Here is a 144,179-nt window from a genome sequence, read left to right on the forward strand (position 1 = left end):
AAAAAAAAAAAAAAAACCCCGGCTATACTGAAAACACGGCTCAAAATGTGTTCACAAATCTTTTATATGCAGTAAACATGATGTTCCTCTGTTGAAGTGTGAATATGCTTCTTACTTGAAGTCTTTGTGTTTCTTGAGTTGCTTACTGGGATATGAAATAAGGAATATAACTTGGGTGATATCACTCGTTTAAGTGTGCGTCTGAGTGTGCATGCAAAAGCTGAAAGATTGTGCCAGATGTGTAAACTTCAGCAGACCGCACTCAGGCTATGTCAGCAAACTGGAGAGATCAAAATGTACCAGCGGAGAGAAACTGTGAAATTTCAAAACAGTTCAGATGGGTGTTGAGCTCTGCCATGGGGACAGAAGAAGCTGGAATGAACAACAGAGAAAGGAAACAAGGCGAGAGGAGGAACAGAGGGGGAGAGAGACAGAGAGGAATCCACAAGGCTGAAAGAGGGGGATTCTGGTCCCTCATTCTGTGGTTCACAATAAAATCCTCTTAAATATTAAACAATAGGTGAGGGGCCTGAGGATATGAAAAAGAAAATCAATGGCATTCTGGTTTAATTGGCTGATTTATTCTCTATTGAAGTATGTGTGACAGAGACTGTATATTAAGCTTTGGGCACAAAAAGCTGCAGTCAAAGCACCTCATTTTGGGGTGCAAAATGTTAAGGGTTGCTTACAATGCATGTCTGTGGAAGAAGTCATTGCACTGGAATAAATGTTAAAAACATTTTCAAAAATGTAGACTTAAGACTTATATGAGACAGGTGTAACAAATCTAGGAATGCACAATATATTACCATATCAGCTACTGGCTGAGAGGCTCATTTCCCGTTTTTATATTTAGATTACCTTTGCTGTCATCTAAAGCTCACTTAAAGTTAATCTTTAAAAAAAAAAAATTTAACTACACTGTTAAATGTAATCTTTAGCAAATCTAAAAATGAATATCAATTTTTCACACTGTATAATATTTCTAAATTATTATAGTATTTTAAATGATTTTAGTTTAATTTTAATTTATTTAGAATTTATATATATAGTATATATATATATATAGAATTTTAACAACAAACAGAACAAAAAATAAATGTATTTTATCAGTATTTTATAATTTTATCAGTATTGGACAAAATTTTATTTTATTTAGTTTATCTGCCTATAGCAGTAGTCTGACCACCAGAATTTTACATTTCACAATTTAGTACTGACAATTTATTTTGAAAGCTAGCAGCACATTTCTGCTTTTAAACTCTCTGGAATGTCTTTTCCCATAGACCTCCAATATAAATACACTACTTTAAACACTTTTTTTTTATGCCCTAAGGCACTTGTCAGAATGATTGTCCATAGAAATGACAGCATGTCATGGAAGCTTTCCATAGATTCAAAGTTATACTTTACCCAGATCATTCCTTAAAGTGAGATCACTGTATGTGTACACACTCTGTATTCTGTGAAATGTTCTAAACTTAGTGTTTAACGTCCTGCGGATCTTGCTGTTTTATTATTTTATGTTACTGATTCACATATCTGCTGAGTCATTTTTGCAACATTCAGAAGTTACAGATTTTAAACTCTGTGTCTTATTAACTGCCCCAAGTACTGTATCCCTTAGCACACATGAGTGTGTATTTGTAAGCCACTAAATCATTCATGGCTGACCAGTCATTCCACAGAGCTATAACCACTATAAATACTGGTCTGAGTCCCAAACGATACCGTCAGCAATACCCATCATCCTCTGCATCTACTCCTCATCCCATTGTAATAAGTATTTTTCAAGTTTGCTTCACCTCAGTCTTGTGCTTGCTATCACACACACACACACACACACACACACACACACACACACACACATACATACACACACACGTTGGTTTTTGTGGTTTATGGGGACTCTCCATAGGCGTCATGGTTTTTATACTGAACAAACTGTGTGTGCTATTGCCCTACACCAACCCTACACCTAAACTTAGCCCTCACAGGAGACTTTGTGCATTTTTAGATTTTCAAAAAAACACCATTTAGTATGTTTTTTAAGCTTTTTGAATTACGGGGACATAGGCAGTGTCCTCATGAACCACCTTCATATTGTAATACCTCTGTCATTCCCATGTCATTATACAAATTTGTGTCCTCATAAACCACATAAACATGCACACACACACACACACACACACACACAAAAAAATCTCAGGCTTTACTATCCTTGTGGGGACATCTGGTCCTCACAAGTATAGCTAAACACGTACACACACACACACACACACACACACACACACACACACTCTTAAGGTTAAACCTTGTATTTAGTCCTGGTAACAAAGGCCACACTGCTGAATTATTGGTTAACAGGAAAGTTTCATTACTAACCGCTACTACCTAACTGAGAAGACAGAGGATGACTCTATCACGTCCTCTTTCAACCCTTAGAACTTATAACGTTTTACTGCCACTCTAAAACAGCATCTTTTCTGCTTGAGAAGCTTTTGAAATAAAAAAAAGACTTTCCTCATAAACATGAGATATAACATTTTATATTTATAGTTTAAAAAATATATATATATATATTTATAAGTAGAATTGTGCTAAAATAACACTCTTTTGTTTAAACCTCCTCTCAGTTTCCCTCCTTCAACTTAGGACCCCATTTAACCCCCCTTTTCTCTCTTTTCCTGTCTTTCTCTCCCTCCTTCTGCACACTATTGGTATTAGTGCAGGGGCAGGGCTTATCACTCACCCCTCCTTCACTTCAGTGAGAGAGAGAGAAAAACAATAGACTTTAATCACTCATCATGTGGCCACAGCAAGAAGCTGCCAGCCTCTTCTCGAATTAGACTGATGTCGAGAGAGTGAGAGAGAGAAAGAGAGAGACTATTTTTATGTGTTGGGAAACAGCAATTGTGGACTTCTAAACACAGATTTGTAAGATTGTTTCCACTTCACACGAACGGACAAAAGGGCACGCTCTGGAAAACTGCAAGTGAGAAAGCCCTTCCGAGACAGATGTAAACACACAGGCCTGCTATCAAAGAAGCACCGGGTCTAGCCCTGAGCATGTGTGGGCAACCTGCATGGGCATCATGATCTCGCACTATCCGTTGGCATCACTGCTCCCCTGGCCGGCCATCCCACACTGTCTGGACCTAGATGTGGAGGGAGGGGTGACCCTGCAGAGGTACCAACCTCGGTCACCAGAGAGCAGCCCTCGTTTCTGGGTAGGTCACTTACATTTGTCTGCAAGACTGCTGTGATGTATTTCATTGTAGCCTGTGCTCGATTGGTGGTTTGCTTTCAGCATGTGAATGGACTTAATTTAGTTAAGCTTTTATATGCTTTGTTGTTTGGGGTCTTTCAGAGATGTAAGATGAATCCAAAGTTAAATGACCTGTAAACTGATTTGGATTAAACATATATTGTGTTGGTTTTTGGTCTACATAAAGATGTAAGCATGCAGAAGGAATGAATTGTATTCAAGCAGCAGTCTGAAAGTTGCATTTCACACTGCAATAGCAGAAATTTCAATTAGACTTAAAAGTAAATGCATAAAAATTGGCCAATAAATGCACCAAAACTATTTTTTAAATTCGTCTGAGTAATTACACAACGTGTAAAACTTGTCATATGGACAAACAGTCAGTAACCAGCAGGCTGGTTTAAGTATAGTAGCCTACAGTACATCATAGCACTGTAAGCTGTGTCCTGTAGCCTATATGTTTGATTCACTAAAATAACTGATTTAAAAGAGTCATTTGTTCTGGAATCACACTACGCTGGTGGAGATTTATGTTTTTGATTCACAAAAAAGAAGTGATTTATAAGGGTTGTTCGGTTGGGAATCGGACTGCACCCGTCGCGCTGTAAGGATTTGGTTCACTAAAAAGAACCGACTCATAAGAATTGTTCATTGGAAATGGATTGCCACCAGTCGTGCTGTATGGATTTGGTTCACTTGAACCGGCTCATAAGAGTCATTCATTCGAGAGTCGGACAACACTGGTCGTTTTATGATCGGCGCTGTATAGATTCATTAATAGTGTTCCTCACGGAACATCGTTCTGGTATTTCTATGTTTTTAAAGTAAACTGTAGTCAATAAAGTTTCCTCAGACAAGTAGTCTGTATTAAAACTTTTTAAACTTATTCATACCGATAGATGTCAGTTGGAGGAACTTGTTTAATGAATGTAAGTTTGTGTGTGTGTGTGTTGACTTTCTAGTTGTTCATAACCTATTTGTAGCCTATTACCCAGTGCAATGTTGTTCATATTTCTTCAACTAAAATGTCCTACTTTAGCACTTTTGAATGGGAGCCAGTCCATTCGGGGAAAGCTGAATCAGAGGTGAAAAGGTAAAAAAAAAAAAGGCCTAAATGTTTTTTCTCAAGAAAGCCCCTAGATCTGCTGGCCACATATTCACTGACCAGCAGAATTTGTTAAGAGGATAGAGTGTGTGTGTGCATGTGGTGGTCGTAATGGTCTGTGTGGGTTTCAGAGTGGGAAAGGCTCTCTCTGTCAGCACTTTTTCAATAGTCATACACTGGAACTGACCGCTGGTGACTCTGTCTGTAAGACCAGCACTGACCAGAACAGGAACAGCATGCTTCAATTCAGGGAAACACAGATTTAGCAACATAACATAAGCTACTTGCCGGAGGGAGCGTACAGATTTAAGCAGTAAGGTGGAGTTATAAGTGATGGATGGTGAGGGAATGGGAGTATGTGTGTGAGTGTTTGACAGCTCATGTTAAGTGTCTTCAGTGTAGGCTATATGTGTGAACTTACGTAGATTTGTCAGAAAAACTGCACAATGTGCTAGAGGGTCAGTTTAGAGGGAAAATTTAATGTAAAAAAATTCTAAAAACAATTATAAGTAAAATATAATAACTACAAAATAAGTAAAAATATACATAATAATAATAATAATGTTCTTCTGACAATAGAGTGCTCCTTTGTGACTTTATACTATATATAAATATATATATATATATATATATATTTTTTTTTTTTTCTGCTTTCTAAAGACTAGTCAGATATATCAAAAATTATTATTTTACTCTATTGGCAATCTTAGTTTTATGTTTTTCTTCAGATACTAACAGTAAAGAATATATACCAGTATAAAAGTTTGGTATACATTTTTAATTAAATGTATACTTTGGCACTATTTATATTTGAAACATAGATGGCCCAAATTTCTGAGAGTAGTATGTAATGCTCTGGGAGCATAACTCATAGTGAGATAGAGAGAGAGAAAGAGAGAGAGATCCATCCTTATCCAACATCCTGACTCAAGTCTTTCCTCTGGAGAGTTTCCGAGTATTGTTCCTCTGGCAGCATATTGTTCCTCTGACAGTGAGGCCATAGAGAGCTCCCTCGTCACTTCACCCTACACTCACCCATGGAGTCCAGTCCACACACATATTCAACATAGTTCACACACACACATACAAAACACACACATACACTCACTCACATCCATTCAAACACATTCAATTGCATACCAAACTCACAGATATGCGCACATACATAGACCAACACAAAATGACTTTGTCTCCCACGAACGTCCCACAGATCTGAAACTCTCATTTCTCGATTATGCCATGTGGGACCCCGGCCACCCTTCACCTCAGCCATGACATTCTCAGAGTTATCTCGGAAAGATTTCACAGGATTATTTTTCCTTCCACAACTGCTTCAAACTGGAAACCCCTTAATATTGCTCTTTCATAGACAAAAGAGGGTTGCATAATGCTTCAACTTTTGCGTTTATATCACTTAAAGCCTTTTACAGCTTTGCTGTACTCACATATCCTTAACCACTGCTTAGCTACAGTTACAAAAACGAGTTGTTAAAGTTTGATAGGGCCTTCATGGTCGTTAATTGCTTTGTTTTTGTGGCTTTAATGATGAAGATGGTGGCCAAAGTTCAAGTAAGCTGGGTCAGGTCGCTCTGGATCCCTTCTTGCACATTTTACCAGCCATAAATGCTGATACAGCTGCTGATTTTCTGCTTGACGCAGCAAAGCATCGGCACAACCTTTGTAGTCAAGTGATCAAGGACTGGGGTCATTGCACTCATATGTTCAGCTTATATGGCACAGCCCTGTTGCTGACATTCACTCATGAAGAAGTCAATATGGGTCAGTGCCATCGCACATTGAGGAAGCTTTGCGCAGACCGCAAGCGCGTGTCTGTAATTATGCTGAATATAGGAACCGCAAACTAAGCATTCTCTGTTTCTGCATCACTTCTCTTTTTGTTAAAAGCAACACTGATGGTTGATTGCTAGCCGGTGTTTCCTTGCTTGCATTCAGTGAGTCACGCGTTGTGATGGAGAATCTGATTCAGTAATTTTGCAACTGGTAACAAGAAAGCACGAGGCCTACTAGAGCTTCTACAAGTGCTGTAGTCATGAATGAAACACTGTAAAAGTGGATAAAAAGAGAATGAGCGATCAGAGTTGTGGCCTAGTAGTTGGTGCACATGCAGACAGATGTGGTATATATAGGTACTTATATAGGAGACGCAGGTTTGAATCTGGCTAATGTTGCAATCCGATTACCTCTCTCATCTTGATAATTTCATGTCCCTTCCCTGCTGTCTCTGCCAAAAAATTACCAAAAATGCATAAATCAAGGCATACTGACAAAGATGGTTTACTGGTGCTGCTTTATAATTTTACATAATTTGCATGCATTTTAAGCTTCCCAAAACATTTGATTTTCTGTTATTTATTGTACATTGCAAAATCTAAAGTATCTTTCAAATATATGATTTCAGCAAATAAATCTACATTAAATATATATTACATCTACACTAAATATATTACAATTTAAAAAAAATTAATATGTATTTTTATATTTTAATATATTTTAAAATTTCGTTTTTTCTGTTATTTTAATATATTTTTATATCTTTAAATATATTTCAAAATGTAATTTATTCCTGTAATGGCAAATCTGAATTTTCATCAACCCATACTCCAATCTTCAGTCTCACATGATCCTTCAGAAATCATTCTATGTTGATTCGATGTTCAAGACACATTTGTATTATCAAGGCTGAAAACAGATGTGCTGATTAATATTTTGTCGAAACCATGATACATTTTTCAGGATTCTTTGATTAATACGAAGTTCATAATAATATTTATTTAAATTATATATTTTTTTTTAAATGTTCAAATTCTTTGATATATATATGTATATATATATATATATATATTTTTTTTTTTATTTTTTTTTTTTATTTATTATTATTTTTTTTTTTTTTAAACTTACTGACCCCAAACTTTTGAACAGTTGCATAAATAAATGTAGGAATAGAGCTAATATTGCATGCTCTAGTACCATTATAAATGGATAGCATTCTCCATAGATATGTCAGTCTGCATGACTGCACTATTGACCTTCCAGGGTGGAGTTTGGTTCAATGAGTGTATGATAATGTAACAAGTTATTACTGTAAAGTTGCTAATATGACTGCTGTCACCCTCAATCTGACAGTATGACGCATCAGGCTGAAGTCCAAAGATGGCAAATCACTCAACTGGGGCAGAAAATGTATACCCCTCATGTATAGCGTGAGGGGTTATACAGGGTAGACCAGTGAATGTGAATGTGTGTATCTTGCATAATGGAGAAAACAAGTGTGAGAGGAATGGTGTGTGTGTGTGTGTGTGTGTGTACCTGGTATTTATCATGTTCCACGACCAAATGTCCCCACAAGGATAGTATTACCAGTAAAGTTTTATCTTGTGGGGACATTTTTTGGTCCCCATGAGGAAACAAGCTTATAAATCATACAGCATAATTTTTTTGGAAAATCTAAAAATGCAGAAAGTTTCCTGTGAGGGGTAGGTTTAGGTGTAGGGTTAGTGTAGGGCAATAGAAAATACAGTTTGTACAGTATAAAAACCATTATGCCTATGGAATGTCCCCATAAAACATGGAAACACAACGTGTGTGTATGTGTGTGTGTGTGTGTGTGTGTGTGTGTGTGTGTGTGTGTGTGTGCATGTTTATGTGGTTTATGAGGACACAAATTTGTATAATGACATGGGTATGACAGAGGTATTACAATATGAAGGTGGTTTATGAGGACACTGCCTATGTGTGTATGTGTGTGTGTGTGTGTGTGTGTTAGAGGTACTGTAAAGAGATTGCGCTTGAGTGTGTTGGTAAACTCTTGTTCTGGGAGGTCTATGAATCATCTTAGCTGTGGTAGATGACAGGTGTGGAGCCTCTCAGGTCACTGCAGCAGTTACACAAACACACACACACAGTCTCCTTTAGCCTCACACAGCAAAAAACAGCAGCTCCCTCCTCCCACCTACATCCCATCCATTCATTCCCTCTTTCTCCCCCCGTGGCTGGCCTGATCCCTGTCATGTGGCCTGGCTTACTGTCCCCTCTGTCAGAGCAGTAGAAGAGGAAAAAAGAAGGGATGTAGGTGTTGAAACTGAAGTAGACAGGATCAGGCGCAGTGTTGAAGTTATTTAATTAGTCTTAAGTTACTTATCTGATCAGCAAACACTCCTAGCAGACTGAATAAGCAGAATCACAGTCAGACAGACTGTGATCTATCTATCTACATTTTTGGTCCCCATGAGGAAACAAGCTTATAAATCATACAGCATAAATTTTTTGGAAAATCTAAAAATGCAGAAAGTTTCCTGTGAGGGGTAGGTTTAGGTGTAGGGTTGGTGTAGGGCAATAGAAAATACAGTTTGTACAGTATAAAAACCATTATGCCTATGGAATGTCCCCATAAAACATCTATCTATCTATCTATCTATCTATCTATCTATCTATCTATCTATCTATCTATCTATCTATCTATCTATCTATCTATCTATCTGTCTATCTGTCTATCTGTCTATCTGTCTATCTGTCTATCTATCTGTCTGTCTGTCTGTCTGTCCGTCCGTCCGTCCATCCATCCATCCATCCATCCATCTGTTTATGATTATGGTGGCAGATGGTTTTGCTAATGTGGGGGTCCAAACCAGACTAACCACACTAGCTAATTAAAGCTTATTAGCTCTAGGTCTGAGGGGAAGATTAATGACACCTACTGACTCGCTGCAAACAACTGGACAACATATTAGTAATCAAAGGATGCCGTCCAGGATTTTCTCTGTTTTTGACCAATCACTGAGCGTATTAAACCCATACTTGAATGATTATAATAATCTTAATGCTGACTGTATAATCAGTCTGCCACAGTTCCTGTCAGGTTCTGTTATTATACTGTAAACACAGGACAGGCCTCTGGAAAATCAGATTTTGCTTTTTCATTTCAGGGTCTTTCAGTTCCAATTGAGTATGGTTAAGTATGCACAATATGTTGTATTGTATTTTTTATTGGTGAATGGCTACTAATTAATAACCAGATGACCCAGATTTTTCACATAAATCTAGAAAAACGTTGTGGTAATTTTAAGGTCCATATAAACACTGCTAGTAAAAAGAAGATTGCATATTGAATAACAAAAGAAAGAGTCACATGTTTCTTGGATTCGGTGTAAAACACTCAAATTGGCATTTGGAGCAGATCATAACTCTTAACAATAAAACTCTTAGCCATAAAATTATTGTTCATTCTGTTCCATGCTAACGTTGCAAACTCGTTGCAGAATCATTTCACACTGCCCTCTACTGGGCATGTTAACAAGTATTTAGGTACATAAACACTCACACTTCCTCTCCTTCTTTCCTTCATTCCTTCTCTCGAGATTCTGGGAAATGAGTTTCTGTGAGAGTCTTTCACAGTTCCAGCCATTTGATGCTAACAGATGTTTTGACCTCACATTTCACAATGACAGAGTCTCCACTGTGGCATATCTAGCCTCTGCTTCTTCTGATGGTGCTCATTGGGGAAGATGCTCTCTTTTTTGTTTTGTTTCAATTTTCTTTCATCTGAAAACCCCAGGAGCTACTCAAGGACTTTCAGTTCTTCATTCATCTCTCTTGGTTGATTGCAGTAATGTTTCTGTGATATTAAGTGATGTTGATTTATAAGACGGGAAAGAAAACCGCTCGCTCAGAAAAGGGAAGTTAATGAAAATAGAGAAACTAAAAAATGGTTTGTTCAGAGTGGAATACTAGCATACTCCACTGAACACGTATTTCACAACATTCAGTTTTCTATGAAAACAAATAGTTATTTAGCCTTTTTAAAAACTCATTGGGAGTTGAAACATTTGGCAAGAAAAATTATAGATTTTTAATTCATTACAGTGAAAATGGAAGGTCATTACATCATGGGATACATTTTTTCATGCAGTGTGGTGTTTTTTTGTATACTGCATGGTTTGGCAATTGTTACAGGCCATTTGTGTATTTGATGCATGTGAGGAAATTTGCATACTTCAATAAGTGTACATAATGCAGAAAGTGTAGTGTGCCAAGAAGTGTAGTATAGCTGTACAAAAACTTTGGGGTCAGTAAAAACATTTTTTTTTCCCAACAAGGATACATTAAATTGATCAAAAATGGCAGTAAATACATGGATAATGTTACAAAAGATTTCAAATAAAAGCTGTTCTTTTGAACTTCATATTCTTTATAGAACCTTGAATGAATATGTTATCAATGTTTTAACGCAGATGTTTCTTGAGCATCAAATCAGCATATTAGAATGATTTCTGAAGAATCATGTGACACTGAAGACTGGAGTAATGTTGAAAATTCAGCTTTGTCATCACAGGAATAAATTATTATTCAAAATATATTAAAATAGAAAACAGATATTTTAAGTTTTAATCATATTTTATATTTATTACAGTTTTTTCTTTATTTTTGGTCAAATAAATGCATAAAAAAGCGACTTTGTCGACTCCAAACGTTTGACACAAACTTTTCGCTTGTGTTAGATTTTGTTGATTTCTTGTAAAGTTGATTTAAAAAGAAAGCAAACAGCATTTTGAAAATGATCTCACAGTGTCATGGAAACAATAGATTCTTGAGAATGACTCTGTGACTCACAGATTACAGTGTGAATAATGTTGAACTTTGTAGCAGACAGCTCTTCTGCAAATAAGAACCTCCAGGAAGGACTAGTGTTGCCTGGCACGTCATAACACAGAGAGATACGCCACCACTGAAGTTTCCTTCCCAGCGCCCTCTAGCTCCAGCTCTCTCTGTCTGCGTCAGCTCAGCTTATAACTCTGGTGGTGCAACACAGCAGTCCAAAATCTGACCGTAAATCTTCCCATACATACACAGAATGGACTAGACTCGCATTTTCTTTATCCCTCAGGTTTTTGCGAGCGCCTTTGGCAGTGTTGACATGATAGCTGGCTCGTTGGTCAGGTACAATGACGAAGGGCACAGAGTTGGGAGGCTGCAGGCAGGAAGTGGGAGATTTCCTGGAATGTGTGTTTTTCCCCCCACAGTGGTGCAATAACAGCAGTCTCGTTACTCATGTTGATGTGGTCCATAGCTTCACAGGCCCTGTGCATTTGTGTGTTTACTTGTGTGTGTATACGTGTATTTGTGTGTGAGAGTCCACCGCAGGAGGAGAGACTGACTGGAGACTGCGATTGTACTCTAGGGAGGTTTCGATTCAGCATGTCTCTATTGGTGCCGACAGAACAGATATCCTCAGTCTCCCTAGGGGTCTAAACACGCTCCCTAAGTTTCCTTCTAAGCCTGTTTCCTAAGCTCAGGAATTCCCCCATGCCTCCCCACCTGAAAATAAACACCAGAAAATCCCTCAACCAATTAAATATTTTGCTCTGTATATGTCTATAGGGATAGTTCACCCAAAAATGAAAATTCTGTCATAATTTATTAGCTTTCATTTTCCTAAACCTGTATGATTTTCTGTTTTTCTCAGAGCACAAAAGGAGACGTTAGGCTGGATGTTCAATCTGGTCTTTTTCATTCAGTGAAAGTGAATGGTGTGCATAAGCTGTTAAATATGCATTATGTAAAAAAAGACAAAAAACACCAAACATGTGAGACGCCTTGATGCACTTAAATTCACTTAAAACACTCTTCTGACACACTAGTTTATTTATTTTGCCTTCTAACAAGAATTAGATTGTTTTGATGAATAGAAAATGCAAATCAACTGAATTTAGTTGAAATAGAAATCTTTTGTAACAATGTAAGTCTTTACTGTCATTTTTGATCTATCTAATGCATACTTCCTTGCTAAAAAAGTATTAATTTTAATTAATTTAATAATTTTTTTATGAAACTTTAAAAAAAGTAAAAAACAAAACCAAAACTTACTGAACGTTGCATCACAGAAGAATGAAAATTCCCAACACAGCATCAAATTATTTATTGTGTTAGATAGCATTCTGTGGCAGAAAATACCCAATAGAAATTACATTTTGAACATTTTTTAAATAAATGGTGCATGTGAAATGCATGTTTTAGGGCATGTGAAAATAATCATTTGAGTTTGTAACTAAATGAAGGGGGATAATTATTTTTTAAGGTTCTATGTTCTTAAATGAAGACAAAAGTTTTTTGTTTAAACAGGTTGCATTTTCACAAATTAGTGGTCAGTCAATATAGATTTAGTTCCCACACCTTGAATGTAATGAAATGATATAGTGTGTTTCCTTTAGAGACTGGCATCACTACTGCTGCGGTGGTTTTGCACACTATCTCTATCTATTCCCTAGGGCTATAGTGTATGAGATCAGAGGTGTGTGTATGTGTGTGTGTGTGTGTGTGTGTGCACGTCAACAGGGTCCAGCCCAAGCGTCTGCCATTTGTCAGACCTTGTTGTCGTGCACTGCAATGACATCACTCCCTTTTGAAAGCAAACAGCTGTCCCTTGAGGGGGACTGAGAGGTCATGACCTCTCCCACTGCTTCTCCACGCTTCCCAGAGCCCCCGAGGAGCAGCTGAGTAGAGGACACCCAGTCAGACTGGCCTGGGAACTGGAGCGGATCCCAGAGAATGAGGGTTTCCCCTCTGGAGCCCCACTGCCCTCCCTGACCAGCCTTCTCTGACCGGACCACTCCTCTGTATGTCAAACACACTTATTGAATTTGTTGTCACTAGGCATGACGTTGAGGGTGATGTAGTTTGGTTTGAGGGAGTCATGTGATAGGTTGTCAGGGTTCTCCTGTGGTTACTCGCATGCACTTTTACTAATACAATCTTGGTCCTGGTTTCTAGGATATTAACCGCAGGGATTAACCATAATGCTTGACTAAATTCCATGAAATTCTAGAATGAAAATTATTTGTTCTTGAACTAGACTAAACAATGTTCTGGTTTTATTTTGAAAAGTGCCTTCATAAGCAACTATATACAAAACAATTAAGTGTATTATTTATTATTATTGACAGTTTAAGTACCTTCCCACATAGAAAAAAGTTCTGATGTTCCCCAGAACAGCTTTTTGTAAGAGATACATTTGGTCAATTCTTTTTATTAATCTAGTCCATTAACATTGACACAAAATATGCAAAATCTTATCAAATGGATTAGTCTAGTAAATTGATGTTATTGTTGTACTAGTTGTACTATAGGTTAGTCTACTCTAGAGGAGTATAGAGTACACTAATTGGATTGGGAAAGTCCTCCAGGGGGAACCCAATTTTCAAAAGCACAAATAAGGTTCCATTTGTTAACATTAGTTAAATAGAGTAGAACATGATCTAAGAATGAAAAATACTTCTAAAGCAATTATTAATCAATAAATGTTCATTTCTGCATTAAAATCAAAAGTTGCTTTTATTTTAGTTGTATCTAATAATAATAATTTAACAAAAAGGATATACTGTAGCAAATGTATTGCTCATTGCTAGTTAATTTTAGTTGATGAATTCACTAATGTTAACTAGTGTAAAGTATTGCCAATAGCACTTTCTCATGTGCTGTTCTTTAAGTTCAAATATTCTCTGCTGAATGGCTAAATTAGAGAATAAAATCTATATACTGTATATACTATTTTATATATACTAAATGTTTGTTACTGAGAAACATGACCTGTAAAATATGTTTAGTTTGAAGGAGTACTCTTTGAATCTGTCTTCATAAAACTAGCCCTTGCAGTTTATGATCTCACCGCTGGCCTTGTTAAGATGGAAGTGAAAGGCAGAAAGCATTGACATGCTTTCTTTTGTGCTCCCCAGTGCGGCTGCATTAACCATCACACTGATTCTATGGCATCTTAATTGTCCTCTACATGGCACCTGCTAATTACTGGGTTCAAACAAATGAAAAGCCAGACGTCCTGCACATAAGGGACATAATGGAAAATACCTTCATCCAGACAATCAACTACAGCGTCAGCCTTCCTCATATTGTCTCTTTGAGTTCAGTCATCCAGTCATATCAGAATCTTTCCATCTTGAGCCACTTAAAGTTGCGATGTAATGGAAGTAGCAACAGGTATAGTTTCTTCTTTACTGGGACGTAGATCCAAGTGAAACAGATTACTGAAATATGAAAAAAGGCAGATTAGGAACTTGGTTGAATCCATTGATTGTTGATTGGATGGAGGCAGATCTGAAATCGAACTTGCAGTAGATTGTAAGAAAATGGTTTAAGACTGGTTTATTTTTGTTTTTTGGCCAGGACTCCCTGAGAGATTTATATCTCAATGGAATAATCCTTGGTAAAAAACGAAATAAATAAATAAAAATAAAGGATAATTAAAAATGATTGGAGAAATCTGATATATGTCACCAGAGAAAAGTAGCTTCACCAGAAGATCAAGTTACAATACTTTAATTAAAAATTATGAGGTGAAAAAAGAAAGAAAGAAAGAAAGAAAGAAAGAAAGAAAGAAAGAAAGAAAGAAAGAAAGAAAGAAAGAAAGAAAGAAAGAAAGAAAGAAAGAAAGAGAAACATTCATGGAACATAATAAGATCAATGCATGCATTCAGAAATAAATTAATGGCATGATTAACCACAGCTATGATAATCGATGTTTAAATTAATTGTTTAATTTGACCTTATACTGGGCCTACTATATTTTGAGAGCTATTATCACCATCTTCTTACACTGTATGAAAAAAGAAAACAGCTTGAACATTCTGCTAAACAACGACTACTTTTCACAATACAATTCTGGAGTCATATGAGGGTGATGATAGACTTTTCATTTTTGCGTGCACTGTCCGTTCTCGTGCGTTTTAAAACTTTCTTTGGTGTTACTGTTAATGTTCAGTGCTGATCTACGATGGTGTACAAAAGTTATTTAAAAAATGTATGCAGCATTCCAAAATAAAATGGAATAGAAAGCGAAATTCTAAAGCGGGAGGGAGAAAGAGTGCAGTGGGCGGAGTTGTGTCATTCACTAAGCGGGGGTGGACTGCAGAGCCGGAGAGAGAGAGAGCAGCTTCAGACTCCAGAGATCTGTGACGGGCTGTGTATGTGTGTGCGCTGCGCTGCGCTGGAGGAAGACAATTCACATAGGATAGCTCTGCGTACTATACCTGAAAACATTTTACCCTTTCTCGCTGGACTTGGGCTGTGTTCTAATGCCGCTACCCGACGATGAGAGAGGCCCTCACCATGAAATTCGCTTGGAAAGCTAAAATGGTAAGAAGTTGCGGTTCGTTTGCCCCCTGCACACTGTTGATTTTGCGGCTTTGAGTTTGGGAGGGGAGGGGAAGGGGTCGTGGGGAATATAAATAATGTTGTTAAATTACATTTTACTGCAGCAATACATCGCACTCGTCTGTTTATGATCCACACGCTGATTTGGATCTGAAAGTCTCCACGTAGGCGGCGGTTCCCGTTAGTTTCTCACTCTAGAAATACTTCTACTTTTATGATGAACAGCCTCCAGGCTGCAGACGAAAACAAAGCGGACAGATGGGCTTAACCCCACTTGTTATTGTTGTTATCAGTGAGGGATTGTTTCTCATGGACTGTGGGGTTGTGTTGTTTTTGTGTGCAGGCTGTAGGGGGTAGAAAACCTCTCTGTTTGGGATGATAACATGGTCAGCATCCTTTCATTGTTTGTTTATAGGATTTTAGGAACCTAAACAGAGTCCTCAACTGTCCCACAGCTTTTAAAGTCCATTCGTTGTAATGCTTTTTCAGGGCTTTCATTATTGTTAAAAAAATATAGTGTTGAAGTTATCTAAAGTCTCAAAGTCAATTTTAATTGACAAAGAAACATACTTACTAACTACTTAATACTTATTTGCATGTTTTTTTTTTTTTTTTAAATCAGATAATTATTATATTTACATAGATGCTTTATATTTTTGCAATCTCTAGGAGCAGAACCCATGGAATTAGCATTGCTCGTTATTATTATTATTATTAAATATTATAATAATAATAATAGTTTAGCATCAGAAAAATGAAAATAAAAGCAATAAATATTAATATAATTAATTAATTAATTAATTAATTAATTAAAAAGAAAAGGTTATACAAATTACAATTTATAATACAATAGAATTAAACTAAATAAAGTGAAGTGAAGTGACATTCAGCCAAGTATGGTGACCCATACTCGGAATTCGTGCTCTGCATTTAACCCATCCAACGTGCACACACACAGCAGTGAACACACACACACAGCAGTGAACACACACCCGGAGCAGTGGGCAGCCATTTTATGCTGCAGCGCCCGGGGAGCAGTTGGGGGTTCGGTGCCTTGCTCAAGGGCACCTCAGTCGTGGTATTGAGGGTGGAGAGAGCGCTGGACATTCACTCCCCCCACCTACAATCCCTGCCGGCCGGAGACTCGAACCCGCAACCTTCGGATTACAAGTCCGACTCTCTAACCATTAAGCCACGACTTCCCCCAAATTAAAGCTAATATAATTTAAACTAATAAACCTAACCTCAAAGAGCTCCCATCTAATCTGATCACATGTGGCCACTGTACTAGTACTCCACTTCTTTTTTATTTTAGAAAAAAACTATTTTGTTTCATCGTGTAGCCCCACCCTCTCTAATATCTGCCTGTGCCACTGAGCAGGCTTTTAAAGCCACTTTGGAAAACATTTCTTCCAGTACAAAGGGGCAGCAGAGTGCATAGACTGTAGACTCGGCAGGGTCCGGGCAGTGGGTGAGCAGACCTCCTACTATTGTTTTTGAGTGCAGACTGCATGACTCAACCAGCTGAGTATTTCTCTGAACGCACTGTACAGGAAACGGCCCGGGAAATACAGACAGACTGATCCACTTCATTCCAGGGACAGTTACTCTTTCAGGCGCATAAAACTGTAGATGTAGTCAGGATGTGCTGCAACATTGAAAAAGCTCAGTAGGGAGATGTTTGTAATGTCAGGGTTAATGACTTTGAAAGTAATGAACATAGGCTATATGTTTTTTTAAAACTATTACACATTGTAGAAAAAACTTTTAAGTTTTCTGAGGATCAGAAATACATTTTTGGTACCCAAGAGAGCTGGATACACTTGTTGGACCTATTTAGCATGGCTTTGGATAAATTCACATATTAATCCAAGGACAGGTCTATGATGCCACAGTACAGCCTGACGTTTTCCAGACTAGTGGAATCTTTTTGGAAAAAGTCTGGTGACATCGTTAGTGAAGGATTTTTTAGTGTGCATGAAGGCAACAGTTTATTAAACATCTGTATTCAAGTCTTCCCACAGTCTCTTGACTGCAAAAATAAATAAATAAATAATCATTTTACTCTCTTATGAGATAGCATAAAAAGGTTAACAATACTTTTTCAGACTAAAACTAGTCTTCATATAAGTCTTAAATATAAGTATTTTTTGTTGTGTTCCACTGGAAGTTATTTTTTTCCTTTTTAATTTTGTAATTTTTTTTATTAAGATTTGTCATTTTCTTATTTATTTGCACTCTAAGAAGGAGACTTGTCTTTAAAGGGGTCCTATTATGCCCCTTTTTAGATGTAAAATAAGTCTCTGGGTTTGTATGTGAAATTTTAGGTCAAAATACTCTACAGATAATTTTTTGTAGCTTGTTAAAATTGCCACTCTTAGGGTATGAGCCAAAACGCGCCATTTTTGTGTCCCTTTAAATGCAAATGAGCAGGTACTCCTGTCCCCGTTTCAGAAGAGGGCAGAGCTTCAAGAGCTCAAGCTTCGGCATACAAATAAACTTTCCACTATTAGTTCAAGCCTGTTATCTTTACAGAAAACATACTCTGTTTAAAAATCAGTCATGATTGTACGGTGCGTAATTATCGTTTATGAATTACACAGACGAGGAGCATGGTGCGATTAAAAATAATGACAGCTGGCCTCGTTGTGCCTTAGCTGCTATCACAAACTTTAAAGTCGCACATGTGATGAGCTCGACAAATTCAAGCGGTCGACTTCACATTGCTTTCATATGCAATTTTTCTGCAATTCCTATTTACAATCATTCTGGTAGCACGTGAAGGCAGCACCAGTGAAAACAGCCATAGCTTTAGCAACATTAGCCAACAAATGCGTGATACTTCGTCTGGAGCCGACGTTCATGCACAAAGCATTGGTATTGATCCTGAAACATATAGGGGACTTTAACGTTTTTTTCCGGGATATTTGCTTCGAAAATGAAATTCAACCAACGTCCTCAGCAGCTCAGATGACGGGAGTCTATGGAGACTCCTATGTTCATTGGTGCATCCCAAAACACAACATTTGTAATGCCTCTTTAGCGCTGACATCGTATATCTCAAGCAGCTAATATTACATCAAGAAAACAGTAATGTCACACTGCTGCTTCTCACTCAGGGCTGTGTCTGTGCTAATAGGGCAGAGAGCGTCACAAATGGGCGGGACTTTTTCCTTATGGTGACGTGTACATTGGGAGAAATCTGGAGCTGCTCATTTGGAGAGGCTGTTTATAATTGATTGGGATTATAAACAAATTAGTGGGTTGATTTATGGCCACATGACAGTGTTCAAACATCCTATAAAAGTGATTTTTGCATAATGCTGGCATTTTCTAAATGTTATTTCTTTTTATTTAACCTCATAATTTTTTATTAAAATCTTTTCAATCGAATGCAAGTTCGCATATAGATCTGCTGTCATCCAAATCCCCGACCTTTTCAATAAAAAAATGGAAGTTATAGACAAATATTTTTTTGGATATGAGAGATTGAGCAGGATTTCGTATACCACAGCTCTACTTTAGTGTTATTGACTAAAGTAGGCAGAATTTATCTATATTCGCTGTCTGACAGTTTAATATGTAAGTTAAGCTGTGCACACCCTGAAAGGTTCCACTCACCCATACACTTAATGTTGGTCGTCCCATTATACTGTTTGTATTTGTGTGTGTCTGACTGAGAAAGCCTGTATGTGTGTATGTATATGTTTACAGGCTAAGTTTGATTCTTGAACTCCAAGGCTGGATGGAGAAATCCTTCACTGTTAAGAATCTGTAAAAGCTCTTAGGCTGATTTTTAAAACTCCATGCCAGCTCTGATCTCATTTCTCTTCTCTCCCCCTCTTTCTGTCTCCTTCCTCCAAATGAGTTATCATTTTCTCTCCTCAGTCAGTCTTTTGATACTAAAATTTCAAGCCAGAGTTCCTGTTTATGCCGAACTGAGACATGTTGTTCCCCAGTTTTACGCCATGACATTCCAAATGGAGTAACATTGAATGTTTTTTTTTTTTCCCCTCTGCAGAGCTCTGTGCAGGACTGGGGAGAGGAGGTCGAGGAAGGAGCCATATACAACGTGACGCTGAAGAGGGTCCAAATCCAGCAGGCGGCTAACAAAGGCGCAAGATGGCTAGGGGTGAGAGGAGGCCTTTGATCTGAATGCACTTCCACTCTTATTTAAAGAAACACTTCGGCTGCCCATGCTGGGCCGGCCAGACAGTAGGCCATATTAAGGGTGACCTTTTAAAGCTTTTTATGGTTTACGGATGTATGTAGTTGTGGGGTTCCTATAGTGTTTTGGTCATTAGTCTTCATGAATGGTCACAAGAAAACGTGTAAAACTTTATATAGAGTTGTTTGTTTGGTAAAAGTAAAAGCCAAAAATGAAAGTTCTATCACCATTTATTCACATTAATGTAATTCCAAACCTGTATGAATTACTTTCTTATACACAAAAGATTATTTTAAAAAAATGTCTCAATCGTGTTGTTTTGAACCCCATTGGCTTTTACTGTATGAACAAAAACACTCTTCAAATTACCTTATGTTTTCCTTAATGTTATCACTACTTATGTGTTTTAGTGACAGGAAAACTTTAAACTCTGTTCTCTGTTGCACATTTTCAACCAAAAAATTTGCTGCATGAATTTCAAGGTTTATACAACATTGTTATTTTATGAAGGCATGCTGTTATGGCTCCGTTCCGAATTACAGTGGTGAATATGGTATAATCTGTTGCTTTAACCTTGAATAACTTTTTCCATATTGTCAACACCCTTCTGAATCAACATCAAAAAACAAAGCACTTATGAGCTGATTTGATTTCCACGGGGCTTTAGTTTGTTCTAACACAGCTGTTTCTACACTAAATGGGTGTCGAGTGAAAACTATTTAATTTAATGTAGAATCATTTCATAAATGTGGCATTCATGATTTCAAAAGCAAGTTCGCTTTACAGTAATCATGCTACAAAAATGTAAACAAATTTGTTTGACATTGCGATTAAAAGAAAGCACATGTCTTACTTTTCGACACCAGTTAAAGCCCTGTTTTGGAGAGGTCATGGTGTTTAATGTTTGACCTAGTTTTAGGAATTGCAACTCAATTCTTTTATTTTTTTTGTGTAGAAGATTTAGTATTCTTGCTGTTTCAGTGACATTCACCTTTTTGTGGCCTACTTTTAAATCACTTATTTTTGTGTGAACCATATTTTTTTCAACTAATGAAGCATTTGTAAGAAGTCTGCCGACTTTCCAGCATGTCTCAGAGAGGGAGGAGGAGGGTTGCTCTGATTAAAAGCAGATTGTAGAGTTTCCTGTTGTAGTGTGCTTGCACTACCCGGGTCTAGTTCTTTTTCTTCCCCTGTTTATTTCTGCTTTTCTCTCTGTTTCTCTGCACACTACTTGAGTGCATGCTTTAGAATTGACCTCAAAGTATTTTCCTCTCCTTCTCCTTTGCTCTCTCAGGCAGAGGGTGACCGCTTGCCCCCAGGTCACACAGTCAGCCAGTTGGAGACGTGTAAGATCAGGAGTATCCGGGCAGGGACTCTGGAACGTTTGGTAGAGACACTCCTCACAGCGTTTGGTGATAATGACCTGACCTACACCAGTATCTTCCTCTCCACGTACAGGGCCTTTGCTACTACACAAAGTGTACTGGAGTTGCTGCTGGACAGGTGTGTACTCTTGTGTGCATGTTTTTGATTGCACACTTCATAAATGTCAGGTGAAACCTGCGTGCATTCCGATGGGCTGTTTTGAATATTCATGTTTGCATGTATGCTTAGTGAAGAGAGGTCGAATTTTGTGGTCACGCAGCTAAGCAAGTACAAATTTGGTATTCGAGGTATTAATGCAAACACAGTTGGTAAGGTTGCGTTAATGTAAACAGGTTAAACAAAAAATTGGATGTGTGTCAAAATATTAGATCTACAGGGATCACACAGTACCAGGGAATTTTAAAAGTCTGATTTCCAGGCCTGGAAAATTCATGGAAATTAATAAAATGTCATGGAAGTGTCAATGGTCAATATAATTTTTTCACTTCTCAAGTATTTCTTTCACTAGATATTGCTTTTTGTAAAAGCAATCTTTAGAAACTGCTTTTTAAAAATCCATATCTAGACATATAAAGTGACTGGGAAAAAATCACGGTAATTTATTCATCTAAAAATGTGGGAAACCTGGATCTATGCATTACACCTTGCAGTTTAAATGCATCTAAATACATTGTTTTATTTTTATACCTGATATATTATATTTTTTAATGGAAAATCATAATTTATTTATCTGAAAATGTGGGAACCCTGGAACTGTGCAATATACTTCACATTTTAAATGCATCAAAGTATGATTTTATAACTAAAAATTATGTTTTATATAATTTTTTTTATTATTATTATTTTGTTGTTTAAAATAAAACATAGATTAAGTGTTTTGGATATTTACAAATCTTTACTAATTAAAAGTGAACTACATGGGTAAGATTAAGTAATAAAAATAGTAATTAAAAATAATATGACCACTTTATAACTTTTTTTTGGGTCCTTGTTCAGTGGTTACTACCATTTGTCAGAATGCTCACAGGTTGGTTTCTCTCTTCGTTCTCAGGTATGGTTGTTTTGAGGATTGTGAGGGGGAGCATAACCAGTGTCGGACTGGAGAGAGCAGAGTTGCTGTGAGAACGTGAGTTCCGTCATCATCGTGGTTATCTGTGCCGCTGTATCTGCAGTGACTTCCGAGTAGCTCTCGTGTTTGTTGTTTCATTTCCATGGAAGCTTAAAAATAGAGGTCAAACACTGTGATACTGTGTGCATGCGTGTGTGTGTGTTTAGAAGCAATTAGAAATAAAAGCATTGCAGCTGAATTGTACTTAGAGATTCCCTCACTAGTTTGCGCCATCTTGTTTTCTCTGGTTTATACAAGCATCTATGTGTTATTATTATTTTGTTCAGTGCTTTGGCCTCTATTCTAAGAGCCTGGTTGGATCAGTGTCCAGAGGACTTCCAGGAACCTCCATCATATCCAAGCTTGCATCGTGTGCTGGGTTTCCTGCAGAAGGCCATGCCAGGCTCAGAGCCAATGCGCCGGGCTCAGAGTCTGCTAGAAGAATTGCGTGTCCAGGCCAGCCTAGAAAATGAGTCTGAAGGTAAGTCATATCCGGTTACTGTTAATAATTTTATCCACCCTATCTAACTTCTTGTCTATTCATGTTTGTTCTGTCTTCCTGTGCTTACAAAAACACCTGCTGTCCGTTTGTTGCAGGAGGCTTTCAGTACACCAACCCTTTCTGCATTGGGGAAGATGAGGAAGTGGAAATCGATTTGCAGGAGGACTTCTTCTCCTTCGAGGTTGACCTTGTAGCAGAGCAGCTGACTTATATGGATGCGGTGAGAGAGAGAAACCTAGATTAAATCAGTACTAAGGGAACATGATTATTATTTTGTACATTATTTGGCTCAAGCAATGAAATATCTCCTCCTCTTTCCACAGCTGTTGTTTAAGAAGGTGGTTCCTCATCACTGTTTGGGTGCTATCTGGTCTCATCGCGATAAAAAGGACGGCAAACAGAGCGCGCCCACCATCCGTGCCACCATCACCCAGTTTAATGCAGTAACTGCGTGCGTGGTCAGCACCATCCTCCGTCAGCGGCAGATACGCCCGCATTTGCGTGCTCGCATCATCCAGCGCTGGATCGACATTGCACAGGTGCAAAACCCAACACACACATTTGCACCTCACACCTCCCAGTATGACTTATGTTTTGCTCACGTTTAAACCTGTCCACTTCAGGCTCATTGGAGCTAAATCAGTCTGCTGTGTGATTATTCTAGCAAAACTTTAGATATAGATAAAGCCTGAAGTTGATCTGGAATATATTTTTTCAAAAGGCATTTACTTGGTGCATTTGGGTAAAGACTGACACCTAATCCATTTCTTTGTAAGACATAACTGTTTTAGATGAGATCTAGATAAACCAAAGTAGACATAATATTGACTTTCAGCCTCCCAAAGGATTTCTGATAAAGTCTCATTAGGACCGTTTGTAAATGAAAATGTATAAACATGGATTAACATGTTCTCAGGAGTGTCGCATTCGAAAGAACTTCTCATCTCTGAGAGCCATAGTATCAGCGCTGCAATCCAACCCCATCTACAGACTGAAGAGAGTGTGGGCCTCTGTTTCCAAGTAAGTTCTGTCAATAAACAAGTCTGTCAGTCATTTCATGATTTCTAAAAAGTATATAGACTGGTGAAATTATTCAAATCCTTTCAATAACATTGGTTATGTTTACCTGTTATGTTATGATTCTTTGTGAAGTCTCTAAATTAATGCCATTTTAAAAGTTTTTTTTTTTTTTTTATGTACACTTTTTTATTCAGCAAGGATGCATTCCATTGATCAAAAATGACAGTAAAACATTTAAAATGTTACAAAACATTATAATTTTAAATAAATGCTCTTCCACAAGTTTTCTGTTCTTTTAAAACACCCTAAAACAGACGCTACATCAGTTTCCACACTTCATTAAGCTGCACAATCATTTTCAAGTGATAATAAGAAATATTATTGAGTGTTAAATGTTACCTTTGACAAACATAAAAGTCAAACTTTTGAATGGTTGTGCATTCTGTAGTGAATTTTTTTATATGATATCAAGAATGACATGCTCTGAGATTGTTTTTGTTTCACTCTGCAATTTTAGAGATAGCATGCAGATGTTTGAAGAGCTTTCCGATATTTTCTCTGACCAGAACAATTACCTTACAAGCAGGGAACTGCTAATGAGGGTGAGCTCACGTGCGCGTCTCTTTTTCAGTTCTGTTGTGTTTTCTTTGCACAGAGGCATTTAAGTTATAGTATTAACTGATAACATTTAAATAAATACATAAAATAAAAATAAAGTAAATATTTTGCCTGTTGTGTTTGTATTTTGAAAATGTGTTTAATACATTTTAGGCTAATTTGATGATGCTTTCAGGTACAATAAGAGTGTAGTAGTTTCAACTCTATTTAACACAAAAAAGTACAGAAAATGGGGCCAATTCCTCCTGAGCCTGCGAAAAACTAATGATATCTCTCTGATCTTCACAGGAGGGCACCTCAAAATTTGCCAGTCTGGACAGCTGTGCCAAAGATCACCAGAAAAGATCCCACAAGAGACTGCAGTTACAGAAAGAGATGGTGAGTTAGTAAAAACCAGAACTAAACAACAACAAAACAAAAAAAACTTGTGTCAGTATATAGTGATAACAGAACAAGAGTTAAATATTGTGTTTAAAACGTGTAATGTTACCTTAAAGCCAACAAAAATATATCTAACTTTTTGTCTCCAGGGTGCCATGCAGGGGACGATTCCATACCTGGGCACATTTCTCACAGATTTGACCATGCTTGATACAGCACTGCCTGACCAAGTGGAGGTGAGTCAGCTGCACATCCAACCACACATTTCCAGACAAAAAGAATTATCTCTGATGTTATTACTGACCAAACATTCCCAGACCGTTGAGGTTTTCATTACCAAGGTTTATTTGACCTTCTTTTGGATTCACAAGAACTTTAATCAAAATTTTTCATGAGTAAAATGATGAGGAGAATCTGGGCTAAAGTCTGTATCTGTGCTTCACAGGGAGGACTGATTAATTTCGAAAAGCGGCGCAGAGTAAGTACAACGTTCCTTATTATTTAGTCTTTATTATAGTCAAAACATCTGATGAATCTCTTATTCAGTGCTATAGGCATTCAGATCTGTGGGAATGTTGAATAAAATCTCTCTTTGCAGGAGTTTGAAGTGATCGCTCAGATTAAGCTCCTGCAGTCTGCGTGTAATAGTTACTGTCTGACCTCTGATCCCGCATTCCTGCGCTGGTTTAAAAGTCAGCCTCAGTACTCAGAGGAGGAGAGGTACACACATTTTTCACTTTACATGCCTTTTTTTCTTCTGAATATTGTGTAAGTCTCAAAAATAATATTTCTCTCTTATTTTCCTGCAGCTATGCGCTGTCTTGTGAAGTTGAAGGATTGGGAGACAACAGCCCAACGTCACCGAAACCCCGCAAGAGCATGGTGAAGAGATTAAGCCTGTGAGTGACCTAAAGCCAAAATCATGAATCTTGATGGAATCTAAAACGACAGTATTTTATTCTTAGGACCCTATTAAATCAAAATTATAGATCTGTGACTCAATAGTCCATGTCTGTTAACTTTGAGGTCATTTATGTTAATAAAAGTTGCATTAAAAAATTAAATTTTGCTATCACAGGAATAAACTATTTAAATTATAGGTATTTAAAACATTACATTTAAAACAATATGAAAATAGAAAATATTTCACAATTTTACAGTTTTAACTGCATTTTGAATTTAAACAAATGAAGCCTTGGTGAGCATAAGAGCACAATCGTACCGACCCAAAACTTTTGAATCATATTGCATATTCAAAGAGGATGACAAATTCTAATAATTTATTTACTGTTTTGTTTTTGTCCTTCCAACCTCACTAGACTCTTCTTAGGAACCGATGCCACGAACACAAGCTCTCCTGTGAGAGAAAGTCCTCGATCGCCTCCTACTGGCAGCTCTGGGGAGAGCATGGACTCGGTCAGTGTGTCTTCCAGTGACTCTAGTCCCTCAGAGAGTGAAGGCATGACACCCACACACTCTATCGACACTCATCTGAAGAAGGTACAAACATCTTAATTCATGACCAAATTATTGATATACTATTGTATTAAAACAGTGTATTAAATACACATCTGTTTGGTTACCGTAGCTGTCAGATTCTTCCTCCTGCACCTCATTGCACTCCATGGACACCTCCTCTTCTACAGCCAGCGCTTCCATATCTCTGGCCTCTCCGACCCTGCCTGGGCCCCCCTGCATGCACCGCCGCTCCATCTCGTTGATGCCCATGTCCCCCACATCACCTGGTTTTCCTCCTGCCTATAACACACAAGCTCAGGATGCGTGCATCATCCGAGTAAGCCTTGAACAGGGAAACGGAAACCTCTACAAGAGTATTATGGTTAGTGTGCACTTGAATATTATTAATCTAGTTTTATGAGTTTGTACAGTCTATTCTTGCTTATACATCCAGATTTCAAAACATACATTGTTAATATACTGGTCATATATTTAGTATGATTAGTTTCTGATAGATTACCAACAAGGGTTTTTAAAGTAATCTAAAACCATGAATATTTTCTTTACTTGAAATAACAAAAAGTTATACATTTTATTTCAGCTAGTTGTCAAAGCCATCAAAGTTCTTAAGTACATAAGTTCACCTTTTTGTAGAAATAATTTAAATTCAATGGATAATAATAATAATAGTGATTCATTGAATTTTAAAATGTTTAAATAATGTAAACAAATATTTCCAGATAGTATTTGAATTATTTTGGATATATAACAGGCAATTATTTAACGGTGCACTAAGTGATTTTTCCCCAAACAATGTTGATATTTGAAAGCACAAAAATTGCTTAGTGCACCTTTAATTGCTAATTTTTTTTAACACTTCTTGTTGTTCTTCTTAAACAGTATCGATTGCTTTTTAAATGTGAGTACATGTTGTTTTTATAATATAAAATGAAAAGGAATCCTCATATTTAGTGTTTTTAAAAAAAAAAAACTATTCTAATAGCACTAAATTCATAGAGAGAAGACTTTCTGATGTAAAATGCATCATTGTTTATCTATGCAGCTGACCAGTCAGGACAAAACTCCAGCTTTGATCTCTCGAGCCATGGCCAAACACAACCTGGAGGGTGAGCAGGCTGCTGACTACGAGCTAGTGCAGGTCATCTCTGAGGAGAGAGGTACAACATGACCGTTTGAAATCTTGTTGCTGGAATATATCATCTGGTTTGTTATGGTGGAATGCCAACATCACTTTCACAATCTTTTTTCCCCTCTTTCTCCAGAATTGGTCATCCCTGACAACGCCAACGTGTTTTACGCCATGAGCACATCTGCAAACTTTGACTTCCTCTTGCGTCTGCGTGGTTCTGAGGGGAGGCCGGTTCAGCTGCGCAGTCGTTGCAGCTCCACACTACCGCGCACACAGCAACGCTCCAGTCTGTCCCTCAGGCTCAGCAAGGTCACACTGTGACCTCTGACCTTTTTGGACCAGAACAGGCTTTGTAAAAAGACTACAGCAGGTGGAGTACTAGAAAATGGCCTTTATAAACTATTTCAAGGGCAGTTTATTGTCTTCAGAAACATTTCAGAACTAATTTAGACATCTCAAGTTCTTCCATGCTGCCTTTTGAAATGAAAGGCTTATGTTAATAGTAGCATGTGCCTCCACCTCCCCACCTGGCCCACAAAAGACACATCCCATCCTCCCTATTGCTGGATATTTTGCACAAGTGCAGGAAAGTCTCCTGCTCCTCATCAGTATTTGCATAACGGCACATCTCTTCCCAGCCAAGAGGCCTACACGACTTTCTCAGAGAGAAAGAGGCGAATGAAAGAAGCTGTGGGAAGAGAAGTTAAACGACAACCATGTTGCCTTTATCAATGGTAATGATGGAACTCTTGCGTCAGTATTGAAGATGAACTGCAGTAGCTGTGATGTCGTCTTCAACGTGTCCTTCTCCTGTCCACTTGTGCACTGTGTGGACAATGTGGATTGTACCCCTAGACTTAAAGTGCTTAGACTGGCTCACTAAGAATCCATAGAATTACATTTACTTTCCATCTTTAAGTGCAAAATTGTTTCCATTAGAAATCACAAACGGTAGGTATCTATGATGAAACAAGATGTATGAAGTTATTTTTTCTGCCTATTCTAAGCATTTTATCTCTATTTCTGTGTTTCTCATATTGTGAGCTGTGTGACGAATGCAGAAAATATGCATTCTGATTGGTTCCTGCTTGGTTTTATCAAGTCTGTGGTGTTTCCTTTCATGATTGGATCCATGTTGTGTCTTTAAGGTGTGGTCACACAGCACCAATAGGATGGGTTTCTATTAGGAAACCTGGATTGAGCTGCCTTCTTCTATGAAAGTGCACTTGCTATAGTGTAGGGGTGTACTAAAAAGAGCACTTGGTCCACTTTTTGTAGCTTTCCTCTCTTCTGTCTTCAAGCATCACTATATTAATGATATACTTTTCTTTTTGTTTCTTTTTTATACATATGTTTTTGTAAGAGATGAAGTATCCACAATATCTATGAAAAAAGGATTTTGGAAACTAAAAGAGAAAATGTAAAAAAAAAAAAAAAAAAAAGCTGTGAAATATGAGTGTGTGATTGTAAAGTGAGTATTAAAACAAGTCAGTCATTTCCATCAACCAGCACAATAATCACTCTCATTGTACCCCCGTCACCCTATAAGATGTTTCCCATAGCATTTTAGACATGCTACTTCTGTGCACCCGGTGAATATCACAAAAATGTGTTTTACACTAAAACAAATAGTTTTTAACACCACCAGTTTCAATAGTTCCTAAAGGCTTATGGAATTTTTGCCTTAATCCTGTTCTTTCTCTACATAATTCCCATAATTTTGCTAATCTGGTATGTAATAATCTTTAGTTGGCCCTGACTCAGATGTATTACAGAATGTGCCAAACATGCCCTTTTTTTGCCTTTTGTTCCCTCACACTAATTAAGAAACTTATGTTTGTTACATTGAACACGTAAGACTTGGATGACACTAACAGTTTTTCAACCAGGTAAAAAATGTAGTGTTTTAACAGTAGTGGGGGCAGCAGTGTTTGTATTTTGATTAATTTGTCTTAATTCAAATTTATTCAGCACTTGTGAATTTTCTCCATTCTTTATTTTGAATATTTCTTCACTACCAAAGAATTGTACAGAGAGTCAGTGAATAAATTATTATTATCATTATGATGTTTTTTTAATTTGAATAATACTTTTCATGAATTAAATGGAGACTCTCTGAAAGTACTGTGGACGTTGACTGAAATTGACTTTGCTTGCATCACACCTAAAATACCATAATAAGAAAATGACAGGTATTGACTGATTCATTCAAATGGTTTTGTTTCATAATTCTTCTCTTGTCTGTTTCTCTTTCAGTGTTATTGTTAACTAAAACCAAAACTACTACCAATTGGATGACCGTAAATATTGATATTAACATGGATTAATAAATGCTTTAGAAGTATTTTTCATTGTTAGTCACATTAACTAATATAGTTAACTAATGTTAACAAATGGAACCTTATTGTGTTACCAAAATAGTTTTTGGTATTTGAAATAAAGTAAATATAAATATTAAATGAGAACACTTTTAAAATTAGAAATGTTGCCTAGACACTAAATTGAAGTATTAAATGAAATTAAAGCTTTACTGAAATAAATAAAATTTAAAAAGTTAATCTGAAAATTACTGAAACTTAAAATTAAAATGAAAACTGGAAATAGAAAACATTCATTTAAAAATACTAATAAAATCTACAATAGTACATAATTAAGTTAATACTAAAATAACATTGTGCTTTAGCACAGATTGCTCAAGCCAGTAGTGGATGCTTTGACAAATGTACACGTCACCACTGCATTGCTCATCACCATTATCTCATGATTAGCAGAAGTGTAGAGGCAGCTTTTTTACCACTGGTTTCAAATCTTTATGAGATTCCATATCTTATCTTGTTTGGTTGTCATCAGAGTTGTAAACTCCATGGAGGGACAGGCCTGGATTATGGACCAAGTGTCTCAGAGGCCTATCAGAGCCTCAAAAAGCTCGATATCTCCATATATGTCTGGTCACATCCAATATCATTCTGCTTCTTTCCCCTCAGATGAGCTCATGATAATGTTAACTGGTAAACTGCCAGAATCTTTATCAGCACCCTGATAAATCTGGTATAAGGTCCAAAATACTGTGAGAATAAGTAGCTCATTAACAGGATACACATAAAATGATGTTATATTAGGCTATATTAGATTATATTGTGTTCTATTTAAAACAATTATATATAGTCCAGGTGATATGTGAATTTTTTTTTCACTTTTTCTTAAAAGCAGGAAATTTGGTACACTTGTATAGTTTGTGGCCCAAAACATTTTCAGAAATGGAGCCATTGCAAAAACACCAAAAACACATTTGACTTTCCGCCATAACCAAATGATGTATTTTGTGTCATATCTCCTGAACCAAACATGATAACACAGAAAAGGTGATGTCTACCACTATGTTTCAATAGTAGGATTACAAAGATACCATATACAACAACATAAACTGTTCAAGTGAAGAGTTAATGGTGAAATCAGCAATGAGCATCACAGTATCACAGCATTTACAAAAGTCCATATTATGGCTATTCATTTTTTATTTCTTAGATAATTAACTCATATTTTATTCAGTAATACATTAAACTATATTTTTTTCAAGAATACTGTCAGATTTCAGATTTCAGAGATATATATATATATTTCCAATACATTCTTGTTCTCTCTCAACAACGCTCTAACATGACACGCAGACAGCAATGCAATCAGGTGAACATTTAATGGTTAATTTAATGATTTTATGAGAAGGATTACAATGAAATCTCAGAAGATGCAGGATGAAATTTCAAACATATTTCATGTAAACTTAATTTACAATCACTCTCTGGGGCCAGAGTTGTCTATTATGTTGTCCACAAGGGGAAAGCCAGAGTCCTACATGCGGGCAAGTACACACAGGTTAATCGCTAATATTTGATGTAACGGGTGGATTAATATTTATGTGTAGGGTGCGGGCCAGACGGTGACAATCACAGGCGGGTTGCGGGTCCAGTAACCAAGATTATTTTGACTCAGTCCAGTACACGGTGAGCAATGTAGCCAATCGTGCTGCCACTGATTGACAGCTGTAGAGATTATATTAAAGGGGGCGCTCTTTGCTTGCTTTCTGCATTTAATCTATTCACAATTTGAATAAAAGTTTTAATAAATTATTTTTTTCTACCTCATATAGGAGATTTAAAACAGGTGCGGTTCGGGTCCCAGTTTTTATGTCAAATGGGTTGGGTATAGGATTAAATTAGTGCTGCTGTCAGATAACATGTCGGGTGTTCTGTTAATTACTGCAGGTGTTGGATGATCATTTCACCAGCCAGGAAAGGTGAATGAAAATGCCTCTCTGTGATGTTATCACAAGGCATCACTTACTTACAGATCTCAGGCTTCTGGAGGGGATGTAGATTCATAAGAGTGAGGACAAAGTAGGAGGGTGCTGAGTCTGTGGCTGTTCTGTATGCAAACATCAATGACTTGAACTTGATGTGAGCCTCAACCGGTAGCCAGTGCGGGGAGATAAAGAGAGGTGTGAAGTGGGCCCTTTTAGTTCATTGTGGACCGGCCGTGCCACTGCATTCTGAAACATTTGTCAAAGTTTGTTTGCGCATGACGGAAGTCCAGCTTGAAGAGCACTGCAATAGTCCAACCTAGAAATGACAAGGGCCTGGGCAAGAAGTTGTGCAGAATGCTCTGTTTGGAAGGGCCCGATCCTCCTGATGCTGTGCAATGCAAACCTGCATGATCGAGCTGTCTTCACAATATGGCCCTTGAAGGTCAACTGGTCACCAAAGAATAATTTTTGATGAACCTAGCAGGATGATGAAATCGTGCTGTAGAGTCGGATTGGCAGGGAAAACGAGAAGCTCAATCTTTGCCAGGTTGAGCTGCAGGTGATGTTCTTTCATCCATGCCGAGACGTTTGTCAGGCAGCCTGAGATCGATGCGGCTACTATTAGATTGTCTGGTTGAAATGAACGATAGAGCTGTGTGCCATCAATGCTACAATTTGGTAGGAGAAACCATGTGCTTGTATAATGGGTCCCAGTGATTTAGTGTATATGGTGAAGAACTGATCCTTGAGGAAACCCAGTGGCCAGTTGATGTTCTTTGGATACCTCTCCTCCCCAGGAAACCCTGAAAGACCAGTGAGATAAGATTCAAACCAGTGGAGTGCAGATCCTGGGATGGTAGACAGGATAATCTGATGAGTGTCAAAAGTGGCAGATAGATCCAGCAGAATAAGAACCGATGATTTAGAATAAGCTTTCTCTAACTGCAGGGCTACAGCAAAGCAGTCTCAGTTGAATGGCCGCTGCTGAAACCAGATTGGTTAAAGTTCAGGTGGTCATTCTGTGAAAGAAATAATATAACTGTGTCTATAAAGTTGTGAACCAAATGGTCCATTCCATTAGAATAACAAAGGAACAGCATTCCTCAGGAACGTCTTGTAGATTGCAGGATCTCTAGTGGGAAGGTCCTAACAGCATCTGTTGTTTCTAGCCCTTTTGTCTTCAGGTATACAATTATATCCCACAGTCAGAACTTTGGGAGAAGCTAGGATTCAAGGGTTGAGATTGTTTGAAGGAAGACATGCTAACATCGCTATTGAAGAACTGCTACACTACCATCTTCAATAAATTCTTCTCCCCAAAAAAATTTTGGTCAAGCATACTTAAGTTTTTATATTAGAAATTAGAGACATTTTTATTTTACATTGGTGAACCACCCAAAAGACTGCTCAGGACAAATACAGTAAAGATGATGATATATGTGGCAACTTTTTAGGTTAGAAGGGGTAGTATGCACTGGCCAGTCTAGACAGATATTGTCTTGACATGAATGAACATGACATGAACATCTATGCTTAAGTGAGTGTGCAGTTGTTCTCTTTCAATTAGATCATATTTTTTCCTTCAACTTGCACCTCTATAGGTGTGTGTTTGCTTTGCCTCACTTGCTCAATGAAGTTAAAGTGGATCATAAAGTGAAATAGGGAAATAGGTGGGTGAAGGAAGAGAGGGAAGAGTTTTGCCTAAAAATAATTGGTGGCACACAGGTAGTAATATATAGGTTAAATATAATAAAGAAATGAGCAGAAATGTCTAGAGGTTTTACCAAATGTTGTCTGTGATACAGTTGCATGTGTAAATTAAGTCAAGCTGGTTTCCTGATTTGTTAGTGCTTGTGGTGGTAAGCCATTTGAGATCGAATGAAGCTAGGAGTCGAAGTGGAAGTCTGCAGTGTAAGGCTTCTCCAGAAGAATTTCGAAGTCACCCAAAGACTACAAGTGGACTGCCATCCACAGAGAACAAGGACAGCAGCCCACACAGCTCCTCTATAAAGGATTATATATGACCAGGAAGGTGATAAATCATTGCAATATGGAGTTTAACTACTCAGTAGTTGAAACTCAAAATAATTTTTAATGCATAGGGAAGAGTGGGTTGAGTATTTCCAATTATTAGAAATGAGAAGACCAGTACCCTTCCAACCTGCCGGGGGGTGTTGAGAGAAAGGGAAGTTGTTAGAGAGAACAGCCGGGGGTTGCAGAGTCTTCTAGACCAATCCAGGTCTCGGTCAAGACCAAGATATTAAGAGTAGACTGAGAACCAATGGCCAGAATGAAGTTTGTTGACAGCTGACTGACAATTCCAGAGACCCACAGAAAATGACAGAGGTGCAGCAGAAGAGGTGCAGATATGACACTGTTTAGCAAGATTTCGTTGCCGATGTTAGAGCATTGTTGAGAGAGAACAAGAATGTATTGGAAACATACTACCGCCTACCTGACTCTACCTGAGAGGTAATTAAAATACACTTACTTGAGATCATATTTTTTTTAAAATCTCTGAAATAAATTATTGTATTCTTGAAAACAATCTTTTATTGTACTATTGAATAAAATATTATTTAGCTGGTGTGTGGAGGGCGTTGCTGTCACATCATCCAGGTGGATACTGCACAGTTGAGACTGAGATTTCCCCTTCCATGTAAAGCGCATTGAGTACCCAGAAAAGCGCTAAATGTAACGAATTAATAATTAATTAAAACATCCCTTTATTGTACTATTGAATAAAATATTATCAAAGAAACAATAATAATAGCCATAATATGGACTATTGTAAATGCTGTGATGCTCATTGCTGATTTCACCATTAACTCTTCACTTGAACAGTTTATGTTGTTGTATATGGTATCATTGTAATCCTTGACCATCAAAACCATGGCAACCACGAGTTTTTTTTTGTTATGGCTCCATTTCTGAAAATGTTTAGGGCCGCAAACAATACAAGTGTACCAAATTTCATGCTTTTATGAAAAAGTGAACATTTCACCTCAAATTTTGCTCATATCACCTGGACTAATAGCTATTAAAGGCATTTTACAGTAATATTTAAGGGTAGCCTATTTAATAAAAAAAGACATTAAAAAGAAAAAGAAAGGAAAATAAACCATTATGCTTTTGTTTCAGCAAAAATGTGATAATTACGATGAGAAAACGTTCTAAGGCTCTAAGGAAATAATTATATAAACTATGCTAAAAAAAGGCAAAGATTTAAAAGTAGTTACCAATAATTGAGGGTAGTTTCATAATAAGAGGTTTCAGAAAGGCTGATTGGTTTGTTTCAAAGAACTCCGCCTAACTTTGCACTTTTATTGCATCAAGTTCACACAGGCTCTTGACCAGTAGACAGCATTAGAGATTCACACTTCTACTGAAGGACAGCGGATCAATAGCAGGTCAGTTCATGTGACAGCTGTCTGAGAGAATGGGAAAATGACGATAGTGTGCGGGATGTAACAACACTTTTTCATCGGTCAATTAATGTGATGTCAGTAGACTTTTGTTATTCTCAAAGAGCGCGAGCCTACGATTGCGTTTTGTATCCAGTTGCGCACTCCAAAAACCCGCGCCTAAACAAAAAATCTTTCAATATTGTAAACTACAGTATGAGAATAAGTCCATTGTAAGATTATAGGCTACTGTTAAAGTTGGTTGTCTATCGTTTCGGTCTCGTCTATCTGTCAGATTCCACACGGAATTGCGCAACAATAAAATTCTTCAGGAAGTGGGTGAAAGTTTACGCCCTTTCCTCTATTCAACGCTCTTGATTTGTCATTACGAGAAATAACGATGACTACCATACTATACTAACGCCCACTTCTTTGAAGTATAGTGAAGATATGATTGATTTGTTAGCGAAAGTTGATTTCCCCTAAATTATCCGAACATTATAAGTGTCATAAAATAGATTTTTATGGGCTATGCTATTAATGCTCCATTAATTTGCCAATCTAAAGGGAGGTTGAGAGGACACGCCTTTACTGTTCCTTCATTTCTCATTACTAGATTACAATATTTATGTTACTCACAGACGGTTTATTATTAAAAATCTACTTTTTCATTCTTGGTCCTGAAGCAACATCAACTGACCAATTAGATTGTAGGGTTAGGACTGGAGTTGGAATAGTTTTCTATAGTTTAGTATTCTTTCATCATTTTCTCATTTGATTTAGGACCAGGCTGCATGTGAGTTTTAAAGGTAATAGTTCACCCAAAAATGTAAAGTCTGATATCATTTGCTTACCCCCACGTTGTATCAAACATGTATGAGTTTCTTTCTTCTTTTGAGCACAAAAGAAGATATTTTAAGTCAATGGCTAGGCTACCATCAACTGTTTCGTTACCACCATAAGAAAGAAATTCATACAGGTTTGGGACAACTTGAGGGTGAGTAAATAACAGAATTCTCACTTTTTGGTGTACTATCACCTGTGTTTGTGTTTATGAGATCGATCTGGCTGTGTTTACCTGAGAAGTAAATGGTTCAGTTTTTCTGATTAATACAGCAACATCTTCCACAGAATGGCAGATAACGGGAAGATCGCAGAGAAGGACACAGAGGCATCACAAGCTACTCAGGAACAGCAGGTTAGTCACACGCTTCATATCTCACCAACAGACAGTTTCACAACAGAAGTCACTATGAAACACTGAATTTTTAAGTCATAATGAAACCATTCTTGCATAAAGTGACATTTAATTTAACACATCAATCTGTGTAACAATGGTTTTACAAACACTTCAGGAATTCGTTCTGCTCTGTTTCATAAATGAAGTTAATTCTACATTAAAACTGAGAATAAACAGCAACAAACTTTACCATTTGTGTTTCAGAGTGTGGTATCCCGAGTGAGCAACCTGCCACTGGTGAGTTCAGCTTGTGGTGCGGTGTATAATGCCTACAGCTCTACTAAAGACAGCGTGCCGCTGCTAAAAGGAGTAATGGAGGTTGCAGAGAGCGGGGTGCGCACACTGGGTGCTGCTGCTTCAACGGGTTCCAAACCCATACTAGACCGACTGGAACCTCAGAGTAAGGATCTCAATCTCAGATGTAGTTTGTATCTTTTATGCCTTGTCTTTTATTTGTGGTGTTGTTCCTACTGGTTTTCAAATAACAACAGTTGTTTTTGTGTTCTTTCTCTTGTGTAGTTGCAGTGGTAAATGAATATGCCATTAAAGGGCTGGAGAAGGTAGAAGAAAACCTTCCAATTTTGCAACAACCAGCAGACAAGGTAAAGTCTAGACTGACTTGTTCTGCATTCAACTTGTAGCACTTGAATTGCTACATGAGTCAACATTGTATTTCCATTGCAGCTGGTATCCGACACAGTAGGCATGATGTACCAGTCAGTAACAGGAGCAAAGGATGCTGTGGTGGGGGCTGTGCTAGGTGGTGTGGAAAAGACACGTATGGCTGTGGCCGGTGGCATAAACACTGTCATGGGGACCCGTGTAGGCCAGATGGTCAGTGATGGTGTAGATAAGGCCCTCACGCAATCTGAAGACTGGGTGGATCAGAACCTTCCAATCAGTGAAAAGGAGCTTGGTGAGTGCAGTTGCAATTTAGACCTGGTAATTTAATTATTTAACATAATTATTTAAAAATCTGAAAAATTATTCAAGTTAAATGTAAAATTGGCTAAAACAATCCAAAGATGTTTCTGAAATTAGCCTTGGGTTTGAATAAACATTATCACAATAAATGATGAAGAGCACATTCCTGTTGGAAATACTTTTTTGTTTCAGTTCTGGCAACAGCTAATGAACCAAAATGAAGCAATAGGAAATGCAGGGGAAAAAAACACTTTCAAGTCCCACTATTGCTTAAATAAAATAAAATTTAAATTTAATTAAATTTATTAAAATAAAATGAATAACACACTGACTTGAATCTCAAAGTGTTTCATACAATAAAACATTTGATTTCATGTACATTTTATATTTATGATTATGCATTATATGTTCAAAAGTATACTGATCAAAGGTTTGGTGTCAGTAATATTTTTTTAAAAGATGTTAATACTTTTATTCCGCTAGCATGCATTAAATTGTTCAAAAGTGACAATAAATAGTTTTACAATGAAAATAACCATTTTAAATAAATGTTGTTCTTTTGAACTTGTATCATGGTTTCCAGCATAAATGTTTTGAAATGGATCATTTTGACAATGCGATGATATTAAGAAGTGTTATGTGAACATCAAATCAGCATATTAGAATGATTTCTGAATGATCATGCGACACTGATTACTGGAGTAATGGCTGCTGCTTTGCAATCACAGAAATAAATGACATTTTAAAATACATTTAAATAGAAAACTGATATTTTAAATTGGAATATTGTTTCACAATATTATTCTTTTTGTTGTATTTTGATCAAATAAATGTAGTCTTGGTGAGCATAAGAGACTTTTAAAAAAACATTACAATTTTAAATATTTTAAAACTATAGATATGTATGACATCAGTGTTGTTTGTTCTTCCTGCAGCTGCATTGGCTGAACCAAGACCAGGTGAGGAAGAAGGATTCATAGTAACTACTAGACCCAGCTATTTTGTCCGCCTGGGTAAACTGTCTGCCAAAGTTCGGGAGAGGGCGCTTGAGCAGTCTCTCATTAGGGCCCACAAAGCCAGAGACACTACGCATGCAGCTGTGACTCAAATGACCAGCACTATGGACCTGCTGGAAAGTGCCCGGGTTACCTTGGCCAGTGCCAACCAGCAGCTAGGAGGCGCTCCAGAGCAGTTACTGCAGAGATGGAAACAATGGAAGGAAGGGCAGCCCAAAGAACTGCAGGAGAAAGGAACAGCTGAGACAGAGGTGGATACAGCAAAAGAGGTACAGTTTGTATTTTACTTGGAATGCAATACGATATATGTCTATGAATATTCATATGTCTTACTGCAGACTGTCTATCAGACACATTCTCAGTGTGTATATGTGGATGCCTCCTCATAGGCGCTGGAGTCGAGAGCCCTGTTGATGGTACGGGGTTTGAGTGATCAGCTGAAGGCGGCATGTTCAGGGGTTGTGTCCAGTGTACAGGGTCTCCCAGGCACTGTGCAGGAACAGCTTCTGAATGCTCGACATACAGCTGGAGAACTCCAGGCATCACTGAGCAGCACCAAAACACTCACACCCGTTCTCTTAGAGCAGACACGGCGGCAGATCGGCCAGGTATAGTCAATTTGAGTGTATGCAGTTTTGTACATAGCAGTTGTTGAGATATATTTTATTCTATTCTAAAAATTTATTCTATTCTAAAAATGTATGTAGAATTTAGAAAGTTTAATGTATATTTTCATCCTTTAACAGGTACGACAATCACTGGATGGAGTCGTGGAGTACCTTGTCAATAACACTCCTCTCAATTGGCTGGTTGGGCCTTTTGCACCTCAGATAACAGAGAAAGGCGATTGAAAATGCTGTACAATTTAAAACTTTTTTTTTTTGATGCAGTAGGTTAAGATATAGTCCAAATTGATGTATCTTGTAACTATTCCCATTTTAAAAATTTAGTTAACTGGAGTCTTTAGGCTCAGACTTAATTGTTTATATTACAGTATAAAATGGCAAATTATAATTTCATCATTGTCAGTATTCTAAACCAAGCATTGAAACCACTACTAGGTAGAGTAAGAAAGTTTCTGCGGGTGATATATTGCTGTGTAGCATTGAAAAGTTTGTGGTACTTAAATACTGAATACATGTACTTTCTGAATAAAAGCAAACCATGCATACTACACTGGTTTTATAATACATGATTTTCATATCATTACTCTTGCATAACAACCCTTTGTTTTTGCTTCCTGGGCACAAATAAAGGATTCTAAAGAGAGGTCATATTTTATAATGAATCATTTTAGCATATTTAAGATTATACAATATCACAGAAGCAAGTGCCCTGTTATAGTGAGTATCTCTGCTCTGCTCTTGGCTGTAAGGCAAGACACTACAGGCAAATCATTGTAATAATTTTTCATGCACTGGTCATTTTTGTGGTTTTCGCCTCGATAACACGTCTTCTTTAAGACTACTGGAAAGAAAACATTTAAAATACATATTTAAGTGCATATTTGATTTATTCACATTTTATCTATGTGCATCTGTACATTTCAATTATGATACATATAGTCAAAGGCTGTTTTATCAAAAATTAGTCGTTTTTTGTCATGCACTGACCCAGAAATCTTGACTTCACCAAAACTTCGTTTTATTCATTCTGAAGGTTTTTACTGAGGGATTTGTTCATATATCATTCACTGTCATTTATGTAACATTTTATTCCTTAAAACATAAAAGGCATTTGTATTCTTGCTGCTGACAGCATTTTCAGATTTATGGAGTGATAAAAGAGATTCCCTCTGTAAAAAATGACCAAAATGAAACAAGAATTTTCAATTCTATATCCAATGTTCTGAAGAGAGAGAGAAGTGGAACAAGTAAAAATAACATGAATATAATATTACAGCAACATGTGGATGCAGTTAAATGAATAATTCACAGAGAATGGAGCTGAAATAGGAAGCTTTGACACTCAGTGAAAGCACACACATTCCAATAAATTGCACATGACGATATCTGCATTTTCACCCAAATAAACTGCATGTTATATAAATACTTGGCAGCATTGCTGGTGTGGACTGGACTGGAGGAAGTGTGATGAGGTTTCGATGACGGCCAAAAAATGAATTGTTGCGCTACGGATGACGTCACGCCCGTTGTTTCAGATGACGTTGAGAGAAGCAGGCCGCACGCGCATAGCAGGAACCTACTCTGTCAGATTTCTGTGGATCAAGGTCGTCGCATTCTCCTCAATCACACGGAAATACGGGTAAATATTCGAGCTAACGGAGCTTTTAAGCCACCGCAAGTGTCCGTGGGACGGTCTCGAGGGCCCAGCTATCCGTTTTGTGTGCATGCCATCACGTCAGCTAGCCGTTAGCAGAGCTAGCCTGTTAGCCTGGCTAGTTGAGTATCACAAACAAAATGACTTTCATCTGGTCAGCGATTTTAACGCGGTCATCTGTGCCTAATATTAACTACATTCGAATGAAAATATTCGCTTTCGTCTTCGCTTTGACGCTGACACCAAGTCGAATTGTTGTTTATCACGCTCCTCGGGTCAAAGACTAGCTAGTGCTAAATGTTTTTCTAATTGCGGAGCCGCTCTCAGCTGATTTTTCCTGGACATGCTCCAAAATAACCTTAGTTATTCCCCGTTTGCTTGGTAATCTGCCTTTCAGATAGTTAAGGTAAACTACTATTTCAACATTAAACACTTACTGGCTGTAATTTATTCGGATTGAAGCGCAACTTTTGTCGGATTGTAAATCGTCATTTGATCAGCAGGCTGTTTAGGTTCCAGTAACCTGGATCATTCTTTGCTTGTTTGGGAAACAAAACGCGAACAAACAGAGGAACTTTTGTTTTCGTGCAGCATATTGTTAGCCTTTAGCAGGGTCACCAACAAATAAGTTAAAGTTGGGGTTTTGCTCACTGTATTGGGAATTCAACAACATTAAACAGTTTCACTAGTTTCATTGACAAACATTGCCCCGGTTTCACAGACAAGGCTTAAGACTAGTCCCAGACTATAATGTAATTCTGAGCTGTTTCAACTGAAATAAACTTGCACTGACTGATCTTAAAACATGTCAGTGCCTTTGTTTTGTCTCGAGATGCACACCAGTAATATTCTTTATAAGGCATGTTAATAAAAATTACTTAAATGTCCTAATTGAACTATGGCCTAATCATGGCTTAGTCTAAGCCCTGTCTGTGAAACCTGGCCATTGTGTCTTAACTTCTCTCTTCCTAAAAAAAAAAATATATTGCCATGTCAAGAGTAAATAAACAACATAGAATGGGTATTATATTGAAAACTTTTAAGCAAAGTCAAGAGCTCAAAATATATCAAATTTTATGCATTTAGGGTGTTTTCACATATAGTTCGTTTTAAGAGAACCAAACCCAGTTCACTTGGGGTGCTTTTACATCTGTAGTTCTGTTCATTTGGTCCGGACCAAAGGCAAAAAATTATACATTGTAGCTATTTTTAGCCGTTTTGGTTCCTTTTCACACCACACTGTTTGCTCTGGTCCGAACCAGCTGAAACAAACCAAAATGCAGTCACGTGACAACATCCGCTTCACTTGTTGGCTAGATGCGTCTTTGAACGCATTCCCTAAACTGCTTTTCGATTGGTCAGAAAGAGCATGTGGGAAAATTCCAACGGTGCTCCCGGAAGTAAACAAAGACAGGAGTAAATGCAGCAGACAGCACACTGCTATTTTGAGGCTCCGCACCTCCTCACAACCCCAAGTTTGTACGCGACCTGCCATGCTAAACTGAAAACTGTCAACAAACACTTCCTCATCCCATAATGCACAGCTCAGCTGACTAAGGCAGCTGGTTTAGTCCAAAAATGCACAGTTCTTTTTGCGGTTGGGTCTGTTTAAGGTCGGATCGTGTTCTCACCACAAACGAACTGCTCCAGGGTTCTCTTGAAAGCGTGCCGAGACCACCTCTTCAAGGAGGTCTCGGTACGCTTGTTTGATCCGCTTTTGGTGCGCACCCGAGTGCGATTGCTGCTTTCTCACCTGCCCAAATGAACCGCACCAAGAGGGAAAACGAACTCTAGTGCGATTCAACCGGACTAAATGAGGCAGGTGTGAAAGCACCCTTAAAGTGAACCAGAAAGGGAACCAGCCGAAAGTGACCTCAGTCTTTTGGTGTTCACAATCTAGTGGACTCAAAAGAGAACCCAGTTCTTTTTTTGGTCCTCTCAAGCTTTCGCATATCATGAAGATATCGAACCACAAACGAACGGAGTACGGTTCGCTTTTGGGTCCTTTTAGGGGGTCTGAGATCACATGGTTTGTTCACATATACATGCTGAACCGCTCCGAGAGCGTTTGAAAGGGTTAAACAAACTAGGTGTGAAAACAACTTTAGTTTCATTTTAACAAGGTCTGGCATGTGTTATGATCCAGCAATTATATATTTATAGTTTTTAATACATTTATAGTGTTTTAGTTGGTAACACTTCATTTTAAAGTGTCCTTGTTATTCCTTACATGCGTTTATAGTACTAACTTTAAATTATACCTAATTATAAGCAACTATCCTTAAACCAAACCAAACTCTATAGCGGTTACATATTGCTTATTAATATTGCTCAGTACTCATTTTTGTAGGACAACTTACAGGGAACCAAATAGTTTTGCTCAACAATGAAAATTGTTCCATTTGCTTATTCACCCTCATGTCATTCCAAACCTGTATGCTGTTTATTTCTTCTAAGGAAAACAAAAATAGTTTTCACATTAATATATTCAATACAAGTTCACAATGACCATGGGCTGTAAAGCCACAGAAAGGACAAAAAAGCACTAATGTCTAATATGATTCATATGCTGTATTCACACAAAGCTATCGTGTGGTTTCAGAAGACTTGTAATTTAGCATATGAGTTGTATAACATTTATGATGCTTTTATAGACCTTTTGTGGAGCTTGATTGTCAATGGATACAAGGTTTTATGGAAAAGATCTACATGAAGTAAATTTTTCTTTTTCAAAGAAAAAAAGTCATATGTGTCAGGAATGTGTCACAGTGAGGAAATATTGCCTTTTGTCTTATGCTTACTAATTCTTAATCCTGAATTCTAGGATCGCCCTCTCCCGTCCCCCTTACCCCCCCTTCTTAAACAGCATGGCTCAGGAGACAAATCAGACGCAGGTGCCAATGCTTTGCACTATGGGATGCGGTTTCTATGGTAACCCTCGCACCAATGGAATGTGCTCTGTCTGCTACAAGGAACATCTGCAGAGACAACAAGGAGGGGGGCGAAACAGTCCCCCAGGTGAGAAAGGTAGGATACTGGGAGATTGATTTACATGTCACATGCGCCTATTGCATTAGGAATTGAATGTTTTCACTCTGTTTTGAGGTTAAGCAGAGTTCATTGTTAGGTTCCTCGTTTCTTCCAGCTGCCACATCTCCTGTAGGTTCCCCAGGGGCATCTGCGGTAACGGTGGTGTCCACACCTGTACCCACTACAGAAGCTGTTACCCCACCTGAAGAACGCACGTCTAGGTAAGTATTCCTTTATAAATCTGAGACCGTTCATGCTTCAATTGCTCCAAGTGCAAAACAGTCTGTAGTAGGGCTGGGCGATATATAGAATATTAGCGATAATATCACAAGTTTGACGACGATGTAAAATGTGAAAATATCGTGAATATCGAACATTTTAAATTCAAGCATACTTTCCCAAAAGAACACGCCGAACGTCCAATATTACGTCCCCTTACGGATTACCGTGCAAGAGACGTGAGGTGGGGGAGGGTGTTTTTAAATTTTTTATATACATTAGGAAAATGGAGATGTTAATTTCGTTAATAAAAAATGACAAAAAATGTTCTTTGAGCTTTTTTCCCATGACTAACATGAAACGAAGACGAGACGAATAAGGTCAATAAATGAAAACTATGACTATCGCATACTTGTCAACACTCCCGTTTTTCCCGGGAGACTCCCGTATTTCACGCCCATCTCCCGCCCCCCTCTCGTTTTGTTTTTTCTCCTGGGAAACTCCCATAATTTGTGGTCTAAATCTAGTTATATGAATAATCACATCAATGTTTTATTCCAAGGTTGTACAGTTGCCAGATCTTGTATGAAACGCATCACCTCACACAATCGACACAATACACAAATTTCAAACCATTTATGACCTCAACCTGGCAATTTATAACATTCGTGCAGCCGAGGCACAGAAGGGCAACACATACTATAAAAAAAATAAATTTAAGCATTTTATTTTTAAGTTTAATATAAAATAATTGTATTTGTAATTAATACTCCCTTTTTATTGTTTTATTGCAACTGTTTGGTTACCCTCATTCTTCAAAATATCATCTTTTGGGTTCAGCACAAGAAATTAATAGAGGTTTGGGACAACATGTGAGTAAATAATGACAAAAAGTTTAGGGTGAACAATCCCTTTAATGACAGTCGACAGCATGTTTAGTGTCCTTTCCCTTTAAGACCTGCTGCATGCATCTAATATACAGGCACGCATCCATTTCTCTCTTAACTATTTACTTTAATTTTAGACATAACCAACTGAGTCTGTATGTAAACCTTGTGTGTTTTGACAGTATTAGCGCAAAAGATAAGTTAGTTGAGTAATCGGGCGCTGTTAGACAGGCTTTTTAGTGTGCGTGCTTCAGCTGTATCCGCTCAGAAAAAGCGCATGTCAATCCAGCGCGCGAATTAAACATTTAACCATCAAGGCTTGTATGAAAATAATGTACTTTTGCGATCACGAATAAGTGCAGTGTCCTGTCAGAGTAACTCTACTGCTGTATGTCGTGTTGTACAGTATATAGAGACTGAGGCGCCAGAACTGCTATAATACAGTTATAATATTTAATTAATTAAATATGAATTATTCTTTTTTATTAATAATTATTTATTATGTATGTACTTATGTGTACCCCTGTTGTTTGAATAGAGAAACGTAGGCTATTGCAATTTGGAATTACTATTAGGTATTTCACTGTTATAATATTGTTCATTTGTTTTATCAGTTTTCATAATATAGACCGAGAGAGTGCATAAGTCTTTGGTATTCATTTAAAAGCCTATAATGAATCAGTACACTATGAGGTAAAATAAGCCATGTATAAGTCCACATTCTATTGATTTGTGCTCATGGTGGTGGAGCGTCCATGAGGAACATTTCCCCTAATTTGCAAAATCAGCTAAGAAATACCTGTTCCAGCAACTAGCTTCCCATCTGAGAGGGTTTTTAGTGCCAGTGGGAACATAGTTTCATGCCACAGAGCTTCTCTTAAACCAGAGACAGTTGACAGACTTGTGTTCTTAGCTAAAAACTTGTAAAAAAAAAAAAAAAAAATCTTATCCCAGTTTAATTATTTCCCCCAGTTGCACAGTGTAAATTGTGAATTGCATGCACTAAAAAAGTTGACAAAATGCACTTTCTGTACTTGTTTTGCACTACTTCAGTTACATATTCAAGTGTTCATTTAATAAAAAGCAGTGATAAGTGATCACTTGGTCTAGATTTTTTTTTTTAACTGCTTAAATTTGCACCAAACATTTTCTATTTACTTTGTACCAATAGCTGTTTTATCTAAATAGTTTTTTTTTTTTTTTTTTTAATGGGGGCAAAAGAAAATCCTGTTTTTTTTATATTATTTAAAAGCAACTGCAAACATATTGAGATATATATTGAATATCGTAAAAATTTACAATATCGAGAGAGCAACACTTTTTTTATATATCGCCCAGCCCTAGTCTGTAGCTCAGTGGTTATCTCTTAATGAGCACAAGCTGCTTATGATGATATAGGAAGGAATTATTACAAATAACCCCTGTATTTGGTTGGACTGTGTTTATGCAGTAGTTCGCCCAGTCCGGTAACCCAGCAGATGACAGCTATGAGCATATCCCAGGACACAGCAACCACTGATTCAGACAGAGCAGAAGTTGAGGAGGAAGAGGACTCGTCTAAAAGCACAGGTCTGCTGAGTCTCATATATGCACATTGTTCAAAATTATTCTACTCAGAAAATGTACTAAAAGACAGTTTTAAAAAGGTCTGTTCTGGAAGAATTTCTGAATTATTATCACTCAATGCATGTTTTGCAAGATTCCCCTTTCTGTCAAACATATTTTATTGGACTGTCCAGCTTTTAATCTATGTAGAAAACTCTTATGAAGTGAACTCACTTAAAGAGTTTAGTATAATTTTGCCAGAAAAAGTTTTAGAATTATCATATGTTAATGTAAAAAATCGTGTGTAATATAACTTGTTTGTTTGCTGGTTTTTATTGTATTTGTTATACTTGTATTTTTTTGAATTGTTCTTGCCATGAATTTAGCCTAAGATGCTGACATGGCATTAAATAAAAATATACTACTACTCAGAATTTTTATCACTGATTAAATTGAAATTCTATATGATTTTTATCAGTACTATTGTTGTTACTTGTGTTTTTGTATAGTGATTGCTTCTTGAAAAATGTTATTATTGTTATTATGATGTATTGAAATGATTCTGTTAATGTTGCCATAAATGCAGCCATTGTTGCTGAAATGGCATTCAAACAAACATACCTAAATATATAAATATTCTCAGGGTTATTATAGTTAACTAAAACACAAACCCATGAAATGGCTTTTATTCCTTGAAATGAATTAAGCTTTAACTAAAATAAAATTTATCAAAATTAATAAAAACTATAATAGTAAATATAATATACTATAACAGCACTGGTCATTCTTGGTCTCCTCTTTTATATCAATTGAATAATCATTAGCAGTGTTTGTGTTTAATTATTTTAAAAAAACATTTAACTTTAGAAGCACATTTCTTTGGTTAATTAAATAGTTTTGCAGCTTTCACAATTTGAAAATAATTTTGTAAATTAAAATTTATTTAAAATCACTATATGTTTTTAATTTTTGCTCATTAAACCATTTTATAGTACACATATTATAGTGTACATTTATACTGACAATTTTGTTTTGTGCTGTTAGATTTTATTTAGTGAAACATGGAATGTTCAACAAATCAATGAAATGAGCAGATTATTCTAAATATTAACTAAATATTAAACCAGTTGTTAGTAGAAGTTTTATGTAGTAGTATAATAATTGTGGTTTTGATTTGATCTTTTTCATATATGTTTAATTATGAAAAACTATAATAATATAAAAAGAAGAAACAAATCTTGAAAAACTTGAACAACCCTATCCAAATTAAAGCCCTCCTTTCACTTAATTTTATGGGAAGACATGAATACTGATCTTTCATTAAATCACTGATCTGAGTGTCAGAGTTTCGTGTCTTCAGAAGCTTGGAAGTTCATTGTTTAGAAATGATCTGTCAAAGGCTGACCATGTCTTTAATCACAGGGCCAGTAGGGGAAGCTGCACAGGCTTCTTCAGACGGAGATCAGACTCCTGACAAGAACAAAAAGAAGAATCGATGCTTCACTTGTAGGAAAAAAGTTGGCCTCACGGGTAAGAACCAAGGGAGAAGCTTTTTGTTTTGTGAATGAGGGCTGGGCAGCACTTATCTTTGAGTAGTTTTCAAAACTTTACAAAATAAAGCTTTACTACTAAGCTGTTTATTTTCCTGCTTAGTTGAGAGAGTCACCAGACGATCTCCTTCTAGTTTTAGTATTCCAGCTCAAATATTCATTTTGTTTAGTCTTATTCCCATTTCTTTCATACATACAAAGATTTCCATGCATGCAAATGTATTGATAATAAGATATGTTTCTTGAGCACCAAATCAGCATATTAGAACGATTTCTGAAGGAACATGTGACATTGAAGACTGGAGTAATATGGCTGCTGAAAATCCAGCTTTGCCATCAAAGGAATAATTTACATTTTAAAATATACAAAAATAGAAAATTTGAACTGTTTATAATATTTCACAATGTTTTTTGTTTTGTTTTATTTTTTACCAAACTTTTAAAAGGTAGTTTATGAATATTTTCCAAGATCGACTTAATCTAAAATATAATTATAAATATATTTTAGTTAATTTGTCTTAGTTTCTATCTGTAGTCAGACAGCATACTGCAAGTTAGTGCTGCATTTCACATGGTCTTGCTGGTATCCTGCCTATTCTTTAGAGACCTCAATGTTAAAACATGGCCGACTAAAAGACTGAATCGACTTTACTTTGTGTCTGTAGGCTTTGACTGTCGCTGCGGTAACCTGTTTTGCGCTATCCACCGTTATTCTGACAAACATGACTGTCCCTACGACTACCGAGGAGCTGCTGCCGCCCGCATCCGCAAGGAGAACCCCATCGTGGTAGCTGAGAAGATTCAGAAGTTATGAGGACTCAACTAAACGAGCAAAAATTGTTTGACCTGCAAGTTTTGGAACCATGGCGCTGAATAACACCATTCTAAACTGGGTTCATGTCTTCATTGTAGGATAAGGTGGGGTTGTAGGGTACAGCCCCTGCTTGGCCACTCCCTAAACTATCATCTCCCTGTCTCTCCCAGAAGGCCGGTGCAGAGGTGTGTGTGAGTGAGTGAATGTGTGACTGGTTGAGATGTGTGTGAGTGTGTTTTTTTTTTTTTTCTAGAGAGCCAGGGAGAAGAGGGATTGGTTGTCAGGTGGGCATCCATGTGCATCGGGGGGAGGGTGGACTCTTTAGGTTTTACCCTGGCATTGATTTTTGTTAGGATATTAACATTATTTTTTATAGGAGCCCTGAAATGTGGGGTCAGGAGTCTGATTGGAAAGGGTGGGTGGGGTGGGACATCGAGAGGGAATTTCTCTGATATTGCAAAACATTGAAGAATATAGATTTTAATGACTACTCCCACATTTACCCATGTAAAATTATTTTACCGTGTTATTCTTTTTTTCTTTATTCTGATGAATTATCCCGACATGTCAAATCCCAGCCTGTGCATTTAAAAAATATTTCTCTTTTATATATTGACTTATCATGCTAATGTTGGGTGCATGAATAGTTATCGGATGGGGTTTGAAGGGGGGAGGGGTGGGGTGGGGTGTAGCAAGAGGCGTGACATAAGCGAGTGAATGAGATTTTTTCCTTTTCTGTTTTAATGAGTGTATGGCATCAGAAGATCTATATTAATATATTGTACGTAGCTTGAATTGTGTGATTGCATTCTATTTATTTTGTATTATCATTTGGTTGGTTGGTACTGGAGGATTGGAAGCATGTGTCCAAAAAAAAAAATCCAGTAGGTTATCCCTTAATGATATTTCTGTCTTTTTACGTATGCATTTTTAAGAATTATAGGTCCTGATGGAGTAGAGTCAGACTGGATTGGGCTTTTCAGAATCAAAGCACAAGATCGTTCTTCAATTTCTTCGCACAAACGCAACAAAAAGTGCAGTTAGTGTAGGATCCTCTGTGCTTTACCTAGCAGGCCTGTTATTGCTAATGCAAGCCAGCGATTAACTATTTTGACCTTTGCCCTTTGAGCCGCAGAGCGTCGAGAGCAAGGTATTCGTTAACCACCAGCAGACCAATGAATGATGCTAATGGAACCGGCTACTGATTTGTTTATTAGGCGATGCCTTTTCGTTCCAAAACCATGTATTTACAATTAATACCGGTCATAGTGGAAGATGCACACACTTCCCCAACAGACAAACGTTGCATGCTCGCACAACTATTAGGCCAAATGCAGAGTTTGCTACAGCCACATATTAACATTGCAACACGAATGTAAAACAAACGTCCCATTGCATGGGCGAATGAAGCCTGCTTTCCAAATGAACAGGTACTAATGTAAATACGATGTGGCTGACATTCTAAAATAGAATGTTTAAGGTTTTAGAAAGAACAGGAAAGGTACAGCAGGGAAAAAAGTCTGTTTTGTGTGTATGTAGTGTTTATTAACTACCCATATGTAAGGAGAAAGGTGCACTGTGGTGTTCTCTGTCATCCTTTGAGTGAATCTTGTGTCTTTGTGCTGGTTGTGTTTTTAATTACTTTTTTTTTTTGTAAAAAGGCTGAAACAGCCATTTTGTATTTATCCTTAATGTTGTCCAGCAATCCTCCCTCATAATGTCTCTTGATGTACATATTTTTCCATGAATTCCTATACAGTCCTTCGACTTGTTGAAATCAACTTTGGTGGATGTATCCGATTTGAAGTCCTGGTAATGACCTTGCTGCTTTAAGGAAATAACCTGAGCTTTAATTAGCACCGTCTGTGATTGCAGCATTATCCTCGGTGGGGCTGCCAGCTCAAGAGAGCTTTTGTGAAAGGCAGGTGTAAGTGGCTCAGCGAGCTGGCATGTGTACACGCCATGCTTGGCTGAGCCGGCATCCTGACAGCTTTTAATGAGGGTTTGGATCTCACGCTTTCTGTCTGCACCATTTGCTGGAGGATAGTCCTATCTTTCTAGGGTTTGAGTGTAGGGATACAGACAGTGTATGGGAATGCTAGACTCCAGTTCCTGGTGAGATTGTTGTAGTGTGGTGGGCACAAACTGTGAATGTAGTCAACTGCTTGACTATGAAGCTCCAGTGGGTTAAAATCCAGTTGGTCACCTCTATTGTTGCCTTCAGTGTCTTATCAGACCGTTGGCACTGTATGCCAGTGCATTATCCTGTCAATGCTAACAATGATTAACCGCCTTCATTGCATGTTATTGAGCAAAATAGAGAAGTGACTTCTTCCTTGTATATAACTGAAGAAGAATTGCCTTGATTTTAGTGAAGGTGTCGAGATTCATTTTTCTCCCAGTAGTTCATCTGAACATTCGGATGGGTGATGTGAGTTTCAGCTCAGGCGTATTTGGCAGTACGTTAACCAGCATTCATGAATGCGTGCCCAGTCCCCCAGAGACACCACCAGATACCTTTTTTGTTTTCTTTTTAAATTTAGGATTGTATGATGTGTATGAGTAAGTATAAAACCAATAAAATCACAAAGTTTATTTTAAATTTACACAATGTCTTGTGTGGTTCTTTTATTTTGGGCATATATTTACCCAGACTATCTAAAGCAGCGATTTTCATTTGGAGGGCCCAAAAAAGACCATTTTCTGAAAATGTGTTCACCCTCAGGCCATCCAAAATGTAGATGAGTTTATTTCTTCATCTGAACAGATTTGGAGAATTTTAACATCTCTTGCTCACCAATAGATGATCTGGTGCCGAATGGGTGCTGTCATTATGAGGTTCCAAACATCTGATTAAAAACATCACAATAATCCACACGACTTCAGTCCATCAGTTAATGCCTTATGAAGTAAAAAGCTGGGTATTGAGAAATCCACTTTTTAACTTTAAATTGTAGCTTCTGGACAATACTTTTATATTATTATTTAATAATAACATGGACTCCAATCCATAATAATGCTTTGATGCCAATAAGGAACCTTTAGTGTAGCGTGTCTTCTTTTGCTGAAAATTTACTTGAAGTGTTTTGAGTGGAGTAAAGAAGATGTGTAAGCAGTGTCTGTATATGAATCACCCTGTTATTGTCACATGTTGACAACCTGTTTCACCACAGCAGCTGGTTACTGTCTGTGGGCACTTGTGTGGATTTTAGTCTCTGGGTTTAAATGGGTTGACATTTATCTGTTACATTTAATGTGACCATTCCGCTCGCTGTCTTCATTTACACTTTGTAGGCTTGTTAATGAGTGAAAGAAAGAAGGAAGGAGTTTTTTTATTTTCTTTTAAATTCAGTTCTATATATCGCAGTAGTTTTCTCTGCCTGGAAGTGCCATTAAGATAATCTCTTCTTCTCCACAAAAGCATGTTAGCAACATCTCCACCCTTTCTTTCCAGTGATCTCAATGATCTATTTCCCTGGTAAAGTCTTATATGAAAAGTGACTTGATTGTCTTTCACTTTTGTTGAAAGAACAGTGAAATAGGCTACACAAACCGCACAAGCATTTTTTTAATATAGACAATATTTTTTTACTTAAACACGCTAAAGGCTATTTATTGATAACTTGTAGCAAGCTTTTAATAAATTAACTGATTATATGTTTTCGTAAATGTGTTGAGAAAAGTTTTGCAATTCACATTACTTTATTTAAACAAGAGTAACGTATTTGGTAGATCGCGTGACTGTAATCATCAGCTGTCTGGCAGATCTGACAGAAGTTCCTGGGATGCTCCTCCCTCGATGTCTCGTCAGCGTAATTTCCGGAAGCGGTACAGTGAAGAGCAAAGACGTTTTAACAGGAGGGCTGTCATCCACTCTGCATGATTTCCGCACAGAGGACTCGTCGAGTCACGTGCGATTTAGCGGACCCCCTGATTGGTTAAATGCATCTTTATTTTAAAATGATTTTATAATAAAAAAGGACTGTAATTTATTTTTAAAAGCAAAGATACTGATCTGACATTGATACCGATATGTCAACAAGAAAGTTACTCCAAAGGAAAAATTTTGCTGGAATTCCCATCTGTGATATTAAACTATATAAAATCCGGATACTGCTTAAACAAATTTTGCATTTGAAATAAGGCGAGAAATTGACATTTTACGCAATATCTTCCTATAAATATTTTGCTCACTACGTTTGCAGATGCTTGACAAGAATGTAAAAATACATTCGATTTTGTAAGGTTTTATGATTGTAAAAGTGTACACAAATTGTCGAAAGCGACAGCATGTTAAACGTCAAACGTTTAATTGATTAATTAACAAATATAGAATATATGTAAATACAAATAGCATGATCTCTTGACTTAATAAAGAACGAATTTTTTTTGCATTTTTTATTAAAAAGATATGTCAAAATGAGTTTATTTTGTTCTTTTATAAAGGTTATTTTTTAAACATTATTTATAAATAATAATTTATAAATTATTTTTATTCTGTCATTTTGTTTTTAAACAGTTTCATTTTAATTTAGGCATACTATGTAATTATACAGTATCGTGTTTGAAAATATAATTTATTAATCATATTAGCTTTCAAGCCAACAGGTTTTTAAGCCATGTTACTACAGCGCCTCCCACTTCAAGCCGAGACGCAGTGAAGAGTGGGAAGGCTAACAAACATCTTTGACTGAGTGGAAAAAAACACACAGCTCTATTAGCCTATACAAGCAGATTATTACATGCCAGGACGGTAGCCGGGAGTCAACTCGGAACGACAAACCAGAAATCGAGTTTTATTCCTGGAGGGCTCAGCTTTTTATCTGCGGATGAGACATGCCCTCAGCGGCGTCCAGGCCTTTATTTGTTGTGTGAGAGGAGTCTAGCTGACTGGCTAGCTGGCTAACTCCCCCTACCCCTCACTACGAGCTAGCTACTTAGCGACAGAGGTGTGAAAATATAAAGAAATCCGGCTTTGGCAGGCTGTGGTCAAGAGAACGATACGTATGTGGACAAATATATGTAATTATGTGTTTGTTAGCAGTTTAATATTGGTTTGAAGCTGAAATGAAGTGTAAATGTTGAGTTAGCTTTGAGCGGATCTGTTGTTGGGACTGATGTGACCACTGGTGGATATTTTATTGGAGCCTCTTAAACCGGCAATATATATTATTTATCTTTGTAGTCTATACAGTGTCAGATAGCAGATAGACTATCAGTTTTAAGCTGGGAGGGCAGTATAGCTGGGAGATAGGTTTACTGGATGCCTGAGTTAATTCTACCTGGGTATTACTTATTAACCGTTTGTTTACTCTTTGAGCTTTTGCTTGTTTAAGCTTTCGTTGAAACGAAACTATATTTACATATATTATTCTTACTTTTGTTTTGGAAAAGGAGCCTGAATGTAGTAGTGTTTTTAAAATGATTGCTCAGTAGATTAGATGTTAAGTTATTGATTTATTATATATAAGTATTTTGTTTAAAATAAAATACAAAAATCTGAAAAATTTCTTTAAAATTATGTACATTCACATGAGATTATATCAGTATTCTAGAAATACTGTTTTATTGTATGTTGAGAGGGTTGCCCCCTCATGGGTGCAGCCATGTTGAGATCACAGCGGTGTCATTCAATAATAATAAACTATGCAATTCATTATTACTCCAAATATAATATATGTACTACAGAGTCCTGTTGAAACTGAAGTAATCTGAGTAGAAAAATGTAAGTATGTATTCATCACAATCTCCTGTCATCTCTCTTGCAGCTGACAATGAATGGCCTTTCTGTGAGTGAGTTGTGTTGCCTGTTCTGTTGCCCCCCCTGCCCCAGTCGTATTGCTGCCAAGCTTGCCTTCCTGCCCCCTGAACCTACCTATGCCCTCCTGCCTGATCTGGAGGCTGGGCCGGTACCGGCCGGACCCACGGGGACATCAGGCCTCCGGTCCCGGGGAGGAGGTGGCGGGAGTTCGGTAGGGGGAGGGAATGCTCCAGGGGATGGGCGCTGGAAGCTCCACCTCACAGAGCGGGCAGAATTCCAGTATTCCCAACGGGAACTCGATGCCACGGAAGTGTTCCTGACTCGATCTAGTAGGGGGAACAGAGTGGGCTGCATGTATATCCGCTGTGCCCCCACTGCCAGGTAGGATGGATGCATTTTTGGATGAGTTATGATGAGTTTCTTTTTTTTTTTTTTACAATAATATGTTGAACTCAAAATGTCAAGTTTCCTCTGATGGACCCCCCTTTTCCTCCCTTGGGTCATTTACATTCCTTCATTATTTTTCCATTTTCCTTTGTCCCATTTCCTGCTTCCCTCTCTGAGTTTGTCTGCTATCTTTACCCAGAAGCCACTCCTTCCTGAACACATTCTTTCTTTATCACGGGCCACTTTATTCTCACTGTTATTCTCACTTGCTCCTTTGTTGCTTTATTTCCTCTTTGATTTTCATAGGATGAGTACAGTTGTTTTTTGTTGTTGTATATACTGTGGATGTCTTCATTACACCTAGGACCTGTTAATGTTTTTGGAAGTCTGGCTTTTATATCATTTTTATTGTTGTAAACTAAAACTACTAAAAATAGTTTTCTTTAATTGTAATAAAGCTGAAATTATATAAAATATATTAAAAAAACATTCCTATCAACTAACTGAAATAAAATAAGTTGAAGTACTAATTTTGCTAAAACTTAAATAAAATGAATGCTAAATAGAAATATTAGGAGAGTACAAAAGCACTTAATTTAAATTACTAAAACCACAATTAAAATGAAAACTGAAAACACAAATATTAAAATAATACTATTATTTTAATAAAACTATATAAGAAGTGATAATAAAATAACACTGTTTGATATACAGGCAGTTATTTATTTAATTTTTTTTGCCGGTGGATTTGGATGCTCTGAAATTATATGATTCTACACACACCTGTGTTAGTTATGAAACTGTTCCCTGTGGCATATCGGGCTCAGGCTCACTGCAAATGCGCCTACATGCCCAGTGATTCAGCGAGTTAAATTATAGGTTATTAAGTCTCTTTGTGGATCCATCTTGACATAGATGTCGAGTCAGACCTTAAAATAGTGTAATGAGCGTACTAGAGAGTGACTTTGTACTACAAATCCCATCATCTCTTTTGTCTGTCTCTCTCCTCAGGTTCACTGTCCTGTTCTCCCATGGTAACGCAGTGGATCTAGGCCAGATGAGCAGCTTCTATATCGGCCTGGGCACTCGCATCAACTGTAACATATTCTCTTATGATTACTCCGGCTACGGGGTCAGCACAGGGAAGCCCTCGGAAAAGAATTTGTATGCAGACATAGACGCAGCGTGGCAGGCTCTACGCTCACGGTGAGACATGAAATCAATACCAGGGCACAACCAAAACAACTCCATGACTGTAGTAGAGTTCAAGGTTTACAGTGCTGCATTTTATTGTATGATCTAAAACAACTGTTAAAAATTTAAGTCAGTAAGATTTATTCCGCAGATTCATCACAAGTGACAGTATAAAGGAATTTATGATGTAACAAAAGATTTATGTGTAAAATGTATGTAACCTAAAATAATTTTTGGTTCAACATTTTTTTTTGTTAGCCTATATAAGCCTTTCTTAAAAATGCTCAAAGAATCCTTAATAGGATCAGTAAGAAACAGTTAAGTGGAATACAAACCAGAATCGAACAGAGCACACTTTTCTTTAATTCTGGACTGTGAATATTCTCAAAGGCTGATGAAAATTCACACTGCACTCTGTGTGAGTAGTTCTGGCACAATGTGTTTTGCCAGCAATCTGCAATTTATACTGGTCTTGGTGTGAATAGGCTGTAAATCACATTAGATGACATTTAATTGGCTTTTGATTCCTCTCTTTCAAACAGATATGGCATCAGCCCAGAGAATATTATCCTGTATGGACAGAGCATTGGCACGGTGCCCACAGTAGACCTGGCATCACGATACGAGTGTGCAGCTGTGATTCTCCACTCCCCTCTCACCTCTGGCATGAGGGTGGCCTTCCCCGACACTAAGAAGACTTACTGCTTTGACGCATTTCCCAAGTGAGTACCAAAAACGTTGTGTTACTATTTGTCCTCAATTATTTGTGTGTTGCTTCCATTATACTGGAGGATTGACAGGGCATCATCATCGCGGTTTGTTTATGAGCTGATGATTTGCCTTGTCATGGCCAGCACAGATTGCAGCTATTTATGAGTGATTCACTGGGTTTTGGTTTTGGCGAGAACAAACAGAGTGTGTTGTGATGTGGATTGCTGCCGGAGATTATATTGAGCTTCTTGTTTCGACACAAAATGCGTCTTGACTATCACACATTGAAATGTATAGATGCAAAGCATTTTTCAATCTTAAAATTAGACCTTCAGCTCTTGATTAAAGGGAATAAGAGTTATTATTCTTCAAGTTTCGTTACAATCATTTTCATTGTTGCATATCAGCTGTGACCGCAGTATAGTGGAGCTCAGAGGGAGGTTGGCTACACTCAGTGGGTGGTGTCACTCAGTACCAGTGTAGCAGAACACATGGTCGCCATACAGCTTCAGTCAAAACCACCACTGTTCTCGCACAAGTGCTGTGTATTTGGCAGGCAGCTGTTTAGTTTACTGGCACGCACACATACACACATGCATACAACACATGCACCACACTCGAATGTAGTTAGCTACATCATAATTTATAATTGTTATGTTTTATAAGTATTTGTATGTTCTGTTCGAAAGTTTGTAGTCTGTATGTAATTTTTTGGAGCTGACCAAAATTAGAGTAAAAACAGTATTATTGTGAAATATGATTATATTTTAAAATAATAAATATTTATTTTTCATATAATGTAAAATGTCATTTATTGCTGTGATGTCAAAGCTGAATTTTCATCAAGCATTACTCCAGTCTTCAGTGTCACATGATCCTTCAGAAATCATTCTAATATGCTGATTTGCTGCTAAAAACAACACCACCACTTTTAATTATCAATGTTGAAAACAGTTGTGCTGCTTATTTTTGTGGAAACTGATAGTTTTTCACCATTCGTTCAATAGAACAGCATTTATAAAAAATTTTTATCATTATAAATGTTTTTACTGTCACTTTTGATCAATTTAAATTGGCCCTTGCTGATTAAGTGTTAATTTCTCACATAAAAAAATGCTGACCCAAACATTTCAAAAGTAGTGTATATTCTATTATTACAGATCATGTATTCAGCTGTTGAATTATACAGTAAATTTAAAATATTTCGCGTAAAAAGTGAACATCACAATTTGTGACATCTTCAAAAATTTAAAATAAAATACAACTAATAAATTAGAAAAGCCCATTACTGGTTTGAGCGGTTATCACACTACTGAAAAATTAGTTGGAGCTGAAATGAATTTATGGTGTTTCATTGATCATATGTGTCAAGTGTGAAATGAGCTTTTCAATCAGTTCTTTTTTCTTTGTGTGTATTGGGGAAGTCGTGTTTCTTCTAAAACCCTGTGTTCATTTGTGTGTCCCTGTTTCAGCATTGAGAAAGTGTCTAAAATCACGTCTCCAGTGTTGATCATCCATGGAACAGAGGACGAGGTGATAGATTTTTCCCATGGCCTGGCCCTGTACGAGCGCTGCCCCAAAGCCGTGGAGCCACTGTGGGTGGAAGGAGCCGGACACAACGACATCGAACTGTACAGCCAATACCTGGAACGCCTGCGTCGTTTCATTGGGCAGGAATTGGCCGCACAACACGCCTAAGCTCTCCTCCGTCTCCCTCTTGTCATCCCACCATCTCCCAGTCTGAGCGAGAGTGAGATGGATGCGTCAGTAACTTATTGAAGGCTGCCATTTTGTATGGACAATGTTACTGTTGGAGCAGCTTGACACATGCTCTGCTGCTCAGATTTGTTTTTTCTTTTTTTCCTCCCTTTGTTTGTTATCTCCTTGTACATGTGAGTGTGCATGTGTGTACGTATGTGTGCGCATAGGAACTCTGGGGGATGGAAGTGGAATTTCTCTGGAGCAAGAATGGATGGACGACTTCCTCTGCCAGTTTCAGTCCAAAGGAAAGAAGCCAGCCTTATTGTGTTTCTCAATATCTGAGCATTCATTTGTCAGTTGAGCGGTTCGCATCTCTGACCTGCTCCCATGTTGCCTCAGCCTGAGAGATCTTCACTTCCCACTTCTCATCAGGTAGCCTAAAATAGCTCATTCTCAGAGCTTGGGATAAGATGACACCAGATGATCTACACTGCTCCAGGCAGGGAAAGTGCCAATCCTGGGACGTTGGCTTATATTTTTTTTCCTCTTTGCTGTCGCTTTCGTTTCTTCTCAGCATGTGAGGGTGTCCATAGCACCCTGAGGTGAAAGAAACTGGGAGGGCTGCTCGCTCATCATCATATTTCAATGAAACACCACACTTGGGATGACATGATATGGAGTACATTCACATCCAGATCCATACATCATGTTTCTGAATTGTTGGGCCAGTAGAAAGATCAAGGTTTCATCATCTTGTCAGGACTTTCATAAAGCCAGATCTTCGGTGTAGCATTTCCACATTCATTCTCAAGTAGTTTAAACTTTTGAATGGGTTTTGGGTTAATAAATGGTTTAATTGTGTAAGAACAAATAATGCACACAACGCAGGTAGCAGGCAGAGGTAAAAACAAAGCACTTCTGAACCCTGTGGCAAAGACGCACAACTCACAACCAGTTTTTCTCGTTTTCAGCCTGACGTCAAGTATGTTTCTATCATGGAAATGTTACACATCTCTTGTTGGCAGTTGAAATGGAGCTCAAGCTATAATCATGCATATTTACTCTGTCTCTTTGTTGATTGTTATGTTTAAGCAAATCATTTCAAAGCAGAGCATATAATTTAAAGACTCCTTTTAATGATAATAAAGGATTTCCCTTTTTCATTCAACGTCAAATTCTAGTTAGTAGCACATGGTTTAATCCATCTAAGTAAAGTTCTGAGCTGTGGGTAGGTTTAAAGATTATAACTAGCAATAAAGGCACAAGAGTGAGGTCATCTAAAAACCTATTTTTGCCGTCTCTAGTCAAGCTGCTCGTCTTCAAAGGGAGTTTGTCTGATATGATCTGGACGCCACGATGACTCTTAAAGTTATCAGGTGTATTAGGAAGATTGTAAAAGCTTTGAAAAACACTAGTGGTGAATTCAAAATCATTCAGAGGTGTCTTTCTTTTAAACTAAGCTTTTCAACTGTGAATTATCAAGGGAACTTGCTGCTATTGATCTTGATTCAATGGTCTCAATGAAATTAAAGGGCCGAACCCTGCAACCTTTTGTTGTTTTCGCATGCATCAAAGACTACCATGCCTTTTCAGTGAGATAAGACATCGCTTCCTCTTTCTGCCGTGATTCATTCTTGCCCTTTTAACACCATGGGCTGCACAGTCATCCTGGATTCCACAACAATTTTTAATTTGATTAATTAATTTTAACATCTTGTCTGGGTAGGTCTTTGGTAGATGAGTATTCTGATTTTATGGCGCCAGGGTTGATTAGAAATCTGATTTCATCTCTAGATAATCTGTTTTTTTGTCTCTTCTTTTTTTTTTCCTGCTTAACATTTATCCATCCACTCCACTTGGTCTGTTAGTATGTGCTCTGGTTAAACTGACTCCCATTAATGCACAAAACACAGTGAATTTGTATTCTGAAAACACTGGTTTGTACATAATATCCGAAACTTAATTCCAGCAAATCTGATTCCCTGTTTCATCATGTATTTAAGTATGTAATCTGCGGTTGGACACAAAGGGGCTTGTTTGTTCTCCGTTCTAACCAAAGATGACAGGTGTTGGAGTTGCAATGACTGCCCACTGCCATTTGTCAGCACTCAGATGTTGATTTGAAGGAGGAGGCGGCGGACTTTGGCTGTTCAGACAGAGCCAGGTCTCACACAATACAGGCTGCTGTTGATGCCACAGAGGGGACGTTTTTGTGTGGACAGTTGGTGCGTGTTTACCTCCTGTAAGACACAAGTGTTTGGAGGGCCGAAGCAATACCGACTTGGAGCCAGCAGACTGGATGTGAGGATGCACTGTGTGCGCATACAAGAGGGGAGGATGTTGGTTTGGGGTGGGGCTGGAGTTACCCAGAGGCTCCATCCAAAAACATTCAGATTCAGCTCTTTTTATTAAGATTGTTTAAAGAAAGTAAGTTATAGAAAAGTCTTTTTAAAACTATGAGATGTATGTACTGTATAACATTGTTTGAGGAGCTTAATCTTGAGGTTTGAGAATCCGTTTTTTTTTTATCTTAATGGATCGGGAGCAAGAGTCTGTGGGGTTACTGTTCTATCCTTTTATGCATTATTCTAATGTTGTTTTCAGTTTTAAATATGTCTTTTTCCTTTTCCAGAATTAATAATAAAAAAAAGACAGAAGTCTTAGAAAAATAAAATTATGAATTGATAATTATTGTAGTTGTCTTTTCTTGTAACAGCACACCGGAACATGACATGTAGCAATTTATTATTGTTTTGTTTTACATGTGTGTATATACAGTGCTGCTTGAAAGTTTGTGAACCCTTTAGAATTTTCTATATTTCTGCATAAATGTGACCTGGACCACAAAACCAGTCTTAAGTCGCTGGTATATATTTGTAGCAATAGCCAAAAATATATTGCATGGGTCAAAATTATAGATTTTTCTTTTATGCCAAAAACTATTAGGACATTACGTAAAGATCATGTTCCATGAAGATATTTTGTAAATTTCCTACAGTAAATATATCAAAACTTAATTTTTGATTAGTAATATGCATTGCTAAGAACTTTTTGACAACTTTAAAGGTAATTTTCTCAGTATTTAGATTTATTTCCACCCTCAGATTCCAGTTTTTCAAATAGTTGTATCTCACCAAATATTGTCCTATTCTAACAAACCATACTTCAATGGCTAATTTATTCCGTTTTCAGATGATGTATAAATCTCAATTTAAAAGAAATTGACCCTTATGACTAGTTTTGTGGTCCAGGGTCACAAATATGACCCAAAACATCATCAGATTTTCATATTAATCCTGAAATTAGACAGAAAGAGATCTGAATCAAACAAGAGACAAATATTTTCTTTGTCATTTATTTATTGAGAAAAATTATCCAGTGGTACATATCTGCGTTGCAAAAGTATGTGAATCTTTGCTTTCAGTATCTGCTATGACTCCCTTTTGCTGAAGTAACTGAAGGTAAAGTTTCTTGTAAATGCTGATCAGTCCTGCACAATAACATGTAGGAGTTTTAGCCCATTCCTTAGTGCAGAACCACTTAACTCTGTGATGTTGGTGGGTTTCCTCCTATGAACTGCTTGCTTTGGTCCTTCCACAACATTTTAATTGGATTAAGGTCTGGACTTTGACTCAGCCATTCCAAAACATTAACTTTGTTCTACTTTAACCATTCTTTGGAAGAATGACTTGTGTGCTTGGGGTTGTTGTCTTGCTGCTTGACCCACGTTCTCTTGAGACTCTGTTCTTAAACAGATGTCCCGAAGTTTTCCTTTAGAATTTGCTGGTATAATTCAGAATTCATTGTTTCATCAATGATGGCAGGCTGTCTGGCCAAGATGCAGCAAAACAGGCCCAAGCCATGATACTACCACCACCATGTTTCACAGATGGAAGATTAAGATTCTTAAAATGGAATGCTGTGTGTTCTTTTCTGCAAACATAATAGCTTCTCATTTAAACCAATACGTTCTATTTTGTCCACATGATCTTTAGCAAGCAATTTTCTTTTTGGAGAACAGTGGCTTTCTTCTTGCAACTCTGCCATGCACACCATGATTGCTCAGTGTTCTCCTGATGGTGTGCTCATGAACATTAACATTAGCCAATGTGATAAAGGTCTTTAGTTGCTTAGAAGTTACCCTGGGAACTTTTGCAACCTTGCAGACTATTACACATCCTGCTTTGGAGTGATCTTTGTTGGTCGACCACTTCTAGGGAAGGTAACAGTGGTCTTGAATTTCCTCCATTTGTACACAATCTGTCTGACTGTGGATTTGTGGAGTCCAAACTCTTTACATATGGTTTTGTAACCATTTCTAGCATGATGAGCAACATCAACTCTTTTTCTGAGGTCCAACTTTCAAGCAGCAATGTATATATATATATATATACAGTGCCCTCCATAAGTATTGGAACAATAAAGACAAAATTGCTCTGTTGGCTGTGGAGTCAAGACATTTACAAATATGATTAAAAGATGAATATGAGACAAAACTACAGAATGTCACATTTTATTATTGGGTGATTCAACACATAGATGTTTTACCAGCTAAGAAGATCAGCACTTTTAGAGTTTCATCCCTCTATCTGATGTGAGCATAAGTATTGGAACAGTTGCCTCACAGGTCTTTCTAAGTGATCAGCTGTGTCCTGTTGCATTAATTATTCAGATATTAAAAGCAGGGAATGTGTCGTATCAGTTATATCCATTACTTCTGTATTCTGAATCTTGCATTCGATGATGACACACACAAATCAGGATTAAGACGAGGGAGCTGACTTTGAGAGAAAAACAAGCAATTTGGATGCTAAAAGAAAAGAGGAAGTCAGTTAGAGCTCTAGCAAAAACAAAGGGCATGGAGAAATCAAGAGTTTGGAAACCACCAGCGACACCAGCAACCAACAACTACCTGATCGGCTGTGAAAACAACAGTAGTTGATGACAGACAAATCATAAAAGCTGTGAAAATGAACCCTAAAAGACATGTCTGTAAAATAACCAACAACTTCCAGAAAGCTGGGGTGATGCTCAGACAATTTACTGTCCTCAGGAGACTTTGACACAGAATTACAGATGCTACACAGCAAGATGCAAACCTCTGACCAGCACCAAAAATAGAAAGGCAAGATTAAAGTTGCAAAAAAGCACAAAGGTGAGCCAGAAGAGTTTTGGAACTGTGTTTATGGACCGATGAGACAAAGATGAACCTTTATCTAAGTGACGGGAAAGCAAAAAATGTGGGAAAAAAAGGGAAGTGCAATGATCCCAAGCATACAGCCTCATCTGTAAAGCATGGTGGAGGTGGTGTCATGGCATGGGCATGCATGGCTGCCTCTGGAACAGGCCCTCTCAACTTTACTGATGACGTAATGTATGATGACAGTAGCAGAATGAATTTTGAAGGGTACAAAGCCATCTTGCCTACCAATATTCAAGAAAATGCCACCAGATTCATTGGGAAGTGCTTCATATTGCATCAGGACAATGACCCAAAACACCCTGCCAGTTTAGTCAAGGAATTTATAAGGGCAGATAAATGGAAAGTCTTAGATTGCCCAAGTCAATCTCCACATTTAAATCTGATTGAACATGAATTTCACCAGCTGAAGAGGAGAGTAAAGGCAGAAACTCCCCAAAACAAGCAACAACTGGAATTGGCTGCATTAAAGGCTAGGAAAGGCATTTCAAAGGATGAGAGCAAGAGTCTGGTGATGTCTATGGGTCCCAGACTCACTGATGTGATTGCGCGCAAGGGATCTGCAACTAAATAATAGCTTTGAATCTTTTATATGTGCCTTATGTTCAACTGTCCCAATACTTATGCTCGCATCAATGAGTGGGATGAACTCTAAAAGTGCTGTTCTTTTTATTTGGTAAAACATATATGTGTTGAAACGGCTAATAATAAAATGTGACATTCTGTAGTTTTGTCTCATATTCATCTTTTAATCATATTTGCAAATGTCTTGACTCCACAGTCAACAGAGCAATTTAGTCTTTACTGTTCCAATACTTATGGAGGGCATTGTATATATATATATATATGTGTGTGTGTGTGTGTGTATGCATATACTAGATAATACATGTACATGAATTGATAATTATTGTCAATTATTATCTTCATTGTCAAATTGTAAATCTAACATCACACATGAATATCACATTTATATAGCAATGCACTTCCATTTTATATGTTTGATGGATTTTTTTTAACATTGCATTTACTTTTAATACATTTTAATAATTGGACAATGATTAATATTTTCAAATTCATATTTCATGTATTTAATCTCGAACATTACATTATGAATTGATAATTACTGTAAATATATGTTCTTGAACAGAAGAACAGGAACACCACATTTACATACAGATATATTTATAACTGGTTCAGAGCATTTATTAATAAATGTAAAAAAAAATTACATTTATATATAAATATTCCATGTATTACCTTTAACTTGGCAATATGAATTGATAATTATTGTATGTCTATTATCATGTAACATGCTGGAACACATATGCTGAACACGTAATACATTTAGAATATTTGAATACATTTATTTACATTCTCATTTAATAAATCTGTTTTGTATTTTAATATTTAATATGAACTTGAAATGATAAATTATTAGCTATTGTAAATCTCTTTTCTTGTAACTGCACTCAGGAACATCACATTTATATGGTGATATATTTTACAGGCTGAGTTTCCCAGAATCCTCGGGCTATAAAAATCCTCAAGAATCGTAAAACGATGGTAGCAGCTGACCTGCATATTAAATTGTGATCCTCAACTCCTGTGGCACAGACATTAAGTCCCAACAATCAATGATGAGGCATTTATAGCTAATTCAAGACACAGAGAGAAACATTCTGATGTGTCAGCGTGACGGATAACGCCCCGTTGCCGTTGGCCGTGTTTTGTTTATTCATCATGTAGCTGAATTTCTCTTTTCATCTATGTAGCCTTCTCCTCAGATTCATCAGTTAATGCCAAACCGACTATTGATTTGAATCTTCCTATGCAGAACAAACCAGTACGAGAGTGTATGTGTGTGGGTGTACAGAGAGAAAAGAGTCGCGGAGGATTTCTGGAGCAACAGATGGGTTCTGTAATTATCTGTAACAAAAAAAAAACAACAAAAAAACGTCCAATTATTTGCTTCGTTTTAATTACTGCCCTGCGAGCTTTGGCATGACCCAGACTATCGGCAACAGCTACAGTCAAGAGGCATTAATACTGCCAGATGGGATTTAAGGCCTTCTGTTAAACGCACACACAATGCCTACATCTGAACATGTATGTGGATATGCACACAAAACCTTGTTTCTACAGTCTAATAACACTTGGATTATTCTCACAATGCCAATTCGCTTGCATTCAAAGGCATCACATTAGTTTGAGACCTGCTCTAGACTAGATGTGATATGCCAAATACATGGAACATTAAAGGAATATTCAGTGTTCAATTCAAGTTAGGCTACATTTACATGTGGCATAATGCTGATTACCACAAACATAGATATGGACTTGTATTTGGTAACAGCCAGGCATTTAAAGTGGAAGTGAATGGGGTCAAGCTGTTAACGTTCAAATACATTGCCACAACATGTAAACCATCCTTGCTAAAAAACAAAACAAAACAAAAAACAATAGATGGCCATCACAGATTTTATAATGGTTTTACTGGTTATAATGGGACTGGTTTTAATGGAAACTGTAATGGTGCTTGTAGGTTTCTACTGGTAATTTGTTCTATTAGTGGCTTGTTAAAACCAATAAATCCTTATTTTATATGTCAAAAAACATTTGGTTTGTAATGGTTTTTATGGTATTTGTTGTGGAAACATTAGAATTTCTGTTGTTGTTGTTTTTTCAGCAGGGATATGCATTTAGCATCATTTTAATTTGGACAAATCGCTACCTTTTTTGCATAACAGCGTAACGTTAAAACACGCCAACAACTGTGTAGCTCAAATAACAAACGAGTTCTAGCAGAAGAATTAAAGTATAAAATTATAATATTTACATTACTGTTTCAAATCCTCCAAAAACGCACGTGCCTTTGTAAACTTTGTTTTATTATTACGAAAACTATATGATTTTGTGTTAAACAACATCATGACATTTTAGTACACTATTACTTACTGTTGGAATCAATATTAGGCCAACATTCCTGTAGAAAGTTCAGATTTCCAGTTTTATGCACATAAGTTAGCTCTTTGTTTACTGTCAGTATAAGTTTTGTTATTGTACGAATTTATTTCAGCACACTCCAAAGGTAAATAACTGGACGAAAATAAGACATGTATCATTGGTTGCTTCAGGAGACGTTATTGTTTTTTACCATAACTATGTCATTCATCCTTTGTCTCTTGCGTTTGTCTGACAGTTTGCCTGAGGCTTGCTAGGGGGAGATGCAGTGCAGATTTCACATCCGACCACTAGGGGGCACTCACTACATTCTCAATGCACTGAGACACACTCATTCAAATGGCTATGACCCTTCCTGCGTCCCAGGATGCATACTATCCATCCTAAATTCTTTGTGATATAAGTAATTTTCAATACTATTCAGGGCAAATAGGTTGGATAATATGCACATTGGGATGCAGGGCAGCTGTTCTATTAGACATAAAAGGGAAAAAACTGCTTTGAGTGTGTTGTATGCTAAATCAAAATTAAATGATCTGCTAAAAAAATAACGTAAAAACAACCTTTTGAAATGATAACTACTCTCAAAGCTATTTCTGTTATTATTGCAAAAGGGCATTTCCATGATAAATCTATCTGGGACATAAATAGAAACAGTTTCAAGATCTGGCAAACGTATATGTATAAACATTTTAAACATATGTAATATAAACATTCCACTTTTTAGTGTCATATTTAGGCTACATTTGTCAAATCTGCTGTATATAGATAAAACTCTTTATTGAAGATTCATCATGGAATCACCCCAGACAACAATAATGATGGAAGTAGCTAGAGTAGAAATCAGTTAAAAAACTGGTTATTTTGACATTATCTTTTAGCAGTGGGATATCGCACACTAACAAGGCAGCACGTTTGATATTTGATTCATGCTGTGTTATGTTTGCATTTCTTTTACTACATTCTGCAATTAGCATCACTGGTGAAACTCTTCCTTCCTCACCACAGCCACAAAATATGTGTTTGCACTTCATTACAGAGTGTTTCATATCTTCACTGTCATCTGAGGTCTGCATTAAAGAAATCTGTGCTGCAGTCTCACTGTGGAGGGGGAAAAACATCAGAAGTATTAGTGCTCACTGTGTTTGTGCTTGTGTCTACCACACTGTTAAACAAACATAACCCAGAGTGCTCGTGAAAAGAGATAGATCTGTTCATGGAAACCAACTGAGCTGGAATATTGCATGTTGCATTTGTCACAGTTATTGTTTTGTGTATTTTTTTTCTTGAGTGGTCTTGAGCAATTTTTTCCCAAGACCAGCTATGGCCCCGGGGCCAGCGGTGTCATATGGTTCTGCTTTGCTCACATTTAGCTTTGTTGGGTCGATTTATTGTGGTCCAAATTGATCTGGATATCGGGTAACTGAAGATTTAGGGACAGCAGGCGAAATGGATGACGTGCCTGAGGATATTAGGGTTATTCCTGCCCTGTGGAATAATGTGGAATAATTCCTTTCATTGGAAAAGATTTAGAGAAATTTAACATTATATCACTTGCTCACAAATGGATACTCTGCAGTGAATGGGTGCCATCAGAAAGAGAGTCCAAACAGCTGATAAAAATGAAGTGAATATTTGCATGTTTGTAAGAAACAAGTCCATCTTTAAGGCATTTTAACTTTAAACCACAGCTTCTGGCCAAATTACCAGTCCATAATCATAAAAATGCTATCTCTTGTGAAAAAGTCCATCCCCTGTTGTCATCTCATATCAGAAATCACCACTGTATTTGTTTATAACTCTTTTGGACTGTTTAAGCTTGTACAGTATACTTGATCTGTGCATATTTTTCTCCTGATTCAGATGAGATATTTTTTTTTCACTGGAGAAAGCCACATCATAAAGGACTCAAGAAGCAGAAGCAATGTGTGGAAGATGTTAGATGCAAGATGTTCAAACTCTCATTCCGAAGGCACCCATTCACTGCAGAGGACTCACTGGTGAGCAAGTGATGTAATGCTAAATTTTTTTGCAAATGTGTTCCGATGAAGAAACAAACTCATCTACATTTCGGATAGCCTAAGAGTAAATTTTTTGGGTGAACTATTCCTTTAAAATGATTTTTTCTATTAAGAGTAAGAAACAAACCTTAACATTAATTTATTGTCGTTGCCTAAATGCTATTTATTAGTTTTTTATTAATTTTAATCAAGATTATCTTTGCAAAGCGAAGCAAATCATTCTTCAATCACGGTGAGTAATGGCTTCTTCTCCTGCTATTGTTGTTTGCACTGTTTACCACATGTTCAGTTTTTCTCTCTCTGTCGGCGACGAGGGATTAACATGTAATAAATGCAGGGAAATAGTTAGGCTGACAGAGAAGATTTCAGAATTAGTGACACGCATACAAACTTTAGTTGAGGACAATAAGAATGTGATGGCTGTAGATACTGCTTTGGATGCGACTAGCTCAGGGAGTCCTGTACATTGTTCGTTCCGGTAGAGCCTGTGCAGCAGGGCAACTGGGTAACTGTGAGGCGGCCTAGTCACGGGTCAAAACACCACTCTTCCGTTCCGATCAAAACATCAAACAGGTTCTCCCCACTCAGTGACACACCCACTGAGAAACCTGATGAAAGTGCTCTATTGGCGATTCTATTGTATGGAACGTGAAAATAGAGACACCAGCCACCATAGTCCAATGTTTACCGGGAGCCAGAGCGCCTGACATCTTGGCAAATTTAAAAGTGCTGGCTAATGCTAAACGTAAATTCAGTAAGATTGTTATTCACGTCTGATGTTCGACTTCGCCAGTCGGAGATCACTAAAGAGGTGTGTGAACTTGCAAGTACAATGTCAGACACTGTAATATGCTCTGGTCCGCTCCCTGCTTACCGGGGTGATGAGATACATAACAGACTGTCGTCACTCAATGGCTGGATGTCTAAGTGTTGCCCGCAGAAAAACACAGGTTTCATAGACAATTGGAAGAATTCGACAAATGGAAGAGTTCGTACTTGACTAACTGGGGCCCAGGTCAGGAAGCAGACAGACTGGCTAAACCGACCGTCTGCTAGCCGCCTCACGTCACAGAAGTCAGTTAATTCTCAGCACACAGAGACTCTTTCGCTTAGATATCACACTATAGAGACTGTGTCTGTTCTCCGAACTAGAAAATACAGAAAACATCCAAACCAAAGTAAGAGTAACAATTTAATTTATGTTCAACAAATAAAAAACAGATATAATACAGATAAACAAATGATAAAGCTTGGCTTATTAAATATTAGATCCCTTTCTACAAAAGCACTTTTTGTAAATGATATGATCACTGACCATAAACTAGATGTGCTTTGTTTGACAGAAACCTGGCTAAAACCAGATGACTACATTACTTTAAACGAGTCTACCCCCCAAGATTACAGTTACAATCATCGAAACGTATCCAAAAGGTAAAGGGGGAGGTGTTGCCACAATTTATAGCAATATTTTCAGTATTTCTGAGAGGTCGGGTTTCAAGTATAATTCGTTCGAAGTAATGGTGCTTCATATAATGTTATCCAAAGAAACAAGTGTTAATGATAAATCCCCTGCGATGTTTGTACTGGCTACTGTATACAGGCCACCAGGGCACCATACAGACTTTATTAAAGAATTAGCTGATTTTCTATCTGAGGTAGTACTGGCTGCAGATAAAGTCCTAATTGCGGGTGATTTTAATATCCATGTTGATAATGAAAGAGATTCGTTGGGATCAGCATTTATAGACATTCTAAACTCCATTGGTGTTAAACAACATGTTTTAGGACCTACTCATTGTCGAAATCATACTCTAGATTTAATACTGTCATATGGAATTGATGTCAGTGGCGTTGAAATATTGCAGCAGAGCGATGATATCTCAGATCATTATCTAGTTTCGTGTATATTCCATATAGCTAAAGCTGTAAAGCCAACTCCTTGTTACAAATATGGTAAAACCATCACTTATACCACAAAAGACTACTTTATAAATAATCTTCCTGACTTCTCAATTCCTCAGCATATCCAATAGCTCAGAACAACTCGATGATGTAACAGAAACTATTGACTCTCACTTTTCTAGCACTTTAGATACGGTTGCTCCTTTACGCTTAAGGAAGATTAAGGAAAAGAGTCCAATACCGTGGTATAATGAGCACACTCGGGCCCTAAAGAAAGCAGCCCGGAAAATGGAGCGCAGCTGGAGAAAAACAAAATTAGAGGTATTTCGTATTGCTTGGCGGGAAAGTACCCTATCCTACAGAAAAGCATTAAAAACGGCTAGATCTGTTTACTTTACGTCTCTTTTAGAAGAAAACAAACACAACCCCAAGTATTTCTTTAATACAGTGGCTAAATTAACAAAAAATATAACATCAGCAGGTGCAGACATTACCCAGCAGCACAGTAGTAATGACTTTATGAACTACTTTACATCCAAGATCGAAACTATTAGAGATAAAATTGTAACCATGCAGCTGTCAGCCACAGTATTGCATCAGATAGTGCACTATAGATCCCCTGAAGAACAATTCCACTAATTCTCTTCTATTAGAAATTAAGAATTGTATAAACTTTTTAAATCATCTAAACCAACAACTTGTATTTTAGACCCTGTTCCATCTAAGCTCCTAAAAGAGGTGATTCCAGAAGTAATAGATCCTCTTCTGAATATTATTAACTCATCATTGTCATTAGTGAAAGTGATGTGACATACAGCCAAGTATGGTGACCCATACTCAGAATTCGTGCTCTGCATTTAACCCATCCAAAGTGCACACACACAGCAGTGAACACATACCCGGAGCGAGCAGCCATTTATGCTGCAGCGGGGAGCAGTTGGGGGTTCGGTGCACCTCAGTCGTGGTATTGAGTATCACCCTCAAGTCGTGGCTTTCTCCACCTTGAGGGTGGAGAAAGCGCTGGACATTCACTCCCCCCACCTACAATCCCTGCCGGTCTGAGACTTGAACCTGCAACCTTTGGATTACGAGTCCGACTCTCTAACCATTAGGCCACAACTTTCCCTATTGTGACATATCTATTAGGATATGTCCCAAAAACCTTCAAACTGGCTGTTATTAAGCCTCACATTAAAAAAACACAACTTGACCCCAAATAATTAATTAATTACAGACCGATCTTGAATTTCCCTTTTCTGTCAAAGATATTAGAAAAGGTAGTATAATCACAACTATGTTCCGTCTTAGAGAAAAATTATATATGTGAGGATTTCAAGTCAGGTTTTAGACCATATCATAGTACTGAGACTGCTCTCATTAGAGTTACAAACGACCTGCTTTTATCATCTGATCGTGGTGTATCTCTCTATTAGTGCTACTGGATCTTAGTTTGACACTATCGACCACAACATTCTTTTAAATAGACTAGAAAATTATGTTGCCATTAGAGGAAGTGCAATGGCATGGTTCAAATCGTACTTATCTGACCGCCATCAATTTGTGGCAGTAAATGAAAAGGTATCATACTAATCACAAGTGCAGTATGGATACCTCAAGGCTCAGTACTTGGCCCCTTACTTTTTACTCTTTACATGTTACCCTTGGGAGATATCATTAGGAAACATGGTGTTAGCTTTGATGATACCCAGCTCTATATTTCTTCGCGACCTGATGAAACTTACCAATTTGCAAAACTAACTGAATGTATAGTTGATATCAAAAACTGGATGACTAGCAATTTCTTACTTCTAAATTCTAAAAAAACAGAGGTGTCAATTATTGGACCAAAAACTTGATCACTGTCTAATACTTGATGGCTGCTCTGTAAATTCTTCGTCATCAGTTAGGAACCTAGGCGTACTTTTTGATAGCAAACTTTCCTTCGAAAAACATGTTTCTAGCATTTGTAAAACTGCATTTTTCCATCTTAAAAATATATCTAAATAACGACCTATGCTCTCAATGTCAAAAACAGAAATATTAATTCATGCATTCATGACCTCGAGGCTAGATTATTGTAATGCTTTACTGGGTGGTTGCTCTGCACGTTTAATAAACAAACTCCAGCCGGTTCAAAATGCAGCAGCTAGAGTTCTTACTAGAACCAGGAAGTATGACCACATTAGCCCGGTTCTGTCAACACCGTAGCCACCCAGATCCAGACTGCATCCAGATCAGATGGTGGATCAGCACCTAGAGATGACCTCTACAGCCAGGACACCTAGATGAGTCCCAGAGACTGATCCCCAGTAAAGAACCTGTCTCCAAGACGGCCATCGGGACAAGCCACAGGAACCAGATGAGTCCTTTGCACATCTGATTCTGCTTTAGCCTAGATTTAAACTGCTGATTTTGTCTGGCCAGAGAAGAATGATACTATTTCGACAAACTATTTCCCTGTCTAAATACTGTAAAGCTGATATAAAGCCACCCAGCTTTATATCAAGCCGATGTAAAGCTGCTTTGACACAATTTGCTTTGCTAAAAGCGCTATACAAATAATTATTGACTTGACTTGACTTTGCACAGAATTCAATTTAGTTACAAATGCAGTGCATAGAATGCTTGCATACATTCTGGCTTGATTCTTTATATGGATGAACAGATTATTCTCTTTCTAGATATCAGCATCAAGGTCATGAGAGATGTTTTGTAATCCTCAAACTCTCCACCATCTGGTTCTGGCATGAGATGTCATCGCTCTATCTTTTTATCTCACATCTTATGTCTGGAATCATGTATGTGCTAGCTACTTTCGGTATCAGTAACATAGAGGTTAGAGAAACAAATCATGACAAAGATGAAATATGATACATAAACTTCTGCCCTGAGACCATTTATCATTTAATAACATATTAGTGTGTGACCTTGGCCAGGCGGATACAGGAATTGGACTAAAACATATTTCACTTGGATGTAATATAACTTTGAAGACTTAGCCTTGCATCAGCAGTAAAAAATAATTCACCTGCCACATCTGCCCCGTTCAGCGATTTCCTCTGTGTGTATGATATGATTTTGAGGCTTTGTCATTTATTTAATCATTTTTTTCCTTTAACACCCTCACACAGCTGCATAAATAATTCAGTTTTTTAAACAGCCAAATTCCGATTCACACTCAGATAAGGCAAAACACAGGCAAAACAGAGTTGAGAGCAAGCTGAGGGAATTGCGAACATGAGTTGAACATAAGTCCAGTAACATAAGAATGTTTACTATAGGCTAGATGAAAAATAATCAGGAAAAAAATCCAGTGTCTTAGTATTTTTGATTCTAGTTTATGAAGAAGAAAGCTTCTGGAAATGATTATGATGAACTTTAATCAACATTATCTTTGCACATAATTTAGTTTTGTTGTGACTGCAATGCACAGAATGCTAAAAGACATTATTTATGGTTTGACTCTTTTATATGGCTTGAACAGATTATGTATTTTTTTTCTATCTATCTATCTATCTATCTATCTATCTATCTATCTATCTATCTATCTATCTATCTATCTATCTATCTATCTATCTATCTATCTATCTATCTATCTATCTATCTATCTATCTATCTATCTATCTATCTATCTATCTAATCGCTTTACACAGACTCACTCATTAATCTAAAACATTCTGTCGTCATGCATTAAGATATACAAACTTTAAATAAACCTCAGATAACTTCTGCAACAAATTCTGAATTTATCACTCTGACAAACCCGTGCAATTTATCAACACAGAATATCTGTTGTGATTTTATTGTTTACATTTCATTGTCGTTCCGTGAAGTTCATTGGAATGCTTTCACTGTGTTTTTTGGAATGAGTCCAGTGTTGCACAAAACTCTGGAATCTTTGATATGTCCTGTGCAGTTAACAGTTGGGTTCCATTACACAATCATGGGGAACTCATCAAACCGTCCCTGAGTGGGCAGCAAGCATGCAAGATGGCTAGAAATACACCCCTCTGCTCCTGGGCTGACATTTTTAGTAGCATTTTACCAAACTCATCTGAACATTTATAGAGAGGTGAAACGAAAACCATTGTCTCCAGGGCAACACAACGAAAGCTAAACGGTTACAGGAAACCATCGTGTATTTTCAGACAGAATAGGCAGTTAGGCCTATCATTCAGCAGGCTGTCAAAGATAAATAAATGAACCCAATTTTCTGTATGTTTTTTTCTTTCCAGAGGCTTTTACTGTCCCTGGCACTCACACTAGCCAGTGTTTATTGCTGTGGGATCATGTCAGGTGTGGGTTGCTGGCGGGTCAGTGGCCGTGGTGTGTTCAGCACGCTGGGTTAGGTGAGATCTCTAATCTGCTTGCAGTTAGACCGCCGTGACAACCTCATCACAGACCGCAGCTGCCTTACCAAACAAAGCCTTCAACTGTAGCACATAGACCACTAGAGAATAGAGAAATGAGACTCTTTTCTATCGCTCTATCTTCTCTTTTCTAACATTTTACACAATGACAATAATAAGAAGTCAACTACAATAATAACAAGACGAGGCAAGTTCTTAGGAATGTAATTTTTTCAAGGTAATTTCAAGAAAATGAATAGACAAAGGGAGAGAAATTACCTTGAAAAAGACATTTAAATCAAAAATAGTGATTAAGACAAGTAATATATATATTAAACCAGCATTAACACACAAAAAAATAATTTCTTAAGAACTTGCCACATGTGTTTTAAACTGGATATTTTTTTATTTTATTTGTTATTATATTCAGTATATTCATAAATATTAAGCTTATTGGGGTGTCACTCTGCATGAGACTTTTACAATTTGAATTAATCTTGCTTTGTCATTGACGGGTCAAATTATCTGATATTTTAATAGTCTTAACCCCGCTAGAAATTTTACGTTCCCAGAACGTCCTCAGAACTTGGTCACGATGTTGAGTTCTTTAAAGGGTTGGGGGACGTTATTTGGAAGACCTTCACAGAACATTCAGGACGTTCTCGCAACGTTTAGGGGACCATATTTTATTTGGAAATCTGATGTTCCCAGAATGTTCTCAAAACGTCACTGCTGGTGTCAAGGACGTCACTTGGTAACGTTCCCAGAACGTTCTGAGAAGGTCACGATGTTGAGTTCTTTAAAGGGTGAGGGGACGTTATTCGGGGGACTTTAGCAGAACTTTCAGGACGTTCTCAGAACGTTTAGGGGACCAAAAAGAAGACAGAAAAAAAATAACACAAATGTCAAGGGTCAAGAGCCCAACTAAAGCAGACACTTATCTAGTGGTTACTTAAAATGAAAATAAATTTAAACCTTAGTTAATTCTCAATAAGATCTTCTGTAGATGTCTGACAGAAATAAAGTCAGTCTGGTTATTAATAAGTGGAGCTGGTGATGCTGTTTGTGGGGTTGTTTAGATCTTGAGATTTAATGTATTTTATTTTTAAAAAAGCACAGCTGTGGATCATTCTGGTAACAACAAAGTATTAAGAACCAAATATGTAACTAATCAAATCAAATATGTATATAACTTTTGAACGGGGTAATTTTTTATAAATTCAACTATTATTTTATGTTGTGGACTATAATGTCTTTTATGTGAAATATCTTATTAAGGTCAGTACTAAATAATACATAACATGAATTTTGTATGACCCGTCTGATTTTGGTCAAATAAATAACATTCTGCAGATTCTGCAAGGTGTATGTTGCATCCAGCGCAGTTCCGAATGAAATGTCCCCATCTAAGTAAAAGGGAACTGTATGGGAACATTCTGTTAACGTTAATGTTTTCTTTGTAACATTGCTATGTGACCATAGAATAACCAATACGGCACGTTCCCCTTAAGTCATATCGGGAACGTTGAACAGCAGCACTTTCAAAACCAAACTAGGACGTTTTAGGAACGTCCCTAATGTTCTGAAAAGGTTTGGGACTTTCGTCACCTTTACAAGACTTTAAGGGAACGTTACGCAAGGTCGCGAGAACGTCCCCTCTTACCGGGGAATGACCTTGACGCATAGTTATGATGGTCCGCAGGAGTCCTCTCTGATATAATTTCCTGTTTTATGACCCCCCAGACAAAAAAGTTTTTCCAGTTTTAATAAGTAGTGAGGCAGTTTTGTTATGCCAAACTACTTAATAAAGTTTTCTCTCAAGAATTTCATCCTTTTAATGAGGTCTTTCTCTTTATTATGATATCACTGTTGCATTACTCTGACATTTTCGATTTTATGCCATCCATAAAAAATCCAAATGAATTTTAATACAGAAATTAAAAGCATACGTATCATAGAAGAGGCGTGTTCTAGTCATTGCATGTATGAATGCCGTTTTTAATGTATTAGATTAAAAAAAAGCACAATGTCATTGACCCAGCTACCAAACTCCCCTCTAAGCACAATAGATTGTCAGGCTGGTCCAAACCAGCTCCATTTTTATCGGCACTGGACATCTATCAAGTTCAAATGACCTGTAATTGCATTTGCATTCACGAACGATGAGTCAAGACTCCATGGAGAGTATGTTTATTGAGATGCAAATAATAATGGCTGTTGATTCGATTTGTACATGTGCTTGTGATTATAGTTTTTATACTTAAAACAGTAAAGAAAGAGGCTTGGATTTGGGTGGTTGACAAAAGTCACTTAAGGCTCAGCATATTGTTGTGTTTGGCACTTGCTGCATGGATTTCTACTCATGAACAAATAAGGCTTTGGAGCTTTTAGACAGCTATATGATTGAGAATATGTAGACCATTAGGCTGTTTGGTTTCAAGCCAGCACAATGATCTATATGGTGCTTTACGATATGGAATTATGGAGTGAAATCTTGTTACTGCAAGAACAAAAGCAAAGCTACTGTAAAGACACTGTGTATTTGAAGCAATGGTCCAAAACTGAAGTCTCATCCCATTAAAAACCTAGACATCTCTAATAATAATGGATATGAACATGAAATAAACTGCTCGGCTATTTGCCGGCTGCTATCAGGACCTGCAATCAAATCACAAGGAAATGGAGACATGATGGTTGGCTTGTGACTGCAAGTAATTTGATTGTGCTTGATCACATGCAATGCTGCCCCTGAGCTAAGATATATGTCATTACCCAGAGATATCACATTGCACCTCATATTGTGGCGTAATGGTGACCTCACTGTTCTTATCTCGCCCAATCACCCATATATACACCTGGCAACCAGTGCTAGCCTGGAGTGGAAGACAGGAACTTTATTTTAGCATCTCGACTAAGAATGATGACTGTTGCAGAGTTAGCACTGTGCTGATTCAGGGTGATCTTTGCTGCCTCTCTAGCAGGGGTAAGAGATAAAAAATTTTGCTCTTCAAAGTGCTTTGTCTCTGATAAACTGCCTTGTTTCGTGTTCCCAACACGGTTTTGTGGCCCAGGTTTGAAGCAAATGCTCCATTTCAGAGCGGCAGTGTGGGATGAAAGCCAGGAAGAACAAAACTGTGCTTCTCTTTTGTTTATTTATTTGTTGTCAGTTCCGTATCGCTCTCTTGCGAGAGCTTTACTTCAGATCAAATGTGGAGAAGCGAACAAAGGGAGATGTTTCCCTCAAAGTTTCTTTGGCCTAATTTGATACTTTTTATTAAAAGATCACAATAAGGAAAATCGTGCTGGGTAATTGTGAACCATTGGGGCTCAGCCAATTCAATTACCCCAACTGTGACAGCAGCAAATCATATTGACTTTGTGTGCAAGGGCCAGAATTGTCACAATGGTTCTCGTACTGTTTAATTACTCTAAATCATGCATGATATACATATCACACCTAGATTTTCTCTTTTTCTATGTGTAAACATAATTAGTTTGAGACATGTTGAGGAAATGCTCATGGGTTCATTGAGAGGGACTTTTTCAGGTGTGTTTATTATCTGTCTGATAATGTCAGTCTATTTGTCATTCATGTACCTGCCCCAGGCATCCTTAGCTTATGAAGTCACCAACTCTTGAATAGCTCTTTGCTGTTTGCACTGAGCTGACTTATCTATTGTTGTCTAGACTCCTTATGATAACTTGGAGGAGTATGATCATAGAAAGAGGAATGAGGAAAAGAAGAAGAGACAGGAGGAGAGGATTGTTATTATTACCCTCCCTAAATGTCTTATGAAAATCTCGCCTGTATACACATTTTTAAATCTTCAATTTAGATTGACTCCAAAAAGCCACAGAAAGGAACAGAATATATTGGAGTGTTTAAATTGACTTGATACAGGCTATTATTTATTATTCTGCTGATGATTTGCACATAACAGAAAGCAAATTATCATCTTGAGAGAGTTTAAGCCATCTTTATTTCACTGCTGGTTATACTCTGTATAATTGTGTATGTGACGAATAAAAAATCTTGAATCTTTAGGCATACTTGTTGCAAATTCACTATACTAAAATATGAAAATATGGCAGCCGGCTCTATTGCAGCATTATAAAACGGACTGTATTATGGTTTATGTTTTTATGTTATGTACTGTATTATGACTGTAATTCTTATAGCAGATGGACTGTTGAGTGGATTCTGATTGGCTGTCAATGTTTTTATTGTTCCTCAGCTGGAATTTGTTCTGAAAGTTCTTATGAAATTGTTCCTTTTTTGTGTTTTCATTGTTGTTGTGGTGTGAACTGCCATATTCTCATAGAATTAACAATTAATAAAACTTTATTGTAATAGTTAGGCTACTTAACGTCCTTTGGTGTGAACCAAGTGTGCTGCAAACGTCTATGCCCGAACAGGCCTTAACTCTATCGCCCTCTTGAGCACTAAGCTTTTTTACCTCCTGCACAATGCAAAATGGTATATAAAGTCGGAATGGAACAGAAGTTGAGATCGTCTTTTCTTTCCAATTGTGAGGTGAAACGGCTTCTTAAACGAGAAAAGGGGCAATCGAGAATTAATTGAACAGATTGCTGGAAAGGTGGGATTATTATCCCGTCCTCGCGGCAGTGCACACGTCATCAGAGAAGAATGTCATTGTGAGGAAGAGATAAAGTTAATGTTTTGATTACCAGGGAACATATACTTTTATATATATATATAATGTTGTGCACTGATAAATAATTAATAATAAACACTACATTATTGCATTAAAAATAAATAAATAAATAAAAAATGGTCAAGCCTGATTTCATGGTGACTTTAAATGGGATCGTGCTTAGGTTTGCGTAATTGCGTAAAATAGCTACGTGTCTAGCCTTAAACTTTTTTTAACGTCAAAACCTATGTATTCTCCTTTTTTCATTTATAATGTAGTCTATTGATATTTTTATTTATTATCATTTAATGTTTCTATATTCACTATTTCATATTTGTAGCTTATATTTTAAACTGCATTTGCAGTGAAAAGATTACTTTATTTTGATGCTTTTCCAGCTCGCGCTCTCGGTCTCCAAATTAAATTCACTAACTTTGGCACTTGCGCTTCTATGCGAAGACTAATCCCCTCATCCAAGTATCGCTGGTTTATTTCCTAACCCCAAATGATTAACAACAAATTAATTCCACTCCAGTCCGCAGCTCTATTCTGCGTCAGGTTTTGGCATTGACTTGCGTTTGAATAGCTGTGGGTGTCAGACTTACAACAGCGCTGAGATAGCAAACGCGTGATCTTTCTCTTTTAGACCAAACGCTGAGGGCTACACGCCGGGGATTGCTGGAAATATTAAATTTCTACCGGACAGTAAGAGTTTCCTTTAACGGATTCCAGAGGCTGGACTCCTCAAATCGGAGGCAGCGACGCGCGCACTAAACAAACGATCGTGCCTTTTTGTCCACGCGCTCAGGAGCGTGTTCATTCTACTGGCGCAGCACTGAATAACTATTGTAGTGGTTGGTGATTGATAAGGCAAGTGTTTCCAGCCCAGACAGACACGTTTTCATAAGGCACAGCTGGTTGCGCTGGCGTGGACTGTTTTTGCCATCATTTGTTAGCCATAAGGCAGTTTATCCCCGCTTATTGCAAACGACTTCTTGGATACTGGATGGCTGACCGAAGGGGAATACAACGGCTGCAGGACCAAGCCGGGAATGACATTTGTTCACGAGCTACATAAACGAGCTTTGTTGCGCGGTGTTTTCACCCGGGGACAGGTGTCGTTGTGTACGTTGGGGCGGGGGGTTAGTTGTTGGGGGTTTGGACACAGTTGTCTTAAGGATGTCAGATCAGGGATCAGATCTGCACAGAGACAGGTGCGATAGAGAGGAGTAGATTTCACGCGGACCCCTCCTCTCTTCTCCTCTCTTCTCGTCTCAGTCATTCTGGATTATAGTCCCGAGGAGGCGAGTCATTTCCAGAGAACCGGGCTCACCGTTTCCCGGGGCTGTTATCGGTAAGTGTGCTGGTTTTCCAAATGATACGCTTCTGTTCTGGATTGTAGTGGCTAGTTGTTACGGGTTTTTCCTCTGCATCTCAGTGTTGCGATGATGGGTTTGGTTCTGCGCGCGCCCCTGAATTGTGCTGTTTCAACACTAATTAATTAGTATTAGAATATTGCTCAGACGTGTTATGATTATTCTTTAATGAGGTATTACACTTATGTAATTAAATAAATGCTTTTTTTATATTTAGATATCATTTAGAGAGTTGTCGTTGTTCTGAATTGATTTTGCCCGTGAAATTCGGGTTGTGTTGAAGCCTTACGGATGGTGGAACAGAATTAAATAATTAACAGTTAACATTATACAGTAGCTGAGGTTAATTTGTCTTGAAAATATTTGTTTTTGGAAACAATATCACTTTACCTGCAGTATTTTCTTTTTTAAATTTTGCAATTAAATTAATTTTATCAAAGTCTTAAAAGATTGTTTTCATTCTAGGTCTCTCATATGCTTCAATTGATTATTTTTATAGCTTTTCTGCTCTCAGCTTGACTGCGTTTGTGCAAGTCTTTTACAAGTGCTTACATGCATTTCTCAAAACTGAGTGTACTTCCTCCAAACTCTTCACACCGTTATCTTTTCCATCTTGACACAGCAATTAATCTCAAATGCATTTAAATCACCTAAACGAATGATCTCATTCTGCCATAACCTAACTAATATTCACACCCATCAAGACACTGAGCATTACAAGATCTTTATTAACAGAAACCAGGAGCCTTTTGTAAAACAAGAATGACAGCTCTGTGTTGCATGCAGTTCAAAGAAAACCCCCCACATATTTTATGCAACAGCATGCCTCTTTTTTTGCATATGGTAATTCCACTATAAAAATGTAGCTCTGATACTGTAAAACAAAACAAGTGTCTGCACATATCCGTGCAACAGATCCACCTTTAATCAAATGGACTGGCACCAATATACATAATGCATCTATATCACTTGCTCTTGGCATGCTTGATCCGTCCTAGGCAGTCATGTTTACATGATATTTCAAAGATGGGCTCTTTTGAATTCATGATGATAATGAAATTGACATAGCAAAATGTTGTCAACTATAAGGGAAATCATGTGGTAGGCCTTGTCTTTCTTTCTTTCCCTCTTAATTTCATAGAGTGAAATATGAGTTAGAGAAGATTTAATGAACTTTGAAAGATGTGGTCATTGAATACAGTAACACAATGATCTATAGTTCAGTCTGCATGTTCTTCTGGTTTTCTGACCTTCTAAAGATTTTTGAAAACACACTAGGTATTTAGAAATGCAGTTCTAACCAAAACCAATTGTAAAAACTGTGAACAGTAGCTGTTAAATTAAATGTATAGGTGTCATTGTTTTTTCCCCATTCACCCTGTTTCTCATGAACCAAATGAAAGGTTACAATTACAACCAAAAGGATTTTGCAGCCGGATTTCATAGCAGGTATTTAAGTTCGACAAAGAGCCATTTATTTTGTGTTTTTTTAGGAAGCCTATGTTCAGGTACTTTTAGAACCCACACAGTACTCTGATCTGAAAACCCTAGAATGAAACATCAAGAGCTCTTTTAGTCTCCAAAGAACCACATAGCTCATATACTATGGTTCTTGATAGGCACCTTGAATCTAAGAGAGTGTGTGTTTGCTTTAGTATGGTTGGTGGGTGTTTGAGTGTTTGTTTTACTTGCCGTATCATCCAGGTGTTTGAACATACACCTATTCAACAGCTGTTCGTATTCCACCAACTAAGTGGGTCACGCTGTGTCAGAATAGTATTTTTCATCTTCCTTTCTTAACACGAGGGTGAACTTTCATGAATGGCTGGCTCTTCAGCACCGGTCCGTCTGCCGCCTTGCTGTGAGACACGTTTTTTTTTCATAGTCCCCGTTTCAAATTCAAATAGCCATTGCGTTGTCTTTTGTTATCCTTCAAGGTTTGTGGACTGGAAAAAGAGAAAGAAGTGAGTGAAGTCCCTAAGGGTGAAAGCATTTTAAAAGAACCTGGGAGAGAGAGCAGATGAGAAAGGAGGTGAGAAGAGGATTTGCCATGTGGAGACTATGTCCTTTAGTGAAGGAAAGGTAAGACATGAATAGGATAGCAGCCTGCTTTCTCCACCAACAACTCTGGCTTATTGGACAAGAATTGTTCTTTGAAGCAAAAACTAAATTTTCTCACTGTCTACATGACTAAAGGTCTCAAGCTCAATAGCAGTCATTAGAGCGGTTCAGTTTTTGCATTGTGAATTGGGTTATTATCATCCATCTTCTTTGTTTGGTTTCAGTCCAGCTTAAGCGTTCACATTTTTTCATTTCGACAGTCCCTGAGGCCCATGATTCATGACTGACCTCTTTGAGCACACATACAAAACCACTCATTACACACTGAATTATCATTAGCACCACAGCACACAATGTGTGAAGTGCACAGGAAGTGTACGAAAATATCGGTTTCAGTGTTCCCTTTTTAACTCCATTTGTTGTGCTGTACAGTTTTTTTATGAGCAAGAAATGAAGCAGTCACTTGCTCTGTAGTTGGGTCAATGATGTATAAGAGTGCCAATGATATTTTAAAAATCATCATTTTCGAAACATTTCATTTCTGCAAGTTCTTAGAAATTTGCTCTTTGTATTCATTTAAAAAGTATTATTTTTATGAAAAGCTTCAGTTTAATTACTCCAAAAATGTCAAGTGGTGTAACCATTAAGTGCAAAAAAAGTTTCTGTACAATACATGTGAGAGTACACATTATCCATTATTTTCCAAAATGTGTTTAAATATTCTTTTAAAAGGTGGTTGGAATTTTAATAAATGAATTCCTGTTTTTTTTTTTTCATGGACCACACTGTAAAAAAAAAAGTTGAGCCAACTTAAAATTTTAAGGCAACCAGCTTCAGCAGATTTTTGAGTTTTCTCAACTTGTTGTTTTAAGTTTATACAACAAAAAGTTGAGAATCTCCTACAAACATAAGTTGAGAGAACTGAAAAATGTGCAAAAAGCTAGTTTCCTTCATTTTAAGTTGGCTCACCTTTTTTTTTTTCAGTGCACATGATTTTTTATATATTTTTTTTCTTTATTTTAATATCAGGACTTAAGAATTTCATTCTAACATTTTAGCCTGTATTCCCCCTCAAAAAGGAATCATAAATTCATTAAAAAAAAAATTCATTCAGAAATTAATACATGCTTATTATAAAACGGGTGTATTCAAGTCATTGTATGTATGAATTACATTTTTTATGTATTTTTTAATAAACTGAGAGGACTAAAAGTTAGTCATGTCAATGACCCAGTTATGTTTCTGTTCTCATTCTCAACAACTTCAATTCCGCTGCTGTCATTGTCTTTAATGCACTTTACATCTTAACAGACTGTTCAGCGGAGCCGTTCTAATCCCCAGCAAACACAGAGCTGTTTTATTACCAGCCTTAGGTTGAGATGTGCAACTTTCCCAACGTTCTCTGAGCTCGAGCAACCCTCCTGCTGATTTTACTGGGATGCAATTCGAAGGATATTCTGAAATGTGATTGGGAGGGATTAGAAGAGGTGGATGAAGGGAAATAGAGAGTGTGTTCCAAGTTTTCTTGAATAGGTGCCCTGTTCAAGTGCGCCCTTTCCCCCCCAACAGCCGCACTTCACCCCTCAGTGCAAGTGTTGAGGCCAGTGTGCCGAGGGAACAGGTGCTCCGGGCACAGGGGGCACACGCGCGGACAAACACACATGCACGCTTACAGTTGCTTTTGGGCTTTTGCGTCACCTGCGGCTGCTTAACCCCCCTGCGGACCCTTTTTGAGGCAGTCCGTGGCCGGAGGGGCACCATTCACTCGCACTCCCCAATGCAGGGCCCCTTAACTCCCTCCATGTCATTTGCGTCCTCTTTATCGGTCTTTTATAGTCATCCGGTTTCCTTCCCTTTTCTTTTTTTCAGCCCTCGATTTCTCCATATCTCAAACCGTCCCTTTCGCTGTCCCTCCCTTTTTGGCACAGAGCTCTGTCTTTCTTTCTCTCCCTACGTCTTTCTGTCTCTCCCTCACTCTTGTCTTGATGTCAGACCCTTCCAGACAGAGTGCTTTCTCTCAGTGTGCTGTCAGGCTAAAGGACACTGCCCACTGGGGCTCTGAAAGGAACAAATTGACCAGAACAATGTTCTCACTTAGCATGTAGAGCTTGCCGAAAGAGAAGGTGAGAAGCACGCTGGGCCCGCACAGAAACCGCACGTTGAGATGCCCACCCGGTCTTTCACTGGCCTCGTCTCACAATTCCCATTTTCCCATCACAGGTTTATGTCTGTTGAAGGTTAGTATAGGAGTCGCAGAGAGGGAGCAATAAACGCATTAACCAGTGACCTCTAAAAACCTTATTTCCCGTGATTCTTCTGCCCCTGGAGAGTTAACCCTTCAAGACCTGCCATAAGGTGGTTCTGGAGGTCATGGCTCCTCCCATTAAAATGTAATGGAGCTTCTCTTCCATTCCCCCTCAGCAAAGACCCCTTCTCCCTGCAGTTTTATCACACATCTATCTTTCATCTTTTTCTTTTCTACTTTGTTTCTGTTTTTTTCACATCTTTTAAGTGGAGCCAAATAAGTGAGTTTAGAATGCAAAAACCTTCCACTTAGGTGAGTGTGAACATTGTTACTTGGTCTGATGTTACTGTGCAGCGTGTTTCCTTTTCCTTTAAGTTTCCTTTTGTTTCTTTTCTTTCCTGCTCTCCATTCTTTAATTTTCCTTTCCTTGAATTATCCTTATTAATTTATTACGTTTTCTCCCTTTTCCTTGACTTTTTTTTCTTTTTGTTTTTTGCTGTCTTTTTCTTTTACTTCCTTTTCCTTTCCTTGAGTCCTTTTTTCTTTTGCTTTCCATCCCTTCCTTTTACTTCCTTTTGGCTTATTCTACTTCCTTTTCTCATTTCCCTTTCCTTTCCTTTCCTTTCACTATTACTTCTATTCCTTTTCATTTACCATTCCATTTCCTTCATTTTTCATTTCCTTTTTCTTTTCCTTTGCTTTCTCATTTCCTTCACTTCCCATTCCATTTATTCTCATCCCACCCATCTCTTTTCGTCCAAGCTGACAGTCTTTACAGTTGTTGCATAAGCTACATAAATACACCTTTGTGTAAACAGCAGGCAGGATATCAGAGATTGAAAGAGTTTTATGTGCGGGGGGCTGTGTGTGACTCTTCCAGAACACAGAGAGAGCTGTGAAAGGAGATGCTGAATGCGATTCTAGGCCTTCGGCTGAGAGAACGAGGTGATGAGAAAAGATGGTGGGCGACAGGAGATTGTTAGCCTGCATGGGCGTGAATAAACAGAGCTAGTGTGTATGTGTGTGAGAGAGAGACAGACAGAGGATGTGTGAGAGGGTAAGAGAGTGAAATAGAAAAAAAAAACTAGATTGTATGTGTGTGAATGTGTTTCACATACTCTGAGGCCCAGTCACATCTCTCTCATGCAGTGGTGGCAGAAAGATTTGTTAATGAGGGGAGCTGCTAACAAGAGGCAACAATGAGGATCTGGAAAAACTCTGTCAGTCAGAGAAGAAAGAGGCTGCTGGTACTGTAACCCATACACTCACATAAGACCTGTTTACACCTAATATGACCATTCATATCATTCTCAGGTGATCCAATCACAAGTGGTCAAATGAGACATCGGTATTTACACCTGTTTTTTTTATTTGCATCTCAAATGTGTGTATTGCTGCATGTTGATAAAGGGTATGACAAACTATTGCTTTCAGAAATGTAACACATTTTGGTCTGAATTTCAGATGAATGCTTTGCATGATCAGTGTTGCTGCAGGTTGAGATCAGTCAAACCGGAGAAGTTCTGTGAATCCTTATGGATGTATGCAAATGAGCATTCCCATATTTTGTTTTGTTTTGTATGATTTCTTTTAAACCCATATTTTAGACTAAATATTCCCACATTTTTTTTGTCATGAACTCCTTTGATGTAAAATATTTACTTGAATTACCCCATGCAATTTTAAGTTAATATTTTAGTTACTTAACAACACATTTGCTTCTGATTTTAAAAAGTTGATTCTATTTTTGATTTAATTAGCTTTTCAACAACTCATGAACCCCCTTGCAGTTCCCTCACGATCCTTAGGGGTTTGCAAACCCCATTTTGAGAGCAAGCTTTGATTGACGGGTAAAAGAACAGTCCTTCACTATTGTTCAGGATTTATTATTACAGATATGATAGGGCCACATGTTTTCCACTACCTCCAAATGTGGATGAATCAGATAACAAACATTTTGTACTCCGTTTACTCCCATATTTAGCACCCCTCACCCAAGATTTATCTTAACACCAGGTGTCATATTAAACTGATTTACACACACTACATCTGTTTTTTTTCTCTTCATCTCACCTCAGGCTACATGTGTCTATCACTCTTGATCACACCTACACATATACACACACACACACACACACACACACACCACAACACACAAATCTCACATTGTTGCTTGGTGTTTTTGGCTGGCACTGCTCTGCAGCTGGTGTGAGAACACAGTCTCTCAGGTAGACAGGAAGTGTGTGTGTTGATGAGGAGGATGAAGCCGTAGATGACTCACTAAGCCTCTGAGGACACATTCCCACTTTTCTGTGGTTAAAAACACCTGAGGATGTTCGTTTTACAGCCTCTCTTTGTCCCCACAGAGGTGCTTTTACCCAGAACACAATTCTGTCTTTCCTCTCAACTGGAAATCTGCTAGGAAGAGTTGTTTGCACAGTGCAGTGCCACTGTTAAATGTTTAACCATCTCTGTGTTTATAGACTTTCCTTTTCCACTAATTCTTCTGTCCTTTGTCTCTGTCCAAGCGGCTCGTTCTCAGCCTCAAGGTAATTAACAGCGTACCGCATTCTGTGACCCGCAGGATGCAATCATGCATGAGCGAGGGAGAGAGACTGAACAAAATAGCCCTGAAATGAATGTGGGGCTCAAGATGGGAAAGGGAGAAAGAGGGAAAGGGCAAAGGACAGAGGGCAGGAGGAGAGATGCCAGGCAGTGAGGTAATCCTGAGAGCGGATGAGAAAAATGAGCAAGAGATGGGGCTCTGGAGAGGGATTGTGGGTGTTTAATGGACAGGCGGGATGCTGGCGGCTGAAAAACATTTAAATCAAGAACTCAGAGGAACCAATTAATGTATAGAAACCTTGGAGTTCCTGCACAAATCAGCTCACAGTGCCAAACAGAACTCATGCTGTGGAGTGCATCTGGTGACTACCTCTCTCTTTGGGTAAATCTCATGAAAATGTGTCCCAGTCATATTTTCCCCACATTAAGAAAATAAGAAATTATATTTTCCCTAAGAAAAATGAGGCGTATTTTTGTACTGTCAAAAATCTGTGACATTATTTTTATTACATTTAAGCACATTTTCACTCGAAATTCTCATTACTCAAGTTCAAGTTGAGCTTTATTGTCATTCCGCTAAATGTGGGGACATACAGTGGCACGAAATGTCGTGCCTCGCAGGACCACGGTGCTACATAAATACAGACAAACAACAATGAAGTAAAAAAAAAAAACACTATAAACCTATACACACACTATTTGGAGACGAACAGACGACATTAAAAGACATAAAAGCTGATGATTCTCATTACTGTAATACTGTTTTGCGCTTTTTGTATGTTTTCCATCTTAAAACAATCAATACATTATTTTAGAAACATATATTCTATATATAAAACCCACACGTGGACCACAAAACCAGTCATAAGGGTCAATTTTTTGAAAATTGAGATTTAAATGTCATCTGAAAGCTGAATCAATAAGCTTACCATTGATGTAAGGTCATTGTTAGGATAGGAACAAAGTTGGCTGAGATAAAACTATTTGAAAATCTGAAAACTAAGGGTGCAAAAAAAAAAAACCATCTAAATATTGAGAAAATCGCCTTTAAAGTTGTCCAAATGAAGTTCTTAGCAGCGCATATTACTAATCGAAAATTAAGTTTTGATATATTTATGATAGGAAATTTACAAAATATCGTCATGGAACATGATCTTAATATCCTAATGATTTTTGGCATAAAAGAAAAATTTATCATTTTGAACCATATACAGTGTATTGTTGGCTATTGCGAATATACCTGTGCTACTTATGACTGGTTTTGTAGTCCAGGGTCACATATATTATATAATAAGTAGGTTGTAACAACAGGAATGTGATATCTATGAATACTGTTATAACTGACTTTCATAAAGTCAAATGGATTTCAAAAGACATGACCTATAAGATTGCATTATGAAGACTTGTCGGTGAACTGCTTTAATGTATCATTGGGTATTTTTCATATTGCAATTAGTTTTACATGATTTTTTCGTTATAGCGTTGTTGATGTCTTGTGTAGATTCATCTCTCTCTGACTGTCTCTGCACGTTCAATAAAGCTTTATTGGCATGACTACTGCAATACAGTACAACAAAGAGCTATTCGTGACTTTAACTACAGACAAGACATAATAATGTACCAGCAGATCATAGATTCGTAGTGATTGGAGCTTATGGAGGGTGAAAGGGAACACTTAATATTGAACCAGAGATGAAAAGATATCACTCTTGCACTGAGGAGAACGGTTTGAGTGTTTGTGAGTGTGTGTGTGTGTGTGTGTGGCGGAGGCCATCTGGAGGCAACAGGTCTAGTGTCAGCGGGCAGTTGCTGTAACACAGTCTGGTGCTCCCTTGGGATGATGTCACACACACACACACACAGAGAGAGAGACACCATACGAATCAATCTGGCATTCAGCTGAAACGCCCTGACAAAAAGCCAAAAATCTTTGATGTTGAGTGTCCTCGCTTGTTAAGAGTACTTCTCCATGTGGGGAAAACACAGCAATTTTGGGCTTGTGCATGTAAACAGAAGAGAGGGAAAATGGAGAGAGAGAGCTCTCATCCGTTTGATTAGGGATTACAATACTTGGTTTCAGATGACAATTTGCTAATATATTTCAAATCAATTGCAGCACATTCACAGTGATGGATTTTGCTCTAGTGAAGAGGAATAATGCTAATCAGATTCTGTAGCCTTTGTATGTGTGTGTGTGTGTGGTGGCATATTTGTATTTGTATGTAAATGTTTTTCATCCCCGTGTGCTCATAAGGACCTGAATGGATTTGTGTTCAAATCGTTTAGAGAGACAGGAGCCTGACTGCTCACCCTGGAGTCAGGCTTCGACGCTTCCTCTCCTCTCAAATCCCCCATGTGAATATTCATACCCCCTTTCAAGGCTTTTAATAACTTGTTTTTGTGGTCAGCATCAGAGGCGGCTGGCATTTCTGTGTCAGACCTAATAGAAAAAGAGACAGAGGGAGACAGAGAGTGACAGATTTTCTGAGTTGAATTGTGAAGCTTAGCTCAGACGTTAGCATCGCTAACTCCCGCCTCAGCATGCTAAATCCTGCTAGCGTTTCTGTTTTGTCATTTTGCACTCACAGTGCACAATGTCATGCTGCAAAACAAACCTTTTTCTTTACTGGCATTTTGTTGCGTTGAACAGTAAAAATTTCTAAACATCTTTAATGGAGTAGTTCAGCTAAAATGAAAATTCGGACATTTACTCACCCTAACGTGTATGTCTGTCTTTCTTCTGAGGAACAGAAAAGAATGTATTCTGAAGAATGTTGGTAAGCAAACAATTTAGCTTATTTTTGACTTCATTTGTCTGGGGAAAAACATACAAACAAAAAGTTTTATTATATTTATGCTTAAAGCTGCAGTCTGTAACTTTTCTGGGTTAAAAATGTTCCGAAATCAATATTTGAGATTACATAACCAGCCAGTGTTCAAAACTGTTGCTTTACTTTAGCCCGATTCACAACGGTTAGCTTATAATAATATTTTCTAATTTGAGTGGTACGGGTAGGTTTTTGCGGGAAATTCGAGCATGGCACTGCGTCATGATGTCACGTCTGTAAACAAAAAGAAGTTGTCCCGGCTACTTGGCTATCGCATGTGAGGATCCTGCAGGTGGAGGATCGTTTAGCCTTTTCTCACAGCAGCTGGAATAATTAAATGTATCATTTAGATGGCCGATTGTAATCCAGAAAGGATTGTGTTTTATGAAACGTGAATGAAATGAAACTATATTCCAGTTTTAAATGTGCTTCTGATTACAGATAGCCTAGGATTACACAAGATTTGTGTTTTAAAGAAAACCAGTTTGAAGGGAGCATAATTTGCTTTTTGGGTTAGAAGAATTTCTTAATATGAAATTCGAATGGCATGACAATTAGATTAGACTGTACAGAAATTGAAATCTACACGTTAATACACACTATACTCAGTCACGCAATTCTGATGTTGTTAACATTAATAATTTGAGAATAAAGTATAACAATAATAATAATTTGCATGGTTCGATGTGATATGAGCTAACCGATCTTTAGGTTAAATCACCATTTGTACCGCAATTTATTGTAATACTTTTTTCCTCAGTTGGGCAGAACAAACGTGGCAGACTTATTACTTGTTCAGATGGCAATATACGGTGAAAATTATTATTTGGGTCATATATTCCAAGACGTAGGCTAGAATCTGTGATTCCTAAGTACAGTAAACATCCACACCAGTGCGTAACTGACTGCCACACATTCACTTCAAAACATTAGATTCATCCGCGCTGGAGCTGTGCCAGAGGACATCACACGCAAGCAAGATAATTCCGCAAGTAACTGCAATTCCAGGTTTTCAAACAGAGATTGCGACAAACAGGCAAAACTTACGGACTGCAGCTTTAAAATATAAAGTTGTAATGCCACTTGATTGGCTCTATCTCTCTCTCCTCTCCACCTGTAGCTGGTGTGTGGTGCGTGCACTGGCGCCGTTGTACTGTGGCTGCTGTCGCATCATCCAAATGGATGCTGCACATTGGTGGTGGTTGAGGAGAGACCCCCCCTCATGATTGTAAAGCACTTTGGGTGTACAGCAATACACAAAGCGCTATATAAATGCATCATTCATTCATTCATTCATTCAAAACTTACGGACTGCAGCTTTAAAATAAGATAATGTTAGCTGTGTTTTCTGAAAGGGGTCTTAAAGGGATAGTTCACCCTTGTGCTGTTCCAAACATGCTGAACACAGATGAGACAAATGTTGGTAACGGACAGTTTTGCTTACCATTCATTTCCATCATGTGGACCAAATAAGACAGGCATTTCTCAAAATATCTTACAACAAGAAAAATATGAATTTCCAATTAAGTAAAATGTTATTTCTAAAAACAAGTCTTGAAGGCAGAGATTTCACAACCATTTCTAGGGTTTACAAAGAATGGTGTGAAAAGGGAAAAACATCCAGTATGTGGCAGTCCTGTGGGCGAAAATGCCTTGTTGATGCTAGAGGTCAGAGGAGAATGGACCGACTGAGTCAAGCTGATAGAAGAGCAACTTTGACTGAAATAACCACTCGTTACAACCGAGGTATGCAGCAAAGCATTTGTGAAGCCACAACACGCACAACCTTGAGGCGGATGGGCTACAACAGCAGAAGACCCCACCGGGTACCACTCATCTCCACTACAAATAGGAAAAAGAGGCTACAATTTGCACGAGCTCACCAAAATTGGATGGTTGAAGACTGGAAAAATGTTGCCTGGTCCGATGAGTCTCGATTTCTGTTGAGACATTCAGATGGTAGAGTCAGAATTTGGTGTAAACAGAATGAGAACATGTATCCATCATGCCTTGTTACCACTGTGCAGGCTGGTGGTGGTGGTGTAATGGTGTGGGGGATGTTTTCTTGGCACACTTTAGGCCCCTTAGTGCCAATTGGGCATCGTTTAAATGCCACGGCCTACCTGAGCATCGTTTCTGACCATGTCCATCCCTTTATGACCACCATGTACCCATCCTCTGATGGCTACTTCCAGCAGCATAATGCACCATGTCACAAAGCTCGAACCATTTCAAATTGGTTTCTTGAACATGACAATGAGTTCACTGTACTAAAATGGCCCCCACAGTCACCAGATCTCAACGCAATAGAGCATCTTTGGGATGTGGTGGAACGGGAGCTTCGTGCCCTGGATGTGCATCCCACAAATCTCCATCAACTGCAAGATGCTATCCTATCAATATGGGCCAACATTTCTAAAGAATGCTTTCAGCACCTTGTTGAATCAATGCCACATAGAATTAAGGCACTGTGTGTATATATATATATATATATATATATATATATATATATATATATATATATATACATACATACACACACACACACACACACACACACACACACACACACACACACACACACATATATATTTATATACATATATGATATTCTAATTTTAGGACCAGCACCTGTACATACATACACACACACACACACACACAAAATCACAGAATGCTTGTTTATGCTTTACTCGCAGCCTAACCTTTAAACAATTATCTACTTGCTCAGTATAAATAGCATAGCATGTCACCCCTGCTTTATTTCACCTCTCCCTCAGCCTACCCAGCACCACCGCCGCCGCTGTCCTCAAGGAAACTTGATTACTACCAGTGTAAACTCTAGAAATGATCAGCCGGAGACCATCGTCCCTGAGAACGCTCTGCTTTGTCCTCCTGCCCCATGTGTGTCATGACTTCGAGATCTGCAAGGGGTTACATAAAGCACAACACGTTGTGGCATCGGGTCACCACATTAGCGCTGGTCGACATGCGGCGCCTTTCTGTGCCGATGGAGCTGCAAGGGCTGGTGTGGAAATACTGAGCAAATTGGCTGGGATTTTTAAACCTTTCCAGATCATGCTAGGAATATGTTGTGGTAAACAATCTCGAGTGCCTTTTTTAATGCTAGGTTTATTGATGAATCTTTGTATGAGGGAGTTTAATTGCATAGCCGCAGGGTTGACTGCACAATCTCTCTGACACTGGAGAGCGCTGGCTCTGCCAAATGTTAAAGATGGCACTTGGGCTTTTAAGGCCGCTGCTTTTCTTTCTCTCATGCTGGCTTGTTTAGGGCGGTTTCACCTGCCTTGTTTCTCACGACTGGCGTCGGTACCATAAGTGGTGACAACAAAGTTTCTTTGAAGCAGTGCAGCGGAGGAACAGTCTGGTGTTCACGCTAGTTATGGAAGAACAGCTTGGGGCTCCTTGGGTCAGATTTCTCCACTTATTTATGAGAGAAGACTCCCCGGGACAGCTGAGCCAGTTGTTCGTTTTCACAACCTCACTCTCCCGCTTTCTCTCACGTCCCCTTTTAACGTTTTGCACGGGTCCACCGAAGGTAAACATTCTCTACGCTGCGATATTTAGTTCTATAAACACTGTAAGATAAACCTAACAAATGTTTGAAAGTCAGATTTGTCAATGGACGTCAAACATGCAACACACAGGCATAATAAACCCCTGCTACTGAACGCAAAAAGCACACACACGAGAGATGATAGAGTAATTACCATGTGGCGTCAATAAAAAAAACACTAGAATTCCCCACTGTGAAAACTAATCGAGCCTATAATCTGTGATGAAAGTGAGAGATTATGGCTCTGACAGTATGGCCAGGGACCATTCGTGGGACTGTCTGATGCATATTGCTCATATTGACAAGTACATTCTCAATCACTGGTTCGAGTTAAGGCTGGGTATCAATTTGATTCAGTTTGATTCTAATTCACAAGCTCTCAGTTCCAATTTAGTTTCATTTTGATTCGATTCATTTGGGTTGTTCAAAAAGTTGTTGTTTTTGCAATGTTTCTTATGCTCACCGAAGCTGTATTTGATTGATCAAAAATAAAGTAGAAACAGTAATTTTTTTTTGTTGTATATTTTAAAATGTAATTTATTCTTGTGATGGCAAAGCTGATTTTTTAGCAGTCATTAATCCAGTCTTTAGTGTCACATGATCCTTCAGAAATAGTTTTAATATGTTGATTTGGTGCCCAGAAAACATGGATTATTAATGTTGAAAACAGCTGTGCTGCCTATATTTTTTTGAAACCGTGATGCACAGGATTCTTTGATGAATAGAAAGTTCAAAAGAATAACATTTATTTGAAATGGAATCCTTTTGTAGCATTTTGTAGTAACTGCTTGCTGAATACAAGTATTAATTTATTTTCTTAAAAAAAAATCTTTGTGACCACAAACATTTGAACAGTAGTGTAAATCTTTTACAGTTTCCATTTTGCTTGTATGCAAAGGAAATTCTCTGTCAGCTACTGGTATATACATGGAACTTTTACTATTACATTATGATTATATTAATATTAATTTAAAACATGAGCAACCAGGTAAAACATTATGCAGTTCAGTTGCTATTTATTTAATCAGTACAACCAAACTCTAACATTTAACATTGACTCTCTTTTGGAGACGGTCTTCTGCATCAGCAGCAGCAGCAGCGGGTGTTGTGGCATTGCCCCATTTGCCTGTCAGATTGAAACCGGCAGCTTCTGAAAAAGGGAACGGCTGAGCACGGCCTCGGCATCTCTGCAGGCAGCTGCTGCTTGGAGCCGTTCATTAATATAATAACTCAGCTCTGTATTTCTCCTCGGCCTCTGCCTCTTTCTCACCCCTCTGTGAGAGTTCACCGCTGGTGGAGTTCTGTGAAGCTGAGGAGAGTTCAGACCTCAACCTGGAGGAGCTTCACTCAGTATGTCGCTTGTCTTTTATGTTTATACCCAAAGTCAACATCTAAGCGTTTTTAGTTCTTTAATTCTCGATCTGTCCCTCTCTTTAGACTCATTCTTTCTCTCTGTGCTACTTGTAGATTTTTTTTCATGTCGGAAAGATATGACACTTTTTTTTTTTTTTTTTTTTTTTCTTGTTTGTTTCAAATGAGCTTCTGTCTTTCTGTTGCTTTTCCTGTTTCTTTCTCCCTTTGTACCACAAGAACAAAGTGCCAGTTGCAAAGCGTAAAGCTGAAACCTTACGACCCTGTAGTTGTGTGTGCACATACCCGCGCTGGTCTCTGGAGCCACTGTGAGCCACATTTGCAGGCCGCTCTCATACTTAACAGGTTAATTAGAGGATTTGTGTTAATGATCCGAGATTCTGATTAGACAGGCCCCTATGCGTCTGTACCCTGTAGGGCTGCATGATTATGACCGATTATAACTGTGAATTATTTCTGTTGATACTGTAATCATGATTATTAAATTCGATTAATAGAATTTGCTTTAAGAGAAGTCAGATGTAGTTAGACAGAAATCATCCAGGCAGATTAATTGCTTGATATTTAGTCAGAGATTATCAGCATGTTTCAGTTCCAAAAATACCTAATCATCTTTTGTTCATTGTTTGGTAACAGTTGTTTTTTGTGAATGATTTTTAGTAGGCTAAATATTGCAAATTAATATTTAAAAAATAATACTATAACACGGTATGGTTTGGGTGGTTTATGGGGACACAAATTTGTATGTCCCTGTAATGCAAAAGGCTTAAAAAACGTACTAAATGGAGTTTTATTATTTTTTTTTAAATCTAAAAATGCACAAAGTTTTCTGTAAAGGGTAGGTTTAGGTGTAGGGCGACGGAAAATACAGTTTGTACAGTACATAAAAACCATTATGCCTATGGAGTGTCCCTGTAAACCACCAATACCAACATATGAATGTATGTACAGGTGCATCTCAGAAAATTTGAATATGGTGAATGTTCATTTTTTCTTGTAATTTATTTCAAAAAGTGAAATTTCATATATTTTAGATGAATTACATGTAAAGTAAAACACTTCAAACGTTTTTTTGTTTTAACTTTGATGATTAGAGCTTACAGCTCATGAAAGTCAAAAATCAGTATCTCAAAATATTAGAATATTTCCTAAGATTAATCAAAAAAAGGATTTGCAAAACAGAAAAGTATGTTCATTTATGTACTCAATACTTGGTCGGGGCTCCTTTAGCACAAATTCCAGCATCAGTGAGGTGTGGCATGGAAGCGATCAGCCTGGACTTTGGACTTGATAAAACACAATGGACCAACACCAGCAGATGTCACGGCACCCCAAATCATCACTGTCTTCGGAAACTTCACACTGGACTTCAAGCAGCTTGGATTCTGTGCCTCTCCAGTCCTCCTCCAGACTCCAGACCTAGATTTCCAAATGAAATGCAAAATTGATGTTTATCAGAAAAGAGGACCTTGGACCACTGAGCAACAGTCCAGTTCTTTTTCTCCACAGCCCAGGTAAGATGCTTCTGACGATGTTTCTGTTTAAGAAGTGGCTTGGTAGCCCTTTTCCTGAAGATGTCTGAGCGTGGTGACTCTTGATGCACTGACTCCAGCTTCAGTCCACTCCTTGTGAAGCTCTCACAAGTGTTTGAATCGGCTTTGCTTGACAGTATTCTCAGGCTTGCGGTCATCCCTGTTGCTTGTGCACATTTTCCTACCCAATTTCTTTCTTCCAGTCAACTTTGCATTTAATATGCTTTGATACAGCACCCCTTGAACAGCCACCCCTTTCAGTAATGACCCTCTGTGACTTACCCTCTTTGTGGAGGGTGTCAATGATCGTCTTCTGGACCATTGCCAAGTCAGCAGTGTTCCCCATTATTGTGGTTTCAAAGAACAAGAGATACTCAGAACGTATACTGTATGGATGATCATTTATTGAAACTCAAATGTAAATATTCTAATATTTTGAGATGCTGATTTTTGACTTTCATTAGCTGTAAGCTCTAATCATCAAAATTAAAAAAACGAACTTTTTCACCATAGTCTAATTTTCTGAGATGCACCTGTGTGCATGTGCTGCACAGCATCATAGACACAAATACAAAACTCCATCATGATAACACAAAGCAAAAAACATTATTTTAACAACAAAATCTAAGAAGAAATAAGGGCCTAATTTAAATGAAATGCCAGTTTATGGTTTTTGACTGAAAATTATAAGATGAATAGTTTTTTTACTACAAAAAGCTGTACATTTAACAGCATTTTAGTGTAAAATTCTATGACATGTCCATTTATTATACTGTAGTTTTCACATACCTTAAAGGAACTTAGTGGTAACCAATTAACAGGTTTTTACCATAGCATTTCTAACCGTTAAAATTCTGATTTAGATGTCAATGTTTTTTTTTTCAGTAGTTTTTTTGTACGTTGGATTTTTTTGCGAGTAATGCGTTCCTGAAATCATTTATTGCTATTTTGTACATCATTAAATCAAGACCAAACTGAAAGTGCCTAAATGGTTGACTTCACGCTGGCCCACTTAGTAGCAGGAAAAACAAAACTGTTGTTCACATTTTGAATAAATTATACACACAAAGTGAGCAACGTGACAATACCAGAGCACCTCCATCCCATTACAATCACTGAAGCTGTCACTGCAGGTTTGCCAGTTCCACCTGAAGAACAGAAGTTAAACACAAAAAAAGTATACTGATGGCTAACAGTCTGGTTTAAACACCCCTGATTTGCCATAGCATTTGTGCACAATTGTGATTTCTTTTATTTTTTTGGTTGTGAGGTTGTTGTTGTTTTTTCTCTCGATGAATTGTGCTTTCCTAGCGCCCAGGGTGCAATGATGGATGCAGGTGTGATTCTGGGCATCGGAGCTCAGTGCTGATCCTGGCCTGGCTCAGTAACGAAGCAGCAGGGTTCTCGCCTGTCGCTGTGAGGGTCTTATCAGCCGTACCTTGCTGCTTCTTGACAGCCCGTGTGGCTTATGAGAGATCCCTGCGGAGACCACCTTGACCCACTTAGACAACTAGCAGTAAGTACAAGTGAGTAGCGTGCTGATATCGTTTGAATCTGGAGTGCTTTTCCAGAATAAAGTGGACAGCGTTGCTGGCGTCTGCAAGAGATGAAGGATGTTATAGCTGAAGACCTAAACACACCAGATTAGAGCTGAAATATTGCTGTGATTACAGGGAGGGGTCTTGTATCCCAGACTGACTGTGTAAACGTGGGAATGGAGATGTGAGTCTGTTGTGTATTCAGGTCTGTTCCCCTGCTAAACCTTCCTGATTAATTCTTTCCAAGCTGAATCCTGAGAGAGTCACCTTTTTCCTTAATCACACTCTTTCTTTCCCTCTTAATGTGTGGAGGTTCATAAAAACAGTGTTTTTGCCTTTTGCCATCTTAGCTGAACAAAACTGGAAGTGCCACCTTCAATGTTTGTCAAACTAAAATTGAACATACTCTATGAAAATATGCGAATGCAGATGCTTCTAGCTACAAAATGTATCAGAATACACTTGATAGTGCAACACAAATGCCATTCAAAAGTTTGGGATGGGTAAGATCGTTTCTTTTGCTCTACAAGGCTGCTTTTTTCCCACCCATCAAAAATAGAATAAAAACCGTATCATTCTAATTGCTATTGCGTGCTTAAGAAACATTTCTTATCATTATCAAAGTTAAAAACACTGACACATTTTTCAAGTTCCTTTGATGAACAAAGTTCAAAAAAAGTCTTTACTATCTCTTTCAATCAATTTAGTGCATCTATTTTGAATAAGGAAAGGGAAGTGGTGTGTGGCCAAGTATGGTGACCTATACTCGGAATTTGTGCTCTGCATTTAACCCATCCAAGTGTACACAAAGTAGTGAACATACACCCGGAGCAGGCGCCCGGGGAGCAGTTCGGTGTCTTGCTCAAGAGTCTCACCTCAGTCATGGTATTGAGGGTGGAGAGAGTGTTGGTTATTCACTCCCCCCACCGGACCTGAGACTCGAATCCACGACCTTCGGGTTACAAGTCTGACTTTCGATCCATTAGGCCACGACCACCTAATAAATATGTAGACTAAATAAAAGGAATAATTATGATATACCACTCCCTGATTAACTTAAGACTAAAGAAAAAAGTCACAAATTTTTTGTAGGTTAATTTATTGACGGTCAGTTCTCTTTTGGGTTAACTGCTGTCACAGTGGTACAACCTACAGAAGAGGTTTGTTAGTGAAGATGATGCTTACGATGAATTTTTTTACAAGCATTTGCATACTTAAATATAGTATGGTTCCGCTCTTTCTTTGTTATGGTTGTCAAAAAAAGAAAGAAAAAAAGAATTGGCTTCTTGATGAGGACCCCGCTCTCCAGGGATCCCTTGGGCTCCAGCTGAGCTGACCTGAAGCCATTTCTCTGCATTGCATTACCATGCTCATTAATGATAGTGATTAGGACCATGAACAGCAGCTAAATCTTGATACTAGCAATCAGAGACTGGAACAGGACTGTAATTTCCTTAGTCACACTCTATCTGATATTAGTCGTGTTCGATAACCGTGTCTGATATTAGGCATATTTGGTTACCAGGCCCACACAGAATCTGCTTGAAAATCTCAATAGAATTGGACCACCCTTTGAAAAGACGCCTACTGCTCCTTTTATTAAATATTTTGGCTAATTTCATTATTATTTCAGCTCTAAATAATCAAATAAGAATTCAGGATTCTCAACATCCATTCTGGAGACTTTTCCTTCCAAATCAGCACTAAAAAATCCAACCGATACCTTCTGGGTCGGCTGATAACTTGATACCTATGTTACTGGTGTAGTCTTAAACTAGGTCATGAATACACTTCCAGCACATCTACGTGCTAAAGTGTTTAAGCATGTTTAAGAGATTAGATCTGGCGGCGCTGAAAATGGAGATTGATCCCAACAATTAAGCGACATTTGCTAGCAGAGTCATGCTGATGTATTGCACTTCGGAAAGTTAATAATGGCTGTCTTGTTTTATACATCCAATAAAAAGCAGCAGGTGTAACGTCCTTAATATCAGTCGACGGCAAAGACCCGAAGACTCCTGACAAGCGGTTTGAATAATAACCCACCTGCTTTCTCGCTGCTCAGTATGCAACTTGGAGACGTAGCGAATGCAAAAACATAAACACGCCGTTTTAGGTAAACAGTTTTATGATAATTATCGCACAGAGAAGCAACCGTGCTTAAAAATTCAGATATGAAAAGTGAGACTAAGAACGCAGGAGGAAAAGAGAGATGCGCCACGTGCAGGCTGCAGGAAATGGGGTTGTGTATTTTGATACAACCGGAACACACAAATAGCCATGTTATTTCAGGAAGCGATGTCCGTTTTTTCTGCTTATAATAGCATGAGGGAAAATGCTCTAGGCCCAATTGGGCCAATCACGTGTTTTAAGAGTATTTTGACAGTAATGACACTGCTTTATATAGAGGACAACATTATCCACTTGCCATTACGGAACCGGCTTAATATAGCCAGATGGAGTGACCCTGCTAAAACGGCCCAGGATGACGTAATGCTGTCAGGACATGATACAGTTAGGCTTTGTAACAGTAGGGCAGCCTGATTTTAAGGCACTCTTACGGGGCTGGGCACTTGGGGCTGATGCCCAGGTTAACAGCGGTCTAGCTTCTAGAGAAGTCCCAGAGTAGCTCTGCATCTAATCAGTGACCTGATTACCGCCAATTAAGTACATTGCATCAGCTCAGCCATCCGGGGTGCCCAGAGAGGACCCCGGGTAGGATGTCTAAATGTGCTGCGTGTGCTGATTTAGAAAGACACTGGTTGGAGAACACTGGAGCTCTCTTCTGGGGATGGAGGGTAAATTTATTTTTGCAGAATTTAAGCTGCTTGTGCATTAAGTTTTTGTGAGGCTTTGATTCTAAAATCTAGTTTTTTAATTTGAAGAGTTTTACCACTGTCAAGGCATAAAAAGTCTTGCATATGAGTATGAACTAAAAATAATACAGAATTACATTACCTAAATCTCATATGTTCCTGAAACAAAGCAATTGCCGTATCTGTAAACTATTCTAATCGTAGGTTTTGAATTCAAACCCACACAAACATTAAATGCATAATTTTTAAATTGTGCACAAGTTTTTTTTGTTTAAGTTTGAAGTTGAAAAAAAAAACTTTGGCTTTGCCGGTGCACTGACATATATGACGTGGTTTGAGATGTGAATCCTAATCATTGCATGAAAGTTGCTTGCATAAGAATGAAGAGTGATCTGCAATTTCCTGCCAGTCGTTATGATTTAATTTCTGTCCGTTCTTGTTTTCCGTATCGCCAGCATCTCAAGCCATATCGCCTGTGGGATATCTACACCCACTCAAATCAGACTATTCCGCCATGTGTTGTGTGCTTTGACTATTAAAATGATACATTTTTATTGTTTTTTTTCTTTTTAGTTTTTGTTTGCTTTGCACTCATTATTTTATTGCAGGCTAAAGTATTGTTTTCAATAGTTTTCTGCTAACTTGTATATTGAGAGGTTTGTTTGATCGTGTGAGAGTCGTTGGGAGTCTCCAGCATGAGCTGCATAGTTTCCGCTACAGCATTCAGAGGTCTGTTTTGGAAGGACATAGTGTGCTTTTGGCCAGGAAACGTACATGGAGATGAAATGAATGAGCCTCTGGTGAGGGTTATGATGAAGGGTGAGGGAAAGTGAGGTTGGACGAGAATTGGAGTCTGGGACTAAGGGGGATACGCACTTATACAAGCACACACATCCTGGAAGCCGTGTTCCTGAGTGGGAGTAAAAGAGGCCGATGGCTCTTAGTCAGATCATTACTGAGAATCATCATTTCCAATCAACCGTTGGAAGGAGTGTTTGAAAATGTGAGACAAAGCGTGGGGGTGTGACACTGTGTAACCGAATGACATGGCGTGTGTGTATATTTATTGCAATAAGAAGACTCATTTGTGTGGAGTGAAACAAGAGCGCAGACACTTGGATGGGTTTGATAGAATTTTGGCTCTGACTCCGGAAACGAGGAAGCCCCTGAGACACTCGTTACTTAATTAACCACAAAATTAGATGAATGATAAACAGAATAGAGCGACGCTCTCCCCCTCTCTCTCCTTTTTTTTTGTTTTCCACTAGAGACAAGATCTCTGACTGAGTTGCAGGCTATTTGCTGATTTGTCTGCAGAGGTAAATATGCTTTAGCCCAGGCACAATTACGCTGTTGGTGTTAAAACAATATTGCGGCTTTGAAGTCTAAAGTCTTTCTTTTTTGTATGTGAAGCCTCTGATGATCACAGTAAATAGCTCTGATTTATAGTACGTCTTCATCAACAGAAATGACAGAGGGATGTGGGGTTATTTTAAGTGTCTAAACTGTATATATTAAAGATGAACTCAGGGTTTCCGGTTGCAGAGTAAGTACCAGTTGGAACCGCATAACCCATGTGGATAAGTTAACTATAATAAAAAATAAAAAAAAAGAAGTCAAATGCTGATTCTGAGAAGGAGAATTCACTAAGTAATGCAGTTTATTCACACTTTCTGAAGAAAGTATGCAAATTAAGTAACTGCAATAACACGACCACAAAATCGGATGGAACAGGAGTCGTCTTTTAATCGTTTCTGTCATGCCGTGATGTTAATATGGGAAGATGCCATATTGATTTTATGTGAATAAAAACGAGGCTGTGAGGGATAGACTTAATGGCTTTACAATGGCATGCACTGTATAAAGGTCCTAGATAATAATTTTCAAACATTTTATGGAGGTTTTTGTCTACTGAAAGTTTTTTAGAAAGATGTTTTGTCAACTAAACAATTATGTCATGTCGTTAAACAACAGTACGGTCCATTGAACACAACGTACTTCTGTTCCTTCCAGCTTCGTTTTTTATTCCTGTCAACAATTAAATATGGCACTACCTTGACTAAGGTCTGATAGAATGAATGTTGAATATTTGTTCCGTCTGATGCTTTCACATCAGTTAACATCAGTGAACTGGTGCAAAGGGACTCTAGAGGAAGTTAAACTACAGCCTAGTACTGTTGGCTCCACCGCAGACTCATGTTTGTATTCAACATTATTTATACAGATTATTGCTTTATTAATCCTTAAAGGGACAGTTAGTGGCCTTCTCAGCTCATTAAAGTCTGTTTATTAAAATGTGAACATTACCGCTCAAAAATAATGGCTGCTGCTCACATTCCTGCTGTAGTTTCAGTTCAAAACCATGTGTAGCTCTTAATCGCAATAACGTTCTCTCTGGCTTTGTACAGTTGCGTAGTTTAAGTAGTGACAGTCGCGTTTAAGTAAAAAAATTCCTCACTTTAAATTGATCACTTTTATTGTTTGTTCGGAACAGAAGTTACTTCCCAAAGTCCATTTGAAATTGTAATAGTTATGTGGCTGTGAATAAGAAACAAGAATTCCAATAGTTTAATCTATTGCCTTTGGCTAAGTGAAGAAATATTAGGCTAGTGTTCATAAGTCATTAAAACTCTTTTCTGTACTTTGTGCTTTTAATAAACATGCGATTGATTAGTATGCACATACACACCAAGCAGCAACCCAAATTCACTTCTTTCAAGAACTCCAAATGCAAATATAGACTTTAAGAGCTGGAAGAGTGTGAGAGAGGTAGATAAATACTTCAAATGGTATTAGAGTCATGTGTGGTTTGTATGTTTGTGATCGGTCAAACTGAACTCTTGTTGATAATGTATCTAGGCTATGGGCTTCTTTCTGTCGCTGCATTGTTGCCATTGTTTTCCTCACACACTTTCCCAGCATGCATCAAGAGTTTTTTCTCCCCCTGAGCTTTAATTAGTGTTCACACACGCTTTAATTAGTGGGAATAGACACAGTAAAACAGTGCCAAAATCTTTTATTCAAGAGAGCAAGGAAAAAAATAGATTTTTGTATGCGAATAGTGCGTAGAATGGTTTCGGTGTGCGTGCGTATTGGTGAAGTTTAATCCGTAGTTGTGAAACGGCACCAGACTTGGACACCATGAGACCACTGGAATCCGAATAAACTTGTACCGAATTCAAAGGTCGTGGTGTGGCCTCAGTGTGTGTGAGAATAGTTTCATACCAATATCGCTGAGTCATAGTTTTTAAATAGCTTCATGTGCTCTAGACAAAGAGCAGTGGTGCTCATGCGGGAACTGTGAGTTGATTTCGGGTGATCCGGTTTCCTTTTTTCATGCTATTATTTCCAGTGTTTTGGACTGTTTTTGTTATTGGAAAAGACCAAAAATACAATATAGACCGATAAATTGCTTTATTATTTCACTGGAGATGTATTTAAGTGTGTTTCTGTGTGATGTGTCTTGTTTTTCAGCTGCCCCAAACTGAAGGGTATGGCCCACATAAGGACTCTGTCCAACCACACAAGAATCGGCACTCAAACCAGAGCGCAACCGAGAAATCTCTTACAGATCACTCACACACACACTTAAGATCTGGCCTCATGCTCCGCGTGGCTCTCCTCCAGTGGGATCTTGTACTCTCGGAAGTGGAGAGTAGCATCTGTCTATGCCCAGGCTGAAATGAGATGGGCGTTTGTAGAGTTCTTCAGATGGTTGTTGAGAGAAAGGTATGGTTAACAGTTTGATTCAGCTTTGAACAGACATGGCTGAGCGGTTTTCTCTTAAGTGAGCAGCACTGACCACCACGGCCCTGGAGAGAGGCCATATTTCACCTGGAATCAGAGAGAAACACTCCTGAACTGAAGATTACTCAGCAGGGCCCACAGCGTCCGTTCAGCACCAGGGCTCAGTCGGTAAAATAGCTTTCCAGCTATGCAAACAGCATTATTGCTCATAAGCGTTGCCGTTATTTACCAAGAGCTGTAAATTGTACACAGATCACAGCTGTCATTCTAAACACTGACACGGGGCAACCTCAAAGAACTGATTAAAAAAAAGAGAGAGAGAGAGACATGGAGGAAGCTCATAACAAAGAGATTTTTATTTTATTTTATGTGTATGGTTTGTGTTGTTTGTTTTGGATTTTTGGTTTGTTTGCTTGGTGTTTTGGTTTGGTTTTGTGTTGCTTTTGTTTTGTTTGGTATTTTGATTGTGTTTTTTGTTTTGTTTAGTGATTTGGAATAGTTTTTTGTTTAGCTTTTTTTTTTGTCTGTGGTTATGGTCCTGATATATCATGCGATATTAAGGTTAGTGCCATGTTTAATAATATTTTCTATACTGTATATTAGCAATTATTTAATCTGGTTGCACCTTCATATTTTCTCAGGGGTTTTTGAAGAAAAATCTGAGACAAAGACATAACTGAGAACTCCTGAGAGATGGATATATAAGTGTTGTCCTGGGCCCTGTGATGGGAGGGACCCACTTAAGGTCCTGCATCATGTAGCACTACTCACAGGGAGAGAGAAGTTGAGAGAAAACGATGAGAGAGATATGAAGAAGACAAGAGAGAAAGACAGCAATTTAGAGGAGAGAGGAGGTAAAATGCGATAAGGAGCAGCGTAATGAATTCTAATGCATGAGAGAACGGAGAACATTGGCTTTTCGCTGCCCTCCTCTGTTTCCCAGCGGCCTCATCCTTATCTCCTGATCTCCCCGTTTTTCTCTTTCCTTATCCTCCTGTAGTCACTCCCGGAAACTCAATATATTTCTCAGCCGACCAATATGACACAGATGTGACTAGGTGCAAATACAGAGACCATTTGTTACCATTGATTTACCACACTGTTAGAGCAGACATCACCTTGTATATCTCTATATCTTGTCTGTCTCTTCTCTATCTGTCTCTTGATCCTTCTAAGGCTCTTGCACGTGACCTCTTTCCCCTGCTCTAGTTGGGTCAGTATAAGCAGGAGGAAAAGCTTGAGTTTCTTTGATGGGGCATGACGCCCAGGGGTCTGTGGCGTTGGACTGCCCTGCTTTGTGTGCGTGTATGTGTGGTTTGCCGTCCTCCATGACTTGGCTGGATTTCTTCTATTAATACTCTGTTGGTACTGGCTCAGTGAGGTGGAATAATACTGTTTCCCTTCACTCTCCCTATCAGCACTGAAGGAACGCTGATTAAGGAAAGAGAACTGAGCCTTAAAGTGGCTTAGCACAATGAAGGGTAGGGTTTTTAGGAAGCACCGCCTTTCCTGTGGCTCTACCTGGACGTTTTGACACTTTTTTCCATTAATGAAGGGATGTGAGTCAAGGAGTGACTCAGCATATTGTCAGGCTATTTTAGGGAAATGTGTGACTTCAGCTTCTGATGAGAGATTTGATTTTTTTTAGCCAATCCATGATCCTTATTCATGAAATGGAAGCAGAACAAATTTTGTAAAACCATTAATAAATCGTAAAACCATCTGTATGTAAATTGTCCCATTGAAATGAGTGTGAAAATCTACATATGAATGGATTTATGAACTATTTTCGGTATAAATTTGTTCTACTTGTGTTTCATGAATAAAGCCAAATGCTTTAATTTTACATGTTGGTTTTGACAAAGCTGTCAAAGCTATTCAACTGGGCAGTCAAATTCCTGAAGACCAAATCCTAGACAAGTTTTAATCTTCAGTTTTCAGAAAGCTATTATGTGCTTTTATTATTATTTTTATTTATTTATCTTGATGCAGTGAAACAGTCAATTAATCATCCAAATTAAAAGACATGCATTTATTTTGACCTTCAGGCTGCAGGAGGGTTCTAGGGGACGGTTTGAGAAATATATATATATATATATATATATACACATACACACACACATATATACTGTTGAAGTCAAAACTTTACATACACCTTTCAGAATCTGCAAAATGTTAATTATTTTACCAAAATAAGAGGGATCATACAAAATGCATGTTATTGTTTTAGTACATAGTACATGTACAATAACATGCATTTAGTACATTATATCTGAATAAGATATTTAACATAAAAGATGTTCTCACATAGTCCACAAGAGAAAATAATAGTTTTATAAAATTTATAAAAATGACCCCATTCAAAACGTTACATACTCTTAATACTGTGTTGTTACCTGAACGATCCAAAGCTGTTTTTTTTTTTTGTTTAGTGATATGACTGTATGATTTTGACATTCATCTTTCCACACTGAGGACAACTGAGGGACTCATATGCAACTATTACAGAAGGTTCAAATGCTCATTGATGCTCCAGAAGGAAAAAACATGCATTAAGAGCCGGGGCGTGAAAACATTTTGAATTTGAAGATCAAGGTAATTTTAACTTAATTTGTCTTCTGGAAAACATGTAAGTATCTTCTGTAGCTTCTGAAGGGCAGTACTAAATGAAAAAACAAAAAACAAGAAACATCTACTCCTCTTCATTCTGTTCAAAAGATTTCACGCCCCGGCTCTTAACGCATGGTTTTTCCTTCTGGAGCATCAGTGAACATTTGAACCTTCTGTAATAGTTGCATATGAGTCCCTCAGTTGTCCACAGTGTGGAAAGATGAATCTCAAAATCATAGTCATTGTTGGAAAGGGTTCAAATACACAAAAATGCTGGAAAACCAAAGAATTTGTGGGACCTGAAGGATTTTTCTGAAGAACAGCAGGCAGTTTAACTGTTCAGGACAAACAAGGGACTATCACTAAACAAAAAATCACAGCTGTGGATCATTCGGGTAACAGCACAGTATTAAGAATCAAGTGTATGTAAACTTTTGAACGGGGTAATTTTTAGAAATTCAACCATTTTCTCTTGTGGACTATATGTATACATCTTTTATCTGAAATATCTTATTCAGGTCAGTACTAAATAAACAATAACATGCATTTTGTATGATCAAAAAAAATGATTCAAAAGAGAATCAGAGGCTGGATCCTGACTGACAGAGGAAGAGTTGGGGATGGAAGAGGGTAATTAGCTATTGAGCAATGCGAAAACTGCTGATAATACTGATGGACCTTATATATGGATGCTTGGGTGTCATATTCCTATAGGTAGATGGGGATCAGCTGAGAGTCAGCTGATGCGAGCTTGACTAACGTGACCTGCCAGAACTAACGCTACGCTTGATTTTTAGGCCTGGCATAGTTAATCATAAAACTTCTATAACAGTATTTATTGTGAAAAGAGCTAGAAGTACATTTGAAAATTATGCATCACACTAATAGTGGGTAGAAAAAAAATTTACTTACAAAGTCAGCATTTTAATTCAATTTGCTTCAAATACAAAGCCTACAAAAAAAGCCAATTTATTTTTTTTCAAACAACACAGTGTCTTTATAATATCACATATTTTCCCACAGAGTATAAATGGGTCTTTATACATGAAAATGTATAGCTGTCTTTATATTTTTGAACAGGGGGCCCTCACAATCGGATCATTATATCTAGGGGTCCTGGCATTTTAAAAAAAGTTGAAAATCCCTGATTTTGACAACTAGTATAAAGAACGAAAGAAACGAGTATTTTGAAACTTTAATAATCATTTAAACAGTCATGTCTTTTGAAATGTGTTTTTCTAGACTGCTGTTTGGAGTGGCTTAGTCACATGGCTGTTATCCCTGGTGGTCCTGAGTAGTCTCTGGAGTGGCCTGGTGGTCTCCTCGTTAGGCCTAGATAACATAAACAAGGTCGGAGGTCGTGTTTATAGTGCTGATCCACCTTTGCGATCATGCCTCATCATCAGAGAGATGGACGGTTTCAGAGGGTGAAGAGCATAAGGTGTCAGCTTTCTTTTTTCCCTTTCTCTACAGATAAAAGACAGGGGTCACGGACCACCAAGCGCAAATTTCCTACTCCTGCTACTTGATAACCGCCAATGTCTTTAAGGAAATTCAATGTAGACAGCCCTGAATGGGAGCATTAGCATTTAAATGGCCGAACAATTGAAAAATGCATTAGGATACATAAAGCCTTGTTCCTGCTTTTGCCCACTTTTAAGGACCAGAGAGGGCGATGAGAGTGAGAAAGAGATTACTTTTAAAGCTGCTCCTCTGGAAAAGATAACTAACTGTCCAGGTTCATTTTAATGTGAATGTGTGTGTGTGATGTTCAGACCATACACACTTTGTCCTTTCCAGTTGCTTTATTGCATTGCTAGTCACACCTTCGGCTCCTGCAGGCTGTGTAAAATCCCAGACAGGAACATTTTGGCACATTGCAGATGTTTGGGCTGCATTTCCACATTGAAAACGTTCGGGATGTGTTTCGAATTGCCTCTCAGTTTTTAAAAATGTGAGTGTCACAATTTCAAGCAGATCAAAACACATCTTCACACATTTGTGCAAAAGTTTAATGTTGATATTATCTTAAGGGGATGAGGAATGTTGGTGTAGACTTTGAAAAATGATCTCACCTCTTCATGACAGACTCTGACTATTTATCATTTATGTTAGCACTTTTGCACAGAAAAGCTGTCATATCTGCCAAAGAGTAAGAATGTGAAGTAGAGAGTGTGCAAAAGAATGAATAACAGCGAGTGAGTGACATTTTGTGATACTGTGCCAACTTTTGGGATGTGCAAAAATCCATATTCTTAAAATTTACTTGTCAGTGGATGTTTGAATGACTAGTTGACTAGCTGGTTTTAAGGAAGCCCTGAATGATTACAAAGGTTTAGGGCCACCAATTAGAAATTTTTGTATTATTTTGTATGTTACACAGTATCTTAAAGAGACCTTTCGCCCGGAAACGTCAGTGTAAACGTTGATCGATTTCATTCTAAAACGCCGCTTTAAAACGAAAACGCACTAGTCTAAACGGGGCCTAACCTGTATGGCTTTATTTCATCATCGGAACACAAGAAAAGAGAAAATATTTTGAAGAATATGTCTTTGCCCTTGTAATGAAAATCAATCGGTCTCAAAACAACATTGGATCCCATTGTATGATTTGTCCCTTTAAAAATGTAACTCAAGTGCAACATACAGTAAAAAAGCAAAATGTACTGTCAAAGGAGGTGATTTTGTTGCCAGAGATGTAGGGGATGAATTTAAGAATGTAGATTAATGTTAGTTGTCAACTGGTAACATGCTAAAATACGGCACACTAAAAACCATCTCTAAAAAACCTCTAAATTCCTTAGTTTTTTTCCAAAAATGAAAGAAATATCACTAATCGACTCATCAGTTGTTGACCAACCAGCTGACTAGTTGACAATCCTGACCATCCCTAGTCAATACTTTAAAGAGATGAAAGGGAATAGGGTGATTCTTATGCCAGAGGCTCTTTTTTTATTAAATCTTTAAGCTGACCTGAGCGAAGGAAAGAGGGAGCGAGAGAGAGAGAGAGCTCTGGTTAACTGGCAGGGCCCCAGGCAATGAGTATTCAGAGAAAACTTTGATCTTCTGCATGATGATTCTGACCTCATGGTTTCTTCACTACACTCCATTAGAACAATGCACAGAGCAAAAGACACAGACGGCTGTGGTAATTCTTTACTGTGGTCTGTGGTTTGAGTTTTTTTTTTTTTGAGGAATGGCTACTGTGAAATTAATCAGTCTTAGATTACCTTTTGCTTTTCTACTCTAGTTTCTGTAGCTTTTTTAACTTTCATATGTTAGTTGCAGTGGTGTTTGTAGCTAATGAATACATGATTTTCATAACTCTGAACTGAATCCATTACATCTGAACTTCTTGACAGGTGACTGCGTCTTTGAACTGACCAATGAAACCGACTGCGTGGCGGGTTTTGTGCTTAACTGATTTTTCGACTGACATGTAAAGCGACCAGCCAGAGATGGGCACAAATACATCAAAATGTATTTAAAATAAAAATACAAAATACTGTGTGGAAAAATGTATTTAAATACAAAATACTGTGTGGGAAAATGTATATAAATACAAATACAGTATTTTGTATTTTGAAAATACATAAAAAACATTTGAAATTGGCCATCCAGTGGAGTAACACTATCAAGGCCTTTTTACACCAAGAACGATAATTATAAAGGTAACTACACTGAACAAAATTATAAACGCAACAGTTTTGTTTTTGCCCCCATTTTTCATGAGCTGAACTCAAAGATCTAAGACTTTTTCTATGTACAAGGCCTATTTCTCTCAAATATTGTTCACAAATCTGTCTAAATCTGTGTTAGTGTGCACTTCTCCTTTGCTGAGATAATCCATCTACCTCACAGATGTGGCATATCAAGATGCTGATTAGCAAGTAATGATTAAAGTTTAATGAACACATTTGACTAGCTAGTTGATAAAACCAAAATCTGACCAAAAAAAACCTAACAGAACTGACTAGTGCTAATTCTATGCTCCTTTTGCTAGGATTTTTCTTTTTTACCTGCTGAGACAGGTATGCTTTTTTCCCACAAAGGCAAGATCACTTTGTTTTAATGTTAAAGTCATGCACATACTAGTGCAATAACCATTTCAAGCATTTTGTATGGTTTATACACAGCAAAGCAATGTATTTAACTGAAAATGCAGAATCATTAACAAGCTAATTGTAAAGATAGCACTGTGAATGATGATATAGTTGTCAAAAAATTAGATATCTTAAATCTACGATTTTGACTAAGATTTTCCCAGGAAAAGCATGAAGTTGGCATGTCTGAAGTTGATACAGGAAATCAGCAGTCTAATAAAGAGGTTGATTGGCAAAAAGTATTTTATGTATTTTGAAAATACAAAAATACTAAGATTAAATGTATTTAAATACAAAATACATTAGTTCCCTATCGATACTCCACTCGTACTGCGTCTTGCTAAAGACGCTATGGGAAAAAGCCTTTTTTCTCCTTTACTGAAGCCTTATTCAATCACGCAGTGAAACTGCACGATCATTGGTTTGTGCAGTGTGATAAAACGAACCAATGTGTCGGCAGCGGAGCTGCACGAGCCTATGGCGACGGAGCCCGCCAGATCCCGCCAGAATGGGCGGGGTTATCTGGCTATATAATCAGCCGTCTCGCCATAGGATCCTCAGATTTCTTCTCCTTCAGCGACGACATCTCGCCTTCGCTGATCCCAAGAAGCCGCCTCGCCGTTGACACGCCTCGCAGCTGAGCCAGAGACCTCCTGCCAGCTGAGACGCCGCTTTCACCGCGCTCCAGCCCCGCAGAAGCCCCGGTCTGTTCGCTGCCGCCATCCGGTGAGTGCTATAAAAATGCATATTTATCGGCGTTGTTGCAAATGCCGCAACAGCGAGTGTGGCTCGTGCAGGGGATCCTGCACGATGCAAAAGAGCAGTGAGCGCGTGCCGCCTGTCTGGGTCTCGCCCACGCACTGACTGCGCGCTTACTGAGACAGCTCGTTCGAGTATGAGTCTCGCTCTTCCCGCTCGCTGTCCGTCTCTGTGGAGGCAGCTCCGCTCTCCCGTTTCCCCTCTCTCAGCAAAGCTCGGAGAATGAAACATCAGAGCCACGGAGCTTCCTGCAGCGCTCGGATCCGCCGGTGTTCACACGTGAGAATCAGAGCTCCTCCTTCATTGGGCGGCTCTATTCTCTTTGGCGGACCGGAGTGGAAAGTTATGTGTGTGCGTCACTGAGACTGCGCTCACACAGGCAGCCTGCTTTCACCGAAAGCCGGGCTTTACTCTGATTTGCTCGCGGTCCTCTATGTAGCAGGCCCCGCCTCCCCCCTTCTCTTCTCCCAGTCACCTCGGAGACAGGAACAGCGAGTGAGGCTGAGCAATCAGGTTGAGTGATTTTTCGCGCCGGCTTAGCCCCGTGTGTTTCACTCTGCATACAGCGCTTTGATCTGCCAGCGCGTGTGGATTAGCGCGCCTCATTACATTGAGTGGCTCAATCCTTCTGCGCGCATTGTAAAATGCTGCGCTGGGCGGCCACCCACTCACGTTTATTTTCTCCCAGTCACCTCGGAGAAAAAGACGGTAAAATCGCATGGCTGGGCGTTCAGGCTTGAGTGATTTTTCGCGCCGGCATAGCCCCGTGTGTTTCACTCTGCATACAGCGCTTTGATCTGCCAGCGCGTGTGGATTAGCGCGCCTCATTACATTGAGTGGCTCAATCCTTCTGTGCACATTGCAACATGCTGCACTGGGCGGCCCCGACTCTCGCGTTTCTCTTCTCCCAGTCACCTCGGAGAAGGAGACGGATAAAAAAAAAAAAAAAAAAAAAAAAGAGGCTTGAGTGATTTTTCGCGCCGGCATAGCCCCGCGTTTTTCACTCTGCATACAGTCTTTGATCTGCCAGTGTGTTTACACTAAGTATTAGCGCCTCTTGCAGCTCTTTGATCTGCCAGCGCTACTTTCATTATGAAAGCTTCAGTCTGTCCCTGCCGCGCTCACGGTCCCTTTCTTCAATGAAGGTGGCCACGCCTCCCCTGCTCTAGTGTTTCTACTCTCCCAGTTATCTCGGGGAAGAAACTGCAAGCTCCAGGGTTCGCGCGATCAAGCTTGAGTGAATTTACGCCAGGGCAGCCCCGCGTTTCACTCTTTGATCTCGGCTCGCCTTCTTCAGTGAATATGGCCCCTCCCCTCGTCCGCTACGAGCGGATCTGAGAGGATGCGCGCGGCACTTTTGATCTGCTGGTGTGTTTACACAATGGTAATTAATACCCCTCTTCTAAGAGTGGTTGATCCTTTTAGGCAGATCGAAAGCAAGTTGTCACTATGATTATAACTGACAGCTTCAGACTCCTGACGCTTCTGGGCTGTGCCCACGGCCCAAATGGCCTCTGTCATGCCTCCAAACACCCCGTTTAGCTCCGGGTGCCGATGGCAATGAGTTTGTGGTAAATACTGTTGTGAACACTGGGCCCTTTCAAAAAGCGCCCACACAACTGATCGCTGTTATAGCAAGGAAATAAGACACAAACATTTTCAAAAGGGAGCACATTCCTCTCCCTCTTATCATGAGCTTCAGGTCCCCGCTTGGCGGCCTGCCACTCGAGTTTATCCAGCCCCTTGCCACGCGGGCCAAGGCCTGGAGGGCCATCCCCGGAGTGTCAGAATGGGTTATGCGGATAATAGAACGAGGTTACTCACTCCAATTCGCTCGCAGACCCCCGCGCTTCAGCGGCGTGGTCTCCTCTTCTGTAGACGGTTAGAACGCTCACGTTCTACGTTCAGAAATGATGATGCTGTTGAAAAAAGGAGCCATAGAAATGGTTCCTCCAGCTCAGAGCGAATCAGGCTTTTACAGCCATTACTTCCTCGTTCCCAAGAAGGATGGCGGCCTCCGGCCCATCCTCGATCTCAGACGCCTGAATCGCGCCCTCGTGAGGAGGTCGTTCAGGATGATCACACTGAAGCAGATCCTCTCGCAAATTTGCTCAGAGGACTGGTTCTGTTCCCTGGACCTGAAAGACGCATACTTTCACGTCCAGATAGCCCCCCCATCACAGACGATTCTTGAGATTCGCCTTTGAGGGAGTGGCTTATCAGTACACGGTCCTTTCCTTTGGACTGTCCCTGGCCCCACGCACTTTTACGAAGTGCATGGACGCGGCTCTTTCCCCTCTCAGGCAGATGGGAATCCGCATTCTCAATTACCTCGACGACTGGCTCATTCTGGCCCAGTCAGAGGTACAACTACTCTCACACAGTGCCCTCCTCCTCAGCCACCTAGAATGCCTGGGGCTCAGGGTCAATTTTGCCAAGAGCGCGCTGTTTCCCAGCCGACGGGTGTCGTTTCTGGGAAAAGTTTTGGACTCAGCTCAGATGAGAGCTGTGCTAGCGCTGGAACGCGCTCTGGCCATTTAAAAGCTCGCAGCCTCCTTCCAGAGCGGCACCGCTCGCCCCGTCAAAGCGTTTCAGAGGATGCTGGGCCTCATGGCCACAGCATCGCCGGTGCTACAGTTGGGCCTGCTTCGCATGCGGCCCCTTCAGCGCTGGTTGAAACCACGGGTTCCACCCCACGCATGGCGACATGATCGCCTACATATCAGGGTGAGCCAGGCCTGTGTAACAGCCCTGGTCCCCTGGAAGAACCCACGATGGTTCAGAAAGGGTGTGGCCATAGGGATGGTCTGCAGCAGGAAAGTTGTCACAACAGACGCCTCCAACATGGGTTGGGGGCGCTGTGCGAAGGCAAACCGACCTTTGGTCGAAGGCGGAGCAGAACCTCCACATCAACTGCTTAGAAATGCTAGCAGTGTGTCGAGCCTGCCAGTTTTTCCTGCCAGAGCTAAGGGGACGACATGTGCTGATCCGCTCAGACAACATGTCAGTGGTGTCCTACGTAAATCACCAGGGAGGTCTCTCCTCGAAGCGCCTCTTCCTTATGGTAGAGCGACTTCTGGAGTGGGCTCAGCTCAACTTGCGCTCGCTGAGAGCAGCACATTTGCCGGGCAGATTGAACCAAGGAGCGGATATGTTATCACGGAGCAACGTCCCCTCAGAAGAGTGGATGCTCCACCCGCAGACGGTTCGAATGATCTGGAGAATCTTTGGCAAGGCCGAGGTAGACCTTTTCGCCTCCAAAGACAACTCTCACTGCCCAGCCTATTATTCGAAGGTCAAGGACGCGTTGGCCCACGACTGGCCCAACCTCCTCCTCTATGCATTCCCTCCGATTGCTCTGATTCCTCAGGTCATCAGGCGAATCAGGGAACAACGACACAAGGTCTTGTTGGTGGCCCCCCTGTGGGAGAACCAGCCTTGGATGTCAGAGCTGACCCAGCTGCTAACCGCAGCCCCCTGGCCCGTGCCCCTGAGACGAGACCTCCTCTCTCAGGCGAACGGTTTATTGTGGCACCCTCGTCCCGAACTGTGGGCGCTTCACCTCTGGCCGCTCAACGGGAGCCTACCAGCCTCCCAGAGCGAGTGCTAAATACCATTTCTGAGGCTAGAGCCCCGTCTACGAGACGCCTCTATGCCCTTAAATGGGCGGTTTTCTCCGAATGGTGTCTAAACCGCGGTGAGGACCCCCCTACATCTGAGTTGGCGGTGATTCTGTCCTTCCTGCAGGAACTGCTGGATAAAGGACGCTCTCCCTCCACACTCAGGGTGTTCGTATCGGCTATAGCGGCCTTCCACGCCCCTATCGCGGGCCAATCAGTGGGCAGGGACAATGTTATCGTCCGCTTTCTAAGGGGTGCCAAGAGGCTGAATCCGCCTCGGCCCCTTACTGTCCCTACGTGGGACTTACCCACTGTGCTGAGGGCCCTGAGGGGCCCTCCTTTTGAGCCGCTCCAGTCTACGAACCTTCGGTCGCTGTCGCTGAAGACTGCTTTGCTACTAGCACTAGCGTCAGTCAAGCGAGTAGGAGACCTGCAGGCGCTCTCTGTGAGCCCTGCCTGCCTGGAATTTGGGCCAAACGACTCCAAGGTCGTCCTAAAACCAAGGCATGGATACGTACCTAAGGTACTTTCCACTCCGTTCAGAGCTCAGGTCATCACACTCTCCGCGCTTCCTCCCTCTGAGGAGGACCGGGAGTTCATTCTGTTATGCCCTGTTAGAGCCCTACGGATCTACTTTGAGCGTTCCGCCTCCTTCAGGCGCACGGAACAGCTCTTTGTTAGCTTCGGTAACCGCGCCAAGGGGCTTCCGGTCACGAAGCAGAGACTCTCTAAGTGGATAGTGGATGCCGTTACGCTGGCTTACTCTTCCTTGGGCCTTCAATGCCCCATTGGAGTACGAGCCCATTCGACTAGAGGCATTGCCTCGTCGTGGGCCTGGTCTAGCGGTGTGTCCATTACAGACATTTGTGTGGCGGCCGGCTGGGCCTCGCCGTCCACATTTGCAAAGTTTTATAAGTTGGAGGTACCGACCTTACAGGCCAAGGTCCTATCTGCTTAGATGAGTATGACTTATGTTGTGGGAACATCCCTAACGGAGATCTCTTGACTGCATGGGCACTCAAGCTCTCTGATGGGTTCCTTACATATCTCAGCCCTGAAAGTGCTGAGTATGCGAGGAATACATGGAATGACCCGGGCCGAGCGTGACCTCTATGAGCTCAGCTCGCTTTAGCCCGAGTATACTATTATACTTCCCTCTGAGCATGTAATGCTTATGGAGATATTTTACACAGTCGTTCCTCTACCATAGCACGGCGTGATTGAATTGTGTTCCCATAGCGTCTTTAGCAAGACGCAGTACGAGTGGAGTATCGATAGGGAACGTACTCGGTTACTATCGTAACCTCGGTTCCCTGAGATACGGAACGAGTACTGCGTACTTTGCCGTGCCAGGTAGCTGCACGACTCAGTCGTCGCTTCAGTCGAAGTAAACCTGAGGATCCTATGGCGAGACGGCTGATTATATAGCCAGATAACCCCGCCCATTCTGGCGGGATCTGGCGGGCTCCGTCGCCATAGGCTCGTGCAGCTCCGCTGCCGACACATTGGTTCGTTTTATCACACTGCACAAACCAATGATCGTGCAGTTTCACTGCGTGATTGAATAAGGCTTCAGTAAAGGAGAAAAAAGGCTTTTTCCCATAGCGTCTTTAGCAAGACGCAGTACTCGTTCCGTATCTCAGGGAACCGAGGTTACGATAGTAACCGAGTACGATTTTTTTCAAAGGTATTAAAATACAAAATAGTACTTTGCATTTTAAATGCATGTATTTGAAATACTGCGCATCCCTGCAACCAGCCACAGTTAGTTTTTATTTTATGTTCTGTTCAGAAATGTAGCAGCTTTTCAATATTGGTCAGAATTCCCATTATTATTTATGATTATCCGAAGTTTTTTCTTCAGTTGTGAATTCCATATTAATTTAAAATTGGAAAAATTGTAACGAATAAATATCAATAAACAGTATTGCACTAATATTGCAATTCTTGCCTATACTGACAGACAGACAGAGAGACTGATAGATCGATTTATATTAAACAATGCTCTTTTGATGCTTTATATTTCTTTGACACTTTTTTTCTTTAAATATGTATTTTATCAGTTTATAATCGATCTGGTTGCTATCAGCTAACAAGAACTATGGGGTTTTCATAGACTGAACAGCATATGGTCCAATATGCATTTTCTCTACCTTTTGATTGAAGAATAAAAACTCGGACAGATTTAAAATTGCTTTCCTGCTGTTTCCAAACCTTTTAATGTCCCTTAATTAGAGTATTGATGCACTCTTGGTTTACTTGGATCTGAATCACAGACACCTTCAATATAGTCTTGTTTTGTGGCATTAAAAGCCACTAAAACACAATCAACAAGGCTGTTCCTTGATAAAGCTGCTGCCAAGAACTTGCCAGTGACAAGTACAAATGTGTCTTCAGTAACAAACTGAGAACTAAAGTTTAGCCGTTCTTTTTAGTGAAAGATTGGGAAAGGCAATGTTAGTATGTGCAGCTACCTATGGTGATTCAATCTGAGCGACGCGCAAATGATGCTGAGACGGAAAGAGACAGAGCGAGGGTGTTTACTGGACATAAAAGGTCATTTGGATTCAGTTCATGCCCACTTCCATACTGCCCGTTTATCATCTTTGCCTAGAGGTGGATGTGCATACATTATACTGGTAGAACTTTATGCTCACTACTGAGATATTGTGGATTCCTGTGGAGTGTGAGAGTTTGTGTCCTCCTTTGGTGGTATAAGATTGCTTAAAATCTGTGACGGGCCCCAGAGGAGAGTCGATTCAGTCCAACTCAGTGTGAGGTTGAAACCTCTGTGTTTCTCCATGGTGGTGGATGTGATCAACGGGGTGGGGGGAGACAGGCTGGTAGAGATGGTGAGAGCCACAGCTGTGCCTGGGGAATCTGATGTGTCTGTGTATGTGTCAGTATCTAGGGTGCAGGAAGAGGGAGAAGCAGCACTGAAGATTCACTTACACTTACATCCAGAGATCAGATTTAGAGATCTGGTGCAAACGTACAGAGGCGGGAAGCCAGACTGCCAGCATGAACCTTTTCTGTTTATCTGCTCTCAGTCAGCACAGTCAGTTGACACTTGGAACATATGGTTTCTAGTGTGTTGTTCTGGTTCAGTGTGTGCCATATCAATTATCAGACTTTTTTTTTCTTGATATTGGTATTGATATTGGATTTAATTGTGCATGCTCATTTCCCCTAGTTTTAAATTCAGATTACCTTTCTTGTCGTCTAGTGTTCACTTTAATCTTTGGCAAATCTCAATTTAAAAGTTTTAAAATCTAGTAAATATGTTAATGCTATACATAATACATTTGTGATGATTTTTGAAAGACACTTGTGAGATTGAAAGATTTTAAAAAATGTTTTTACATTTTTAAAAATATTTTATTTTAAATTAATTATTATTATTATTTTTTTATTGTTTTACTTTTATCAGATTGAGCCAATAACTAACTGTTGTAGCCTTGATATATCATTCAGTAGTAGTAAGTAATATTAATATAGCCCCAAAATATTTAATTTTGTTGGTTAAAATATTTTTGGGCCATAACATAAATTTAATTGTTGGCATATCGTATTGGCCCGAATTTTATAATGGTGTGTCCCTAGTAGTGACATTGTTAAATAATATTGTTTGGTAGCTTTAACTTAATTAAACATGGCATAAACAATTCCATTCCATTTTCCATTAATTTCCTCTTTGACATGGGTTTTATCCAGTTTCTTGCATCCACATAATGAAATGGCTCCACCACTGCGTGCGCGCACACACACACACACACACACACAATCTGAGTGAAGCTAATGGAGATGTTGAAAGAAGGACAGATCCTCTGGATGCAAAAGCAACCTGAGTGTCACCAATGCCCCGTCTCAATTCACTTCATATCTATTCTCTCAAATTAGGTTCATTATGCTCTTTTTCTCTTGTTTCCTTTCTCTGTATATAATTTCGCACCTATGACCTCAGTGTGTGTTTTATTTTCTATTCTTTCCTCTTTTCACATATCATCCTTTCCTTTTCTACTTGTCTTTCCTGTGCTCTCAATTCCTTTCCAAAACACACACATTTACGTAGGCTTTGTTTACGCAGCAAATGAAACAGAATTATTTTCATATTCAATCTTTAGGATGGACATTCCTTGCTTATTTTGCAAGTGATGAAACCAAATCTGTTTGTTCATAGTGTCATCAATATCCTGTATATCTACATTGATCGTCATAGTAATGGCTTCAGCTTGACGCCAGAACACGAGTCGTTGTTAATAAGGAAAACGAAGAACAGAAAACTAAATACTTTAGTCTCTACTCGTATACATCATTTTCAGAATGAGAACCACAAAAAATAATTTTTATAATTCACTTTTATGAATCATTTTTTTAAAACAAGTCTATCCTAGGATGTCCCCAAAGTGAGGCTTTGTCAGATTTAGCTAGCTTTGTCCCTAAACTAGTTAAATAAACCCTCACGCACACGTTGTGGCAGCATTAGAGCAAATTCGCTGAAAACACACTGCTTTACACAAGCTTTGAAAAACTGTCTAATTCAGACATCAGAGACCGCTTTATCTGTACTATGCTCCCAGTTTCCCATTACACACAAATGCATGAAACAAAACGGATTATCCGAATGTGGCGCCCGACACATATGCAAAAAGGCGACACTAAAGAACCTTCAGAAAGCATGTGCTGCATATTGATTAACATTTGATCCTTTCTGCTTTCATCTTCACTGTTCCCTAGGCTCTTATCCAACCCTCCAGACCTGTCTGTCTGCCTGCTTGACCCTCTTACTCTCTTCTCCTCCAGGGGTGAGGACACATAAGGGCCCGGGTGGCACCGGTCCGCCCAGATTGATTACTGGTCCGCCCCGTGTCAGAATATATTAATGGTTTGGAAATAGTGAAACAAAAGCAAAAACAAAGGAACTGCCTTTTGGTATTTCAAATATCAGACTTTTGATATATTTATATTATATTATATACATTAATGGCTAAAGGTTTGGAATAATACAAATTACAGTTGTGCTGCCTAATATTTTTTGGAAAACGCTCATAGTTAGATTAAAAAAATAGTAATTTTATTTAGCAAGGATGCATTAAATTAATCAAAAGTGACAGTAAAGGCATTTATAATATTGCAAAATATTTATATTTCAAATAAATGCTGTTAGTTGAATATATATTATATATTATATAATATATGAATATATATATATTAAAATATTAAAATAGAACAGTTGTTTTAAATTATATTAATATTTCGTAATTAATACTGTTTTTACGGTGTTTTTGATCAAAGAAATACAGCCTCGGTGAGCATAAGAGACTTCCTTCAAAAACAAAAAAATCATAATTATTCCTAACTTTTGACCAACCCAATCACATGAAAATTTCTGGCTGTCACATCCTTTCTCCATGGAAATCTTGGTATTGTATGTCATGAACACCTACTGTACCTTGTGCCTTTTGGGAATAACAGAAAAGAGCACTGAGGAATGCTGGGAAGGATGATAAGGGCAGATGGATGATCTTGGCTCTGGGATGAGAGGAGTGAGCTGATAAATCCAATACTGATGTCAGCAGGGGGATGGCTGTGAAAGATGGAGTGAAAGGAGGAGGAATAAGTGGAGGAGGGGAGAGAATTATGTCTAAAAATGCTCCGCCAGAACTGATGGAGGTGCCGGTCTCTCAGCCTCAGGCTGTAAGCAGGGGCTTGGTTGTGATCATCGCTGTCATAACTGGCTACAGACATACTGCTAACTAATGGCAAAGTCATTCTAACCTAGTCTGTGTTTCTTTAACCGTGTGAACAGATTTTTACACTGTGTCCTATCCAAGCGTGACATGATAAAGTGACGAGTGATTAAAACTTAAAAGTACTTCCATGTTATCATTCAGTAGTTTGGGGGCAGTTAGATTTTCTTCTTTTTTTGAAAGAAATTGACATTGTTATTCAGCAGTTATGCATAAAATTGCTCAAAAGTAACAGGAAAGACTCTAAAAATTCAAATAAAGGCTGTTCTTTTGAACATTCCATTAATCCAAAAAATTTGAAAAAATCACAGTGAGAAGGACAACTGTTTTCAACATTAGTAATAAGAAATGTTTCTTAAGCAGCAAATGAGCATATTAGAATAATTTCTGAAGGATCATGTGACCCTGAAGACTGGAGTAATGGCTGCTGAAAATTCAGCTGTACCATCACTGGAACATATTGTAAAATATATTAAAATAGAAAATATATATATGTATTTAATTGTAATAATATTTCACAGGATTACTATTTTTACTGTATTTTTGATCAAATATGTAAAAGCAGCCTTGGTGAATTCCTAAAAAAAAAAAGCTCTTGTTATTTAGCCACCATTGCTAATTAGGAATAATTCTTTTTTTAGAAGAAAATTTAGTGTGTTTTTGGAACTCTAGGTGTCTGTTTGTAATTCAAAAAATGCAAGCGCTCACTTCTATCTCAAATTCTCAGTGCTTTCTGGAAAAAGTCAACTCTTCTCAACTCTTGGTTACATGACAACCGTAATTTTTTAGACACTCCTGCGTCTACATCCTTGTGACGCACCATCCTCGTTTGCAGCGTTATCTGACGTAACATGAGCTGCAGTACGTAAGCGACCTTACAGTGCACTTTCTCTGTCTTCCTGTCTTGCTATGTCCCTCTCTCTCTCTGCTAGGTCATGTTTTATTGGTTTGTCTGCTGAAGGAAGATGCTAGGAATTGTCCCCCTAACAGTAATAGAATAGTTCTCTCCTGCTCTGCTAGCAGTTTCCACGGCAACAAGCTGGGAGGGGGTAGGTCGGAGGGGGGGGGGCTGTATGAAAGCTGCAGTGCCATAGAAAGTATTCATATTGTTATGTTTTGTATCAGCATCGATAGTGCAGACACACACATGCGGTAACCTGTGAAAGGATGCAGCGCAGACGTGACGGAGCTCTGCATCTGTGAAGTCATTGCATTCATGATGGATGTTTGTCATCGCGATTCACCTGACCCAACACTCCGAGAGTGAAATGTCTGACACTGTTGGCCGATCTCATTATTATTTCCAACGGTAATAACGATCATCCATCACTCTGCGAGACTTTGATCGCTGCCTCGTAACGAGAGGTGGAACTGGCAGAGAGGAATTCTGTGACATTTCCGTAATCACTCTATGGAATCTTTTATTATCTAGGAACGCCGTCTTGACTCGACCACACGGCCCATTTCACCAACATATGAGATTTTCTATCAGTCAACTTCCCGTGTTATTGATCCTGTACAGATTACTGCCAAAAGTCTCAATCAAACGCCTAATTTCTAACTGTTCCACCCCTCCACACTTGAACTGACTGTGAACGAGTTCATTTATAAACAACAAACAGCATGTCCCACACCAACTTTAACAGCACAGCAGACTGGTATATCTTTCCAGTACATTGACATAGTATCTCGTAGTGTATGTGTGTGTAATTCTATCCACAGCACTCTACCTATGGGAGATCAGGGTTGCAGTGGGTTGAGGGGGACGGAGGGGCTATATTTAGCTGACCTGGGTGCCCGTGAACACGGGGTGTTGGACCGGCAGACAGGTGCAGACCTGCCATTATGGAAGAACAGAAAGCCCCCATGGGCACAGAACAGAGCTTTAGTTGACAAAAATAAACCTCTCCTTCTGTGCGTGTGTTTATATATATATTTATATATATATATATATATATATATATATATGTATGTGTATATATATATATATATATATATATATATATATATATATATATATATATATATATATATATATATATATATATATATATATATATATATATATATATATATATACACATACATATATATATATATATATGTATGTGTATATATATATATATGTATGTGTATATATATATATATATATATATATATATATATAGATATATATGAGAGAGTGTGTATGTGTGTCTATATATTTACATATACAAGTCATTGTTGCCTCATTAACAAACATCACAGCAGCTGAGTTATTAGGTTATTTTGCTTGCTATTACTTTTAGAGCTGCTGCTGCTACTGCTGCTGAACGTGAAGATCTGACACACATTCTCGTAGTTTCATTCATGCTTTAATATGAAGTGGAGTGCACATGTGAAAAGTCTCCTGTTTGATGTGGTCGTTAAGACATTCTGCATCTAAATAAACATACTTGTTATCAAGAAATAAAGGGACAGAAGCAGCATGGGATGTGAATGGGATGACAACCCTAATATTTTTTAAATTTTTTATTTTAAATTGTAAAAAACTAAATCTGCGTTAACGTGCTAATTTAGACAGAACTAATATAAATGTATTATAAATATGTATGTGTGTGTGAGAGAGCAATAAGGAGGAACTAACTGTCAAGTACAGCAACTGTAAAATTTGCCATTTTTGAAAACAATACAACTGTACGGTTTCCCCTCATTTCATATAAATGAATGTGAAAGTGTGTGCACCTTTGCTCATAGTTAGAATTTGTAGCCTACCAAATCAAACAACCTTTTCTGTTTGTTTGTATTCTCCTGGGCCCACTGTGGCCTGGTTGTACAGTGTGCTTACAGAAAAGGGCCGATAATAGAAAGAACGAGAGAGGGAGCGTGAAAGAGAGAAGCTATACATAAAGAACCTGTCCCTCAATTATCAGAACCGCTAAACAAATCCCCATGCCTTTCCCTGGCCCTTTCTATATCCACACACACATACTCAGGCTTTCAGCATTATGGACATTAGCTCGCCTGTGCTTTTGAAAGATGTGAGTGACACTAACTATAGGCTGTGCCTTTCACTGCAGGTCTGGTTGTTTAAGAGTGGAACAGACAGCTTGTCACCAGGTCGTCATAGTGACAACGACCTCACCGCCACTAACCGGCGGCCTGCCAGTGTGTATGTGTGTGTGACTGACCGCGCAAGAGGCCCACTCTCCTTCTTGGTGCCTGTGTGCCGAGAAAGCAGATATGTCCTTATTACTCTAACACGTTTGGCCTTGTAATAATGCACACCGCTAAAATCGGCTTTCAGATGCTTTTAAAAGGCGTTTGGAAACACTGTTTGGATCTCACACACACAAAAAAAGCCACAGTTTTAAATCTGCAGCTTTCGGTTCATAATTCTTGTGTGCATCCCTGCTGTGCTGACGAAGATCACCGGGTGACTAATGGCACAGGCAAAATACAACCTGCACAACTCTATTAGAGAGCAAATTCATCACGGTTTGTAGCAATAGAACATTTGTTTTTGCTGGGTGAAGGCTGTAGGTGGGGAGTTAAAGGGATAGTTCTCCCAAAAATCAAATTCACTCATTTAATAACAGTGTTGTTGCATATGACATTTTTTATTCATTTATTTTCTGTGGATCACAAAAGAATGTTGGTGCAGCTTTTTTCCATACAGACAAATTAAAGAATCTGTCAGGTTTCATTCACTCAAACTCAAACCAAATTTGTTGGGCCTCTTTGCCATTTCATCTCGACTTTTAAATAAATGAATGAATGACATTTGAAAGCCAAGGATGATGGTTTTCTTCGAAAACCGATTTGACATTCAGCTGTAATGGCTGCACAAAGTAAAAAGCCGGTTCATTTTCTCCATAGGCAAATAGATTTTTTAACTTACAACTTTTAAAAACAGATCTATTGTGAGCTCTGATTATTTCAAACAGCATTATTTGCTTCTGTTGAAGCCATCAGGCTGCGATTCAACTTAATTTTTTTAAAAAGGATGGAATTTTGTTGCTGTCTTTTTACTACATTTTCACTTGCTCCATATATTTGTGAACATTGCTGAATATCTGAATATTTTATTTATATATACAGTCTTGGTCAGAATTATTGGCACTCTTGGTAAATATGATCAAAGGCGGCTGTGAAAATTAATCTGCATTGTTAATCCTTTTGATCTTTTATTTAAAAATTCACAAAAATCTAACCTTTCATTGGATAATAAGAACTTAAAATTGGGGGAAATATCATTATGAAATAAATGTTTTTCTCGAATACACATTGGCCATAATTAACCATACCCTTTTATTCAATACTGTTTGAAACCTCCTTTTGCCAGTTTAACAGCTCTAAATTTTCTTCTATAATGCCTGATGAGGTTAGAGATAAGGGTGCTCTGATTGATCGGGTACCGATCACTATCGGCCGATAATCGCGTTGGGATGTTTGATCGGTGGTCTCTAAAAAGGCTGATCTCAAAAAAACGATCTCTAGCTGATGACGCGTGTTCCGTGAGAGGTTTGGCATGACATGCAGCAGTCTCAGTCTTTGTCCGGAGCAGGTGAAATAATTATAATGCTGAAGGTGAGGTGCAATTAATATTTATTCATTAAATAACATACAAAGTAATTTGAAACTTTCTGTGAGACATCATTTCATAAACAGCCTGTGTGAATCACTGCGTGCGCTTTCTCTCTCAAAATGTGCAGATGGCTTCAAATCACATCACGTCTGCATTATAAGCGAGCTGCACGCTGCGTAGTTGACACAGGAATTGTCACTTGCACAATAGAGGCAGTGTCGCATCGTTACTAAAGTTTATGAATTGCTTTTCTTGTTAATTCTTGCCAGTGTTTAACCATTCAGCGCTCGCGTGCTCTCCTGGAGACCGTGCGCTAATGCACACTCGCGGCGCACACACATAATGCCAGATTCACATTACTCTGTTTGCAGTGCGTATGGTGCATATTTTTCCGTGCTCATCATGTTAACGGATAAGAGCGTTAACACTGCACGGGGTTGCGGTCCGGCAGTGTGTTCAGGAGCGGTGCGTCTACAACAGTGCAGCGATCGAGTCTATCTTTGCTGTACTGCACGCACTGAATTAAAGTGACAGCGCATTGTTTGCGGGAAATATGAACATGCATTGACACAAAAATGTAGTAATTACACTATAAATGCATATAGGTAATGTCTACTGTGTTTCAGAGTCATAACATGTGGCTTTTTGGCTAGGTTTAAAGGAAAAGAGCACTTTTAGATAAACAAGGCAATAATAGATGGCACTCATGGAGGTATGAAAAGCAAAGTTCTTTATAAACCGCAGGATTGCTTGTAATAAAGATTTAAATGCAAAAGAAAATTCAGTAGAGCTGACTGTTTCTGCCAGTCATAAGTTAATTTCGAATGTTTGTGATAACATAAGAAAAGTAGTTTAAATGTTTTGCCACTTGCTTGAGCAACTTAATATATAAATCTAGAAGTAGCCTAAATGCAAAAGTAAAACGCATTGAATAATGTGTTTCTTATATTTATTGCATTTAAACACGTCTATAAAGATTGTATTACTGTAAAAGAAAAAATAATCACAATGAAAAAGCATTTTCAGTAACAATGTTTGGATTTGAAATAAATATAATGGATAAATGTTTTGTTTGTGGTAAACAGATGGATCAGTAGTGGACTCCTGTGTGAAACCAGGCTTGTGCTGTGTGTAAGCTTTTCTGCAATAATTGCACAATTGTAAAAACAAAAATGCACTGGATGATCAAACATTTAGGTGAGATAAATGTATATTTTTGAAAAATGTCTAAAATAAAATGCCCCCATCCACCCCTCAAATGAAGAAATCCTCTCTCACAAGAGTCACTTAAGAGAGGAATTCCCCCCATTTTCAAAAATGAAATTCAGGCACTTAATAAATGTCTAAAAATTACTGATTGGAGTATCACTATAAATAATTCTACATGATAAAAAGATGGCTAACAGAGTCAGTCACTTGTTGGTTTTTATTTTTTTTATTTTTTATCTGTTGGTATTTGATAGAATCCATGATGCCATGTGTCTAAACAAGATGTCCAGGACTTTCAGCAGAAATATAGGCCCACAACATCAAAAATACAGCAGTATATTTCATTGTACACATGGGGTACTTTTTATCCCTGTTTTCACCAAACCCATCTTGAGTGTTTGCTGCTAAAAAGCTAATTTTTTTTTGTTTCATCTGACCATAGAAGCCAGTCCCATTTGAAGTTCCAGTGCCTGATAACTGAATATGCTGGAGTTTGTTTTTGGATGAGCCAGGAGAATTTTTCTTGAAACCCTCCCAAACAACATGGTGATGTAGGTGCTGTTTGACCATTTTATTTAAGGTTTTCTGACCCAGAGATTCAACTATTTTCTGTAATTCTCCAGCTGTGATCCTTGGAGAGTCTTTAGCCACTCAAACTCTCCTTCTCACTGTGCATTAGGATTATATAGACCTCTTCCAGGCAGTTTCGTAACATTTTCTGTTGATTGGAAATTCTTAATTATTGCCCTGATGGTGGAAATGGGAATTTTCACTGCTCTAGCTCTCTTCTTAAAGCCACTTCACTAATTTGTGAAGCTCAATTATTTGCTGCACATCATAAATATATTCTTTGGGTTTTCTCATTGTGATGGGTGATTTAATGGAATTTGGGCTTTGTTTTCCCTCCTATTTATATTTCTGTGAAACAGGAAGCCATGGCTGGATAATTTCATGTTCATAATCACCCTGGAGTGCTCGAAATTGTGAATATGAATGGGAATATACTTCAGAGATATTTTACTCATAAGAATTTCTAGGGGTACCAATAATTGGAATTTGAGAAAAACATTTATTTCATAATGAGATTTTCCCCCATTTTCAATTATTTTAGTTCAATGAAAGGTTAGAGTTTTGTGATTTTCTTTTTTTAATAAAAGATCAAAAAGATTAATAATGCAGGTTTATTTTCAGAGCCACCTTTGATTAAAATTTACCAAGGGTGCCAATAATTCTGACCACGACTGTAAAGCTTTTTTCCTTACATGTTTTTCCATACTCTCTAAGAAAATCTGTAAAAATTTGGGCCCAATGTACTGTTAATTTGAAGGACTTTCTGTATTTATTGTTCACAGGTGTTTTACCTGTATGTTTTTTTTAAGTAAATTGGTAAATTAGTTATGGTCCTGCAGTGGTTTCAAAGTGTTTTGCAAAGAGCTGTTATTATTCTGCCCAATATCGCCTTCAGTGTTCCATGGAAGTCATCCAGGTTTGCTATGACATGAGTGATAAAATGAAGACTATCCCTTTAATGCAAAAACACATATTGTCATTCTAGTGATTGCTTTTTATAGACCCTTCCCCCTCCTTACAAAAAATAGTCATGCGCACACAGACTTACATTCAATCAAACCCAAACAGGTCCCTCTGGGAAGCCACCATATGAAGCATTAGTGTGTAATTTGAGATTATGAGGTGGACTGGAGGTTTAGCGATTTTATCGGAGGCTCCATTTCAGCCACAGAGCCAAGGTCAGAACTGCAGCGAGGAGACGGGGAAGAGGGGGAGTGCTGGTGCATGATGGGAAGGGGCCCATTGGGGCCTGTGTGTGCATATGATAGGGGTGAAAAAGAGCTTGAGGCGGAGAAATGAGGAGATTGAAGGCGGAGATTACGCATATCGTGGATGGAGAGAGTGCTAAAGGCTAAAGGAGAGAAAGAGGTCCTCACTGGCAGAGGAAAGTAGGGAGAGAGGGAAAGTTTGGAAGGGTTATTATCACAGGATGCGATGAGAGATGGGAGAAGTGAGAATTTGGCATGTAGGCCGGTCGGGCTGAAGCACAGGCCAATTTAATCTACGATAGATAGAGGAGAGGGATGTCGCATGAGTCAAGAATAGAAAAGAATCCTAGTGAGAGGATAGAAATCACAGCTGATTCCTTTAACTTTACACTGCACGATTATGATAAGTGGGTCCTATTTTACAGCCTAAACCTCTGTCAAGCATTACAAATCGCTCAGGATTTGTTTAAAACTCCCAGACTTTTAAGTGATTGGTATGAAAGCCCTTAAATTCCCCTCTGAGACATGAGTGTGCAAGTTCGAAAAAGGAAATCTGAAGTGCACTCAAGTATCGGTACAAACTAGCGTCCCACTGTGCACAAACTACCTCGAGTGTTGACAAAGAGATATGCTGAGGTAATAGAGTTTCAAATCCTTCCGTCTCTATTAGAGTGAGAAAAGAATGAAAGCAGAGATGAATGCTTATCCATGAACTTCTCTTTTTTTCTTTCATGCATTGTAAAATTTTTACACAGATATGAGTCTATCTGGTTGTTTCTGTAACCATATATGTCCAGTGGCATAGAGTGAGTGGAGCTGAGCAGACGTTTTCTATTCGCTCTCTAAGGGAGGAAAGTTGTCGACTTGTGTGGGGGATTGTTGATTGACAGCAGAGCAGAGAGCATCAAAAAGTTGAGAAAAACCTTATGCAAGTTCACGTCTCCTTAGTAAGGTAGCCTAGATGAGCCAGTATAGTTCAGATTTTTACTTGGCCTGCCAACATTTTTACTTGCCCCCTCACAAATTCATTATCAATTTTTATATAAAAGTATATTATATTATATATTTTTGTTATTTTATTTATCAACTTTTTTGTTCAGTGCATTTATAATTGGTACATTTTTATATTGTATGTTTTTTTTATATAATTGTGTAGCCTATTTTATCATATTTTATAGACATTTTATATTTTTGCATTCAATTATCTTTACGTTTACTTAATTATATTAATAATAATAATGTATTTTTTGTGCATTTTACCATTTTCTTTTTTGTTCAATACAATTATTATTATTGGTGTTTATTTTTATATTTTCTAAAAATATTAGTTTTTTTGTATTGCATTTTAAAAGTTTTCATTTTTGTTCAGTACATTTGTAATTTAACAATTTTTAATTTTAGTAATAATTTTTTTATATTTGCATTAATTATTTTTTTGTTTTCAGTAGAACTGTAATTGATAAACTTATTTTAGTATTTATTAATTAATTACATGTAGTATTTTTTTTTTTTAAATGCTTATGTTTTAGATGTCAAATGCAATTTTCATGTTTTTTTTTGTGGCTAGATTGTGTGGATTGTTTTCTGTATCAGTGGATGCATAAAGTATCGTATTTTTGGTTAGAGGCTGGTGTGAGTCTTGGTTTTGCCTACACACACATCTCATATTCACATCTTATCTTACGCATCACGTCTGAATCTGAGAGAGACTCATACCGACACCTCACATTAATCAATTCACTCCGAGAAAGACAGAGAGAGAAAGAAACAGAACAGCCCATTTATCTGCACATTCCACAGAGTCACCGTCCTCCTCTCCATCTGTCATTTAGAGGTGGAAGGGGTTGCCTTTGAGTATCTCACATGCCTGATACTCGTGGGTGTGTGATACAGAGCTGAAAAACCATCCCTGATGTTTTATTCCCTTTAATTAGACTCGTGCTCTTCCAGTACTCCCTCATCGAATGAAAGTTTGAGCTGAGCTTTAGTGCTTTTCTGCCACAGATGCTTTCCAGATGGGTTGTGGTGAAAGTTACTAGCCTTCATTATCGTCATCGTCTTCACGCTCATCATTACTGTTACCATCCTCGCCGTGAATTTCAACTCCTTATTGAGTCATCTTTATTGAGTAGGAACATTACTAGCATTATAATTAGCAGTCTACAGCTCATGAATATTTAATTAAAGCTGGTTCTCTGAGCCAGTGAGTGGGCCTTGCGTTCAGTACCTCATTAATTAAACATCAGAGTTTCTGAAGCCTTTTGATTAAAGATAAAGAGGAAATATAATGATCAATAGAAAGCCCTCTCAAATGAGAGGAAGAGCAGTATGGAAGAATTTGCGGAACCTTTCGTTGGTAAAAACGTGAGTTTCACAGCTGATTTTACTGGCACTATGGGAGTTGTTGGGGTCAGAGGTCAGGTGAGTGTCATCAAACAAGGTATAAAATACTTGCAGAAAGCTATCCCGTTGATCTCAATGGCAGTAACTTAGCCTTTGAATGGCTGGCAGTGGAGAAAGACTAACTAGAACATGTTAATTAGCTTCCTGTTGAGTGCTTTCCTCAGTGTCTATTTTTAAACCTGTCCCCCAAAGGTGATGTCAGTCACGCTAACCCTACTAACTAGCGCTAACTAACTCCGTCAGGCTGAAAAAGGGCCTCCAGATACCTCCCTAAATCCAAGCCACGGTCCTTGACGTCGGGCTTCGCCCTGAGCTATAAGCGCAGCTCCATTTGATTCACAAATCCCTGCGACTCGCTGACAGACGGGAAAGTATTTACTCCTCTTTGCTTGTGTTTAAACATTCCGGGCACGGTAAGCGCAGAGCTCGTGTTAAACATTAATCAGATTTATTCAAATGCCATTTGTAATTATCATGATCTCTGATTAGACTTGTAAATTATGTCTCTGAGACCAGGATGGAGCTAGACTTCAGGCTTTGGAGTTTGGCTGTGGGTGGGATTATTCTTATGGATTATGGAAAAGACGAGGGGAGAAGAGTGAAAAGGAAGGGTAAGATAAGTACGCTAAGTAGAAGTGTGTGCGTGTAGGTGAAGGGATGAGAAAACAGGGAGAAAAGCTTTTACCAATAGTCAAGCACAGCAGAATGTGCCCTCAGGTACCTAAGATCCACAGAATAAACAAAGCACATTTCTGGGTACTATACAGTGATATGCGTTGTTACAGAGAATATAAATCCTAGCACTTGGTGTGTATGTGACCAAAAAAAAGAGCACAGTAAAGGTGGTATCAGATGTTAATGCAATGGTACTATGGGAGATTTGGTTTCCATAGTACTCCATAGTTTTTGCATGGTACATAAGTTATTTTATAGAAAAATGTGATAGTGCCATGTAGGCTTGGGAGCTGAGAACTATTTCCTTATTTTTTTGTTAAATAATGTTAGATTCTGGATCACGATTGGTTTCGTTAACGGCTGATGTGGATTGAACACCATAGTCAAATACTATTTCCTGCACTATTAATGCATGCTTCTGAATCTACGGTCCAAAACTTAGTGATCAGTGCAGTGCAGATAAATGCATCAAAAGAATGACTGTTATAAGTCTTTTTATGAGTTTTCTGGTTCATTTTTGTAAATCAAAAACAGAGAACATCAAAAAAAAAAAATGCATAGCTAGATCAATGTAGTCTGATTCACCAAATGAATCGGAAACACAACTAGTGTAGCCTGATTCCAAGAATAAATGACTCTCATGAGTCAGTTCTTTTTAGTGGATAAAAAAAAACACAGGCTATATGAAGTTTTACTTGAGGAGTATGCAATGTAATAAATAAGAAAGAAACAACACGAGAGTGAGTAAATTATGACAGAATAGACATTTTCATGCACTTTAAATGTATTATTGAAATTGTGTCACCATTTTGGCAATGGCATTGTATTTTATTTATATTTCTTCCTCATAAGTACTGAGGGGAATCTATTTTAAGAAAGTTCTTATCTATAATGTCATGGTGCTTTTTTTCTAAGGGAGCCATGCTCTACAATCTGTGAATTCTTGGTTTTTCCATTAACCAGTGTTCTATGATCTCTCTGCCCTCATCATTTCAAACACTGACACAAGGCTTGATTATAATCATAAGGCCAAATCATCCCACACAGCCTTCATTAGCGTGAACCTCTTCTCAGAGCGAGGAATTTTCCTTACACTGCACCCCCACCCCCACCCCGCTGTGACTGGTCTTCATCTCTTATATCATCTCACAGTGTTGCTGAGGAGGGTGGTGTGAGAAAGTGTTGAGTCAGGACAAATGATTTGTCATATTTAGCAGCAGAGATGGCGAGGCTGGCACTCTGTGAAGAATGTGGAGAGTCTTATGAATCTCTGGGGTCTCCAGCTGAGCTGATCAGGGGCTGACAGGATTTTCTATGACTGAGTCCCAGTTTTTCCGAGCATCTGAGGGGCAATAAAAGGGGAAAAGCATTAAAGAAGTTACGGAGAGAGCTGGTTTCTGTGAGTAAGCACTTAAGAGGAATGACTACTAACAGCTTTCAGATCTCTCCAAGGGCATAGTTTTGGGTTTGAAAGTTACAGACATATTGCAGAGATGCTCTTAGATTATACCAGGGTTGAATTGAATTATTTTAATTTTGTGCTCCATTGGCCTTTTTTTCTTTTTAGCATATTTATGATTGTATAATATTTATGAATATTATTTTGCTTAAAGGTCTTGACATTTGGTTGGAAAGGCTGCGTGTATATTTGAAGTGAAGTGAAGTGAAGTGACATTCAGCCAAGTATGGTGACCCATACTAGGAATTCGTGCTCTGCATTTAACCCATCCAAAGTGCACACACACAGCAGTGAACACACACCGTGAACACACACCGGGAGCAGTATTTATAAATAACAAACTCACATAATTTTTTTTTTTATAAATAAGTTTATTTTTATTTAAATTAAATTAAAGTTTTTGCATGTTTTTGTTGTTTGAACCATAAATAAAGCATAAAGCATGAAAATTTCAAAGTAATTTTGTCAGATTTTGTAAAAGAAATAAAATAAAATAAAATAAATAGGGGTAAGAAAAGTTATAGGGCAAACGTGCCTATTAAGCTCACCAAAATCTACATTGAGACATTTTTAGTGCACAAGATAATGGTTTCGGTACAAAAAGTTGTTAAAATAAAATTTCTCACATAAAAATATGTAATTTTATTTTAAATGACAAAAGAATTTTGATTAAGATATAATCATTAAATGCAAAAAAATCTGGCTGTGCTAAATGGGTACATTTGTGTACCCTTTAAGCACACCCCTGTTCCCATTAAGCTCATGTCATGTTTTATTAAAAAAAATTTATTTAAAAAAAATACCTTTTTTAAAGAATAATTGAAAAATGTTTTATTTGAAGGTACAAAGTCGATCAAAAAAAAAAAAAAACCCCACTAAAATCAAGCAACAAGGCATTTAATTTGATCAGTTATATATTCATAGTGAAGTGCCATTTAAGGACACTGCAACATCAAGACTAGTCCACGTTCAACATCAAGTAACACATTTAAAAACTAAATAAAACAAACCAATAAAACATTTAATTCATGGGGATGAACACAGAGACAATGCGCACATTTCTGTGTGAGTTTGTTGTGATCAGAAGGGATTTAAAGTCTGCGAGTGTGTGTGATCCTCAGTCGTTTAGTGATGATGGCCAGTTTTCCATTGTGACTATTTACAAAGTCGCTAAGTGTATGATGCCGTTCTAAAAAATCTGTTCACATTTGAAAAGTCGTGTAGTGTGTTCCAGCCTTTAGTTGCTTTTTTTCCTGGACAGATACGACAGGTTTCTGATGGACGACATGCCTCTTTCATCTTTGGGCATAAATTATAGTTATCGATTTTGTCATCTTAAAGCTGTTAAAATAAGTTATTAGGCATTTTATAAAGATGAACTTAAAGTGACAACCATCAGTTAATATTTAAAGTCTGTTTATGAAGTATTTACATAAATGGTTAATATGGAAGAGCTTAAAGAGAGCACACTGAGCTTAATTGGAGCAGCAACAATTTTTAATACATTTAATGTAATATTTATTAAAATGACAGGATTTTGCTAAATAAATAGTCTAGTTCATGTATTAAGTTCATATAGTACAAGCCAGTAATGCCTGTGAAGTAATATATTAGCATAGCACACAATCTTATACAGCTAGTCAGCTAACTGTGTTCTGTAGCATCTGCGCTATTTTGCTAAAACTATCTTTTGGATCGAATGTAATTATTTCCCACATCCAAGTTTCAGGTTGTAATATGCAAAAGTCTGAAGATTAATCTCTTAATTTTACAATAAGTAGTGAAATTTACCCAAAATAAAGGCTTAAACATCTAAAAAGCACACATTTAAGGGGCTCCTCTTTTGCTGAAAGTTTTTAGACAGCTTTCAAAATGGCTGCCAGACAGTGTGAACATATGGAGACCCATATCTCAGCGTGCAATGATCTGATCGACTTCAAATTACAGGAGGTATGTAGTAACCAACACATCAATTGGTTAAGACATCAAGTAGGATAATAAATAATTTTTTCTTTTTATAATCGGAGCTCAAAAATGAAAGTGTGCTTAATAGGTATGTTTACCCTATACAGTAAAAAATATATATCACTACAGTTGTTTTATGCTCTCTAATCATTATGCATCTGCAAACTTTTGTCTCGAAATGGTTAAAATTCATCCCTTATGATATAATTATCACCCTATCCTGCCAAGAACAAACAGAGAAACACACTCTTGACGCTGGCTCATCCTAATTAGCATATTTAGAGGCTATGTACTATATCAAGCTAACTTTATCAAACCTGCCTCATTGATAGCTCTCATCCAACCCAACTGATCTTTTCATCAATGAGCCTGCAGTAAATGGCACAATTAACATAAACGCATGTGAGGAAGCACAGCCTATTTGTGAGCCTGAGCATCTTTTAGATTAGTCTAGACTAAAGTATATTTAGCTCCACGTGATTAAACCTCAGAGACCTCAAAGAACTGGATCATCTTGATGGGACTGTGATATTTGCTTGCTTTGGCTCAGATGGTGGCAAACTGAGTCGGTGTGTTTTGGAACAGACTGGAGGGTTATTGCTCATTGTCGTCTTCAAGATTCAGCAGGAAAATCTTGTGTCGTAAATACACTGATACGAATAGTGGGGGATCTCCTGTTGCCATAGCGCCCAGTAGCAGTGTGGATGTCATAAGCTTGATGCAAAGACAGAGAGAAATGGGGAAAACTCAGTTTCACTGTTAGTTACGCAGTTAGTGCATATGCTGCCTTGGCTCTGTCAACAGAGGCTGTGAATTTGAGCGAGGGAGTCATTCACTGGTCATGACCTGTCTTCTGGAGTGTCAATCTTTGAAAAGTTTCAAACAACGTGATTTTGCCAGGTAGGACGTGTGCCTGGATCAACAACCTTGTTGGTCCTGCAACATTCAGATTTTAGGGTTTGAGGGCTGGATTTCTGGCTTGAGCAGTGTTTTCATCAACATAGTGTTTCCTTCTGATTTTAGGAATGTGAAATTGATACAATTAAGGTTTGGCCAGTCTTCCTGGGCCATCAAAGGATGTCAATCCAGGAACATTTCCAACTATGCTAAATCACATTGAAGACCCTGTGAAATCAAAATTCTTTGATTTTTTTATTATTTTTTTAGTTAAATTTTGTTAGTAGTGAAGCCATCTAAATGCTAGTGTACTCCTAAATGTTGACTAGGGCTGGGGATCGTGTTCGATACTTTTTAGGCACCGACCGAATTGCCTCGATACCATCGAGTATCGAAAAATGTCTTGTCGTGCGGTACCAAACTTCGATACCTATGGGATTAATCTCATCAACGTCAGTGAGCCATTAAGTTTGCAGCACTAGGTGCGTTCGACTAGAAGCAGCGCTACGCAGATTGATTGGTGTTTGACATCCGTGAGAGCAATTTGAAAGCATCCGAAGCAGTCTGCCCCTATAGATCTCTCGGTCCTGCGCAGAGCTGCGTCAAGTCGAACACCGTAACACACCGACTATTTTACAGCAGTTAAACTCAGAGATGTGGCTCACATGTGAGGCTGTAGCGTGAAAGCGTCCCAAACCCCTTAGATGTAAGGCTACATTTAAACTGGTGTGTTTTTGCTCAAAAATGAAAACGATCCTCGTCCATACTGGCATTTCAGAAAAGATCTCCGTCCATACTATACGACCGAAAGTCCGCGTTACATGACCATTCATGCACACTGTAGCACCATGCTACATAAGACAATAAATAAGATTTATATTCCTCTTTTAAACATCAAGTGTTTTGTGGGGGCAGTTGTGGCCTAATTGTGGTAGAGTCGGACTTTTAACCCAAAGGTCATGGGTTCGAGTCTCGGGCCGGCAGGGATTGTAGGTGGGGGGAGTGAATGTCCAGTGCTCTCTCCACCCTCAATACCACGACTGAGCTGAGACCCTTGAGCAAGACACCGAACCCCCAACTGCTCCCCGGGCGCTGCAGCATAAATGGCTGCCCACTGCTCCGAGTGTGTGTTCACTGCTGTGTGTGTGCACTTGGAGCACAAATTCCGAGTATGGGTCACCATACTTGGTCACGTCCTTTCCTTTCCTTTTCCTTTCCATGACTTCTTTTTGCCATCTAATGTGTGTTTCTGAAATATGTTATGTCCTCTGAGTCAGAACAGCAATTGCAGAAGAGAGAAGGCATAAAACGTTATACATACCGGCAGACAGTGCTGGAAGGTGCCAATGCCTATCAGTAAATTTGTGGAAAATGACTAGAAATGATGATTCTGTCTGAGCTATGCGTTTTAAAACGAACATGCACTAGTGTAAACGTAGCCTAACAGATGTGTAAACTGAAAACTATTTGAGCTTTATTAAAATTAGGCACTGATTTATTGTGTTGGATATATTTTGTTCCTTTGTGCAGTGGCTCGGGAGTCTTTTGAGTCTGTATAAATTTCAAGAAGCTGAAAAAAATAAAAAAAGTTTTTTTGTTTGCTTTTTGAGAAAATGTAATCTTGAAGAAAATCGGTATCGGAAAAAGTATCATTTAGGAACTGATATCGATATCTAAATTTTTTTAACGATACCCAGCCCTAATGTTGACATTTACAATTAGCAGATATATGCATTAAAAATTGTAGGAAAACTGAGCAAAAATATTGACTACTTATCCTGCACAACTTGTTGTCCATTTAGAAGCTTTTAAAGGGATTTGATTCTATTTGACTTGAAGGCCCTCTCTTGTCCAACACAATTTTCAAAGGACCCTCATAACACAATTCCTCTGAAAACAAGCAACGATGTCATAATTACAGCAGAAATACCAAACTTTTTATTAAAACTGGGAGTGTTAATATTCAATTAATTAAATACAATTAGTTTGACTCTACAAGATGCTAAAAACTTTTTAAATGTATATCCTAATATTATAGTATTACATTAAATGTAATATTTATAGTTACTATTTATATATGTATAAATTATATAAATATTATACATCTATATTATAAATAAATATAAATTACATTATATTAATAAATTAAAATAGTATTTAAAAAAGAACCTCTACTTTGCTCCTGCTTTTTGTGTTTGTACAGAGAGAGAGCAAGAGGGAAAGATATACTTGAGGCTAATGAAGATTTAGAGAAGCCTGTCCTTATCTTGTCATGAGCAAAATTGTTTCTGTGTGAGAACGGGAGAGAGGCAGCATTACAACCCAGTGTCCAGTCCATCGAGCCCTCCATTTATCTTTCGTGTTCCCTATTATGCTTTTTATCTCCCTGTCGTCTTATTCTACCTCCAAAAATTCATTTATGACCTCCTGAACTCTTTCTCTCTCTAAAGGGTGCTGCATCTTCCTCTCATGTTAATGCTGTCTGGGTTTGAAAAGAGTCCATTATTTGCTCCCTGTAGTCCATGGCGGAGGCCTTCAGATAGCAGGCAATTGGGTAACAGCGCTCTTAAACCCCACACAAACATGGCCGGATCTGCACCGCTCTGGCTCTGCCAATTACCAGAGTACGTTTCAGAGAGGACCACATGGAATTTCAACAAATGGGAGAGAAATTCACATATTTTATTGGATTGGACCCCCCCCCACAATGATTAATTTTTGTGGCTATGGTTGGGTTTTCCTCTTAGCCCCTGGCCACAGGGATGAACCTCTCCAAAATGTCAATATACAAGCATGTGAGCTTGTTTGATCGATTGTGCTTACTAGGCCTTGCACAAAGCTTCGGGTTTAATTGGCATGAATGCGAAACATGCCTTCCGTCACCATTTAAACCGGTGTCACTTAAGGAAGACAACCGTAAAATGCTTTCAGTCACTCTGTACCTGTGTTTATCGAGCGACTTGAGTGTTTGTTATTGTTTCTGACACTTGGATGAGTGCAGTTCCATTTGCGCATTCCAAAAATAACAAACTGGTACAAAACAGTGCTGTGACAGTTTAGGGTGGGAATCATTAGGAATTTAAAGATTCTAGTTTTGATTCTGTGACTTTTAGTAATTTTGAAGAAGATACATTTTGATGGTAAAAATAAAAAAGCAATTCCATTGCCAAATCATGATAAAATTCAGTTATTTAGTTTGACTAAACTGGTTTTCATTTGCTAAAAAGAACAGGTTACTATGAATAATTTGTTCAAGAATAATTTTTAATAACTAAAAAGAACCAGTTCATAATAGTCACTGGTCACAATGTCTAAAGAAACGTATCATGGGAACCATTCATTTGGCAACCAGACTAGACTTGTGCTGTATGTATCCGCAAAAAAAAAAAAAAAGACTCCTAACAGTCATTTGTTCAAAAATTAGTTCAACTAAACTGATCTTGCTGAATGGTTTTGATTCACTTGTTTATAAGAGACATTTGTTCAGGAATCATATTGCACTAGTTATGCTGTGTGGTTTTGATTCACCAAAAAGAACAAGTTCATGAAAATCACTCATTTAAGAATCAGACTACATTTGTTGTACTGTAGGTTTTTTGATTAACTGAAAATAAATTACTCATAAGAATCATTTGTTCAAATTCAAAATCAATTCAGAAACATAAGAGTAATTTGTTCAGGAATCGTACTATAGTAATAATGTTTTATGATTTTTTTGATTCACTTAAAAGGCCTGGGTTATAAGAGTCGGGAAAAGAACCACACTGGTCGTTATGCATGGTTTCACTAAAAACCGGTTTATTAGAATTATTTATTTGGAAATCAGACAGTAGTGTTTTTTTTTTTTTTTGATTCGCTAAAACAAACTGACTCATCACAGTAGCTTGTTCGTGAATCACCGAACTGGTGGCTGTGTTTTGTGCTGTAGGAAGTGGATCCATCCATCCATTCATCAGTGATGAGCGAGTGAGTCCAATGTGCCTTTTTGAACAGCGTGTAATTCAATACTATTCAGTACCCCTGAGTGAGTTCCCACACACATTGATGACACATACTGTATCCTTTTACATTAAAACACGTCGACTTCTTCATATACGGGTAGGAAACAACCTAATGTGGCTTTACCAGCCCTTTCTGAGGAAGTCTGCTGTTTCCAGCCCACCTCCCCTTCCCTTCCATACCTTTCTCCGAGCATATCATGTTGGACACGCTTGGCTTGACACATAAGGATGTTATTTTTCCCTTCAGTGACCTCACGCTCTTCAAGGCTATTGACAACGTTTTTCCACAATGTTCTTGAGCAAGACCACAAAAGAGCCAGTCGGGGGGAATGCACGCTGTGACACGCTTCGAGGTAAAAGGCTTTATTGATTGTAAACCATTCTCATATAAGTGGAGCACATGAACTAAAGCAGGGCTCACATTATGCGGGGTTCAACGTGGATGCTCAAGGCCGACGCATGAATGATGGAGGAACAAAACCGGCTCACAATTGAAACAAAAACAAATCTCACTTTCTGCTCTGCTTTTCAGACACTGTCTGAGATTTTATGGGTGTGTGGAACGATTCAGCTGGGAGCAAGTAAACGCCAGATATTGTGAAGCAAAAGAAAAGGTCAGCAGGGTCAAGGCTGCATCTCTCTCCATCTCAGACTGCATTCGGTAGCATATTTATCTGTGTGCCAATGCTGCATTTCAGGCCTCCAGACGTGCACACACATCCATGTCATCGCCTATAGGGCTTTTAATGGGCTCTAGGCTTTCATTCTTTCAGCATAATGGTTTCACACTCTGTTAATCCCTCTCTTCTCTTTCTCTTTTCGACCATTCTCTCTTTCTTTGTCCTTATGCACTTTATATTTTCACAAATGCAGGAAGCTTTCACTCCTATTTGCTTGCCACCCCGTGTTGTTTTTGTCTTGCCATCATTTTTGTCGTCTTCTGTCCCTTCCTCTCTCTCTCTTTCTGCTTCTTTTCGTCAGAGTGTGTTATTTTTCTCTCTCTGAATGGCTTTGGTTGCTCCATCAGTCTTTGCCTCTGTTAAGACTAAATCTGTCCCTCGTTTCTAATCTCCTTAGCAACGGACTCAGTAAACATCATACCTTATTCCATCCATCTTTCCTTCTTTTTATTTGCAGCCCCCCACCCATTGGATGGATCTGATTCAAAAGAAAGGCCGGTACAGATCAATCCAAAACAACACACAAACGTGCGCTCTCAAAGTGCTTATACACCCGCACATACACCCTTCACATTTGATATGCTTTCAGGATGCTGCACGCACACCCTCCGCAGAAATCCCTCTCTACAGTGTTTCCATAAACAGAGCGCTGCACAGACAGGCTGTCTGAGGTCTGATAAGGAGTCGTGAGAGAGGACACTGATGGGGAGTGAAAGAGAGGAAGTTTTCCCATGTTCAGCTAAAACGACAATGTGCAACTTCCACCCTGTCATAAATAAGCCACGTTGAAATGGCACAGAGAAAGACACAGCGATGTAGAGGAGTTTGCAATGAATGCATACCCTGCTCAAAGACCGGCATGATTTTTTTTTTTTTTTTTTACTGGTTAAGTGGTGTTATTTGGGTGCTGGTTAGGTTAGTTTACCTGAAAGTAATAATTCTACCATTTACTCACCCTTACATCTTTCCAAAGATGATTCTGATTAATTATACTGGTCTGTATGGCTGCAGTGAATGGGTGTCTGGAACTTTTGAGCTTTGGTAATTTATAGCTTGCATTAGTCTATATTTTTTTTAATTTGTTGTTGATAATTATATTTAATTGTATATGCTTATTCCACCTATTTTTACATTTAGATTAGATTAACTCTGCTGTCATGTAATGTCCACTTAATGTTAATCTTTAAAAACACTAATAATTTTATAACACTAACCTTATAGATTTAATAAATGTGAGCTTTAGCAAATCTCAGAATTAATATTTTAATTTGTAATGATGTGATGCTTAAATTCACTTCACTGGTTTTGGTCAAAGTTTAAAATTGTTAAATTTATTTTTTGGTAATTAAAATAATGCTGAAATTAAATAAAATATAAATATTAGATGAAAAATTAAAATGTAAATTAGAAATGTCTTGCCAACTAACTGAAATAAGTTATGTTACTAACTTAAGTTACACTGTAAAAAAATTAATAAAATTGAGCCAACTTAAAATTTGAAGGCAACCAGAGGGCTGTTTCATAAAAGAGGCTAAGAAAAGCGGGGATTAAAGTCCAAAACCTGACTTGAAATAACCTAACAAATCCATCGGGACTAAAGCGGTTTCATAAACGACAATTCAAGCTCACGCAATCTGACTAATTCGATCCAGCTTCAGTGAGTCAGGATAATGTGACGTGCACACTTATTCGTAAGCAGCCCTCAATGTCGATCATGGATCAAATCGATCCACCATGGCAAACAGCGAATAGGCTATTTGTGCTGTTTAATGCATTTGAGACATTGCGTTTTCCTCAGTGCATAACTGACACGTCACAGGTATATTTTTCATCTGTAAATGTTAGAAAGTAATGCAAATATATCCATTTTGCTGTCGGGAGTGGGCGAGGCTTGCTCGAGCGAACGATCGCTGCTGCGCACATGCGCGCGCTACACAGACGGAGCAGGATAGAATAATAGCGCAAGAATTCAGAATAAAATATACATTATGCCAAAATATTTGTTGATGGACATTAAATGTGACACGTAGAATTTTAATCCTACATATACGTTTATTTTTATGATAGCAGTAAATGTAAATCAAATGTAAGCTGGCTAATACAGCCATACTAGCTCAAAAATGTGTGTTCTTCTTATCAGTTAAAATTGAGTCTGATTTCTATTATTTATTTTAATTTTTAATTCAGTGATTTTAACTTTTAATTTAGTGTTTTTAATGCTTTAAAGAGCAATTTTAGATTGTAATGTTTTAATGTTCTAATAACAATAAAAGCTGTCATAAACCCGAGAGAAAGGCTGCATGGCTAGAAAGTGTTGATTAACTGAATGCACAAGTAACAACTATGTTAAAATGATTTCATATATCTTAAAAAAAGGTCATTACATTTTGGGCACAATACATTAAATACAGTTGGTTGTAGCCTATTTTGTTTTTACTTATTTGGTTATTTAAGGTGTATTTTCTGTATAGTTTTATTTTTGGACTAATAATAAAGTCAACTAATTGTATGTGAGAGAGAGAGTCAGTGGTAATATCAGTTCGTTCCTATTGGTCCGTGTTAGAGGAGCTCAGCTTAGCCTGACAGTTAGCCTGCTCCTGACCAGGTTAGTTTCTCAGCATAAATTGCCACAGTGACTGAGCTTGAGCTATGGT

The 144,179-nt window shown here is 38.3% G+C and overlaps 5 protein-coding genes across 10 annotated transcripts in view; all 5 read left to right on the plus strand.

The window, feature by feature from the left end:
• The first annotated feature begins 2,800 nt into the window (after positions 1–2,800).
• LOC306848903 (ral guanine nucleotide dissociation stimulator-like 1) lies at positions 2,801–29,464 on the plus strand. Of its 2 annotated transcripts, none has more exons than XM_079383697.1 (18): positions 2,801–3,230; positions 19,573–19,683; positions 21,014–21,222; positions 22,157–22,231; positions 22,501–22,694; positions 22,811–22,935; positions 23,039–23,254; positions 23,632–23,735; positions 24,253–24,337; positions 24,642–24,731; positions 24,884–24,970; positions 25,180–25,212; positions 25,333–25,454; positions 25,544–25,633; positions 26,054–26,234; positions 26,323–26,574; positions 27,256–27,370; positions 27,476–29,464. In XM_079383697.1, exons 1-18 carry the CDS (start codon positions 3,087–3,089, stop codon positions 27,661–27,663), a joined length of 2,421 nt encoding a protein of 806 aa, XP_079239823.1. In that variant the 5' UTR covers positions 2,801–3,086; the 3' UTR covers positions 27,664–29,464. The 2 variants fall into 2 exon arrangements, with proteins under 2 accessions (XP_079239823.1, XP_079239824.1); XM_079383698.1 differs by lacking the exon at positions 2,801–3,230 and adding an exon at positions 15,306–15,533 and having other exon boundaries at positions 27,476–29,459.
• Positions 29,465–34,901: 5,437 nt separating this feature from the next.
• LOC306849804 (perilipin-2-like) lies at positions 34,902–39,400 on the plus strand. Of its 2 annotated transcripts, none has more exons than XM_079385126.1 (8): positions 34,902–35,052; positions 36,178–36,244; positions 36,491–36,686; positions 36,806–36,888; positions 36,971–37,202; positions 38,146–38,495; positions 38,616–38,834; positions 38,973–39,400. In XM_079385126.1, exons 2-8 carry the CDS (start codon positions 36,179–36,181, stop codon positions 39,075–39,077), a joined length of 1,251 nt encoding a protein of 416 aa, XP_079241252.1. In that variant the 5' UTR covers positions 34,902–35,052; position 36,178; the 3' UTR covers positions 39,078–39,400. The 2 variants fall into 2 exon arrangements, with proteins under 2 accessions (XP_079241252.1, XP_079241251.1); XM_079385125.1 differs by having other exon boundaries at positions 34,960–35,052; positions 36,163–36,244.
• Positions 39,401–40,383: 983 nt separating this feature from the next.
• LOC306849805 (AN1-type zinc finger protein 5-like) lies at positions 40,384–48,686 on the plus strand. Of its 2 annotated transcripts, XM_079385128.1 has the most exons (6): positions 40,384–40,491; positions 43,331–43,533; positions 43,652–43,757; positions 46,093–46,211; positions 47,610–47,717; positions 48,403–48,686. In XM_079385128.1, the coding sequence occupies exons 1-6, from the start codon at positions 40,388–40,390 to the stop codon at positions 48,549–48,551; spliced, it is 789 nt and encodes a 262-aa protein (XP_079241254.1). In that variant the 5' UTR covers positions 40,384–40,387; the 3' UTR covers positions 48,552–48,686. The 2 variants fall into 2 exon arrangements, with proteins under 2 accessions (XP_079241254.1, XP_079241253.1); XM_079385127.1 differs by lacking the exons at positions 47,610–47,717; positions 48,403–48,686 and having other exon boundaries at positions 46,093–46,666.
• Positions 48,687–53,190: 4,504 nt separating this feature from the next.
• On the plus strand, positions 53,191–60,996 carry LOC306849434 (alpha/beta hydrolase domain-containing protein 17A). 3 transcript variants are annotated; one of them, XM_079384451.1, is made up of 6 exons: positions 53,240–53,555; positions 54,320–54,693; positions 55,711–55,905; positions 56,436–56,615; positions 58,077–58,348; positions 58,502–60,996. In XM_079384451.1, exons 2-5 carry the CDS (start codon positions 54,326–54,328, stop codon positions 58,300–58,302), a joined length of 969 nt encoding a protein of 322 aa, XP_079240577.1. In that variant the 5' UTR covers positions 53,240–53,555; positions 54,320–54,325; the 3' UTR covers positions 58,303–58,348; positions 58,502–60,996. The 3 variants fall into 3 exon arrangements, with proteins under 3 accessions (XP_079240575.1, XP_079240576.1, XP_079240577.1); XM_079384449.1 differs by having other exon boundaries at positions 53,191–53,555; positions 58,077–60,995; XM_079384450.1 differs by having other exon boundaries at positions 53,234–53,500; positions 58,077–60,995.
• Positions 60,997–143,212: 82,216 nt separating this feature from the next.
• Positions 143,213–144,179, plus strand: part of LOC306849697 (semaphorin-6B-like) — a 78,321-nt gene continuing 77,354 nt past the window's right edge. Inside the window, exon 1 of the mRNA XM_079384940.1 lies at positions 143,213–143,344. Coding sequence (XP_079241066.1) covers positions 143,231–143,344 — 114 coding nt within the window. The 5' untranslated portion in view covers positions 143,213–143,230. The remainder of the gene's footprint in view (positions 143,345–144,179) is intronic.

Source organism: Barbus barbus, assembly GCF_936440315.1.
Source record: "Barbus barbus genome assembly, chromosome: 29".
Lineage (NCBI taxonomy): Eukaryota > Metazoa > Chordata > Actinopteri > Cypriniformes > Cyprinidae > Barbus > Barbus barbus.

Bases quoted from the DNA above. Each gene is read 5' to 3' on its own strand.
- LOC306848903 (XM_079383697.1), top strand. From the start codon at position 3,087: ATGGGCATCATGATCTCGCACTATCCGTTGGCATCACTGCTCCCCTGG. The intron at 23,736-24,252 runs GTAAGTTCTGTC...CTGCAATTTTAG, and splicing joins GTGTGGGCCTCTGTTTCCAA to AGATAGCATGCAGATGTTTG. The intron at 25,213-25,332 runs GTAAGTACAACG...CTCTCTTTGCAG, and splicing joins ATTTCGAAAAGCGGCGCAGA to GAGTTTGAAGTGATCGCTCA.
- LOC306849805 (XM_079385127.1), top strand. From the start codon at position 40,388: ATGACGTTGAGAGAAGCAGGCCGCACGCGCATAGCAGGAACCTACTCT. The intron at 40,492-43,330 runs GTAAATATTCGA...CCTGAATTCTAG, and splicing joins TCAATCACACGGAAATACGG to GATCGCCCTCTCCCGTCCCC. The intron at 43,534-43,651 runs GTAGGATACTGG...CGTTTCTTCCAG, and splicing joins CAGTCCCCCAGGTGAGAAAG to CTGCCACATCTCCTGTAGGT.
- LOC306849434 (XM_079384449.1), top strand. From the start codon at position 54,326: ATGAATGGCCTTTCTGTGAGTGAGTTGTGTTGCCTGTTCTGTTGCCCC. The intron at 55,906-56,435 runs GTGAGACATGAA...TCTTTCAAACAG, and splicing joins TGGCAGGCTCTACGCTCACG to ATATGGCATCAGCCCAGAGA. The intron at 56,616-58,076 runs GTGAGTACCAAA...TCCCTGTTTCAG, and splicing joins TGCTTTGACGCATTTCCCAA to CATTGAGAAAGTGTCTAAAA.
- LOC306849804 (XM_079385126.1), top strand. From the start codon at position 36,179: ATGGCAGATAACGGGAAGATCGCAGAGAAGGACACAGAGGCATCACAA. The intron at 36,889-36,970 runs GTAAAGTCTAGA...TTTCCATTGCAG, and splicing joins TGCAACAACCAGCAGACAAG to CTGGTATCCGACACAGTAGG. The intron at 37,203-38,145 runs GTGAGTGCAGTT...TTCTTCCTGCAG, and splicing joins AATCAGTGAAAAGGAGCTTG to CTGCATTGGCTGAACCAAGA.